This window comes from Lissotriton helveticus, chromosome 11 (assembly GCF_964261635.1).
Source record: "Lissotriton helveticus chromosome 11, aLisHel1.1, whole genome shotgun sequence".
NCBI lineage: Eukaryota > Metazoa > Chordata > Amphibia > Caudata > Salamandridae > Lissotriton > Lissotriton helveticus.
In genome coordinates, this window is record NC_136072.1 from 914,648,666 (window position 1) to 914,792,844 (window position 144,179).

General features: G+C 46.4%; 1 protein-coding gene across 2 annotated transcripts; it reads right to left on the bottom strand.

Moving 5' to 3' along the window:
* Positions 1–588: 588 nt before the first annotated feature.
* On the bottom strand, positions 589–120,026 carry RASL10A (RAS like family 10 member A). Of its 2 annotated transcripts, XM_078667181.1 has the most exons (4): positions 117,651–120,012; positions 29,992–30,105; positions 27,409–27,533; positions 589–3,334 (listed from the first exon to the last, which is right to left on the bottom strand). In XM_078667181.1, the coding sequence occupies exons 1-4, from the start codon at positions 117,870–117,872 to the stop codon at positions 3,064–3,066; spliced, it is 732 nt and encodes a 243-aa protein (XP_078523307.1). In that variant the 5' UTR covers positions 117,873–120,012; the 3' UTR covers positions 589–3,063. The 2 variants fall into 2 exon arrangements, with proteins under 2 accessions (XP_078523307.1, XP_078523308.1); XM_078667182.1 differs by lacking the exon at positions 29,992–30,105 and having other exon boundaries at positions 117,651–120,026.
* Positions 120,027–144,179: the final 24,153 nt, after the last annotated feature.

The following is a 144,179-nucleotide window of genomic DNA, read 5'->3' on the forward strand; positions in this document are numbered from 1 at the left end:
TGAATCTTAAGGCAATAAAGCAACTCAGTTATACTCCACGTTGTCTCTCCTTACTACACAGTGTCCAGATTCACTCAGAGATATATTGAACCGGAGTTGTACCTTGGCTGGTGTGAGTTAAGACTGCGATCTGGAAGTATAGTTCTGGCTTTCCCCACCTTGGCTAAAATCAGCCAACAGGAGGTGAGTAAGCATCTCTCCATGCTTGGGTTGTGTTAGGCTTGGGAGTGGCCTTGTGCGCCACAGGCACTGCTGCCATTGTGTTATGTTAGTAGTACTGTTCTTGAAACAAACCAATTGTGATTGTCTCTCACAATTATTAATGCTTCTCCATCACAGCCACATTTTCATGCACAATTTGCAACTATCTAACAACAGCACAGTAACTGAACTCATGGATATAAGGACCTTAATTAAGTCTAGATGTATTTAAATGTGTCCCGAGCTGTGCTTAGCAAGCACCTGCTCAAACTAAGCACTGCATGTGCGGCAATTCTGTGCTTAAAGAAGCAGCTTGTAAATTTATGGTACGGCCTTAGCTTTGGTTTGGCGGTGCCTTTAGTAAAGAAGAGACAGAGACAAGAAATATGGCTTGTACATTTGTAGAAAAATGCATAGAAAGTAGACCTTTAATCAATGGTGCTGCATCAAAACAGGCAGAAAAGTGAACTATTCTCTTCCGCTGGACTACGACCTACCCCAGGAGATCTTAAAGCTTTGAAAAAAATGTTAAGGAAGACATCCATAGCTATACATGCCATGCACTAGTTGAGGCTATGGGCGATTCACATCTACTGGTGAAAAACCTGCCACAAACAAAAGGATCCCTCAGCTTTCCTTGCCATGCACACCACAGACTGAGAGAAACCTTCTCTCTGGCATGCAAAAAATCTGACCAGTAGAGGCATCACGGTGTGCCATGCATAAGCATAGACTGGGGGAGACATCCCTCTCTCCTACGATTCACCAGACCACCCTCAAAGGAAGTCTCTCACTGCTGGCTGTGCATCACAGGGAAAAAGAACGCCATGTAGCAAATCTGGCCAAATGGGGCGATCTATATTTGTGATGCATAGGAAGACTTAGGGCGCTCTCCGGCTATGCTCTTGAATAAACTGAGGGAAGCCTCCCTCTCATTTCTCTACATGGTCAAGCACAGACTGAGGTAAGCTTTCATCTCTCCTGCCATATTCTTGCAGTGATGGTAGGAGATCTCTATCCCCCTGCCATGCTCTGGCACAGACTGAGGCAGGTATCCATCTCTCGTGCCATGCTCTGGCACAGACTGAGGGAGGTAGCCGTCTCTCGTGCCATGCTCTGGCACAGACTGAGGGAGGTATCCATCTCTCGTGCCATGCTCAGGCACAGACTGAAGGAGGTATCCATCTCTCCTGCCATACTCTGGCACAGACGGAGGGTGGTGTCCGTCTCTCCTGCCATGCTCTGTCACAGACTGAGGGAGGGATTAATCTCGCGTGCCATGCTCTTGCACAGACTGAGGGAGGTATCTGTCTCTCCTGCGTTGCTTTGGCACAGACTGAGGGAGGTATCCGTCTCTCCTGTCATGCTCTGGCACAGACTGAAGGAGGTATCCATCTCTCCTGCCATACTCTGGCACAGACTGAGGGAAGTATCCATCCCTCCTGCCATGCTCTGGCACAGACTGAGGAGATATCCATCTCTCCTGCCATGCTCTGGCACAGACTGAGGGTGGTATCCATCTCTCCTGCCATGCTCTGGAACAGGCTGAGAGAGGGATTAATCTCCCGTGCCATGCTCTGGCACAGACTGAGGGAGGGAGTCATCTCTCGTGCCATGCTCTCGCACAGACTGAGGGAGGTATCCATCTCTCATGCCATGCTCCGGAACAGACTGAGGGAGGTATCCGTCTCTCCTGCGTTGCTCTGGCACAGACTGAAGGAGGTATCCGACTCTCCTGCCATGCTCTGGCACAGACTGAGGGTGGTGGCCGTCTCTCCTGCCATGCTCTGGCACAGACTGAGGGTGGTGTTCATCTCTCCTGCCATACTCCGGCACAGCCTGAGGGTGGTATCCGTCTCTCCTGCCAAGCTCTGGCACAGACTGAGGGAGGGATTCATCTCTCGTGCCCTGCTCTGGCACAGACTGAGGGAGGGAGTCATCTCTTGTGCCATGCTCTCGCACAGACTGAGGGAGGTATCCATCTCTCATGCCATGCTCCGGAACAGACTGAGGGAGGTATCCATTTCTAATGCCTTGCTCTGGGGTAAACTGTACCGAGATCTCCTCCTCTTCGCCATACTCTGGCACAGGCGTAGACTGACCTCCTGCTATGCTTTGGTACTGACTGGGGGAGACCTCTCTCTTTCCTACCAGTGCAGATTGGAAAACCCACATTCCCAGCAATTTATTTTACATGCTGAAGAAACCATCATACTGCCATGCAAAGGCATAGACTTAAGGGAACTCTCTCCTAACTAGGCATTACTAGTGAAGGGTGATTGTTCTCCCTTCCATGCAACAAACAGTAAAGGAACTATTTTGCTTATGCGCAACAGAACATACTCAAGGGAGTATTCAATGCTGTTCACCAGCACACCTTCACTCTCAGGCAAGCAGTAGCACTAACGAGCCCTTATTTATCTCTTCCATGCACTAACACACACTGACGGGGGTCATGCGCTTTCATTGGTCGAGGACATCACTCTTCCTTGCATGCATTAATAGAGTCTGGAGAAGCCTCCATATACCTGAAAGAAACACATATTGAGACATCCTTTGTCTGCCTAGACACAGAACAGACTAGGACACTAAGTCCTGAAGTGGCCAGCACTAGCTCAGATTGAGGAGTCCCACTTTCTCCAAGTGCAGTAAAGGCACAAACTGAGGGCTCCAACTTGCCCCGAGTATGGCATTAGCGCAGACTGGGGGGGCAAACTTTCTCCCACTCTGGTATAAGCACAGATTGAAGTGGACATAACTTACTCCCTTTTGGATATCTCAATTGCAAGCATATTGCCTATAGGAGTCACTGTGGCACCAGTGACTGGATTGAGGGCCATGAAATTACTCTCTTATTGCTCTTCACATAATGCAGCAGCTGTTCCTCTGCAGCGCCCCCTGCAGGCCTGTGCTGGAATGGTTATTTTTGCAGCCGGAGGCCGCAGCACTCAACAGGAGTTCCTTGAAGAGGAGCACAATGTGCCAGTTGTACTTGGCCGAGCATTCGATGTAGCCGCACTTCCAGCTCTTCTTCACCAGCAGGGAGACTGTATGGCGGGAGGTGAATCGGTGCTTCTGCAAGTCTCGCTTGTTTCCCACCACAATGATCGGCATCTCATTGGGGAGGCCTGCCCTGGGAAGGTGAGAGAAGTGATATTAAGTACAGTGTAAATGGGAAAGATGATGTTCCAGGGCAAGGCATCACTTTCCCACATAAAAGCTGAAATTTGAAAAGTAACCTTCTTTTCCATTGCCCTCCTGCACTCCGCTATGTATTATTTATCCTCAAACTTTACCTTACCCCTGGTGTTCCCCAAAATGCATGACCTCATCCTTGACTTCCCCCACTCCACTCCCCTAATTTACCTTTCTGTCTCTACCATTTATACTTTCCTCTAGGTACATCTCTTTGCTCTTGCTCCTCTTTTTCTCAACTCGTTGCCCACTCCCATACATCCTACCTACTCCATTCAAATATTCACCCCTCCATCCTTATCCTTTGCTCAGTTATTCTGCCCAAGTAGCTACCATTCCCATCTATTGCTCTCGTCTTATGTTCCCTCCAACTATTCCACTTTCCTGTCCTTCCCTTCACCTATATTCTGCATGAATCAGCCATCACCAAGACATCATCTCCGACTCTACCTTCTTCACAGGGACAAAGCAATCTCTCTTCCTAGTAACAGTGGCCTGAATTGCTATTTATTCCCTGTGTCATGAAAAAATAAAGAATCTCTAATGTACACCATGGTTCAGTAAAGTAAATCTTACACATAAATAATGTAAGCACTTATGGATGTCATGTTCTAAAACACAGGAAACATGCGGCAATGAAGGTACAAATTAGACAGGAGGGTTCTCTAAATTATGATAAGAAAAGACCAATTACTGCGCATAATGCGACACATTTTAGGGCAGTAATATGTTGCTAATTTGTTATTTCAACACTCATTATTATTGTCAAATGTTTACCCTTATTACTACCAGTTTCACACCTAAATGCAGCAATCAGCAACTGAATAGTCATCAGTTACCCTTGGCAACGGCTCCTAGCACCATTCTCCGGCCCAGACTGTGGGAGGCCTCCCTCTTTCCTACCATCACAGATTGCAAACCCACATTTCTAGCTATTTTTTGTGCATTCCGAAGGAACCATCATACTGTCAGGCAAAGGCATAGACTTAAGGGAAACTTCTCCCAACTAGGCATTACTAGTGAAAGGCGCTTATTTTTTCCCTTCCATGCAACACACAGTAAAGGAACCATTTCATTCATGTGTGTGGCTTTTTTAAAAATAACTTTTCATTTGTGTGACGTAGAAATAATATTCTTCTCGTTGAAATCTGCATCATATGCAAAAGAGTATATGGGAATTGTGTTAAATGCATAATTCTGTGTAAAATGCAGAAGTTGTACATTGCATAATTCCAGTGGCCCTGGTCATGATTCAGCCATTATGCCATCAAATGCCTCGGGACCTCTCATGACCCTGTCTGCAATATGAAAACTAATCTGAAACTAGTGCTGCACGGTTTCAAAAATGGACACCTATAACATTACGTTCCAGGCTTTGCTTCAAATGAAGTGCTGTATTCTGCAAGATGTTTGCCTTCCCTGACTCAAAGCTGGAAGCAAACTCTTTAAGCCCTACATTAGAACTTGTAGCATGCCTGCGAGTGCCTTTTTATGCTTTTTCTGGCTTCCACTCCAAGCATAGAGTTGAATCAATCTTTTTGACTATGTTAGACGTGCTAGATGCCACGATGGATAATGGTGACTAAGTGGGTCTCTTGCTACTCAAGCGCTCTGCTGAGTACAAGACTGTCGATTAGTCAGCTGGCTTGGAAGGTCCCTTTCTGGAGTGGTTCTGACCCTTACTGGGTAAGTACACTCAGGTAGTTTCTTTGTCTTCTTTTCATCCAGATGAGCTGCTTGTCACCTACGTGGTCCCTCTATGATCTGCAGTTTCTCTCATACTTTTCCAATTCTATGTGTAAACCCTGGTTGAGTTAGTCCAATCGTCTGGCTTCGAGATAATCTATGCTGACAAGAGTAATGTCTGCTGAGATCTGACCATCTGTCATCAAACTGTATCAGTAACTCTGGAGGGGGCCTGGCTGCCTTCCACAATAGGATGACTGAATGCTGGCAAGACCGAGGTTCCTATCATCGGAAGTAAGTTATCTTGTTGTAGGCTCTACCTTGAACTCGTGATCTTGTGTCTCTGGTTTGCAATGCAAAAAACCTGAGCATCTTCAGGGACACAGATCTCTGCACTGATACCAAGGTAAAAAGAGTATGGTCTTCCTTCTTGCTGCATACCCTCCAAAGGAGACTAAAGTAGACACTACTAGTGCAAAAACACTGTGATATATGAGTGTTGTCTCCGCCTGGGCTTGTCAAAATATCAAAGCTACCACTGAACATGTTCGGCTAGACGTCTGTAACAAGAAGTATTAACGCTTGCAACCAAGAATGATGCAATTTGTTGTAAACTGACATTCAGTGCTGTTGGATTTATTGTAAGGGCTGTTTCTTTTTTCTATTGGCTTTGGAGATATTTTTAACAAGGACTATGTAATTTGCTCTGTAATGTATTATAAATGTATACTTAGAGCGTTAATAGGTTTATATTTTGATATATATATATATAAAATTAAGAGGCACGGTGAATTAATATTTCTGGTTGAAATACTGATCATGTCTGATTTTGCAGAACCCATCCCATCCTCAGCCGTGTTCCCATTGTCCATCAAACCTCTGGCCATGCTTTAAATATGTTTTAAAATATAGGTCTCTCCAGTAATCCATTACATCTTCACCCTCTCCTGTGTTTCGAATATATATCACATCCCTGGATCTCCTCTGGGAATCTATTGCATCTCCTGTTTTTCTCAGGTAACCATAACACCAAAAGCCCAGCTCTAACTATACCTTAACCTCTAGTCTATGTGTTTCTCACGCATTAAAGCATGCCCCCAAACCAGTTTCTCTTCCTGATACAGATACAGAATCCAGCTTACTTTTGACAGTATAGCCCAGCAATTATTTAACCGTCATCTGAGCACCAAAACCCATCATAAATTCAATGGTGCAACCTGCCCCAGTTGCCTTTATACTCTTTCTATTGGATTTTTCAAACATATAAAACAGATGCACACGCTGTACCATCACGTTGCCATTAACAGTATTACACATTACGTACCCTGCAGTAAATCAAACATGTTGCAGTTGCGTAACTCTTCCTTATGGGGCACATGACATATTGCACTAGCTCTCAGCTGATATCGATAAAAGATATGCTGTGAATGAACTTCAGATGTCTTGCAGTCTAGAAGGCTGTGGGAGCCATCTGCGTAGAATTTAAGCTGGTCTCTACAGCATGCCATGTCTCGTAACCATTGGTCAATTGTGGGGGCTGCCCTCTTACCCCAGTAGACAGCCCCCTTCTTTTTGTTAATAGCAAAGCTACCGCCACCAGATTTCGACTGGCCGGCTGCAGTGGTTTAACAAGGACAAGCACACACATTTGGGGAGGTCATTTCACATGCTACACTACTATATATCGGAGAAGGCCTGCACCACTCAACCCCAGAATCGACACATAGGATCACATGCCCAGGCCAGATGGATAAAGTCCACCTCTAAGGTCCCACACCGGACACAATATGCATCGGCACGAAGCCCATATTTATACAATTAAACTGGAGTACAGTACACTTGCAACAGGCATTTAAAGTTTATGATTCTTAAATTACAATTGGAAGTAAGCTTGCACATAAGAGCACAGCAGAAATCCCAATCCTCTTGGCTCAGTGGTTCCTCTAGGCAGGTGTTCCATCTTTCAAGCATGTGATTCAGGGTCACCCTCGCCTTTTTGTGAGGCATTGTACAGTCTTGTGATGAGGCTACTATATGTGTTACTCGTGATTAAGTTCTGCAGTGCCCCCAGTGCAGATGGTTGGTCTGGGAACTGTCGGTTCAGTGCCCTCATGGCCATTAGGAGTCAGTGATATGTAAATGTATATGTCAAGAGCGGGGTCAAAAGAGATGTTTGTGACTTCTCATCCAGAGTTACCCACCCAGATAAATGTCTCCCATTGTCCTCAGCCCTGCCTTCGCAAGCATGGTCGGTGCTTTGGGTTTTTGTGTGGTTGGGATGGCCTGTTCATGGAGCAGCGACAATGCTGGTGCACATAGAGGGGACTTAGCTGCCTCAGTACTGAGCGCCCTCCAGGCCTGTGTGGTGCAATGTATAGTACTTGATTACTGGTATGCGCTACGTCTGTGAGCATATGTGGAAGGATGGCCTTGAGAGGTATGGGGTCTGCTCCATCCCCTTTTATAGCCAGGTGAGGTGTGTATTTTGGGGGATAGTACCAGTAATGGGCGAATTGCGCCTCTGCGCATAAATAATATAGGTGGAAGCAGGCGCAGCCAGCACAGGTAAGAGAGGTGGGGCGGGACAGAGTGAGGGGGTGAAGTCGGCAGATGACGGAATAGGAAAAATTAAATAAAAAAATAAATAAAACCTCTTACCATGCGCTCTCCGCATCGGCGATGCGGCACATGCAAGGTAAGTGGTTTTATTTATTGTTGATTTTATTTTACCTATCCCATCGTCTGTCGACTTCTGACCAACCCCTCCCACACCCCCCATCTCACCCCGCCGCTCTTAGGCTGTGCCTGGGTGGAAGTCTGGGGCACTAAATCCATCTTGGTCAGAAGGGCGTGTGAGCGTGCTCCAGTTAACTCTGGGTTGTTTCCCTACTCAGGCTAGTGTGATAATGTAGGGCCTAAGGGTTTCAAAAAGGCTGGCGTCAGAGTGAGTGTGATGTTAATAAACATTTAGAGAAACTTGGGCAGGACTATCATTTTCATGATTGCCACCCTCTATGCAAGTGACTAAGGCAGGCGGGACCAAAGAGCCACTTGATCCTCTAGCTTTGAAATTACTCTGCCATAATTGCATTGAGTGATCAATTCTGGGTCCCTATGTACCCAGGTACCTAAATATTTAATAGGGTCCGTACACCATTCTAGCTGGAGGTCCAGCGAGGGAGCTTAGTGCTTGGGGTCAAGGGGAAAACGGTTGATTTAAACCACTTAATGCACATGCTCGAATACCACTCATATCGGACATGACCGGCAACATGTGCTCAGCTGGATCGGGTACATAGAACACCACGGTGTTGGCATATAATGATATGGCTAATGGACTCTGGCAAAACCTAAGTGCAGCGTCTGCATGGCACTGCCGTATCACACATGCCAGGGGCTCCAATGCCAGCGCAAATATTAGGGAGAACAATAGACACCCCTAAAAGGTGCCACTATGTATTTTTAGAGTGTCTGATGTGTTGCCATTAACACGCACTCGCGCTGCCAGGTCCATATATATGGATTAGTTACTTACCTGTAATCCTAGTTCTCTTCCAGGGGTATACTCATCAAAGTCATAAGCACTGAATAGTCCCGCCCATGTGCGGGACCCCGGAGCAATACCCAATAATATGCATATATCTACATATATATATATATATATATACACATATAAATACGCATAAAATAACCATATATATATAGATAATGCATATACATATACATATGCAGCCCAATATAACCATACTAGGCTCAAAAAACTGCCACAATAGCCTGTAAAATCTTTACATTTGCTAAATAAAGAGATATAAAACACATTATATGATAATGTAAAGAAGAAAACACTGCCTAGGTTTTCTTTGAAACACACAACCTTTATTTTCAAAGGTAAAAACAGGCAGGATCATAGAGGCAGCTTTAGCCTAGATAGGCTGCATAGTAACAACAGAAAAATCTGGCGCCGTGCCTTTAAGACCTCTGTGAGCCTCCAGGCTCCCATCATGCACTACAGGTGACAGTTAGGTCAGTTCTTTTGGACGGCGTATAACAGTGTGAAACTGCATGGGTAACATGTAAAAGAGATCGTTCTGATATTAGTCCGGGGAGGCGGGTGGGTGTGCTTATGACTTTGATGAGTATACCCCTGGAAGAGAACTAGGATTACAGGTAAGTAACTAATCCTTCTCTTCCAGGGGATACTCATCAATAGTCATAAGCACTGAATAGAGTAGCAAGCCCATCCCATACCCTGCGGACTAATATCAAGCTCTCTAAACGGTACACACATAAAAGTATTACCCAAACAAATTCCTCAGGGATGCTTGACCAACCTGAGCATCCGCCTGAGTATCAGAATCAAGGCAGTAATGGCGAGAAAAGGTGTGAACCGAACGCCATGTAGCTGTCTTACAAATTTCATGAACAGGAACATTTTTAAGCATTTTCTATAGTAGCAGCCTTTCCTCTAGTGGAATGAGCTCTCGGTCTACCCGGGAGTTGTTTACGTGCCAATTGATAACATAACAAAATGCATGACACAATCCATCTAGAAATGGACCTCTTGGATGCAGGCAAGCCTGTATTCAGAGGACCGTAGTTTACAAACAAATGATCAGTCTTTCTAATACTTTTAGTTTTATCCAGGTAAAACTTTAAAACTCTTTTCAAATCCAAAGAATGTAGAGCTTTTTCAGCTGAAGAGCTCGGATTAGCAAAAAACGTAGGTAGTGTCACTGATTGGTTAATGTGAAAATCCGAGACTACCTTAGGAAGGAATCTGGGATGCGTCCGAAGCACCACTCTATTCGCATGGAAAACGAGATAGGGTTCTGAAGCACAAAAGGCCTGAATCTCGCTCACCCTGCGCGCAGAAGTGATCGCCACAAGGAAGGACACCTTCCACGACAGATGTTGAAGGGAAGCCTTGTGTATAGGTTCAAATGGAGGACCCATCAATTTAGACAACACCACATTAAGCTCCCAAGGAGGTGACGGAGCCCTCACGGGAGGATACACTTTCCTGAGACCCTCCAGAAAATCCTTCACAACTGGCATTTGAAAGAAAGAAACCTGAGTAGGGGACTTTCGATATGCAGTAATCGCTGCCAAATGGACCTTAATAGAGGAATACTGCAAACCTGCTTTGGCCAAAGAAAGTAAGTATGGTAACAGTACCTGTTCCTGACCATGAATCGGGTCATGTCCTTCAGCAGCACACCACATGAAAAACCGCTTCCACTTGAAAGCATACGTCTTTCTTGTAGAAGCTCTCCGTGCCTCTCTTAAAATGTGCATACAGTCCTGGGAAAGGCCTAGATGTCCGTACTGGACGAACTCAGGAACCATACTGCTAGCTTCAGAGACGGCAGGTTGGGATGGAACACTCTGCCGTTCTCCCTCGTCAGCAGATCCGGACAGCAGGGAAGCCTCCTGTGCGGCACTTTGGATAGATGAAGGAGATCCGGGTACCACCATTGGCGAGGCCAATCCGGAGCTACAAGAATCATGTCTGTCTGTGACTTGTACAGTTTCTTGATCACCAAGGGAATGAGTGGAATCGGTGGAAAGGCGTAAAGTAATGTCTCTGACCAGTCGATCCATAGAGCATTCCCCTTGGACCCTCGTTGTGGGTACCTGGACGCGAAGACGCGGCATTTTGCGTTGTCGGCGTCCGCGAAGAGATCGATTTCTGGTGATCCCCAGGCCTGGAAGACATCTCTTATCACTTCGTCTTTTAAGACCCAGTCGTGTGCTTCTGCGAAGTGCCTGCTGAGGTCGTCTGCTTGGACATTGAGAACGCCGGGCAGATGGACAGCTGAAATTGTCATACCCCGAGCCAGAAGCCACTTCCAGATTGCTTGCGCTTCCAGTGACAGAGGTCTGGATCTCGTTCCGCCCTGCTTGTTCAGATAGTACATTGTGGTTGTATTGTCCGCCTGAACAAGCAGAGAGGATGATTTGAGAGCTGGAAAGAAAGCTTTGAGAGCCAGATGTACCGCTCTGAGTTCCAACATGTTTATGTGATACAGTCTTTCTTTCTCTGACCACACTCCTTGAACTTGAAGGGACCCCAGATGGGCTCCCCATCCTTGCAGGGACGCATCTGTCACCAGCGATTGTCTGGGCATGTCCTCTTGAAAAGGCACTCCCACTATCAGATGACTCCGCTGCATCCACCATCGGATGGAGATCCGCACTGACAGAGGTAGTGATAGTTTGTCTTCCCAACGGTCTGAAAACTGGGACCACTGATCCTCCAGTGACTGCTGTAGAGGTCTCATGTGCTGCCTGGCGTTCGGAACAAGGAAAATGCAAGACGCCATGGATCCTAGCAGAGGCGAGATCTGTCTGGCCGTTGGTCGAGGATTCTTTAGTAAAGTTTGACACTTGAGGAGAATAGAGGACAGTCTCTCCTCCGAAGGAAACGCTTTTGCGTCCTTTGAATCTAGAAGTGCGCCCAGATAATGTATCCTCTGTGTGGGGTTGAGGATAGACTTTTTGAAGTTCACGTGAAGGCCTAGCCTCCGCAGTTGATGTATGCAAAACGTGAGATGTTGTTGCAGCAGACTCGGAGACGCACTCTTTAGCAGCCAATCGTCTAGATAGGGATAGACGAAAATATGTCTCTTCCTTAGGAAAGCCGCTACGACTGCCATGCACTTTGAGAAGGTGCGAGGAGCTGACTTTAGCCCGAAGGGCAAGACTGTGTACTGGTAATGACTGGTTTGTATGCAAAACCTTAGAAATTTCCGATGCCTTGGGGCGATGGAGATGTGGAAATAAGCATCTTGAAGGTGTATGGAGCACATCCAGTCCTTTTGATGCAGAAGTGGAACTATTTGATGTAACGCCAGCATTCTGAACTTTTCTCGCCGAATGAACTGATTGAGGCTCCTGAGATCTAGTATGGGCCTGAACTCCTTGTTTGGACCTTTCTTTGGAACTAGAAAGTATCGGGAGTAGACGCCTTGACGACGCTGTGCCTTCGGGACCTCCTCGATAGCTTTCTTCAAGACTAACGTAGACACCTCCTGTTTTAAAAGATGAAGGTGATGGAACACCGACTTTTGAGGAGGAATGGAGGGTGGAGGAGCTTTGAATCTGATTGCATATCCATTTTGCACAATATTCAGCACCCATTTGTCGTTTGTGATGTTTTTCCACTCGTCCAGGTAAAAACAAACACTTCCCCCCACCGGAGTGGGTAACGGGATCAGGGGAAGCAAGCACTCACTGTTTTTGTTGTTGCTGCTTGTTTCCAGGTGCAGACTGCCTGGAAATACCACCTCTTCCTCTACCAGGACGACGCTGGGAGAATTGGGACCTTCCCTGATTCTGCTGTGACGACCATTGAGGGGTTTGAACCCTCTGCTGGTTCTGTCTGCGATCATAAGGGTGGTATTTCTTCTTGAAATTGTCCTTTCTCTTTTCGAGACCAACAGCTCTTACAGTATCGAGCTCTGTCTTCATCCTTGACATCTCATCGTCAGCATGAGACCCAAAGAGCGATTTTCCATTGAAGGGTAAATTCAGAATCCGGTGTTGCGCTTCAGGCTTAAGACCCGTAAGCCTCAGCCAAGCTGTTCTTCTCGCACAGATTCCATGGGCATAGCCATGCGTCGACAAACGGAAGCATCTGCAGCTGCGCTAATCACCTGGTTAGCCACTAGCCCACCTTCATGAAGGATTTCCAGAAAATCCTGCTTGTCTTCTTTCGGAAGTTTTTCTGTAAAGCGAGACAAGGAATCCCATAAAGAATGGTCATAGCGGCCCAGTAAAGCAGAGGCGCTGGCAACCTTCATATAGGAAGCAGAAGTGGCACACATCTTCTTTCCTAATGAGTCCATACCTTTACTGTCCTTATCAGGGGGTACAGATGATGAAAACGCTCCTGTTTGATTCTTACGAGCTGCTGAAACGATGACTGAATCAGGCAGTGGCTCAGACCTCAGAAATAAAGGGTCATTGTCCGGAGCTTTATATTTCTTTGCGATCCGCGAAGGAACCGCACCTAAGGATGCCGGTGTTAAGAATTTATGCTCCGCAGGTTCCAATAGGCCTGGAACCAGGGGGAGTAAAGGCCTCGATGATAATTTTTGATGCAAAGTCTCGAAAATTACCGTTGTCTTGGCAGTAGAGACAGGCATATCGATATGAAGTTTCGCTGCACCCCGACAGAGAACCTCATTAAACGTAATCACGTCATCAATTGGTGAAATCCTACTCGGAGGAGTTGATGACAGTGTTGGAGAATAGTTCCTTTTTGAATCGGTAGACCTTGTGGACGACCTAGTATCACGTCTTCTAGACGATCGATGGTGAGAAGACTTAGGAGATGGTGAAGCTCGCCTCCTCTCAGATGGAGACTTTCTCGGAGGAGTACGTTCACGTCGTATTGCAGAGTGCACCACCCGTATCAAAGGTGACCTTGATCTAGCCGACACCGGAGACTTGGAACGAGATTTTGGAAGGTTAAATTTCCTTATCTTCCAGTCTCTGAGCTCCCCCAGCCATCGCGGCGAGATATTAGCTGCTGTAGGTGAAGGGGCTCTTGAAGGCTCTGGAGAGATTTGCACAATCCGCAACTCAGGTGAGGAAGAGGACCTCCCAGAGGAACCAGATCTCTTAGAGCGGTCTTTGGACACCGTTCTAGGTCTTTTTGCAGCAGGAGACGTCGACGACATTCTCTTCGACGTCGATTTTCTCGGCGGCGATCTCTTCGGCGTCGATTTCTCCCTCGACGGCGATCTTCTCGGCGGCGATCTCCTCGGCGGCGGCAATCTTGTCGACGACGAGTGCCTTTTCGGCGTCGACGTCAGGCGTTTCGACGACGATGCTTTTCTCGGCGTCGTGTGCCTCGACGTTGCATGACTGAGGCTCTTCGACGTCGAAACCTCTACTGCCCGGTTCGACGTCGGCGTCATGGCACCTCTCGACGGCGACCTCGACTGATGCTTCGAGCCTCTCGGCGGTGACCGTCGACGTCGATGAGACGACGTCGAGTCGCGCTCTCTTGCAGTCATAGGCGAGCCAGACCGGGACCGCCTATGCTCATGTCGTTTCTCACCTTGCTTCGACGACGACTTCTTCGACGGCGAGAGATGCTTCGACGTCAACGTATGCCGCGACGGTGATTTCGATGTCGATTTTGAGCACGCAGGTACCTTGGAAGAAGATCTGTCCCTCGAAGTGGAAGGGGACCGATGTTTTCTCTTCTCCCCTTTGTCCTTGCGCTGAGAAGAAGGCTTCCTAGAGTGAACATCTTTTTTCCACTCACGGTTTCTCCTCTGTCATGCAGGGACTGAAGCCTGCTCTTCTCTCTCTCTCTCAAAGTCCTACTTGAAAGTTTGCTGCAGTGGTAGCAAAGTTCTGGCTTATGAGAAGAAGGTAGACAAGCTACACAGACCGAATGAGGGTCTGTCTTGGCCATTTTTTTTACCACAGGCCGGACACTTAGCAAATAAGGCCGGCATTGTGACTGAAAAATTAGTCCAAAAACAGTAAAAAATTATTGGATTAGTCAGATAATGACTAAAGACGTCGTGTAATGACGAAAAAATTAGAGAAAAACCAGAAGAAAGTGAAAAAATATCACCAACTGGCGAGCTCAATGCTCCAGGATCCTCACAGAAGGAGCCGGAAAAAAGTACTGACCTAACTGTCACCTGTGGTGCATGATGGGAGCCTGGAGGCTCACAGAGGTCTTAAAGGCACGGCGCCAGATTTTTCTGTTGTTACTATGCAGCCTATCTAGGCTAAAGCTGCCTCTATGATCCTGCCTGTTTTTACCTTTGAAAATAAAGGTTGTGTGTTTCAAAGAAAACCTAGGCAGTGTTTTCTTCTTTACATTATCATATAATGTGTTTTATATGTCTTTATTTAGCAAATGTAAATATTTTACAGGCTATTGTGGCAGTTTTTTGAGCCTAGTATGGTTATATTGGGCTGCATATGTATATGTATATGCATTATCTATATATATATGGTTATTTTATGCGTATTTATATGTGTATATATATATATATATATATATATGTAGATATATGCATATTATTGGCTATTGCTCCGGGGTCCCGCACATGGGCGGGACTATTCAGTGCTTATGACTATTGATGAGTATCCCCTGGAAGAGAACAGAAGGTTCCACCACAGGAAGCCCAGCGGCATTATCATGCGGTGGAGGTCCGTGAACATATAAGTCCACTGTATAGAATCAAATGCTTTGGCGGTGTCCAACAAAACCGCAGCTGCCCGGACAGATGCATCAAGTTGGTGTAAGAACTTTTGCGCGATAGAGCGGGTGGGAATAAAACCGGACTGGTCAGGCAAGACCAGCGTGGTGAGTAATGGCTGAAGTCTGACTACTAGTATTTTAGCCAAAATTGTGGCATCTGTGTTAATTAGGGACAGTGGCCTATAGGATTTGCAGCGCTCATGTGATTTGTCAGGCTTCAGCTGTGCTATTATTAAAGCTTCCCTGAGAGAAGGTGGCAGTAGCTGTTTGTCATAGGCTTCTGTATACATTTCATGTAGGTGTGGTACTAATAAGTCAGCATATTCCTTTTAGAATTCGCTGGGGAGGCATTCCCCACCTCAGTCCTTCCCATTAGGAAGTGTGCGTATCCCCTCCTTCACCTCTTCCTCAGTAATTGGCTGGACCAAGTATTTTCTTTTACCACGGTGTGAGCCACGACAGAGCCACATCGTTCAGACACCTTGCGGTCTCTTCCTCCGTAGCAGATTCGCGGGCTCCATACAATCGCACATAGAAGGCCACAAATTCCAACAGGATGGCTGATGTGTCATGATATGTGCTACGGTCTGAGGATGTGATTCCCATGACACTTTAATTTACTAGCCAAGTTGCGGCCTGGTCGACCCCCTCTCCCATTGGCTCTCGAAACACCGCGCCTGGACAGGTGTCTCACTTCTTGTGCTGCTGTATCATTGTAATTTGAGATCGGTTCTCAAATTTCTGCTAAGGTGGTGGGGTTCGAATAGGCCTCATACTCTCGTTCTAAGGACCCCTGATTCTTCTCTATGGTTTACAGCTGGGAGCGTATGGACTTCAGAACTCCCGCCTGCAATCCATCACATACTCCTCTAATGGTGATTTTGAACGCTCCCTGTAGTGTTCCTGCCCCTTCTACTGAGCCTTTATATATCTCAAAGTATTCAAGGTTTGCCGTGTGTACTAGATCTCAAAACACTAGATCTAGTAGGGCTGTGGCCTGGTGTCTCCATTGATATTGGATGGGTATATGTGTGGGAATTGTGAATACTAAGAGCGGAGAGGCATGATCTGATAGTGCTCTCGGAATGTGACGCGCATCTATCGCCCATGCACTCACCTGTCGCGTCACCAACCAATTGTCTGGTCTGGACAATGTACCATGTATCGAAGACGTGAACGTCAGATAAAAAAGGCCATAATCATCCATACCCTCACCCAGCACCCGGGCTGACTGTTTGCCCTGCCAGTCTGCCATAGTACAGAGATCTAATTCGCGGCCATGGTATGTGTTGAGATCCCCACCCCATATAATAGCAGATGGCTGCAGTCCATGTAAGCAACTCCAGATCTGGGTGTAGAGCTCAGGGTCTTCAATAATGGGCACATATGAATGTATTATAGTTACTGGCGTGCCACCGAAACATCCCTGCGCAATCACGTATTGGCCCTGATCATCACACTCAGTGGGTGGCAGTGAAACACACTCCTTTCTTGAGCAATAGAATTACTACCCTTGAGTATGATGAGTATGGCAAAGCCACTCGGACTCCGGCTCACCTAGCACCTTTGCCCTGTTCTGTGTGACGTGAATGATGAGTCTGTAATAGTCCTACTTGCACATGGTGTTGGTCTCGATAGGCGAGTACCTGGCATGTTTTTTGGGGTATTAAGCCCCCATATATTCCATTCAAGGAAAGTCATGAAACCTACGGCTGGGGTAATCGCACATGAGTGTGAGCTAGTATCATTCTACCCAACAGTAGAGGCATTACCTGGCATGACACCTGACAAATGAAAGCACTGGCGCATTGGTGGCATTTGAGCAACAAACATATCCCCCCCTTCACTTCAGCATCTCAAACAAGCTAAAGATTCCCCTGCAACTGAAAGGAAAAAAGAACCAACACCCTGACATACCCTCACAGTACATAGCTTCAATCATATCATCACATTTTAAAGACGTGAGGTGTGCCCTCGTTGGACTTCTAGAGGCCAAGGTTTCCTCCTGGTGGTCGGAGGTGGCCAGGAACCTGCGTGTAGACTGTGAAGGGGAATTATAATATAAAGGAGCCATTGGTGTGTCATCTATGCCTGGGACCGCAGTCTTCACTGCCTCACCAACCACTGCGGAGCATGAGTCGAGGCCAGAGAGAGCTGGTAAATACTTTGAGTGGATTTTACCAAACCTGGTCCATTCCAGCAAGCCGTATTGTGATCAGTTCTGTGGGGGGCCAATTCTTACAGCGGCAGCGAATCTGCATGCAGCAGGCCCCCTTGCAGGGTCTATATGGCACCAATTAGCTACGATCAGCATCACTTCCCGCTCCCGGGATCAGTGGTCCTTGGATTCAGACTTGGATCTGAGCGGGCTCTGATGTGCTTAAGTGACTGTCTTGACAAAGTTCATTGCCACTTTCAGTGAGGTGAATACTTTCGCTGTACCACAATGTTCAATACATATGCAGGTCGGATAAACAATGGCATTGGGTATTTCCACTGATTGCAGTCTCTTTTTTTACCGGGAGAAATTTCCTGCGGGCCGCCTGCATTCCTGCTGTGAAATCAGGATAGAAGGACATATTGTTCCCTTGATATTGTATTGTTTGTTTCTCTCTTGATAGGCAGAGTACTGCGTCCCAGTCACGGTAATTCAGTGATTTGGTGATGATTGGGAGCGGGATGCCCCAGGGGGAGGTCTAGTCAGAGACCTGTGCGCCTGCTCCACTATTTACACAGTGGACATGCCACTTATAAATATAAATTTAACTGGCTGACAAACGGTGTCCCTGCATGATTTAGATGCAGGCGCCGAATTTCATTTTTAATCATTCTATTTGGGCTCATGTAAAGCTGTATTTTTAACAAACACATATTGTGTATTTCTCACCTCTCGGGTGGCCTCCCCAGCCCCGGTCCATCACGGCTGCTCGTGCCGATTGTGTGGAGGGCGGACGCCATCTTGAGTGTGGCCTGAAGGCTGCTTAGACCGCAGTTAGCGGTCCAGCTGCTCGGGGGCGCACGCTATAAAACGCGATGTGTCCTCGTGCGCGCAGCGGACGAGCACAGCGCCGAAGTCGCACCTAAGTCCAGCCCGTCTTCGCCCATCCGCGGCTGGACGGGGCTACGGGCACGGCCCCATGCCCCTTCCATCTTTTATTCTTCTGAGGCCTTAAAAGCCTTGCAAGGTGACTGGCCCCTGCCCGCCCCCGCTATCCGTCGTATCTCCTTGCTTGGTCTTGCCCCCTTAGCCCACCAGCCTCCTCTCCCTCTGCCGTCATCCTCGAGGCAATCTTCATCGCGCGCTGGCCTCTCCTCTCCCTATCCCCCATTGTCCATTATTTTGCTCAACACTAGGTCAGCGGTCAAACACCATCAGGAACTGTTCGTCCTACTTGACTCCCACAAGCTGGACATACTGTTCCTAACCGAAACCTGGTTTTGTGAGTCTTCCCTGCCTTCCCTTTTGGCTGTCCTTCCCCCTTCGTATGTTGCCCTCCGGGCTGACCGCCCGGCGAGTAAGATAGGGGGTGGTGTGGCGCTTATTGCCCGTTCTGATCTCAACTTTCAACTTCTTCCTTCCCCTCCCATTGCCCCTACCGAGCATCTTGTGGTATGCTCATCCATTTTCTCACCTCCGCTCACCTGCTTGCTAATGTACCGCCCGCCACAGTCTTCCCCCCTGTTTATACAAGCCTTTCAGGATCTTTTGGCAACATTGGCGGTTAACTATGCCTCAGTCCTAGTGCTCGGCGATTTTAATTATTGGCCCACGGGCCCTCTTGAATGCACTTCTTCTAAACAATTTACAGAGTCACTCCAATCTCTAAATTTCGTTCCCCACATTCCAGTTTCGACACACACTCATGGACACATGCTAGACCAAGTTTGGTCCCTTAACAGCGCTCTCTCGTCCATGTCTGTGTCCCCTTGCCCATGGTCTGACCATGCCCTAATCTCATTCTCCCTCCACCTTGACCCTGTAATTAAGGCCCCGTCTGTAAAAAACACCTGGGCGCGGAACTGGAACCGCGTTGACCTCCCTTTGTTATCCTCTTCTCTCCTTGACTCCTTACCCAACCTGGCGGGTCTATCCTCTTCACTGCAAGCCACCGCCATTGACACCTGGCTTGCCGGTGGCTGCAACCACGTAGCCCCCCTACGTAGGATTTCTACTAGAAGACCTAAGGAGTCAAACCGGTGGTTCAGTGTTGACTTGAAGGATAAAAAGCTGACCCTCCGGCGAGCTGAGAGGCAATGGAGAAGGGACTACTCCCCCTTATTGAAAACCCAATATCTCACATTATTAAGTGACTACAAAAAAGCTATTATTGAAGCCAAAACCGCCTATTTTTCAGCTAAAATCATGTTGGCAGAGAACAAAGCTAGGGAGATTTTCACAATTGTTCGTGATTTAGCCTTTTCTGAGAGGGCTACACCTAAACTCCTTCCCACCCAGTCCTTATGCGATTCACTGAACTATTACTTTCTGGAGAAAATTATTAAAATCAAGACCAATATTTCACTTCCCTCTCCTACTTATGTTGCCCCTCTCCCTCCCACGGTTCAGAGCTGTCTTTTTTCAATCCCCCCTCTTACTGAAGAAGTATTTTTGGAAATACTCCCTAAGGTAAAGTCAGGTTCCCCGGCTGACATTTGCCCGGCCCGTAATCTTCAACAGATTTACTCTGTTTGCACTCAACCCCCGATCACTCTTCTTAATAGTTCTCTCGCGCAGGGGGTTGTGATCTCTGCTTTCAAAACTGCCACAATAGTGCCTATTTTAAAGAAACCTGGAGCAGATCCGTCTGCCCCAGCCAATTATCGTCCCATCTCCCTGCTGCCCTTTTTGGCCAAGGTGCTCGAGCGCCATGTTACATCGGCACTCAGTGCCCACGTAGAAGCCTCTGGGGGCCTGGCATCTCGCCAGGCGGGTTTTCGACCCAGGCACTCTACCGAGTCTGTTGCGGTGTCGGTCCTGGATAACCTCAGGGAGGGCATGGACCAAAACAAACATCAGGCCTTGGTGCTCCTCGACCTCTCCGCCGCTTTTGATACGGTGGACCATCCCATCTTGCTTTCACGTATCAGAGCGGCGGGAATCGGGGGTTCAGCCTTGGTCTGGTTGTCGTCCTTCCTGAGGGATCGCACCCAGGCTGTCCGGCTGGGGGATTTCACGGCAAGTCCACTCAACATCACTTGTGCGGTCCCTCAAGGCTCTTCTCTTTCCCCTCTTCTGTTTAACCTCTATATCTATCCTTTAATTTTTGCTCTTCAACAGATGGAGGTCACCGTATATAATTATGCGGATGACCTCCAGCTCATCTTTAATCTTTCTTCTTCGCCCCATTCTCTCTCTAATTTCCAGTCTATTATGATTTTTATCAGGGACTGGATGAGCCACAACCATTTGAAGCTGAACCCCGATAAAACCGAGTTGGTTCTCACCGGTGGCTCTTCCAGCCCCTGGAATTCTTTATTTTGGCCCCCGTCCTTAGGTCTCCCCCCCACCCCCTCTCTCACAGTTAAGACTTTAGGCATTAAAATGAACAACACCCTTACCCTTCACTCACAAATCAGTTCTGTTGTCTCTTCCTGTTTTCTCACTCTTCGTACTATCCGCACTGTTTCCCGATTTTTTTCCCCCCTTGCACTTAAACTGATTATGTCTGCTCTAGTGATCTCCCGGCTGGACTATGCCAATGCCCTGTATAATGGCATTCCAGCCTACAGTTTAAGAAAGCTTCAACTGGTGCAAAATCAGGCGGCCCGGCTTGTGTACGGCCTTTCCCGATCTCACCATTCCACCCCGTTATTGAAGGCGCTCCACTGGCTGCCTGTCAGGGAGCGTTCTCTCTTTAAAACTGGTTGCATGGTTTTCCAGGCCCGTCAGGGCTCAGCTCCTGCCTTTATTGTCTCCCTGATAAGGGAATACGTCCCTACCAGAGAGCTGCGGTCTTCCTCTCAATCCCTGCTGCAGGTCCCTCGCTACAAGCGGAAAAAATGGGGAGGGGCCAATTTCTCATTCCTGGCACCTAACTTTTGGAACTCCCTTCCCGTCCATCTGCGGTTGACCAAACACTATCCGCTTTTCCGCAAAGGTCTAAAAACCTTCTTGTTCAATCAGGCATTTCCACAGTAACATATCCTGTGTCTCCCTCCTGTTAACTGTGCTCTCACAGCGCCAAGAAACCGTCTAGGTGAATGCTGCGCTTTATAAGTATTTTAAATTCAAATTCAAATATCTCCCTCAGCATGGTCTCCACATAGTGCTCTAAGGGGCCAGTGTTGGTGGATTCAGGAATACTTGTGATTCTCAAATTCTTATGGCTGTACAGTGCCTCCAGGTCTTCCTTTTTAGCTTGGATCACCACCAGCACCCTTTCCATGTTCAAGCATTTAGTCGTGACCGATTACAGGTCATCTCAGCTCTCTATATGTGTTGCTCCGCCGTTGTGATCCGTATCACTTGTTTGTCCGGTTTTGCCGTCATTTGGTCCATTCGTAGATTTAGTGAGTCAATCTTTCCATCAATTGATGGCAGGCTTTGCTGCATAGTTAGCAGTGTGGTCTCTATGGACGAGGTGCCCTGTGATTGTAGCTCTTGCTCCGAGTCTGACTCGGAGCAAGAGTCCAGTGCACAACTTCGAGGGTGCCTCAGAAGCTGCACAAGTAGCAAAGAGCAGGCTTTTCAAGATGGCCGGTCCCACGTCCCTCGTTGCCTCCACGGGTCTCAGCCTAGCAGGGACCGTGGATCGGGGTCAGAGAAGTCTGGAAGTCTGGCTCTCGTCGGACTCTGTGCTCGGGCTCTGGCAGGAGCGTCGACAAAGTAAACTGCAGATCGCTGGATGGTGCCTGTTTGCACAGGGTGATCACTCCTTGACCACAAGGGAGATTCTTCAGTCGTCTTCTGTGAAGGAGATCGTCGAAGGTCGAGAGTTTCATTTCAAGTTTCAGTTCAGGATAAATCTAAAGTCTCTTGACTCAGCCCCTACCTATATACTAATCTGAGGTGCTGGATTACCTGCTAGGTCCCTCCTATGGGTGGGAACAGGGAAGGGGGTGGTTACACCCCTATCCCTTTGTCCAGTTTCGCGCCAGAGCTGGGGCTGGAGTGCCCCAGGAACCGGTTTGAACCGGGATATGCATGGGACACCTTGTGTGCCCCAGGCAGTGTCTCATTTCATTCAGCCCTCCCTGCCCCAATACACTATGGCCTGTCTGGGGTGGTGCTAGCACCTCCCAAGACAGGAAACCTATTGTCCAAGCCTCCCTCGCTGGAAGGACTCCCAGCAGCAGGGGGTCAGACTTGTGTCTGTGGCAGCAGCATCCATTTTGTGATGCTGAGGCTCTGGTTAACTTTAACTGGGATTAACAGGAACAACATGTCTTCTCCCTCTAGAAGGGTGGAATGCTACCCTCATTGCCAGAACTGGCGAGGGGGTAGTATTCCAAAGCGTATGACACCTTACACAACATGTTTTGATAAAGCCAAACCAAAGTTAGCATTTAACCGCGAGGATTATAATGCACTTAAGAGTATATGGTATGGCTATATCATAGAACAGCTATAAGGACATGGTTCCGAAAGCTGCAGACAGGCTCAGCTCATGCTAGAGCCTCATCTCACATAAAACCAAGCACTCTGCCTTCAGGATTGTTGAGGCCTGCCATAGGAGTGACTTATAGGTATATATGTTTGTATATATAATGGTAGGTATAGGAATACTATACCTAAGCAAGGGGTGATCACACGACCTTGCCTCAGCTGAGTGATCAGCCAGTTGTGTCAGTTTGGATGGCCAGCAAGGGGTGACAAAAGATATGCTGCAGCCCCTGGTAGGCCTTGGGTGCACCGATGCCCTGGGTACCTATGGTACACTATACAGGGACTCACAAGAGTGACCCAATATCCAATTAGGTATGTACCTAAAGTACATGGAGTCCATTTTACAGTGAGAGCAGATAGCCTGGGGCCCTGATTAGCAGGATCCCAGGCCAACTAAGTCGAAAACCAGCTAAACACAAGGCAAAAAATCTGGGGCAACCATAGTCAGGCCTTCCTACAAGCCCTCCGTGAACTACGTCAGCACCCACGTCGCTGTCCCCGTCCACTGACCACTATTATGGCTCTCTGCACCAGCCCACTGCTGTAACACGGGTTCAGCCGTCTGGGTGCGGGGCTCGTCTACACCTCTTTTCGCCAGCTGTCACAGCAACCCACAACCTCAGCCCCTGCAACTTTAGGGACTGAGACCACCGAGCCACCTTTCCAGTTGAGCCACTTCACTGCCAGCTGTTAGCCGCCATCTTCTTGCTGGTCATGCCCACACGCGACCTCCCAGCCCGAGCTGTATCTTGCTGTCACCTCTGCTCTGGGCTTTATTTCTAGGATGTGCAAACGCCAGTGGCTGCTTAAACAGTATGTCCCCTCAATTACGGGCAGATGGCAGTCTGACTGTAGGAATGTTGGTGGATTGGAGTTTCCAGCCAACAGAGCTACACTAGAGTGCGGCCATCTTGCCGTGGGCTCTCTAGCGGCCCCAACCAGCCCCAACTGAATTGCTAACAGTGCTCCCAATATTCACCAAACGTCTAACTGTACGTGAAGCACTGATTACATCTTCTGCTCTACAAAAGCATCAATTGCATTTCCAATTGAGAGCCCAGCAACAATCACAGGTCCAGCTCTGCGCTTGGAATCTATAAAAATTCAAACTGTGGACTTGGAAATAATATATGTATGTCTCTACAAACAACAACTATAAAACTAACTGACCGACCACCATTCAACACACGAGATACACCTACACCAGGCTTATACAACCACCTCAGCGCCAAACTGATGGCACCTTTTCACTATTCAACAGCTCAAAAGCAACATAAAACATAAACATCAACACATTACCATTCAAACATCATAAAATACTACCACCACATTATTGTGCACCCAACACAGACCAAGGGTCAACAAAGGGCGTCTGTTTGCCAGTAATCATGTCCATCAGAGGTACTACACAGGCAGTGGTGCCCTTTCCATGTACTTTCCCACAAAGGAATATAGACAAACCTTTGGCAGTATGTTGCTAAAAACACAGCACTCAGTTTACTCCTGTTCTGCTTACACTCTTGCACAATTTAGCCTTCACAGCCACCACGTCACAAGTTCAACACTACATCCAGTATCTAAACCACTTCAAAAGTAGGCACAAAGTCAAGCAAGTTATGTTAAGTTCAGTTCTAAAGTCAATATTTGTAACTCCTACAAATTTAAGTACAACATCAAACATGTCTCCCAAAGAAAACTACCACTATACCTACAAGTTTAATTTAAGCAATACAAACAAAACAGGATATATCGCTCCAGACTTGAACCAAGGATCATCATATTACCTCACCAGAAGAAATACATAGGAGGCACTGCTTTCTCAGTGCAAGCCGTCAAGCTCTGAAACTCACTACCAGCCAAGATTCAAAGCATTCAGAAGCATGTACACTGCAGAAGACCTCACCCCACAACCGTGGTACAGAACCCGGAAAGATAATCTCACCTTCCAATATAATTTACACCCCACCGATGTGAAAAGAAATCGAGCACACTTCTTTCTATATTGCGGTAAGCTTATAAGAGCTGATCTAGCTTGGGTATTATATATGGGATAAAGTACCTCCTGCCGTACATTATAAAATATTCCTAGTCATTAAGGAGTTCCATACCCATGTAGAGGAACAAGAAATAAGACTGAGTTCCTTTGTAAGGTTATGGAACACCGAGGTGACTTGCAATATCCTCATGATGTAAGCCGCGGTTTACTTTAAACCATAAAACACATGGTCACACCATCACCTTTTCCATAAACCACTTAAAAACCTTGATGCGTAGTTCTTACATATGAAAAAGCGAGCATCTTTGCAAACGTGAAGAATAAAAATAAAATCTGTAGTGCAAAATTAAACATATCAAAAACCTGTTCGAATTTTGTTGCAAACAGATATTAGAAACAGTTCAATACAAGTCAATTAAAAAAAAAAGTGCAGTAGGTCAGAATGTGTAGAAACATGCACAGATTCTAGCTTATCTCTATCTAAGTAGTGCAAAAAATAAATATATTCTCTCTGCATGTCATTGTAAGCAAGGCCATTGTAATTATGCACTCGAGTGGCTGTGGCAATTTTCGTATAATTAAAGATTTGCTGCATTTGCCACATAATCCGTCATCTACTGCATAATCTGTAGATTAAAAAAATGTTGTTTCTAGCTCAAACGGTCCAAAAGTTGATAAAAAAACAGTGACACTATTGCCACTCAGTGGAAGGCCCTTTGCAAGGGTTGACTGGTCACCTTTATGTAGCTTATTGCTATATTTGGGTGTTAAACTGGTACTAATGAGGTACAACTACTCCCAGACAGTGTTAGCAAGCTTAAAGATTACAAAATAATAAATACTATTTCAAAATGTACCACGTAATTTGCCTTTTCTTGCAGCATAATTTACACAATCATGACGCATAATTTGACCCTTCTCTGCCGCATAATTCCCGTTGCCCTGATTGTAAGCTACTAAAATATAGCAGAAGAAAGTAAAGCAATGTTTCGATTGTTGCTTTAAACAGCTACTTTAATTATGCTCTGTAACCTGGGCTGTTTTTCCGCTCAACTGCTGGCTCTGGCAGCAGAAATTATGATGTTAGAACTCGAATGTTATAACCTTATAATAGATGAATTCTGACTCCTTTTCGTTATAATCGGCGACTTGGTGCATCACAATTACTGGCTGCAGTTTATACAGGGATTACAGAATCCTTTGTAATATAAGTTAATATCAATTCATACATTGCTCTTCTTGCTCACAGTAACACTAATGCCGTAACAATGAGCTGTCAGTAGCCATCTGTTGCTTCATTCACTTACACTCACATTAGACATATCTGCTATGGGTCTTGCCATGGGTCTTGTCTATCACCCAATTCTGTAACAGCCCGTAAACCAGCCATCACCAAATGAGCAGGCATGGAATGAATGAAGAGATCTGCCACATGCTGCTGGCCAATTGGAAGACTCTTATCTAGTCCCAAACTTCAGATAACAAGTAGCTCCATACTATAACTGCTTCTTTACAACTCAGTGACATTCAGATATGGAATGATTGTCACAAACGCCACCCCTGGAGATCTCCCCACCACTTCTCTCTCCTGCCAGGCCTGCAGAGGACCGTAAACGTTTAACAAAATATCAATTTGGACAGCCCAATGCAGTAACCAGGTAAGTAGACTATGAGCATAAGAAATAACATAAAGGGGCCGGCAGAGATTCTCAAAGCGACCAACTTCCTGAACACCATAACCTGTGCATCTACCTCTCGTACCTGTTCATCCACCACACTGCTAAGTGCTGCATCCCAAAACACGATAACCTCACCTTGGTGGTCATCATGTATGGCATGGGAACACTACCCACACAGAATCTAAAAACAAAGACAAAACCCTTCCAACCATAAACCCTACATGGCGTATCCTGCTGCCCATGTAGGGAAGTGCATCAGTGTACAACATAGGTGTTGTTAGTGCAATATAAATGCAGCAATACAATACATATCCAATTCTCAAACCCCTATGTCTAACACCTACCCTGTGCCTAACACTATGCCCAGCATCAGTAACACCTTTTGTGAACACAGCATCAATAACGTATCTTATTATAGAACCAACCTACTATAATCAGATGACACTACCCATCTGTGCACTAAGCACTCATCTCAGCTGTAAAATATCACAACCTCTAACAGTAATGCATAAACAATAGTTGTTCCACGAACTGTAGAACCCTCATCAGTCAAGTCCAATTACAGACACACATAGTACCTAATGATTTATTGCACAATGAAATACTACAGAATTAATCTTTCCTTTATTTGACTGCTCTACTCAAACTTTTATCTGTGTCCAGTTGTCAAAATGTTCAACTCCGTGTACCCAATTTCATCCCACCCCCAGAAACGATGCAGACACTGTCTACCCCCAAATGTGCAAGCAGGCCCAATCACATTACTCGCACACCTGGCACACTCCACATTTCAAGTCAGTTTCCTTCACACCTGTTTTCCATTATTTGTAGTCGAAGGGTCTTCACATACTCGAAGCTCTCCAGACTGCAGATGTCATAGACTAAGATGTATGCACAGGTGTCCCGAAGACCACGACACTTCATGTCCGACCACTCCTAGAAAAAGAGAACAAGAAGCGAAGTGTGTGAAGGAAGATCTACATGTGTACACCTGTGAAAGGAAGCAGAGCAAATGCAAGCCTACAGTTCAGTGTAATTTTGCGTGAACAATCATCCTTTCTTCATGCTCATCCATTCTCCATAGCAAATATTTGTGCTAAGATGTGTGGCCATGAATAGGTTGCTTTACTGGTGTGTGGCACTAAGTCAAAAGCAAGTTTCGGTATTGTCTATGAGGTGTTGAGGTTTTGGGGTAGTCAATGCTTTTGTGCCTCACAGTTTTTTATTATGTGTATGCCCATACTGGTGAGCGATTTCATCGTTGTGGAAATACATGGAAATTAATGGGTTTCTGGAGTGCCCAGTAGGCGAGGTACCATGTCTGATTGGCAGGAATATCTCTTAGCTACGCATTAAAATTCTGCCTGGACATGGATAAGGGACACCATTGCATCAGCAGTTCCCCCAAACCAACCCACACATAATTGAGATGTTCACTGGCACTGGGAAGCCCCCTGGCGTAAGTCAGCATCACTTTCCAATAAACTGCATCTCAGACATTACAAACGTTGGCAAAGCCAACAGGTCTCGCCTTTATGATACGAGGGCTGACCTGATACATCTACCAATGTTTGTCTGCAAAGCATTGTTTAAATGATTTAAAGTAATAAAACATTTCAAAATAATGGAGAAAAAGCAAACACAAATGTTAGGGTATAACAAAACAGTACAGTGAATCCATGGTTTTCAATTTATTTTATACATGGCATGGTTTGTTTTCAAATACTTTTCAATTAGGAAACTCCAAACAGAAATTAAAAACAATAAGGAAGCGACCGAATGTTAGGAGAAATGCTTCCCAAGGCCGAATTTACTTTCCACATGATTCAGCCATTTCCTCCTCTGCACTTACCTAGGGAGCAGGTTTGTGGGCCTCTAGAAGTGTCATGCTAAGTGAAGATTCTGTCTCACACGCATGCAGAGTGAGAGCAGCAGAAGCCTCATTCCCCAGCGCCATGAAGGCCTTTGTGTGCCAAAGCTTGAGCTTTGCGAAATGCAGGAAATAAAATACACAAACCTTTAAAGACTTCTTTTGCGTCATACCCAGCAAAAATAGTCTAGTTGCTTGCTTTAATGGACATGCTGAGAGGGGAGGGGTGCAACAAAGAGCGGGGGAGGAAGTTTAATTTGGTGAAACAGCACAAGAGGGAGTAAACTAGCAAACACATGCACTCTCAAGGGGTGTTGAATGTAAAGGTAATACCATAATTGTAAGAAGCGGAAGGATAAAAGTCAACTAATCAAAAAAAGATCGTAATCAGGATATGCTCCAAAAAGGTAAAAACACAAGAGGGAGACAAGCCACTGAGTAAGAAACGAGCAAATGAGAGGGCAAAAGCCAACCAATGGTCATCAATGGGTGGGCTGTAAGCCCATTGTAGGCTCACGATAGCGCTTTTAAAACCAGATAGCTTCTGCTGTCTGGTAGGTTTAACCTAATAAACATGACCAATGGTAGGCAGCCCCCTCCCCTGCGTCAATTACCAGTAGCTCTATCAATGCAGTGGGAAGTCGCAGCAAAATATAAACTCTAGGCAATAACACCTGGGCATAAGTGAGTCACGCTTCAGGGGTAGAGGACCAGACCGACAAACTGGCCAGTGCATTACTAGGCAGGACACAACTTGACATCGATGAACAGCAGTCTAGTGCTGGCCATGCAACTCTTACTCAAAAATAAGTTGCACACTGGCTCGGAGGGGTGAATTATTTACTAAAATGAGAAGAAATCTGGCACTTGACTTGCCCCCAGCAGCACCACTGATAATGGGCAACAGCAGCCAGCCGTTCATTAGCAGAGTACTAGCACAGCTCTCCAACATGCTCACCATTCTTCACATAATTATGCAGCACCATGGCACTAGCTAGATCCTTCACATGCATAGTTTATCAGCATACACTGGTGTGGAGAAGAAATGATCTGGATCAGTTGAGCAGGACGTGGCAATTGAACAGCTGCTTCTCTTTGGTCTTAGAATCACTCTTTCACTGAGCAGTTCCCTTGAGTACCGGAGCAGTGCCCCCGGCACCAAGGTATCTCTCAGAAGAAGGGAATAGTAGTGAGCAGCCCTGTGCAGCTACATGCTATCATTGAGTGGCACAATAGACCCGGTCATCCCAGGGAGTATTGATCAGGTCTGTATTCTTAACTGTTCAGATAGGCAGTATTAAGAGCCACCCCTGGCATAATTGTGACACATATAAACAAGCGCGGGATTTACGGGAATACTCTGGTTACAAGAGAGCACCGTGGGTATACGCGTCCATTCCTTCGACAAAATGAGCAGCAACGCTAGCATAGCAAAGCAGCATCAGGCATTAGTCCCCAGTGGAATATGTCACTCTATTATATTTGAGTAGCCCATGTTTAATAATTAGTCACAGTTTTGCTTACATGGAAGCTGATGGCACTTCCGACAAGCCAAGCAGGCGCTGCCACCAGCAAACAAGTGTGGCTGGCAGAAGCTGCTTTGGAGTGTTGGGCCTCAGATCCTCTCGGGGTCACTTCCTGCAAAGATACAAAACATACAATTACTTAGTTGGTCTGAAGAACCAAACATATAACAATAATTGTGCTCTAAGATGAGATAAATGTAAAGGTGAAATATCAGGAGCTGACAAAACGCCTGCACTGCCTAAATTGAAAGATCCACTCGCCCGACTGCCGCCAGTCAATTTAGCACCTGGGGTATGTTTGACAATTAATTTATTTATTTATTTGTAAAGCGCAACACTCATCCCAAGGGATATCAAGGCGCTGGAAGCGGAAGTACAAGGCCAATTCAAGAACAAATCTTTGTCTAAGTTCTTCCATCTTCATCAGCAGGCATGAACAGCCAGGGAATCCTATACAGCATGAGGACAACTATTCTAATATGCAAAATCAAACCATACCAGGCCGACTTAAATTTCAGTACACACCCCGGTCCACTCTCACTTGGGTGATGACAATTCCTTAACATTAATCTAGCTCTACTTAAAAAAAAGACAAGAAAATGTATACCACAACACCCTCACCTGGATGAACACTCCCGGCATTCCCCTCTAGGATGTATCACGTTCAAGGCCAGTTGCATCATCAACAAGGCAACAACCTGCAACTGGTCACCCAATGTAGAAGAAACGATTCCATGAGGAAGGTTTGACCAAGAGGTGTACAAGGGGGAAAAGGCGAGAGTGCTCTTGCTGTGCACCTAGGATCTAGATTAATAGTCTCTCTCAGATCCAAGTTGCCTCGTACAATACCGATATTGCTCCTAGAACCCTAGATTCAGACAGCGAATGATAAGAAACTTTTTTCGGGTCTTGCTGTTATCATAATGTTTGTTCCCACATTAATGCCCAGTACTTTGCTGCTCACCAACTAAATTTGCGTTCTATAAGATGCATTGGAAGATAACAAGTAATAAAGCCCGACAGGCATTTATAAACAAAGTAAAAGCACTTAAATCAGAAGAATGATGTCTACACACCGCAAAGCAAAGAAATTGCCATCAACTTTCACAAAGATCCAACATGAGGAATGTCACAGGCTTAGACTCTCTTCTTAGACTGTATGGAGGGTGAACACGATGGCCATTGTTCGTGGTCCATCAAGGGCAATAATCACTGCAATGGTGGTAACCCAAGTGCAACAATTTGTGGCTCAACACTCAGGAGCAAAATGCACCACAAAGTGCGCCAGTGAGATTTCTGCTTTTCTGCTTCTACACTTGTCCTTACCTATAACCATGCTGCTGAGCACGACGGCATGACCAAGCATTGATGGAGTAGGGCGCAAGAAACTGAGCCCCCACAGCGGTAGGCCCCATTCAGCAGAATACTGACTCCCTTACAGAGTAGGGGCCCATAAAGTGATGGGAGCCCCTCTTGCCCCAGAGTGAGTGCAGGAAGCGAGAACATTCCTGCATTCACCCAGAGGGGTGAAGCCTAGGGCAGCGGCCACATGGGCGACTTCCCTAAATGGCGGCCGGGGATTGCCAATGAGCAGCAGATGAAAGCCTCGAACGACCGTGTTGGCAGTGCTCTTGTTGGACCTGGCGATCTGGTGTGCGATCTGGTGTGCAGCATGTGGGGTCCCTGCTGGAGTGGCAGTGACAGACCCGGGGCAGAATTGACCCGGCAAATGAGACCAATGGCAAAGGCAAGGCAACACCTGGACACAAGGGGGGTTGCCAGCAGCCATGAATCACAGAGAGCCGGCTGGCAAAGATGGGCGTCAAAGAAGCTGACAGAGGGGTGCGCTGGAAGGAGGGAGGCCGGCACAGCAACTCACGAGCTACTAGTAAGGTGTGGCATAGATCTCGACACCGGGGGCGCTAATAGTCACAGCTGCCAACTAAAAGGGAGTGGAAGGCCTGAGAAAACTCTCCGCTGTACCCCTATGCTCGGAATGCTGCATAATGTGCCTGGATGAGGTCTCCTTGAGCAGAACAGAGGGTAGTGTGGCCCAATACCCCGGAGAAGGAAGCAGCACCCTTGGCCCCCCCACTCTGCCTGAGGCAAACACAAATCGGGCAATCGGACCGAGACTTGTGGCAGTATTGTTGGTAGCGCCAGAGGGGTTGCAAAACAACTGAGAGGAACCCCCTCAATAGGGACTACCCCGAGAACTGCTGTACGCCTGCCTGAGAAGCGGGAGCAACTGGGGGCTGAACAGAGATGAGAAAGGGATGCCCTCCAGGAACTGTGAGTAGCACCCCCAATGCCCCCTCCCTGGTGACGGTTGGCTTGTATGGTGGGAGAGTGAAGGGTGGCCAGCCCTGCAACGGGGCGCAACCGCAACAAAAGGTGACTGAGGGGAATGGCGAGGAGGTCCTGATGGGGATCACGACAGACCTGGGTGCCCTTCTTCAATGGTGTTCGCACTCAGGAGACCTACAGGGCTAGATGGCCCACCAGGTGTGAAATGGTTCAGCCATGCAAAGGTGTGAGATCAAAAGAGGGAACCAGGGGCATAGTTGTTGACATCAAGCAGTGAAGGGTGAGTAAGGGTCCACCGATGACCACCCCAAGGGGCACTGGGCCTGGCAGTGGTGAGATTGCGCCAACTTTGATGGTACCTGACACTATGGTGGCAGTTCACAATAGGGAAGTATGGCGGCAACGAGGCACATGAAGAGTTATCATTAAGCTGCAGGTTGCCGACCACTGGAACACGAGGGGAAGGGGTTCTACCTACTCCACTCCCCTACTGCTCCTTAGCCACCTATGGGGAAGGGAGGAGTTCGGCGGTGTTGCGGTACGAAGATACGACTGGATGGCCATAATCATGGGTAAGGCCCCCAGGAAAAAGAAAATGCCCACTTATGCCCATCTTCAGGTCAAGTTAATGAGGCTCTGAGTGGCGAGGGGACACCTGCTTCGCAGCCGGGGTCCTCCAAAGGGACCATCCTCGAGGGGACACTGAAAATAGACCACATAGGCATGACTTCACAGTGATAGGCCTGCCCAAGCATATGGAGGGAGACCGCATGCTCGATTTTCTTGAACACTGGGTGAGAGACGAGGTTGCACCGGAGGGGCTCCCTCCCGTCTTTGTGCTAGAGGTCCAAAAGCAGAGGTCCACATTTCTGGAAGCTAAAAGGTGCCTCTCCCAATGGGAAATTAGCTATGCAATGTTGTTCACTGCCAGATTGCGAGTAACAATGATGTGGGAGGTGCAGTTCTTCCTGATGCCACTGGAAGTTGATGAGTCGCTCGCTTGACAGGCACACACCACCTGAAAATAGCCAGGCGCACCAGAGTAGAAAAAAATGCAAACCAAGTCGAGGCACAGAACCAGGAGCGACAGCAGAGCAGCCTCCTCAAAAGCAGAAGTTCAACAAGAACAGCTGTGTGTGGTGGAAGTGGTGGTGATGATGAGCGGATCAGGGGTGAGCCCCCCTCGACCCTGGGAGAAGATTATGCCTGCGACTCGGACTCCAACCATAGCTCGACCTCCGGAGAGGGCTTAAATTCTGTGCTGCCTGGAATGGCTGAAGAACTTCTGTGGCATGGACACCCTTTGCTGTCATGGCTCCAGTCACTGGTGGAGGTCACCATTCGGGTTCCCCGCTGACCCTTTAGAGAGCACTAGGACCCCCCCTTGACAGCCTGCCAATGATTGCTATAAGTTGCTGGATGGCGAGTCGCCCAACTTGGGAGGATCGGACCAGCACAACCCTTTTCTTGAGTTACACATGGGTACACCCACAACTGGTTGCAGTTGGGTTGATTGCTGTTTGGTTGGGAGTTGTTTCCACACAAGTCGTGTCCACGAAGGTTTACCGAATAAGCTACAGCCCAAGGAGGGTGTGATATGCAGGAAGGCCAGGGCTAGCATTGGATGCAAGCTGTGGGGCAAGTGCATTTCTAATGGAGCGTTCCATAAACTATTGGTTCATATCCTGGAACATTCAGGGGATTAATAATATGGCTAAGAGGTACAAAGTATTTTCCTATCTTAAGAGGCGGGGGTGGTCCATATTGCCCTATTCAAGAAACACACCTCACAGCTCAGGAGGGGTTGTTGCTCCAGAGGTGGAGGGACCTGGCATTCTACAACACATACTCTGCCTTTGCAAGGGGAGTACCTATTTGGGCGAGTTACAGGGTCTCCTACCAGAGGACTGGAGAACTGGTGGACCCGGCAGCCCACTATATAGTAGTATTGTGAGGCTTAGCTGGACGAGATCTGGCAGTGATTAATATTTATGCCCGAACGTGGAGGGGAGCATTCATTGAGGACCTGTCTAGAGTAGTGGCACCCTACCTAGTCCTCATAGGGGTACTACAACTGTGAGGCTTATCCTGAGCTGGATAGGTCCCATTCCCCCACGGGGAGATTCCCCAATCATTAGGGCTGCTTGTATGTTTGCTGGGTAGCAGGCCCAATGGGGACTGGTAGACACTTGGCGCCTCACCCAACCAGCGCCCATGGATTCTGCTTTCTTTTCAAGCCTTCATGAGCTGAATGTGCATTTAGACATTAGACACCTTCCTTTGTTCCCTCAATATGCATGATCAGTACACAATATACAACACAGAGCAAGAACTATATCGGATCATATTCAGCTACTGCTATAACTGAAAATGGGAGCAGACTCAACCCTGTAACCCTATGTGGAAACTGAAGTCCATGATTGGAGATAGTATCAGACAATAGTCTGAGGACAGTACCGGGACATCATTCACCCCACAGCTGGAATGTAACGCTTTCAAACCAGTGATTAGAGGGCAGTGCAAAGCAGAAATAGTGGGTGTCCGACGCACTTTGTTAAAAGAGGTAGATACACTAAAAGTGGAACTGAGGAAGGTAGAAAAGCAGACGCCGGGATACCCAGAACTAAAACAGGCTCCGGTAGACTCTAGGAAACTCCTAGTGGGACAAATAAAAAAACATAGATGTTTGGACTATAGGGAATACATGATCCGGGCACATGCAAAGCGTGACAGAGCTGGCTCGCTAATCCGGCTAAATGGAGATCAGTAAAAGTTGAACTAGAAACAGACCTAGGGGAAAGACTCTATAGGCAAGCTGATATTAATGATCTCTTCGAGGAGTATTACTTCCACCTGTATGAGAGCGCTTCCACACACCCAGTGAGTGCCACAAATGATTTCCTATAACCACTGGCCATGCCAACACTCACACAAGAGGAGGCTGAAGAATTGGCTCTTCAGGAAATAAGAAAATAAGAGCAGCACTGAAGAGCATGGCATGGAAGAAAACATCTGGGACAGATGGGCTCTCGGTTGAATTCTATGTCACATACGAAGATATACTGACGCCCAACTTAGTAGAACTAAAGGGCAGCAAGAGATATAGGGCACCTGCCGACCTCCACCTGTGAGGCCTTAGCATATCAGTTGCAAAAAACGCGGAAGTCGTCACATGATTGCAAAACATATCTACCACCGTCGATGCTTAACATCGATTATAAACTGCTTAGCCGGATTTTAGCATTAGGCTTCTACCTAGCTTGACCAAGTTAGTGCACCCAGATCAAGCTGGGTTCATCCCAGGCTGTAACACAGCAGTTAACATACGGAGGCTGAGGACGCTGATGGCAGCTGACACCTTTGATCGAGGAGAGACAGTGATATTTGTGGTCGACATAGAGAAAGCTTTTGACAGCTCAGAGTGAGATTTTGTCTATAAAGTAATGGGGAAAGTATGAGTGTAAAGGGGATTCATTGGCTGGACCACACTGATATATACAGACCCTACGGTCCGAGTGAAAACTGGCCGAATGATCTCTCAGGGGTATGCAGTGGACCGGAGCACCAGGCAGGGCTGCCCACTATTATCACTGCTCTTTGCGCTGGTGATGGAACCATTAGCCTGCAACATGAAAAACGGAGACAATTACCGGGGGGCGACTTCATCATACTGCCCTATATGCTGGCGATCTGTTGCTATTGTTACGGTATACTGACGCATAGACAGAGGGAACGAGGAGGCTTCTGGATATATTTGAGTCATAATCTGGCTTAGTGGTGAATTAGCAGAAATCACGACTGTTCCCAGTGACGAAGGACCAAAGGCACCCAGAGGTGCTGAGACCACTGCAATGGGAACCGTGATACTCAGCAATACCCAAGGTTGAAAATATTCCTTGACAAGTCCCAACTACTAGAAGGGAATGTGGGGGTGGCTGTCTGATTCCTCCTGGCGAGTGGTGATTTTTGGAAGACGCTTCCATTGACAGTAGCTGGGCATATAGCTGTTAAAGATGGTGACGCTACCCACACTGCTATACCTTTTCTCGGTCCTGCTAGTGTGTATTCCCAATGTTCTCTTCGCTGATTACAGCCTGTATCTGAGGCATGAGCTGCCAGAGAGTGGCACTAGCGACCTTGTAATGACCTGTGGGGGTAAGTGTACTAGCAGTCCCTGACTTTAAATCCTACTACATTGTGGCGCAGTTACAGTGCCTCACGGAATTTGTGGTTGGTAGGTTGACCCCAGAACGAGAGGTTAGACCATTTGTACCAGAGCTTCAGCAGCTATGCCGGGTGCTCCTGGCTACCAACAACCTTATCTGAAGTGCACTAGTGAATTCAAAGTGATGCAGCGCTGCTGGATAAGAGACTTACCCAAAATATGGGTGCAATTTCTGTACTCACCTGACCTACCCACAATCATTTTAGAGTTGCTACCACATGGGGGAGACTGGCGGGGGTTGTTTGACTGGATAGCTGCAGGTGTGGCTCATGTAGGTGACCTGTTTCGAGCAGAAGAACTGCTCTCAATCGAGGACCTCAACCTAGAATTCGACCAGCCCCAGGGGCACTTTCTGATCCACTGGGCAGAGGCGATCAGGAAGCACTGGGAGGTGGCCAAGTCAGAGCCACCCAATTATAGGGGTTGCCAATTTTTGGCCACAATTTCTGGTACCTTCAATGCGGTCTCCTGCTTAAACAGTGCAATCAGAGCAGACATAGCGACATAGCTGGATTCAATTTCAATTATGATTTGGAACTCCAAGGAGATCCACATAAGGTATACAATAAAAGCTCCAAAGCAACAAATCATACAGTTCATAATAGCAGAGTAAAATACGTTCTGAAACCTATCAAGAATCTCATTATACAGTGCAAAATTCATAGCAGCAATGATCAAACATAGAACACACTCCACGTATGGTAAAAGTCCATGACGTATAAAACGCCAGTGCGACAGACAGCGTATATGGAGACAACTGCGCAAGTCAATTACAGTACAGTGCAAGGTCAGTGCAAGAGGCTTTAAACCATTTAAATACTCTAACAGCGTCAGCAGTACAATTCAAAATGCCCTGATATTCTACTTATAATGTGGAAATTATGTTACCCAAATTAGTCATATTCAACAAACCAGAGCAAAACACAATATAATAATCATTTCTAAAAAATATTTTAAAATTGTTTTAAAATGCTTAACATTTTAAAACATGCTTATTCAGAGGGAGGGGCCAAAAGACAATTCCGGGCATCCACCGCTGTAGTGATGTTATACTTTAAAAACACTGGTCTTAAAAATCAACGTCGTAATGGCTGTAGTGGGGCTACAGACCAAAAACACATAATTTAAATCCCGCACCCTGTATCCATCCAGGTCGCAAAGTCTGTCCTCCCTGGCTAATCCCTCCCATGCTCCCGTTATAATTCGCAAGGGGAGCAAACTCGGCCTTATTAACAGGATAGTTCTACTCACTCCATGGGGAAGATTCCAAGTGACATATGGTTGAGGTTCTACTCTCCATTTTTGTGTCATTCCTTAAATGCCTTAAACACAGTAGAGTATCTCTTTTTGTGAATGACTGCGTAGACTGTTTTTTTATGAGAGTTTAAGATCTGCTTTGGAAGAGGGCATGCTCCACTTTGCCCAATTTGCAACAAGTCTAAGGCTTTCTCATAATTTCTATAAATAATGCTTTTTCCCTTCAGGCATTTTTTTTTCTGTTTTAGCGCACCCCTTATAGAACTTTTATCCCTATTCAATAATGGGCTTGCTGCCATAGCAAATACATAGGTAGAAAGGAGCACAAATTCGAGCCCAAGGGCCGCTGGAGTGGATGCATGATTCAGGTTACAGATTTGGTGCCAAATATGCCCTTCCACCTTTAAAAAAAATCCCACTGCTGTTCATCCACGGTTTCGCAAGCGTAAACCAGAATAGATGGCTGCTATCTTGTCCAAGAAGAATTTAGTTAGAGTGTTACACCTATTCTCTGAAGGAGAGATGGAAGCTGAGGCTCAATCCAATGATGAGAGAGCTTTAACGATGGTAAAAATCTCTCTAGATGTTATTGCCATAGAATTTCACTTGTATCTTTACCAGCATTGGGGGGAGACTCTTAGTCTTTTCCCTCCCCAAATAAAATCTGGCAGCCCCCTTTGAAGTGTAACTATTTTTCTTAGAGGTGTAGGTATCGGAAGCATTTGGACGATGTACAAAACCCTATTAGGGACTGCCTAAGTTGTGGCAAGTTAGTTTTCTTCCACATCTCTACGTGGTTGGCTAGCTTGAGCACAATGTATTTTCGTGACTGCTCAACCCACAGAAAGGGGATTTCCCTTCTGTAGTATTCTGGCTTCCGCGACTGGAATCAACCTGCTGAGAATAACTGATTTTTGGTTGGTAACTTTGAAACCAGAGGTCTAACAGTTTAATCGTGGCCATGGGTACGATGGTGGAGCTGGACAACTTGAGGATTGAGTCATCAGCAACGTGTCATTCTTTATATTCCACCCCTGAAGGGACTACCTTTTATTCCAAACACCCTCGTATGTTAATGGCTAAAGGATCAGACACCAGGGCACGTAGAAAAAGGGACAGGGGCAGCCCTGCTTCATGCATCTGTATACCAAAATGACGGGAGGAACAAAGGTCTTGACTCACACAGACACTACCGGAGCATTATACCATGTTGGGATCCAGCCTTCTGTGACCACATGTCTCGAAATGAATGTTCCTTTAGGATTTGTTCTAACACCTCAGGATTCCAGTGACTTACTGAGGGCCTGTGTTCTCGTCAGGCTTTGCTCAGTAGTAGCCTCTAAAATATCCTTGCATGTGGGCCCTCCGCGGTCTTTTATTCAGAAGATCCATTGGTTTGAGTCCACATGCGGATTAGCAGTCTTCAGGCCCTAGTTATGCAGCCCTTACCCAGTCATGAAAGAGTTGGGCCTCGGCTGAGCCCACACGTCCAAGTTCCCAACTGGCCTGTGCTCGACAAAGGGGTAATCATATACCTTTGCCCAGTCACAGAATACTTCAGAGATTTCCAGCAGACAAAGATTGCGCCACAGGTTAATCGCTATGGACTCGCAGTCCCCCAGAAGCTTATCTTGGTAGTTCTAATATAGTGTGGCCTTTGCGGTGAGGCCAGGCTCTCTTTCTACTGCCCAGGACCCATGAGTTATAGTCAGTAATTTGTGTTTGCCGTCTAGATGGCTGTACTGCCTTGCAACACATAATGGCAGGCATCACAGATGGCTTAAGAACACAGCTGTTTCTAGATCTAATGTGATCTCCCTACGAAAGAGAGGGGCTATAGCTCCGCCCACATGCTGGTAGCCAAGAGGCCATATTTCCCCCCACTATTTGAGTGTCCACTGTTTGTGCTCCACACCTCCTGATATGTTATCAGGGTCCAGAGGGTCCATCTGCTCTAGAATGCCCAGTGCCCGAAGTACACAGGTCCCACAAGAGCATGGTTGGAATGCACAGCTATACCTAGGTGTGTGTCCCCGTCCCCCAGCTCCAGCAGAGCTGATGTTAGTCCGGATTCTAAGAGGGCCTCAGAGAATACTCTAAGCCTCTTTCCAAATACCCACGTGGTTTCCTTTATACTCTGGTCCACAATTTCTCCTATGGAACTAGTTCAGCTACCTAACAGGCTCCCAGACACAACAAACATGTCCAAATTGCCCTTGGGCCCAATGTGGCCTCCTGCAGTGCACCTTTGTTTCTGTCTTCGGGCACTGTGCTTCTCCCAGGCACCTCCACCAACCCCTTTAGGCCACCCTGGATTTCCAGTTCTACTTCAGGGTCTGGGAGGGGAAAGGCGGCGAGCAAAAGGGACAGGCTGCCTGCTCAAGCCCCAGGGCAGGTCCTGAGCCCACCAAGCCAATCAAGTATCTTCACGGCTACATTGCAAATGATTCTTCCATGCTTCCTTGTCTCGAGAGGAGGCTAGTAGCGGCTCTTCTTCATAGTGCTAGGGTGGCTCTGGAGCCTCAGACCTGGCTGCTATTCTATCCCCCATGATGCTTTTCACTGGGGATGTTGACAGCAGGAGGTGCATATCTTCTCCAAGGGTGTCAGCCCACTGTGCCACCCCGAGCCTCCTTCAAGATGGCAGGAATCACAGATGGTGATGGTGTACCACTAGGGCCACAAAGGATCAAAGGGCATTTTCTATCTCTTGCTGCCTATTCTTTTGACTCAGAGAGGGGCTGAACTGGCCAGATGGTGGGTGCTGGAAAGGTTGGGATGAAGCAGAGCTTCAGTTACTTACTTCTCACTCTATGCAAAGTCAAACCACCTCCCAAACATCAGTTTTCAACAAATATATACAAATTCCTGAAACGTGGATTTTTTCTTAGACTGAGAGAAATTGTCTTTTAATTCATTTTAATCTTATTTAATCAGGGTGTGCCCATCAACTTATCCTGAGACAATTCATCTACAATCAATTCAGTGTCAATTATTCGAACCACAGCCAGTGCTTTATAAAAAAAATATACATTTTTGTGCTATAAAAATGTTTTCCTGTTTATAGATTTTTTTACTTCGAAGATAGCAAACGGGTTAACAAGGAAATCAGAACTATTGCAGACAGAGAACCCTCTACACTTAGTAAGAGTTCTAACTCAAGCTCAGTCAATGTGTCCAGCTTTGATTCATTCAGTTCTTTTTGTTTGGTCCATAGGACAAGCAGAAATTAGTTTAAATTAATTCAGTTAATTTTGCTAGATGCACAGTTTTACTGTTAGGCTACAGTTCACCTGGAGTGGCTCATAGCCATAGACCGACAGACAGTCTTATGTAACTTTGCAGGAATGGCCCTGAAAAAGTATAAAACATTTTCTCTGACTGTTTATCTGTGTGTGTTTGTGAGTTATTGTGTGCGTGCATGTGTTAGTGTGTGTTAGAGAGATTGAAGAGAGGGGCAGACAGGGCTCCTATGTGTCACTGTACACCTACAGCCTTGTTGGGGAGGGTAAGGTATGAGACTAGAAAGATGTGTTTTACTGGACCCTTTCTCAGTTTGTTTTATTTCCCAACCAAGACAAAGCTCTGTGGCACCGAGTCCCTCGAGATAGAAAATACACAATTCAAACTACGGGCTTTAGAACCCCCTTGGCACTTGGAAGAGGAAACAGGAGCTCAACTCTGAGAACTGGCTTTTAGGGTTGCCCCAGACAACACTGGGTTGCATCCAACTGCAATGCAGCAGACAGTAAGATATTCTTCCACTTACTAATACTTAAACTGTACAGTCTATTCCTTTGTTTTGAGGTCTGTCTTGACAGCACAGCTGTTGCTAGACGTAATGTGATCACTCTAAAAAATGGCTTTCAGGTGTACCAGAGAGAGGCTCTTTAGCTCTGCCCACTTGTTGGTAGCCAAGTGTATATGTTTCAATTGGGCAAAAATGTAAGCTTCTACAAAACAAAAGTGCAGTCCCTCCAACATAATTGCGATTATATGTTGTTTAGTCTGTGTGTGTTTTATTGCGGTTGTGTCAGAGGATGAATACAAGAATGAATCAGTGGATGGATGAATAGATGCATGAGTGCAAAAAGGAGTGGCAGAGGGAATGCAAAATGACTTGAGTGCCTAGACCAATCAATAACACAAAACACATTTTCATTCGTAAGCCAGACCCATTTGTTTTGCCAATGCTTGTTTTGCAAGGTGTTACAATGGAGGATCTTTTTAACCAGTATTTAGCAACTAAGTGTAGTATGTTCTGAGCCAGTACGTTGCTGTACAGTGGCCTTTAGTGATCAGTACTACAGCGCTTCTTGTGAGACACAGCGACAAATGTCTTCTTGCGTCAACGACCACTAATGTTATTCTGACATTGTTGACGTTGCGTCCAGTACCACCGCCGCCTACAGAAAACCTTTGACTATTCAAAATCACTACCCTTGAGAGTGATGTGTAGAAAGGGCATAACATGGTTATCCAAACAGAGATCGCCGTTACTGGGGCCCTTGGACACTAGTGGCAACGGCCATTATAGGATAGACACCTTTTCCCCACCCTCAGTCAGAGCTTGAAGGGGTGCACCGCACCATCAGACTCTCAGAGACAGGAGAAAAAAAACATACACAAACTGCGCCTGACTTAGCTGACCAGGAGAACTCACCCAGGTTGTCATTTGCAGTTTGTGTATCTAGAGCCCTGATAGGCAGTGCTATGTCTGAAAGGAGTGGGCTTTCAAGCGAGTCTCACGTCTATCTCACGGGGCGCTTCCTGTCAGCACTAGTTCCAATGGAAGGGCACAGTGTCTTACAAATATTGGAATATTTCATGAGCACTTTCACAGCCTCTGACTTTTTGTACAAAGTTTATCTTAAAAATGTTTTGTGACCTGCAATACTTGAGCCAATTTTTCATAATTTCTTGAGAATAGGCACACCAAATCACCCACTTAGAAAGTCAAACTCCCTGGTTTGTCTTGCCCAGCTTCACAACAGATGTTACGCCCAGTACTTTACAACAATAATCTGCCACCACTTTTTAGGTGGCAGCCTATCCCAGCTGTCTGGTTTGCTAAAGACATCTTGGTGGCATTCAGAACGTTGACCTAGGAATACATTCTGCCTGTTGCTTGCCATTGGTTTTCTGGTTTGTAACTCACGTTTTCTTGCATCCAATTGCTGGCTTTATTTGTTTTAGGCTGTCCAGGTCGAGTTCGTACCTTCCCTTGCCCAAATCTTATTAACTGTATCCTTCCAAGTGCTCCCTTTCTGTAAACAGGCCAGTACATTTTCTTCTTATCTCGTCACATTTGCTGTGCATTTTAAGGCCGAGGTCAAATGTCAGGTGCTGTCTTCCTAGGGCGCTTGTTTACTTTTTTTTCACTGACTTCAAAGTGAGAGGATTTATATAACAATCTTGCTGGATACTGGGGGTAGGAAAGAGTTTTTTCTAGCATACGACAACATATAAATGAACTGTATAAGTATTTTGGAATATATCAGAATTAGGAACACAAATGAAGCAAATTTTTTGTTATTTCTGAAGTGTGTTGGAACAACTACTTGAATATGATCAAAACATAATTTCACTAGGTGATGCAATTGCCACACATTTTTGTCTGTGCACTGTACAGTTTTATTAGCAAAACTGTATGCATGTGTCAAGGTAATGGTAATTTCAATGAAAATGTGTGGTCTGTAGTGTGCTACCACACCATGAATACTTCACTCTACGCTACTCCTCTCTACTCTGCACCACTCCACACCACTGCACTCTACTCTGCACCACTCCACGCCACTGCACCATTACACTATATGCCATTGCACTCCACGCCTTTCTACTCTACCCTGTACCACTCTACTCTATGCCACTCTACTCTACACCACTGCACTATTTGTCACTGAAATCTACACTACTCCAGTGTAGGCCACACCAATCTACTCTGCACTACTCCATGCTACGCCACTCTGCAACACAGCACTCTACGTCACTGCACTCTATACCAATACACTCTATGTCAATGCACTTACTCTCTAACACTTAACACTATGCCCCTTCACTCTAAACCAATCCACTGTACGCCACTCTAATCTACTTTACGGCACTCTACTATTAACCACTGCACTCTGCGCCAATTAACTCTACACAACTGCACTCTACTCTGCCATTTCACTCTACACCACTGCGCTCTCACGCTCTACTCTGCAACACTACACTCTTCATCACTGAGCTCTACACCATTCTACTCTGCACTACTCCACTCTGAGCTACTGCACTCTATGGCACTATACTCTACCTTGCCCCCATTCTATGTTACTCTGCAAAACTCTACACCAATGCACTCTATGCCACTCAACTCTACGCTGTGCCACTACCCTCTAAATCACTCCACTCTGCACCACTCTACGCCACTCTTTTCTACGACACTGCACTCTACGCTGATCCACTACACACTACTATGCGCCATTGTAATCCACGCTACTGCATGAACAGCAGCCAGGCTGGTGTACATCGTGGCTAAAACACATTATCAAAGCCAATAGCTCTTGCATAGGCAAGACCTATTGAGCTTTGCCAGTGCTTGTTGTACATTCCCACCATACGCCTTCAACTGCAAGGACTTTTCAGGCCCAAGCATTCTAATGTGCTATATGGCCTGGTAGACAGCAACAGTAAAGCTTAGTATGCTCCCACTGCTTTATAATATGTGGAGGCATTGTTAAGAAAAGGGAATACATCTCACTTAATGTGTGAGTTTGGCCCATTCCTCTGCACTCTAGTCTGATTTGGTATCTGCGTACACTGTAAATGTGCATGCATGAGCACATGCTCACATTTGCGACTCGCATTCCAGTGGACACACAATGCAATTCAAACCATTATAAAATCGGACCCAATATTCAAGTTATGCCATTAAAAAAGCCATCACAAAAGGCAATAGCGAGTTTCTTGGCTTTGTGTAACCTTTTCTAATTTTCAACAAGGAGGGCAGGGTTATGGATTAATAAATATAAAGCTCTTAACCTATGTGAAGGTAACAAAGCAGGGAAACAGCTTGCTTCCTATCTGAAACACAAACAAAACCAGTTTGTCATCTCATCCATCAAAGACTCTAACAATTAGACCATACCAAACACAAAGACATCCGTGGACCTTCAAAGAATTATATCAGGAACTCTATAAGAATGACCAGGCCCTACATCTCATCGAATTTGGCAGCAACATGATAGATACCCTACGCTAGAACGAGAAAACATTATTAGGCAAGATAAAGAAGCTTTTGGCGTCTTGGTTACCAAAATGATGATTCCCCCGATGGATAACTACCGCATCAGTATGATCCTGCTCCTTCTTAATGACAACTTCCATCGCAAACTAGATATCTTCATCTCTAAATTCCTCTGGCGCGGGAAAAAAGCAAGGATCAAGACCAAGAAATTAAGACTAGAAAACACTAGGAGGGGTGAACTTAGCTGACTTCAGACTATATCAGCTGGCTTTCCTGGCGAAACAAGGCTCCTACTGGATAACACCACCTACTGGCTACACCCCGGCATGGCTAGAGGTAGAGAGGGCAATCCTCAATAACCTAAGCCCCCTCGCACTGCTAACAACAAATAGACTATACCCACATACCTCCAAATCCATTTGTATTTGTTCACACAAATATTTCACTGCTTAAGGTTGACAAAAAACTGGAAAACAGTATTAAAGGGTCCAATTTAGAATCCCTCTGGGCCAATGGCAAGATTAAGTACAAAGGCAAAAGCCTAACCCTAGACACATGGACTAAGAAGGGAATCCTCTTCCCTTATCAACTAGGAAACACCACATACCCACTCACTTTTTCAGACCTCCAAGTGAAGTATAACCTAGCTGACATTGAATTCTACATCTTCTTAAAACATTAAAGCGGCAATCACAAAATCAAAACTATCTACCGTCAAACCTTCAATCTCCTCATTTGTGATGTATATTAACAAACTGGGTAACCAGGTATTGCAGATATTCAAACTTCTCTGCCCAAAATCTGACAAAGTCATAGCCTACTGGGGACAACCACCCTCAGAGTCCCCAAAGCAGCAGGGATGGCCCTCCTTATGGAGAACTGTCTCACGTAACAAGATCACCCCGGTTCTCTCCCAAACCAAATACTGGTTACTACACAAGGCATTCTGGACCCCTGCGCGTTCATTTGCATTGGGGCTCCAAAACGATGCGACATGTTGGAACTGCAATCAGGAGACGGGGGACTAAGCCCACTTTATCTTTCAGTGCTCATTACTCAAAAGCGTTTTGGGACAAAATATTTAGCTTCATAAGTGGGGTTTTTAAAGGTAATATGGACAGAGATTCCTTCAATTTGCCCACGGCCTGTATAAGCACAAAATGGAGAAATTAATCTGACAGAGACCTCTTTGACCTGTTAATAACCTCGGCAGTGAAAATGATTTGTGGCCACTGGAAAAAGACACAAGTAAGACGTCGTACAAGAGCTGGTTAAACTGGTTCATCCATCTCAGAGGGGCTGACAACATAGCGTTACAAAGCTCCCCCATGGAAACCGAAAGCCAGGACACTATGGAACTCTTTAGACACGTTTCTAGACTCTTATGAACCTCCATGAATAAAAGAGCTCACCAAGGAATCATATTACTGCCGTTCCATCTGTATAACTGTATTCAAGAGATATGTTTCATGGGTACACTCACTAGTCTGTAATGTTATGTAAAGTTGCCAATATCGACCTTCCTTTTGCAATCATGTGTACAGATATGCAAACACGATGCTATGGCTCGCCTAAACGTGGCTCCTCCCTCTTTTTTCTTTTTCTTCCCTTTCTCCTTTCCTTTGCCTGTCCTGATTATCGGCTACCAATGTTCGCCGAGGTAGGCTTGTTTATCCATTAAGGCTCACCATCCTCACATTATGCATGCACATGTAAAATGTTGCCTTGGATACCCTTGCGTACCCTGCTATACGCCTTCTGTATACCTTGTGAAAGCCAGTAACGTATTTTGAAAAAATGAATATAAATAAGTGTGATTTACTGCATTTGCTTTACGTTTCTGGTTTTAAACTAAATTCTCTTTTAATGTGTTTAATTTTAGACTGTATTTTTTGTTCAATGTTTAACATTTCTGATTTTAGACTGTACCCTCTTTTCATGTGTGATGTTTCAGATTTTACACAATATTATTTGTTTACGTGTAGTTTCTTGTTTTACACTAAATTCTTTTTTTTTAACTTTACTGATTTTTGCGGCATATTCTCCTTTAATGTTTAACTTTTTTTTATTTTTATTGAGTTTTCCAAAAATGAACAGATAAGTGAATAAACACAATGATAAAAATAGACAATAAGAAAACACAATGATAATGATAAAAACAATAAGAAATACGAAGAAAACAGAAATAGAAACAACAAACATCAGATTACACAAGTGCTTTACCATGGGAGTCGAAGTTATGCTGTAATGACATACCGGTGGTCAAACAATGACAGTTACAGCGAATAATAGTGTAAAATACAATACATTACAGGGTTGTCGTGTAAGTACAATAACCCCGAAGTAACAATAGAATACATTATAAAATACATTACAGGTGCCGCACATTTGAAATTGCTTTTGGTATTATCTTGTGTGAAGTGTGAGAGTTTTCACGGTGGGTCATATGAGAAAGAGAAGGCGTCAAGGGATTTCCAAAGTTTCCTGTGTGACCTGCGCCAAGGAGAGTCGTGAAGTGTACTGTTCTTCAATGTTTAACCTTTTTAATTGTACACAGTATTCTATTTAAGTGTTTCTGCTGTTACCCAGAGATCTGTGTTAATGTTTCTGATTTTACAATATATATATATATCTTTAAATATTTCTGTCTTTATTCTTCTGTCTTTATTCCATTTTAATTTTCCTGAATGCAGTGTATTTTAGGTGTTTAATGATCATAAAAACCATTAAGCATTAAAAGACAATACAGTACACTATTAGACATCCATAAAAGAAACACAATGTTCACTGCGAAAACCTTATCTTTAACATAGAATACCATGGAAAGTCATACTGATTACAATTAAATGCAGCACACAATCAACACGTTATAAGAAAATTCAGCATTAAAAACACTAAGAATCCAGTGTAAAAACACAAATTGACACTGCATTACATGTTTGTGATAAATTAACAATTAATATATGGAAATCTCCGTACTCCGTGTCCTTTCTCTTGATACCTTACTGGATGAAAAGCTAAATTTGCATAAGCGTTTGCTTTTTTTTCTAGACTTCATTCTTTGTAGAAGAGAGGGTGGAGCTCAAAAAGCATGGCTTCCGAACAGAAAATCTATTATATATCTTCTATCAAGCAGCACAGGAAATGCTTGTCTGTTAACTGAAGAGTCTGGTGTATCCAGCATCATAAGCAGTATACTTACGACCTAATCTTCACTTTGCACTATGCCCAGTGGTCGTAATGAGGGAATCCAAAGAACAAATAAAAATGGTGCAGCTAAGGTGCATCTTCACCAACCTCCCCACAGCTAGAAAGTGTAGCCAAAATTCATTATCTAAAGGAGGATCCAAACAAAGTTAATGTGATATAGATGTACTGGAAAAGATGGAAGTTTGAAACAGCATTTGGGACAAAGACTGAGTAGGGCCTGTGAACCAACCAGAAATTAGGCTTGGGCCTAGGCTATAACTCCCCCATGTAGCATGAAGTCATTGTAACCAGGGAATGGTGTTTGTTGGACAACACCTTGAGAGAGACCGTCAGAGATCAGAAAGGTGCCAACAGAAACCCCCCAGTGGACTAGAAGACATCCCAAGAGGGTAAGGAAAACCAATACACTCTTTGCAACATCCCAGGGGTACAACATTCAATGATCCTTTTTCCAGACAAATGTTTTACGAAGGCACTTTCATCCACCACATGCTCCAAACAATTAAAGCAGAGCCCTTGGAACAAACCTTAACTCAGAAATCTAAGACAGGATCTTGAATGCGTGCAAGCAGAAAACTGTCTTTTTCTGTTTATACAGGACAAAGAAATGTCAAATAAAAGGAAAAATACCTCATGTTAGCTGGGTAAGAAGGCTGCTAGAGTGCAACAGTTTTCTTTCAGAAGTCTCATCCATTAAAAACTACACCAAGGACTTCAGGCCATTACGAGTGGAGGAGGGAATATGTGGGCAGGATTGACCAGGGAAGAGGTGATGGCGAGGAAGGTCCACTCCAGAGAGTAGTAGGAAGCACAATTCCCAGTGCAAAAAGGGACCATAATAGTTCAAACAACCTCACTTCGAACATGCTTTACCATCAGCAGTTAGTTTATAATTGATCCTATCAGTTAAAAAATCATCATGGGCACCACAAAACATCAAACAATCCACAGAAAAATGTCTGGATGCAGGATGAAGTCTCTGGTTCAGACAGAACATCTGTTCTTGGAATCTACTCCATCCCTGGGGTGTTGCTGGCAGCATTAGAGAAACATGATCCATGTTCTCTCAGACACAAATATTGAGCAACAGCCTCCAAGACATAGGAGCAGGTGGTCACTAATGATTGACATAGGTCTTGGTCAGAAGAATTGTCTGCTTTGAGTAACAAAAAATACCACTTCAATTTCACTTAGAAAATTAGCATTGCATGCAGAGATACAGGAGAATATCAGGAGATAGAGGATCTTACTGACTCCACCTCTGATCAAAGTCTTTGGGCATCCAAATACTGCAATATTGCTCTGTCGTCAGCAAACCCTCCATAAACCTGGACATGGATAGCTAGAGCTGAATAGCGGCATCATAGTAGAGTGAGTCTGAACCAAGCAGAGCAATACATGGAAATCCAGGGGCTTCGGATGGTACCTTATGCAGGTGATTGAACACACTAATCAAAATATTCTCCTGGACCGAATGACCCAAACTTTTCCAAGTTGAAATCCATAATCCATAAAGGAGTGTAGATAGTTGTGGCGGTTCTTATTCCACAAAGGAGGAAGTAAAACCCAGTCATGTGCAGTGTTAGGTAGATAGGCGTACAGCTTTGGATCAGCTCTTACTGCGATTTGTGGAGATTCAGCAGCATCCTGTGAGTCTGACGGAGATTGTTTAACCCTCTAGATGTCCAATGTCACCAGGTAATAAAAGCCTGCGAGGACTCAGGAGCTATCCAGTCAGACGTGAAGAAATACACACCCTCTGCAGAGAAGATGGGCTTCTGGAGCCATACATTAATGATGCCTCTTGGGGAAAATGTTGTAAATGTCCATTCAGGTCACCTAACCCTAGTGACTAGGAAGAGGCTGGAAGTGAAACTGAGACGTGGGATATGAAACTGTGTATTCTGCATGACTATTGTAGTAAGAAAATCCTAAGTGTTCCCATGAGGATAATTCCACATACGGTCGCCAATCTGAACAGGAGAGATCCTTTTAATACATATTTAGGTGCCACTGCACATATATTTTCAGGATCGCTATTAGTATGCAGATAAATGCTCAATGTTTCAGTGGATTTCTGGACCCCACAGAGGCAGATCTGGGAATTAAAAAGAAAACCTTTTCCACTTAGAACCAGGACAACATGTATTTTACATCTTCCTCCCACATCGGTAGAAAGCCCCAGAGACTCTAGGCTACTGGCAAGAGAACATCCAGAGGAGAAGACTGGTGAATCACGGGATAGTCAGAAAAGGTGCATGTGGGTGGATAAAGAAAGCAACCTTTCAAGGTGTGGCTGTTCCATGCCCCCTATCACTGCAGAGAAGCCTCAATCTGGAAATGAGGCAGGGCAGGACGCATGAGCCAAAAAGAAAGGATGAGGGTGATCAACCCTTATAAAACACCCTTTTCTAACTAATGTTTATGTCCCCAGTCACGCAGCTTTCCTTGTGTTAGTTCTTCTAACGAAAAACAAATCTGACTGCACAGTCAACAGTATAAATATAACCCAGTCTTCAAAACACCTTTCTCAACATCTTAACAGCCTGTTAATTTAAAACTTATGTTCTTATTTGAAATCCTTTCCAGCCTCTGGGAGAGCGCACTTTGTTAGGTAATATTGATTTGATTTGTAGCGCGCACAGATACTCAAGAGCGTCCTGGTGTGGCGCAAAGAGGGGCAAACATCTGAAATGTATGAAAAGAGATATGTTTTCAAGTTCTTCTCGAAAATCAACAGGTCCTGAATGATCCGGAGGGCGAAAGGGAGAGCATTCCAAGCAGCAGCACCTCTTCGAGCTAGAGAGCTGCCTCCAAGCCTCTGACATTTAAAGCGGGGGACCTGGGCGAGGTGCTGGGACATGGAATGCAGATGTCACGCTGGAGTGTAGAGGCAAAAGCGTTTTTGCAGATAAATGGGGCACCGTCCACGAAGAGCACGATGGGCGATAACTAAAGATTTAAACTTGACCCGTTTGGTTACGGGAAGCCAGTGCAGAGAGCGCAGGTGGGGTCTCATGCTAGTCCTAGCAGGAATCTAAAGAAGTCTGGCTGACACATTTTGGACTACATGGAGTTTTTTTTAACAGATATCCCAGGATGCCCACATAAACGGGAGTTGGCGTAGTCCAGCCGAGGCAGAATAAGAGCACAGATGACAGTTTCTTGCACCGCCCTAGGCAGGAGAGGGAGAAACTTCCTAAGAGATTTCAAAAATGCCAATGCAGCTCCCAGCAAGTTTCCTGATCTGTGTAGAAAAGGAAAGATTCTCCTCAAACCACACCCCCAGGTTCTTGGCGGGCTTCCCTGTAGAAGTGGGGATAGGGAACTCAAGGGGCAAAAGAGCTTCTCTAAAATTGGAAGGAAACTTTCCATATAGGAGAATCTCAGATTTATCTTTGTTGCACTTAAGTTGTGCGACTGCTAGCCAATTAAAAATGGAAGACGGTCAGTATTGAGCAGAGGAAACAGAGTCCACATTCTTCTCCCAAGTGAAGAGAAGCTGGGTGTCATCCGCGTAGGCCAGGACCTTAGCCCCAAGGTCCTCTGCCAGGTACACCAAAAGTGTGACAAATGTTAAAAAGAAGGGGACTAAGGGAGGACCCCTGTGGAACTCCTGTGGTCACTGCCTGGGTAGAAAAAGAAGACGGTAGAAGCCATATCTGCTGAGCCCATCCTTCCAAGAAGGACCTGAGCCAACCCCAAACATAGCCTGACACAGTGATTTTGGTTACACGCGAGAGGAGGAAAGAGTGGGGAACAGTGTTGAACGCCGCCGACAGGTCAAGCAAAATTAATGCTGCCTTCCCGCCTGAGTCCAGACACTCCCTAATTGCCTCCGAAACCTCCACCAGGGCAGACTCTGTATTGTGGGAGGCTCTGAACCCTGACTGGGCCGGATGCAATAAACTCAGCGAGTTGTTTGTTCACCGCCTTCTCGCACACCTTGGCCAAGCGGGAAGAAGGGAGATGGAACGGTAATTCACTGTGCTAAGTAGGTCGAGCAATGGCTTTTGTAAAAGAGGCAGAATCTTGTACTGCTTCCAGGCCTCTGGAACGCAGGCAGCCTGCAGAGACAAATTGATTATACCAATTACCTCATGGTAAATAAAAAAATCAATGGTCATATAAAGACATACAGTTTGATATTAAGTGTATGTTGGCAGTATGCATGAAGTGCATGCCTTTCTTTAAAACAAAAAGCATGGAGACACACCTCAAAATTGAGGAGATAAAAAGAACTGCCTGGGACCTGTTCAAGGGACAATGAAATCCTGACATTCCTGTTTATACCCTAGAGATAGATTTATATATTGTGTACTTAATTGTGTTTTCAGGAACAAAAGTGAGAGGTAATTAAAAACTTCTAAACTTTTGTTTTATACTTGGGACACAAAAGATTTTTTAAACTTAAATACATTTTTTTTTAAAGGTTCTCTAATCATATAGATTTAATGCTTTTTGTTTACCCAGTTACCCAAAAAACCCAAGCTGGCTGCTTCAAGATCCTTGATAACATGTTTGAGGACCAAAACCACGCTGTATTGCAAGTAATTTCATGAATGTAATGTCTTCTTAAACAACCTTACCATTCTGCAGTTGAAAAAGGACTAAACAAATCAGCTTTCACTGCATGTAGCAAACCACATAGCCTGACAAAGACCTGCAAAGACCTGATCCTTACTCTATATATCCAATCAAAAGTGCACTTTTGTTCGTTAATACACTCAATCTAGCTGGTAATGTTAATGTTATTCGCTGTACATGGGGCTACATTACTTGTATGTCCTGCATAAATCTTTTTCTTGACACGGTTGCACATTACTCAGCATCAGTAATTAGTAAATACCAGATATACATAAATCCAAACAGTAAATAGGGCTTAAAAAGAAAAAAACAGTTAACTATCTTATTGCCGAGCCTGGGCTGGACACCGGCTAAACTACACATAGCTTAAAATACTAACATCAGTAGCGGCTGGCGACATTTGAAAGTGGTAAGCGTAAAAGTTCGAGATGAGTGCCTGGTGGCGAGCGAGCGTAGTGAGCGAACCCGTCCGTTATGAGGGGGGATTCAAAGAGTCTCCGTCCCTCCTTCTTGCCACCCCCCAGCAAATTTTGAAACAAAATGTGGGGGCAAATGGTGCTCTTTTCAAGCATATTTGAGAAAGCAAGGTATGCCCCCAGTCCTGCCACTTTTGTGCAGCAATGCTGGCACTTGCAGCTCGAATAGAGTGACACTCGGGGGTTAAAAGCTTGCACCTCCTCCACCTTTAGCTCAGAGGGTTGTGCGAATATTGCAGTGATCAGTGAATTATATGTTTGAATCACTGCAAGGCTGACTCAGTCTTTCAAAAGTCAATTTGACAATAACAAGTATTACTACATACCTACAGACAAGCCATTTGTGTCCAGGTTTTTAATACCAGAAACACAAACTGGCAAACCAATGACATTGTACTATAGCGGCACACATTTACTGTTGGAAATATATATATAGACCTGAGAGGCTATTGGTTGTAACTTAAGATGTTTTTAGGATTTGATTTCAATCAAAACAAGATTTCTTGACCTACAAATTAAAGGTAAACAGTGGTAACCCATACACTCCTGAGAAGTGATTACTCATTTGAACAGTGATCCATCAAAGCCAGTTGCACTGACACACTGTGCTACCATCGAGTTTGCAACTTGTCATCTATAAGTTTTTTGATGCCTCGTGATACACAATGCACTTGCTGCATGTGTGAAATCTTAAAAGGGTACAGGTTTATAACGTGGTTGGACGGGTCCACACTCTCTGAACAGGGGGTGGGAACCTTTATAATACAACACTGAGGAACGCTCAGTCATAAAGTAACAGACAAAGTATGTTTTTTATATGTGTGGTAACCCCCACCACCCCACATATAATGCACACTCTGTAGCGGAGACTAAAGTGTTATTGAGCTGCTGTCAGTTGAAGGACTAGTGGGTGTAAATACTAGTACCCGCTACCCTGTTGACCAGAGTGTGATATCCTGGTTCATCATCACCTTATTGTTCTGAAAAGTCTTTGTCATACAGCTTCTACTGAAATTAATACAAAAAGATATTGAACCACCGCACCAACAGTTCTGAGTAAGCAAGGGCAAATAAACATGCAGGCTGGGTAGAGCTGTGGGTCACAGGAGACAGAAAGCAGAGTGGCTGCACAGGTCTGCATGTCCTTATAATCTGGCAGATTCTCATGTGCATTTTGGAGCAGAAAAATTAAAATCAGGATTCCGCCACAAGTAGCAGGAGAAGCCTTCCAAAAATGTTTCTCAACACAGAGTGTATTAAAGATGGTATAACTCCAAAAATCGTCTGAAAGGAGCTAACCAGTCAGAGCCGACATTTAAAAAAGTGCACTATTCCCTTTGTAGCAGACATATTACAGATACTGTGAAACAGCACCCCAAAATGAAGCGGGAAGTTAGTATGGAGTAGTGTCTGTATCTCAGATGAGGACCTCGCAACCTGGAGATCAATCGTCTCTCTGGCTAAAGTGAAGGCCACATCCTTTTGAAAAAGCATGGCTTTCAGTTTGCTCAGAGAATCAAATCTTATGTTGGAAACATTTATCAAAGGCCTTAGCATTGCCTCCCTAACTGTGCCGACAGGTGGAAACAATACTTGTGGGCAACAAGTGACTAGGAAATTAATCGTCACCAGATAAGCAATGCCCGGTTCCATTCCACAGCAACCTTGATCATTCAGCATCAAATATCTAACATTCAAGTGCAGCTTGAAAATCGGATGAATCACGGCAGCCTTCAGATAACAGGACAAATTCACCACTGAAGCATTGCATGCCCCAGGAATAGAAATATCCTTGCAAACTAGGGACCGACTTAAAGCATCCTCACAGTCTGAACCACTAATGAAAACCTCTGTGACCCCATTCCGGCATCTAACCCTAAATGGTAACTCCCAGTACACATGCACATAACCGTCCCCTAATACATCGTATACGCCTACCTGCTGATATTGAAGACAATATTGGAATTGGAAAATTGTGACCGGTAGGGCAATGTAACCATGGATTATTCAGTCTGTGGATGATGTCTCAGCCACAGTGAAAGGTGATTGGTCTAATTTTTCAATGTGTAACATGGTGTACTTCGCATCTCTGCGTGCCACTACTATCTGTCTTTCCGTTAGGTCGTATGCTGAAAAAAAGACTTGTGCTACTGATTACACGCCATGGCATGTGGCCAGAACTTAGAGTTTACAACGTCTTGGTCAGTATTACAATGGACCGTAATTGTGACTGTGCATGCTGTAAAATAGACATGTCTTGCTGTATTATGTCAATTGCAGAAGACAATATATATTGCCCAGTGAATAAATTCTAGATGATAATGTGGTCATACTGTTGTCAACAACAGCCAAAGACTTTTCTAAATTAACCCTGTCGATCTCGCGCTCTCTCTCAGCTGCTTTCTGTTGAGAAATATTCCACAGCTTGTTGTATGTTCCGTACAAGAAGCGCATTTGACGAGGTTTCCGGGGCCCTAATAGAAAATCCCTGAGATCCATGTAATCGGAAGGGACAGGTTTTGCTTCACCTGAGACAGTGTTGAGGTTTTTAGCCAATCAAGGCACAACTTCCCAACACTACATGATGTCACCACCCCAGAGTGTTCTGTTTGTACATATCGCTGTTCAGGCCAGTTTATATTAAACCGTGCGATGTTGCCCAGGAATCTAGATTGACACGCTTTAGTGTCCGTAGGCCAAACCAACCATCCCTTTCAATTGGGGCCTGATGAATTAAAAGAATCATTACGTATTATGGTGTCTAATGCATCCTCACTGAAGTGTGTTAAGTGTTGGCAGTTCACGAAGCGTGAGAATGCAGGAATATGAAGTGTGTTCAAAGCCTTCATTTTGGCTATTCCAAGACAGGAAGTTTGTTGCACTGTTTTAGTCAGGAACATCATTTGATGTGGTATGGGCACGCTCTAAATAAGGCCCCCATTCCCTGAACCTGCCAATCTTTTGTCCCGCAAACAGATTTTGTGTCTATGATGTCTTTCCAAAAGTCAAAACCTTGTACAGACAGGTAGGAAATAAAGGAAGCAGAGTATATTATCTTGGTGTTTGTTAGTATATTTTTCTTTGCAGGAGTAGGTGTAAGCCTATAATAATAAGAGGCTGGGTCTGAGGTGTTAAAACCAAAAATGTTTTTGAAATACCTTTTGGTGGCATTGGGCAGTGTTCCCATTGAGTGTAATTGAAAACAGCGCATGGGATACTAGCTTTGTGTAAAAAATGGTGACCATAATGTTGATAACAGAACATGTTGAATAGTACTTAATTTGTAAAAGAATAGGTGCCGGGGCTCACATATTCTTCAGAAGCCCGCCGCTTCTCAATGCCTGGGTTGTTTCTCTGCGCTTGTCGATGTATACTTGAGGTGCACCAGTTATTTATGCATTATGTACGCGGCCTCAGGTGATCAAAAAACTACGGGCAACACTTTTTTATTGTTTATGTGTTTAGAGAAATGAAATGCAATTCAGACGTGCTAGAATTTGAGCCTTTGGCATACAGACTGCATATAAATTAAAGCAGCGAAGCCTTTATTTACTCTCTGAGCTTTCCCCGCACTTTCGATGAAACTTTCTATATTGGTCATTCCAGTAGTGTAGTAAGGGTGACATGAGCCTAATGCAATCATGGAAAGTAGTCCTCCCTGTCCCTTTTAGGAAGTAAAATGATGCCATAATATACCAGGTGATTCATCCAACGAGTTCCATCTTTCATTTTATTTTCAGTTCGGGACAACCACCAACTGGAGAAAAAACCTGTTGTCCCGGTCCCGTAAAAAAGTGCAGGTGCTAAGCACCGGAAAGCACCAGCTCAAATTATAATTTGATGCACCATCATACAATTCATCATTTGAATGTTCTAGATCTGCAAGCAAATTATTCAATTTCAATGATCCAATCATCAGAGAAAGTACTAGAGGAGATGATATCAGTTAAGGACATTTTAAACAAATATGGAATTTGTAAAAGTTCAGTAGGACCATATACATCATATGATACGCTATTCAATACTATTCCTTCCGGAACTGGAACTGCTGTAACGTTCATCAGAGACAGGTCCCTTAGTTCAAGGTTTGATGATGCATGTGGTTTTAGAACCCAGTTCACAAGTTGCACTGCAGAGCTTCCTGGGAGATAGTATCCGTTCAGTAGAAAAAAAAGAGTTACCAAACCAATCCAGAGGACCAGGAAAAGTAATTAGATTGAAATCCAGAGATGTATCCAAGGAGCAACAATACATGTCTTTTTCAGCCAAAGACAGAGAGTAGCACTTGTAGCCTGAAAGGGGGAGGCAGTGCTGGCAGCTCAGATTCACTTTAATCTGATGAGAAGTGATAATGCACGAAGTAGCAAGACGCCGACCGGGCTATTTTTGTCAGCTAAGCTGGTTTTGTAGAACAGGGAGTACTCATTCTTGTTGCATATTCACATAGACGTTGTTGATCTTTTGAATTGAGATTTCTTTACTTGTTGACTTTACAGTTGTTTCAACACGAGGAAGTATCACTTCATTGTTGTTCACAGCTTCTCTCTGCATAGCGGAATATTCTGTAGTTATTAAAGCTTTCATCTGAACCTTCTGAACGGTAGTGAGAGGTTTTTGCACTGGCTACCCAGGAGCCCACACAGCCTACTGCGGAGAATCAACCACATAGTGTGGTTTGATCAGATCAATTGAGACAAACCTTTTGTCTCTGCGCCTGGCAAGGGGCGGAAGAAATACAGTTCTACTACCTTCGACTGCCAGGACAGGTACAGGCGCTCTGTAAGATGGCCCAAATTCTTTCTTGTCCACAAGTTTCTCTCTGACTGGGTCCTCAGGCTGGTCTTGCTGCTACGACCTTCACTTCTCCAGTGGTGGTACATTTTACTTGGACATTATTTTGTGTGCCCCAGATTTATTGAGTTCCTGTAAAACAGCTAAACGTTCATTGGTTTTCAAATGATGTTTCTGCCACCACTGTGCAGACATTGTCAAGGTCTGGTACCCACATTCTCACACCAAACAGTAGTTCGTACGGAGTACAACCCCCCGGGATTATTTTTGGCATGTTATTGCGTGCTCTCTGGACCCCATATAGGTGATTGGCCCAACTGCCAACTGATCCGAATACCCTTGCTGTTAAGGGCTGTTTTAAGTCCTCTCAAATACCAAATTTACCTCAGGATAGTAAGGGGAGGAATATGGCATGGTCACACCCAAACTTCTCATGGCTTCTTTGTAAGCCCAAGAGCTAAACACCAGGCCCTAGTCTGAATGTAGTGTGTCAACTGCGTATGTCCCGATGAAGACTCGCAAATCCTTTATAACAGTTTAAGGGTCAGCCGAGCGCAGTGTCCAAACCCACAGGAATCCGGAGCATGAATCCACTGCCACCAAGATGTACCTGCAAGCCTAGTCTGAGTGTAAGGGGCCGCAGTGATCCAAATAAACAACCACAATAGGCTTTTCAGAGATCAATGGGGCTGTCTGAGATGGACGTGCTATGGTTAAGCCCTTCATCTGCTGGCAGATGTCACATTTGAGGACAAAGTCCTTAGTCTGTATTGCAAGACCAGGCCACCAATAGCAATGCTTCCATAAGGAAACTGTAGCAGTGACTCCTGTGTGTGCTGACCCCAGACCCTCATGTGCAGCTAGTATTAAACCCAATCTACGATCAGTGTTTGATAGTACTCGATCTCCCACTCCTGAAATCTGAGCATTCATAATATTTTGTGCATCTAACTTGTAGGAGTACGTGAGTGGAAAATCATTGTCAGCAGCATTGACGGCCACCATGATGTATCTGTCTATTTTCGTACTTGAACGAGAGATTGCAGCAACGGTAGCAGTTCAGACTGTTGCCTTAGTGGCTTAATCAGCCATGGAGTTCCCTTCAACGTGAACAGTCCCCTAAGGACTGAGTGTGTGTTTTTTCAGGACAAAACTTCCCATCATGCATGCGCCCCTTTGTGATTACGCATGCCACAGAATATTGGTGTCATGTCCCTACAGCAGGTTGAGCAAATCCATTGGTATAAATGATGTATTCATATCGATCTAGAGGCATTCTTTAATTCGGCAGAGAATGGTCTTGTTCGCACTGCAGGAATGCTTGTGCTTGTAGTGTAGAATCAAATCTGTAGTCTACATCTGTTGAAGTGCGAGAGTAAGCCCATTGAATCCATAGTAAATGGCATTTGGAACGCTTGCTTTTGTATCGGCATCTAAGGCCGGTATGGGGAAACGATTATTCGCTTAACGTGAGCCAGTGCTCTCTCTCTTACTCCAGCAGTCTGTACCGCCGTGAGAATTTTCTCAGTAGGTGCAAAGCGCATTTCAGCGTTGGTGTGCAAATGTGAATTGTATGCAATAGGTATCGTATCACCTTCATTGAAAGTGATATAAGTGTACCCGGTAGGCCCAGCGACTACGCCGATCACGAAGTTAGTTGTGTTTATACGTGTGTGCAAATATTTGGAAGCTATCATATCAGCTTGTTCGGAACGCAAACTGTTTGTATGTTCCTGTGACCAATGGTTATTGAATAATCAGGTCTGATTAAATCGTAGAACAGTTTAGCTCATTCAGCATAATCAAAAATGTATGTTCTACCAAAATGTAAAAATCCTAAAATGGATTGTAGTCTCTTCAGAGTCGTCGTAGGTAGGGGCAGTGCGCATTTTTCTAAAAAATGTGCTGCTAGGCTTTTGCCTTCACTTGACACATCATATCCCAGAAAGAGGAAACTGAGGTGGGCAAATTTTAATATTTTTTAATTAAATTTTTGTGGAACCCAGGTGAGCAAATCCCAGAATTATGTGGTTCACTCTGGCCAAAAGTTCCATTAAGTCATCTTCCATCAGATAGATGTCATCTACATAGGATAACGCCCCTCATCAAAATTTGGAAGTAACTGTTACTTTGGCTGAGAACAGCCCTGGGCTGTTCTCATAACCTTGACACAAACTGCAAAATTGATGCTGTACACCTAGCGCTGTAAATGTGGTTAAATATTTGCTTACAGGAGATATATTGTGGCAGAAAAATGGTTTTGAGATGTCTAGTGTTGTTTTCTATTCCTCCTGCACAATGTTATTAATTAGTGTGGCACTATTTGCATTTTGTACTGCAAATATGCTTTTGGAAGAGTTCAGGTGTCTGTAGTCGAAGACTAGACCAGTGGTTCCCAAACTTTTGACTACTGAGGACCCCCATTGAGTAACCACTGGAAGCCGGGGACCCCCAAGCAATTTGTCGGATTTAAATTTTAAGTATTAAAACAGTAATTCGAAAAAAACCACACATGTGCACACAAAACAAATACTCAAATTACTAAGAATTTTGGGGCCAGATGTACGACCATTTCATTTAGCACTTCGCAATTGACAACACATTGCGAGTGGCAAATTGCGAGTCGCTAAATGAAGGTCCTGGGACCACTGCCTGCCCTTAAAAAAATATTTTGCATGCAGTTGCAAAGGGAAAGGGGTCCCCTGGGGACCCCTTCCCATTTGCGAATGCATTACCATCTACTTGAAGTAGGTGGTAATTGCGAGCATTAGGCGACCGCAATTGCAGTCGCAAAACATTTGTACATGGTTTTGAGACTCGCTATTTGAAAGGGAATGCCCCTTCCAAATAGCAAGTCGCAAAACCTATTTAGCGAGTCGCAAAAAAATTGAGACTCGCAAAATAGGCTATGAACATGGCCCAATAGATTTGTGCATGCACAAACGGGTTCGCAAACCCGTTTGCACATATAAAAACGGGTCGTACATCTGGCCCTTAGTATTTTATATTGAAGGAATTTGCAAAAAAGAAAACATTTAATGGGAAGGTTGGTGCTGCATCTCTGTGACTAACTTTTACATTGTTGGTTTTTTTTTGCAGTACGAGGCTTTTTAGCAGCATCAGGATAATGAATGACTGGAAAAAAACATAAGTAACTGGTACCAATCAGTTTGCAAGCAGCTCTTTGATGACAGTTTATAGGTTCCTCTGCTAGATTACGATTGTCACTTATGAAGAGCACAGTAACAAAAGAATCTCTGTGACAAAAGCAGTAACTATGGACCTATGCACATGTTACAAGTTCTTTGCAGTAGGCATATTAACCCTATGAGCTACATTAGTTAAGTCAAAGCTGCCACTGAACAAAACTCTCATCTCTCTCCAGCAGGTACATTAATCACTGGCATTATCTTGTTACTTTTATTGTTGCTCGAAAACTGCTAATTATACAAGAGACTTTGCTGTGCTTTTAAAACTGCTGCCTACGGACCCCCTGGGAATGTGTCACAGACCCCTGAGGGTCCCCGGACTCCAGTTTGGGAAACACTGGACTAGACTGTATAAATAGTCCAGTTTCATTACAGGAAACAAGGGATTATTTTTGGACGCGGTTCTATTTTCCATTACACCCTGGTATTCCACTTGTTTTAGGATTTCCCTAACTTATTTTCTAGCTTTGTGTTTTTTTGGGTACTGTCTATGTTTTAGGAATCGATTTTAATGGGATTTCGTGATGAGGTGACTCATCATCCCAACCAACATGAATGGGGTATAGTGCAGGTGTTAGGGCTAACTAATCCTGCATGTATGAATGTTTAACTGATTCTGGAACTAAGTCAGAGAAAGCAGGTAACATTACAGTTTCTCCCAGTGGGCATTACATTACAAACTTAGGTGACCAATGCTTTTCAGCCTAAAGAACGTCGTACCTGTATGTCAGGTTCTTCCAAAAGAGAGCGTTGATGTTTATGGGTGTGTCCCCCTCCAATTGGGTGTTATTTTGTGTAAACGTTGTGGGAGACTTACCCTTGTATTTGTTGTTTCCACCATGATATTCTCATTCAGCGCTACTACCACCAGATAATCCATCAGGTTCCGGCAAGCTATTGTGACTTCTGCCACGCTGTCCAGCATCGTCACTGCCCACTCCCCGTTCAGAACCAGAGTCCTGAGTAGTCTGGGCATGTCTTATTTTAATCCCTGCTACTTTCTTTTTTTGAATTGGGGTTTTTGCTTATTTTTGCATAATGTACTGCATGACATGAGATTTCTGTAAATTTTAACTAGATCTTTGTATAGTATTGTTACTTCTGCTCAATCTAAATCATGTGGTGTATAAGCAGCTAGGACCGGCCAAGTAGCTCCATCTATACTCAGCGGACTGAATCTCACATTTTCTATGGTATTTGGGAGGGCGCCTTTAAACCAATTTATGTGTTCTTGGTAAGTTAATGTAATTTCTATATCCAAATTTAGAAAATATTCTTCTGGTGTTTCATCTTCAATATAAGTGTGAAACAATTGTGTGCGCGCATCAACAGCCGGGAATTTAACCCAAGAGTAGAATACCTCTGTTCTGAATGCTTTGTGTTGCCGGTAGGCCGAAATGTAATAATTTCACAGTAACGGCATGTCTGCAATTTTCCGTAATATGTAAAACAATTTCATCCTCTCCACCTACTTCTTCGTTTACGGACATTGTGTGAAGAGAGTGGAGTTTTTTAGTAGATGAATTTATGGAGATAGGGTTAAAAACTTTGTTTTTTATCCTACAAGCTTGAATAACCTACAGCCAATACATATGGTATACCTACTCCGCTGAGGCAGATTTTTCCTTTCCACCACGGATGTCTTCGGTTTGGAGGTGAGCAGGAGTTTCCGAGAAAAGCACAACTGAACAACTCATATAGACTGCTAAATAAGAACCCAACCAACGTTGGGGTGCCATATTGTGTAGTTCCCACTAATCAGTAGGACCTGCATGTTTGTTGGACAACATAATCTTTGGGTGAGGTGCCTAGTCTGATTCTGAGCACCCCCTCAGAATATACTGGCCTATAGACCAGCTAGCTCACAGTGCCACCACTAGCCCCCTTGAATCCCGTGGCCAAGTGAACAAGGGACTCACGTCTGAGCATACCCTGCCACACTTAGGGCGAACAAAGCGATACAAACGGGGATCATCGTCCATCATCCCCTTTTGTATCACTTTGTACGCCCTAAGTGTGGCAGGGTATGCTCAGACGTGAGTCCCTTGTTCACTTGGCCACTGGATTCAAGATAGCCTGGCAGATGAGGATTATGAAACCGAAACCGGTCCCAGGATGCTTGTTTCCGGTCCAGGGAAGACATGGCTTGGCAGTTCGGGCTGGACTGTTCCCATGAGGCACAGGGTCAGACTGATTTGCATATAGCCATGTCTGAACTGGGGTGGCTGAGTGAACTAAAGAATGGTGATGGATTAAACCCAGATCAGTTGACTGGGGGTGAGTGTTTGATTTGTTCAAACGCTCCGTCCATCATCCCCTTTTTCATCCCCTTTTGTATCGCTTTGTTCGCCCTAAGTGTGGCAGGGTATACTCAGACGTGAGTCCCTTGTTCACTTGGCCACTGGATTCAAGATAGCCTGGCTGATGAGGATTATGAATCCGAAACCGGTCCCAGGATGCTTGTTTCCGGTCCAGGGAAGACATGGCTTGGCAGTTCGGGCTGGACTGTTCCCATGAGGCACAGGGTTAGACTGATTTCCATATAGCCATGTCTTAACTGTGGTGGCTGAGTGAACTAAAGAATGGTGATGGATTAAACCCAGATCAGTTGACTGGGGGTGAGTGTTTGATTTGTTCAAACGCTCCGTCCATCATCCCCTTTTGTATCACTAAGTATGACAAATGCCAAGCAAAGCTTGCTAAATGTTTGGAGTGTCGTACCATTGGACATTACCCCAGGGTATGCAGAAAGAAATCTAAGAAGACGTACATTACCTTGGTTACATGTGTGAGAGATAGTGAGGAAGAAGACTTCTCGGATGCGAGTTAAGATGAGGCAAATGTCAAATGTAATCGTAAAAAAGTGGTCTTCAACATCACAGGAGAAGGGTCTAGCAAACCCCTGTGTTGAGTATCATTAGGTGGAATCACGCTACAGCTTGCAGCAGACTAAGGTTCTCCTTATACCATTATTGCAGAGAATGTAAGGGGAAAACATTTAATTAAGATTGGTGTTTAGTTGGAACCGCCAGATATCTCACCTGAAAGTTACGCGGGTGAGAGAATAAATATCTTAGGCTTCAGAGAATTGGTATTTAAATTCAAGGATAGACATGTTGTTTGTAAATTATATATGGCCCTTCTGTTCTTGGATAGAGGGACCAGAAAAGTCTGCATATAATACTAAATCCTAACAGTGTGGAACAAGTATCATGTGTAAGTGAAGACACTAACAAATGGGTGTTACAATAGTCCCCCACAGGATTTATGGGGAAAATGGGAAAACTCAAGAGGGGGTCACAGTCAAAGTGCACAAAGCCCAGAATATATCCTTCATTGTCAGAGATGAAGTGAAAACAGAATTGGAGAGATTGTCAACATCTAACATCATTGATCCCGTGGAAGCCTCTGAATGGGTTTCTCCATTGGTTGTAGCATTAAAATCGAATGGCAATGTGAGGCTACGTGTAGACTTGAGGTGGTTGAACAATAATATTTTGGTAGATCAGTTTCCCCTTTCCAGAACGGATGAAACGCTATAGCTGACAAGATAGGCTAAGAGGTAATTCCACATTAGACTTGTCTGTGACATACCATCAGGTGGTTTTGGAACCCAAAAGTAGACATCTTCCAACTTTCTGTACACCTTTTGGATGTTACCAATTCAAGAGTATGCTGTTTGGATTAGCATCAGCCACTGCGGTTTTCCAGAGGTTAATGTCAAAATTGTTCAGACATATTATTGATGTCACATTTTTCCAGTTTAGTTTATGAAACAGAAAGTACCTGGTTTGTATATTTAACCACTTTTTTATTTTATGCGGAAATTGAAACAATGACCGAAAGGTTCATATGTTCAATGTTAACCATTTACATTTTGTTGTGAAAGATATAAAGAATACATTTGCACTTTGTCTGAGAATCAATACTTCTTACATTCACCAAAAACTATTTTTATGCAACATACATAAATAAGGTAATGTGTCATTAATTATACAGTGAAAGAAATGATAATGATACAAAAAGAACAATGACATGCAGAAGTCATACAATTAATTCTAAAGGAATACACCAGCCAATAATTTCAAATACACAAAAAATCCATTCGCCTAACAATAGGTGATTGTCACGCAGTTACTTAAGGCTACATGGGCAATTCTTTTTACCCCCTGCTTGAATCATTATACACCCTAATTTTGGAGCATAGAGTTAATGCCCTATGTAGCAAATATATTGAAAAGGCCGACACGTTTCTAATCCCTGCAGTTTCTTGCGGGATTATCATCAGGGCACTGGGACACATTTTTCCAGTTTGACATTTTGATAATGGGGAAGAATAGAAAGCACCATGATGTCATTCTCAGGGAAGTACTTAGTATTCTCAGAGACAATGGATTGTCCGCAGAGGAAAGCAAGTGCAAGTTTGCAGAAAATGTGGTCACTATTTAGGGCATGAAATTTGTGACAAAGGGATAAAGTAAAAACAACGTTGGTTGAAGCAATTGTGAATGCTCCTGCTCCCAAAACCAAGGATGAACTTAGATCGTTCCTTGGTTTAGCTGAGTTCTATTCAAAGTTTGTAAATCATTTTTCACCGAAGACCCATGAGATGCGACTTCTGATGAAGAACCATGCTACATTTCTTTGGAATAAAGCAGTCAAAAGGCATTGTGAAATGTGTTTCACTACAGATGCTAGTGGTACTGGGTTGGGAGTAATTGGTCTCAAAAGTCAAAACAAGGCAAAGAGGTGGTGATCACTTTTGCTTCTCGCTCTCTATCTCCTACAGAAGAAAAGTATTCCGGTATAGAGAGAGAGACTCTGTTTTGACAATGGAAAACTTTTGTAAATTCATTTGGGGCAGGAAATTCACCTTTCGATCAGATCCCAGGCCATTAATCAAATTACTAACCACAGAGGGACTATCAAGGGCTTCTGTAAGGAGCGCAAGATTATTCATGAGGCTCTAGGATTTTGTGTATGAAATGCAATGCGTACCAGGGGCCAGAGGTCAAGAATGTGACTGTGGATTTTTTTAGCAGAATGTGCTTACTGATCAGAGAAATGGATTAAGGTCCTTGGAGTGATTACTGTGTGGCTGGGAAAATTTCAGATACAAGCAGCTTGTAAAAAGAAGAATGAGATATGGCGTACAATGATGAGATTTTAAGGAAGGTGAAAAAACAAACTTGTCAATGGACGGGAGGATGATCGCAAGAGTAACTGGGAAGGAGAGTTACGGGCGTTTTGGCAAGTACTAGATGAACTGAGTGTGGGTGCAGAGTTCATTTATAGAGGAGTGAAAATTATACCATCAAGGAAAATTCGTGGAAAAATTATTCTGATGGGTCATGAAGGGCACCCTAGTATCACTTGTACCAAATGAAACATAAAAGAACTGTACTGGTGTCCCAGAGTAGACTTGGACATTGAGAGGAGTGTTAGAGTGTGTCACTGTGAATTAGAGGAGATTAAGTCTTTTGTAAAATTGGCAGATATTGAGCAAAAATGTTCAGCTTTATATCATCCATGGGGAAACACAGTTGTAGAGATAAATAAAAGAAATTATAAAATTGGCAAGTAATGGAAAGAATAATTGGGAACGTGAAGTAAAGAAGATGATGTGGTCATACAGAGTAACTCCTCACAAGACTGTAGGTGAGGGAGGAGTTGGCCTAATGGCTAGGGCGGTCGACCTCGAATCTGGGGGACTTTGTTCGAGCCTCGCCAATGACGCTGAACATCTGTGATTCTGCGCAAATCATTTAATCTCCCCATGCCTAACAAAAAAATAATGTGTCCTCATGTAATGTAACTGGTGCTATGTAAAGCATATAAAACTGTAAAAAAATATATATTTTGGATTGATGCACGGCATGGTACCTTATTCAAGAGTTAACCCTGGGTGGATGAAGAGAAGTAGAAAACTGCAGTGGGTTGTTAAAGATGCAATGAAGTGCATTTTGGGAAGTATGAGATGAACGGAGTGTGGATGTAGAGTTCATTTATAGAGGAGTGAAAATTATTCCATCAAGGAAAATTTGTGGAAAAATTATTCTGATGGATCATGAAGGGCCCCTGGTATCACTCGTACCAAACGAAATATAAAAACACTGTACTGGTGGCCCAGAGTAGACTTGGACATTGAGAGGCTTGTTAGAGCACGTGTAAACTGTGATAATGCTCACAAATCTCCAAAAACATTGAATCCTCTTATGTCATCACTAGAAGGTCCTAGGTTGCCCTTGGAAGAGATTGCATTGGACATTATGGGACCTGTGGTATGGCAGGATGGTTAATGCAAGTACATATTAGGTCTAGTAGACATGTTCTCAAGGTGGGTGGAGTTAAAGATTGTCAGTAAAGTGGATACTAGCACCGTTATTACGTTTCTGTAAGCGGTTTTTATTAGAAAGGGTTTCTCAGCATCTATTTTAACAGATAACGGGGTGCAATTTAAATTAGGAGATTAAGTCTTTTGTAAAATTGGCAGGTATTGAGCAAACATGTACAGCTTTATATCATCCAAGTGACATCACAGTTGTAGAGAGGGTAAACAGTGTAATAAAAGAAATTATACAACTGGCAAGTAAAGGAAAGAAGAATCGGAAACGTGAATTAAAGAAGATGATGTGTTCCTACAGAGTAACTCCTCACAAGACTGTAGGTGAAAGTCATTTTGGATTGATGCGGGGCAGAGTACCTTATTCAAGAGTTAACCCTGGGTTGATGAAGAGAAGTAGAAAACTGCAGTGGGATGTTAAAGGTGTAAGGAAGTGCATTTTGACATCACAGGACAAGAATAAAAGTTAGTAACGTAACAACAAGGATGTGCAGCTGAAAGGAGAACAAAGAATGGTTTAGAGTGAAATCTGGCAGGAAAATTATCAAATGGCACAGTCAGTTCAGTAAACCCAAGAAAGTAGTAAGGGTCATGAAAAACACTGTAGAGTTAGAAGATGGGAGCATTCATCACATGGGTCGCCTTTCTTTGGCAAATCATGGAAAAAGTAAATGTAGTAGAGTTGAGAATGATGGTGTGATGGTGAATGGGAAATGTCTGAGTAAATATTGGTCGGTTGAAAGCGTTACCTGCACAGGAACAAGAAGGTGGTCAGGAGTCACAAACACAGGAACCAGCATTAGGACAAGTGCCAGACAGGCATATGTCTCTTGCACATAAATGTATGGGTGGGGAGCCTGCTGGTGATGGTGGGAAAGAGGAAGAGTGTGAGTTGAATAAAGAAATGACGAGTGGTGAAAAAAGAACATCTAATTTGGAAGAGGAAGAGATGGGGTTGGTGAGTCATAACATGGGTGTTACTTGAAAATCTAGTAGGAGTGGAAGAAATGTCAGAGAACCCAAAGGTCTGGATGATTTTGTTTGTGAGAGAGTGCTGGGTGATGCGCATGTATATCAACTGCATGAAGTTGGTATCTTAGGTCCCATGAGTGTTCCCCTTTTAAATTTTAAGTATCTAGCAATTCGCTGAAATTACTCATTTTTGTTTTTATTTGTAGAAAGGGGGACGTGTAGTAGTGGGATTGTATTTATAGTAATGTAAGAAAATGTAGAGTGTAGAATTGCATGATGTAAGTATTAGAATGTGTATTTTTGCCGTGTTTTGGAAGGTCGACAGCAGTGTTAAGTTTTACTTGCAGCAGTGGACTTCCTTGTATGTACAGACGTACTTGTCAATAAAGGAATTACGTTACTTCATGGTGAGTTGGATTACTACAAGCAGCAGGGAGGGATGGACCAGCAGGTGCCATTCCACGAACAGACTTGGCTCCTTGTAACAGTGTACGGTTGGCAGCAGAGGGCGTACAATGTGATATGGTATGTATGTTTGAATGCAGAAGGTTTGGGTGGCCAGTTCGCTATGGAGCCTTCGCAAAAAGGGCTGCGTAAGGAGTTCTAAAGCACAAGACGAAAATGGCCAAAGATGACATGGCATAAACACTGCAATCAAAAGAAAAAAATGCACACGTGACACATACCGAGGGCAGTGCAAGTGCAACACACATCAATCCAATTATGGTAAATAAGAACAAAGGAGGAGGTCTATCAGACATCCGTTTAATAGAGGAATATACAAGTGATGTGTATGGGAAATTACCAGCGAGAGGACAAGATTCAATAAGTTTAGGTTTGCGGGAGTGGGAGTCAACAGGTGTTCAGGAGCTGTGGTGGTGCGTCCCTTAGGGGGTGGAGGCATTGCCACGCTAATATATTTCGGCCCCGGTGCCTCTATTACATATGAATACGTTTAAAATGCGTAAAACAGTTGTACTTTTTTTATCTGCCCGCGGCAGTCAGCTTTTAGCAGTCCAGATTCGAAAGCCAGTGCAAGATAATGTTGGCCTTGGAGGCGCGGGCGGTTAAAAATATTGACAGCAGACTCAGACTGACACCATGTTCAGCACCTGGGCCCAAAGTGCGCTTGTCGGGTTGGACGGCTTCCTTTCTCCGTCCAACCCAACATGCGCACTGGAGGCCTCTCCATCTTATCCAATAGTGAGCTGGTGAGAAATACAACAGCAGCTTCCTGAGCTCCTAATGAGCAGTGAAGTTGCTTGCCCGACCCTATCCTAATGCTGCTCTCATGCTGTGTTGGTAACAGCATGGACAGCATGGGAGCAGAGTATGGATTGGCTGAAGAGAGGAGGGCCTCGCCTTCTGGCAGTCCGTCTTCTCTTTTAATTTTAACTATAACATAGACTACCAAGCGCCACAGAGATTGTTTTTGCCACACAGCGGCTGCATCCGATTAATGACGAGTGACTCGATAGAAGCTCTAAATTAGAGCACAATAGAGCCTGATGAATGTGATGGGGTGTCACTGTGTACATAATTTAGCCCCTTGGGACAAAGCTACTTCGATGACAGCGTGGGTACACGGTACACCAAAATAGCTGTCCCAGGCAAGACTCTGAACAGGCCTCAATGCCAAGTGTTTATCACATGCAAGTTTTCTGCATACTTAGACAGGCTGTTGAGCTCACTGTTTTCAGGGTCATGTCTAATCACCCGATTGCCTCCATTAAATGCACTGTTTTTCTGAAGATCATGCACATTGTCATGTGAAAAGACCTTCTTTAGAATTAACTTAGGCTTTCACCAGGATTTGGGGCCACTGTTACATGAGCAGGTTGCATTGGGTTACGGTGGTATTGGATCTCCAGGTTTAATCGTATGTCTGAACTACAACCAGTGACCAAAGCTCCTTGTGGATGAGGTAAGGTTGGCAGGAGTGGGGCGGGCGGTTCTTTTTTTGGTTCAGTTCAGGCTGTCTGTTGTGTTATTTAACAACAGTGTTGTGTTTTGTCTCTGCTTTTGCCTAACCATCCACTCCTCACAACTCAGAAGTCCTCGTGTGTCAGACTGCCTGCTGGTTTGTAAGTGATCGACTTGCATGGTTAACAAAACCAGTGGTGGCTGGTGACATTTGAAAATGATGAGGCGTAAAATTATTGCCGTACTGTACTGCGGCGAGCGAGCACAGCGAACGACCCTGAACAACCTACAAGGGGTTTGAAAAAAGAAGGGACAAATGGTGCATTTTTAAGCAAATTTGAGGAAGCAGGAAGGTTTATAAAGCAATACGATTTAATTATTTTTGATTTAAAAAATTGTGTGACATGGCGAAAGGAATGATTTTGGGAACTTTGCATGACATGCCTAATGTGAATTACCAGAAATACACAAGATTACGTCAACGTAACAAAAAAAGGCCTACTTTTCACTACGTGTGTGTTTAGCAGTCATAGTGAATTCACATTAAATTATCTCAGAAGTAAAGCATTAAACAGGAGACAGGAAGGGGCATTAGAGGGAGGCCAGAAGTAATACAGGAAGTATTCCATAGCCCTGGGGTATTTGCACAACGCCTTCCTGCACTTGTTCAAGAGAAGGTAATCAATTGTATCTGAGTATTCAGTATTTGCTCCAGTCTAGTCGTTTCAAAGTACTGCTTGATTTTTTGTTACAAAAAGAGCTCAATTAACAGATCAAATAGGTCTGGCATTTTTACAAGATATTGCTCGTATGATGATGATGATGGTGGTCGCACTTACCTACTTCTCTGAAGCAGGCACCGGTACGCACATGTGTGTGTTGCTCAGACGTGAGTCCCAGGCTCTCCACACCACTGGAGTCAAGCTATCCAGGCTGATGAAGGCTGATAGCCAGAAACCGGTCCTTGGATGCTTGATTCCGGTCTGGGAAAGACATGGCTTGGTAGTTCGGACTGGACTGTTCCCATGAGGCACAGGGTCAGAGCTGATTTGCATATAGCCATTGTCTAACCCAGGGTGGTGTGGAGTGCAAAAAAACGATGGATTTAGGCCCAGATCCTTGTACTGAGGTGAATGTATGACATTGTTCTACATTCTGTCCATCAACAGTGTTTTTTGCAATTTTCACCCCGAGTGGGCTGGGTATGCTCAGACGTGAGTCCCAGGCTCTCCACACCACTGGAGTCAAGCTATCCAGGCTGATGAAGGCTGATAGCCAGAAACCGGTCCTTGGATGCTTGATTCCGGTCTGGGAAAGACATGGCTTGGTAGTTCGGACTGGACTGTTCCCATGAGGCACAGGGTCAGAGCTGATTTACATATAGCCATTGTCTAACCCAAGGTGCTGTGGAGTGCAAAAAAACGATGGCTTTAGGCCCAGATCCTTGTACTGGGGTGACATTTTTTTATTTATTTTTTATTTTGAAAGTTTTATATAGCGCGAACAAGATCTTTGCAGATATCAGAGCGCTTTACAAAGCGGGGGATACAAACATGAGGGTGCAAACAGGCCATTCGGTATAGCGCAATTGTAGATAATAAGTAGGTATATGAGGGAGCATGGTAAAGCAGGTACATTAATAATGCAAATAATACATAAGTGTGAGCATAGACAGTCAGGTGAGTAAAGTAAAGTAATACAAATCATCGAAGGGATCGAGCAAATAATACAGATCGGTGCAGAGACTTTAAGAATCACGTTAATAGATCAAGTGTATTTGGCTATGAGGATAGCTTTTACTTCTTTCTTAAAGAGTGTGATGGAGGAGATGAGTCTGGTTTCAGGAGGGAGTGAGTTCCATATCCTGGGTGCCATTCCTGAGAAGGAGCGTTTATACGTTTTTTCCTTCCGGAATCTTCGAGGTTTTAGCAGAAGATTATTTGTGCCTCTAGTGTTTCTAGAACCGCCAGAGATTGTCAGCTTCTGGGTGAGGTATCCGGGTGAGCTCAGGTGTACAGCCTTGTGTGTCATGCAGGCGATTTTCAAATGTATTCTGGCTTCAAAAGGCAGCCAGTTCAGAGATTTAAAGTCAGGGGAGATATGCGAGTGCTTTTTTGACCCAGTGATGAGTCTCGCTGCAGCGTTTAGAGAAGTTCTTAGGGGTGCGGTAGAAGTTAGAGGGAGCCCGCAGAGGGCTATGCTGCCGTATTCTATTCGAGGGAGGACTAGTGCTTGTACTGCAGTTTGGAAGTCTTTGGCTGGGAGGAAGGGTTTAAGTTTCCTCAGGGTATTGATTTGGTAGTTCGCTCCTTTAGTTGCCTTGCTGATATGTTGCTGCATGTTGAGGTTGGTGTCGAGTGTTATGCCTAATGATTTTGCTGAGTCCACGATGGTGGGTTGGACATTGAGTGCAGTTAGGTGATTTAGCCAAGTTTGAGTGGTGGAGATCTTCTCGGGAGGTGAGATCAGAAGTGTGAGAAGTTGGCCTGATGTGCAGTGCTCACTATTCTAGTGATCACTATATATCAGTCCAAACAACCCTTATTGATGATTGGTTGTAAGTCAACCTTATAGACCAGCTATCCTAGTAGCATGGATACGAGCAGTCTAAGGCTAAGACTCTAGAGGGCGTGTTAAGCCAGCTGTTTTACCATCACATTACCCCTTGAACACCCAGTGAAAGGACACCACACAAGTGTTATGAAAATAAACAGTGTATTTATTAGAATCACAACAACCCTGTACTCTTTATGAGGACAGGGTGCTAGGCACACAACAAAACTCTTACGAAAATACTTTTAAGTTAGCACGTTACACAAATGCCCGAGGGGCACGAAAAACCATATACGCTAAAAGTGGAATGCGAATTACTAGCAGGTAAGTAACAGTTCTAATAGGCTTTGGAATCGCTAGGACTGGACTAGGGAATCGTTAGATTACTACTAGGAGGCCCAGGGGACTCGGGTGCAGAGTGTGCACTCTCACGCGGGATGCGGGACAAAGTCTATGGAAGCTAGAATTCACAAAGTTAGTGTTCACGGGCGAACCCGACCTGGTAGGAAGAAAACGACAGTGGATCCTGACCCTTGGATAGTGAGGCTATGCTGGGACACCGGAGTGCCGAAGTTACCTAGCCCAGGGGCTGCAGCTGCATAGGTCTGAAAAGACGTCGGGGATCTCGTTGCCGGACCAGGAGCCTGGAAGGAAGAAGTTGCTGGCAGGCGACCAGTGAAGAAAAGTTCGATGGATCCAAGCCTGGATCAAGGAAGAAGAAAACCTGAAAGCAGAGGGGACCAAGTTCTTGAATCACTAGCCAGTGATTAAGTGGGCACCAGGATGGCACCGGGCGAAGTCACCGCAGTCAGGTGAGTGGGCGCTGCTGGGCTCTGCAGTCTCTCGGACCAGGAGGCGTTGTCGGCGACCAGGATGGAGGTGCGAGCTGTCCCACGAAGGATGAAGTCGTTGGCGTCGAAGTTACCCAGGATTGGGCAACAAGCCTTGGCTAATTCAAGCCCACGCGGTGGACTCAAAATGGCGTCTTGAGTGGACCAGGAGGGTCCGGGGTGCTCCTCTTCTGGAAGGGAGCAAGGGCCAGTCTGGAGCAACCAGACCAGCAGCAGAAATGTCGTCGGGCGTCGTCGGGAAGGCCACAAGCCAACGGGCTAGTAGCCAAACAACGCGGTGAGCAGCGGAAAGCAGAAGGGCCCCACGCAGATCGTGGAGATGCTGGGGGGCTGAACTTCGGAGCTGGAGCTGCTCAGAGTCGGGGCTTCTCGGACCCCAAAGCACTCACCAGTAGGTTACTCGGCGGGCTTGCTGGAAAGAAGTCGTGCAGTCTTGCAGATGGCCGGTCCCTTGAGGTCTCGTCGCACCCACGGTTCTCAGCTGGGCTGTAGAGGTGGGTAGAGGTCAGAGGTGCCAGGGAAGCCGGTTCTCGTCGAGCTGGGCAGTCGGATTCCGGAGGAAGGACTTACAGCAGACCGCAGTGTTCTTAGATGGTGCCTGCGGATGCAGGGTGACTACTCCTTAGTCACAAGGGAGAAATCTTAGGAAGAAGTCTTGAGTTCCTTTCGCAGAAAGTAGTTTCAGGATTCAAAGATGATCTGATTTGGAAGGGGGCCAGTCTCTACCTTTATCCTGTAAAAAGGGGCTGGCACGCGACTAAGTCCTGCCCTATGGGTGGGACTAGGAGGGGGGTGGTTACACCCACTTCCTTGGCGGGCTTTTCCCCAGCACAGGGTCTGGAGTGACCCTGGAACTGGTTCAAGCCGGCCTATGCATAGTGAGCACCGGGGTGCTACTTGCAGTCACCTTCCTCTAAAGCCCTGCCTACCTACAATACACAAAACCCTGTCTGGGACGGTGCTGGCACCGCCCCTGGCAGGAAACCCTTTGTCCTTATCTCCTGCTCTGGGAGGACTCCCAGCAGCAGGAGGGCAGACTTGTGTCTCGGTGGCAGCATCCATTTTGTGGATGCTAAGGCTCTGTCTGACTTTTAACCGGGTTATAGGTTACAGGCATGTCGTGTCCCTCTAGAAGGGTGGAATGCTAACCCCGTCGCCAGAATTGGCGAGGGGTTAGTATTCCAATTCGTATGACACCTTACTCGACATGTTTTGATAAAGCGATACCAGAGTTGGCACATAACCGCGAGGATTATAATGCACTTAAGAGTATATGGTATGCGATATCATGGAAACGGCTAAGGGATAGATCCCGAAAGCCGCAGACAGGCTCAGCTCATGCCAGAGCACCATCTCACACGATTCCAAGCACTCTGCCTTCAGGATTGTTAAGGCCTGCCATAGGAGTGACTGATAGGAGATCTGTGTGTCCATTTTAGGGTTAGATATAGGTATACTATATCTAAAGCAAAGGGTGAGTACACCTCCTTGCCCCAGCTGTCGTGCAGCCAGTTGTGTCAGTTTTAGTTAGTCAATCCAGGGGTGGCATAATACATGCTTCAGCCCCTGGGAGACTTCTGGGTGCACCTCAGCCCTGGGTACAGGGACTTGGAGAGGGCCCAGTGCCAATTCAGTACCTGAGTACAATTTGGATAGAGAGAACAGCTAGGCTGTGGGTCTGATTAGCAGGCCCACAGCCAGGGAAAGTCGTAAACCAGTGCAGCAAAAAGCAAAAATCTGGGTGATCATAGGATTGCAGACCCTACTCTCCTACATGACCCCCCCCCAAACTTTGGGACAATAAGCTAACCTTGACCAGGTGAGTCTTCTTGCTCTAAGTGGAAATACCTGGAGAGCCCATCAGCATTGCTGTGATCAGTCCCAGGTCTATGCTCCACTGTAAAATCCATCCCCTGTAGGGAAATGGACCACCTAAGCAGTTTGGGGTTTTCACCCTTCATCTGATTTAGCCACAAGAGGGGCTTATGGTCTGTCTGAATGGTGAAGTGAGTGCCAAACAAGTAGGCCCTCAGCTTCTTCAGGGCCCAGACCACAGCAAAGGCCTCCCTCTCAATAGCTGACCAATTTTTCTCTCTGGGTGTCAACCTCCTACTAATGAAAGCAATAGGCTGATCATTACCATCAAAATTCAGTTGAGACAGAACAGCTCCCACACCCAACTCAGAAGCATCTGTTTGGACAATGAATGGCTTGGAGTAATCTGGACTCTTGAGGATAGGTGCTGTGCACATGGCCTGCTTTAGGTCATTGAATGCTTTCTGACAGCTTGCTGTCCACTGAACTTTCTTTGGCATCTTTTTGCTTGTCAGGTCATTAAGGGGGGTCACTATGGACCCATAATTTCTGACAAACTTCCTATAGTACCCAGTCAGGCCCAAGAAAGCTCGAACCTGAGTCTGGGTGATTGGAGGAGTCCAGTCCTTGATGGCCTGTATCTTACTCTCCAGTGGCTGAACCTGGCCTCCACCTACAAGGTGGCCCAGGTATACAACCTGTGACTGCCCTATCTGGCACTTGGTGGCCTTGATAGTGAGGCCTGCCTTTTGCAGGGCCTCTAACACTTTCCTCAGGTGGACCAGGTGATCCTCCCAGGTGGAGCTAAAGACAGCAATATCGTCAAGATAAGCTGCACAGAAGTCATCCAGCCCAGTGAGGACTTGATTCACCAACCTTTGGAAGGTGGCAGGTGCATTTTTCAGTCCAAAGGGCATTACCACAAATTGATAATGCCCTCCAGGGGTAGAAAATGCTGTCTTAGGTTTGGCTTCCTCAGCTAACCTGATTTGCCAATACCCAGCTGTCAAATCAAATGTGCTTAAGAAGTTGGCAGAAGCCAATCTATCTATAAGCTCATCTGCTCTTGGTATTGGGTGGGCATCAGTCTTAGTGACTGCATTGAGGCCTCTGTAGTCTACGCAAAACCTCATCTCTCTCTTACCACCCTGGGTGTGAGGCTTTGGCACTAGAACTACTGGGCTAGCCCAAGGGCTATCTGAGGGCTCAATGACTCCCAGTTCCAACATTTTCTGCACTTCAGTTTTGATGCAGTCTCTAACATGATCAGGCTGCCTGTAGATTTTACTCTTAACAGGCAGACTGTCTCCAGTGTCAACATCATGGGTACACCAATCAGTTTGGCTGGGTGTCAGAGAGAACATATGTCGAAAGGATTGCAGAACTTGCCTGCAATCCTGTTGCTGATGTTCAGTGAGGCTGCCACAAAAGACAACACCATCAACTGACCCATCATCAGGATTCTGAGTGAGCAGGTCTGGGAGAGGGTCACTCTCTTCCTCCTGTCCCTCATCTGTGGCCATGAGCAAGCTCATGTCCTTCCTGTCAACATATGCCTTGAGCCTGTTAACATGGAGCACTCTGAGAGGGCTCCTGGGAGTTCCAAGGTCCACCAAGTAGGTAACCTCTCCCTTTTGCTCAATGATGGTGTGGGGCCCAGACCATTTGTCTTTCAGAGCTGCTGGGGCCACTGGCTCCAGCACCCACACCTTCTGTCCTGGCTGGTACACAGTCAGTACAGCCTTTTGGTCATGCCAAGCTTTTTGAAGTTCCTGGCTGGCCTCAAGGTTTTTAGATGCCTTCTCCATATACTCAGCCATCCTGGAGCGGAGACCAAGTACATAGTCCACTATGTTGGTTGCAGGCTTTTTGAGAGGTCTCTCCCATCCTTCCTTCACCAAACACAGGGGTCCTCTTACAGGATGCCCATACAGAAGCTCAAAAGGGCTGTAGCCAACCCCCTTCTGTGGGACCTCTCTGTAAGCAAACAAGAGGCAGGGGATCAGGACATCCCATCTTCTCCTAAGAGGTTCAGGTAGTCCATGAATCATCCCTTTCAGGGTCCTGTTGAATCTCTCAACAAGCCCATTGCATTGTGGATGATAGGGTGTGGTGAACTTGTAGTTCACACCACACTCTTTCCACATGGCAGTCAGATATCCTGACATGAAGTTTGTACCTCTGTCAGAAACGACCTCCTTAGGGAAACCCACTCTGGAGAACACTCCAACTAGGGCTCTTGCCACTACAGGGGCTGTAGTGGTCCTAAGGGGAATAGCCTCAGGATACCTGGTGGCATGGTCCACCACCACCAGTATAAACTTGTGTCCTGATGCTGTCTGGGGTTCCATTGGACCAACAATGTCAATCCCCACTCTTTCAAAGGGAACCCCCACCACAGGTAGTGGTATGAGGGGGGCCTTTGTTGTGCCACCTGACTTACCACTGGCTTGGCAAGTGACACATGAGCGACAAAACTCCTTGGTATTCTCATTCATATGGGGCCAGTGAAAGTGTGAGACAAGCCTGTCCCAAGTCTTTGTCTGACCTAAATGACCTGCAAGGGGAATCTCATGGGCCAAGGTGAGAAGGAAACCTCTCAGAGACAAGGGGATGACCAGCCTCCTGGTTGCACCAGGCTTGGGGTCTCTTGACTCAGAGTACAGGAGTCCATCTTCCCAGTATACCCTGTGGGCACCTGTGGCATTCCCTGCAGCCTCAGCAGCAGCCTGCTGTCTGAGGGGTTCAAGGGAAGGGCAGCTCAACTGTTCCTTCCCCAGGTCTGCCCTGGAGGGTCCCCCTGAGCCCAGAAACTCAACTTGATCAAGTTCAAGCTCTTTAGGCTCAGTTTCCCTCAGCTCTTCTAGATCAGCCTCCTCAGAGACTTGATCCTCAACCTGGGGCAAGGGGGAAGGCAAAGCCTTACCCTTACTGCTCTTCTTCTTGGGAGGTGTCTGGTCCATAATTTCAGGATCCAGCACCTGTTCAGTGGGGCATTTTCTGGCCTGTGACCTAGTCACAGCAAGCACATGTGCTGGCAAGCCTAACATCTCCATGTGAGTCCTCTGCTCCACTTCTGACCATTGTGATGACTCCAAATCATTGCCCAACAAACAATCAACTGGGAGGTCTGAACTGACTACAACTTTCTTTTGTCCCTTCACTCCACCCCAGGAGAAAGCTACAATTGCCACACTATGACTAGTAGTGACATTGCTGGCATTGGTCACCAGGAAATCAGTACCTGGCATGATCTGTCCAGGGTCCACAAAGTTAGGTGTCACCATGGTGACACTGGCACAAGTGTCCCTATAGGCCTGAGCCATTTTGCCATTAATCAAAGGTGTCTGCCTGTATTTGCCCAAAGTATTGGGACTTATTTCAGGGGACATATCCATATCCCCTGTACAGACAAGGACAGCCTGAGTGAGTGTGCCAACTAAGTTGTCAGACCCCTCAGTACCCAAGGTTAACCCAACTAATGCCTTGGGAGTGACACTACCACTACTGACTGTACTAGGGGGTGCAGTTGCTTTAGGAGCTGTAGTGGCAGGAGTTTGTCCTCCTCCTCTTTTGGTGCACTCACTAAACCAGTGAGATTTACTTTTGCAGTACTGGCACCACCTTTTTGACTGGCCTTCTTGAGTCTTCTTCTTCTGGGAAGCCTGACCCCCACCCTCTTTGGTTTGTTGGGGACCTGGTGAAGACTTCTGGTCATTTTGCTCATTCTTAACATTACCCTTCTGGTCTGCTTTCTTCTGACCACCCTGGTTCTGGTTCTGGTTCTGCTTGATCCTTGTCCTGACCCATTTGTCTGCCTTCTTTCCCAATTCTTGGGGAGAGGTCAGATCTGAATCAACAAGGTGCTGGTGCAGCAACTGGTTCTGACAATTGTTCAAAATTTGTTCTCTCATCATTAGATTATACAATCCTGTGTAATCTGTAACCTTGCTACCCAGCAACCAGCCCTCCAAAGCCTTAGTGGCACCATCCACAAAATCAGACCAGTCCTGAGACTGAGTTTTCTGGGTGTCTCTGAACAGCAACCTGTACTGCTCAGTGGTTAAACCAAACCCATCAACCAGTGTATTCTTCAGGACCTGGTAATTGTTAGCATCCTCCACTCTTGTAGTGAGGAGCTTATCTCTACCTTTACCATCAAAGGAGAGCCACAGTATAGCTGCCCACTGACTCTGGGGAATGTTCTGCACAGTGCAGGCCCTCTCCAGAGCAGCCATCCATTTCTGGATATCATCCCCTTGCTTAAAGGGGGGCACTATTTTAGTCAGGTGTTTAGTATCTAAACCCTTCTCTCTATCTCTTGGGAGATTGCTGCCACCAGTGGGAGCTAGCCCACTCATCTGCTGCTCTCTTGCCAGGGCAAGCTTCTCCTTGGCCAGGGCAATTTCTTCCCTTTCAATCCTCAGTTCAGCTTGTCTCATCCTAGCTTCATGCTCCTTTCTCTGAGGGGAAGTGAATCTCCTCTGTGGAGGATTCCTTCTCCCCTGAGAAGAGGCATTAGAGTGCAGAGATCTATTGGAGTCCCTAGAAAGAGATCTATCTCTCCTAACTCCAAGGTTAGGCCCACTTCGGGTTAGTACTGGGGGGCCCCCAGATCCTAGCCCAAGTAAGTCTAAGTTGGTCCTAGTTAGCCTTCTGACTACCTCAAGACCTTTGTCTACCTCATCCCCAGAGAGTACCTCCTGATCCTCCTCCTCAACTGCTGAATCAGTGTTGGGGAGGTCTGGATCCCCAGAGGTTCCCTCTAAGGCTGGCATGCTCTCATGTAACTGAGAGAGCTTTCTGGCATCATATGTCTCTAAGAGACCTATCAGAAAGGGAAGGGTGGGGTTAGACCCCTGCTTCAGTTTCCTGGAGACACAGAGTTGCCTCATCTCCTGAAAATTGAGAGCTGCATATCTTGAAGTGACCTGTGGAGGGTCAAAGCTGACCAGGGGAGTCTCAGTAGAGTCCCCCTGAGTCGACATGCTTTTCTAGTGAGGTGTAAGTGGTGCACTTACCTACACTATATGTTTGCCTACTGATCCCTTGCTAGAGTTGTAGTTTAGGGTGTGCTAGGCCCTAGGAGCTACAACAGCTGGTTCAGTAGAACTCAGAGTATTCTAAGCTAAGTTATATGTACCTTTAGTACTTATGTGATCTTTCACAAGATATTCTTAGGGCATGTGTGGTAAAACAACAGCAAGCTCAAATCCCAACCGCTGCCACCAATGTGAGAAGTTGGCCTGATGTGCAGTGCTCACTATTCTAGTGATCACTATATATCAGTCCAAACAACCCTTATTGATGATTGGTTGTAAGTCAACCTTATAGACCAGCTATCCTAGTAGCATGGATACGAGCAGTCTAAGGCTAAGACTCTAGAGGGCGTGTTAAGCCAGCTGTTTTACCATCACATTACCCCTTGAACACCCAGTGAAAGGACACCACACAAGTGTTATGAAAATAAACAGTGTATTTATTAGAATCACAACAACCCTGTACTCTTTATGAGGACAGGGTGCTAGGCACACAACAAAACTCTTACGAAAATACTTTTAAGTTAGCACGTTACACAAATGCCCGAGGGGCACGAAAAACCATATACGCTAAAAGTGGAATGCGAATTACTAGCAGGTAAGTAACAGTTCTAATAGGCTTTGGAATCGCTAGGACTGGACTAGGGAATCGTTAGATTACTACTAGGAGGCCCAGGGGACTCGGGTGCAGAGTGTGCACTCTCACGCGGGATGCGGGACAAAGTCTATGGAAGCTAGAATTCACAAAGTTAGTGTTCACGGGCGAACCCGACCTGGTAGGAAGAAAACGACAGTGGATCCTGACCCTTGGATAGTGAGGCTATGCTGGGACACCGGAGTGCCGAAGTTACCTAGCCCAGGGGCTGCAGCTGCATAGGTCTGAAAAGACGTCGGGGATCTCGTTGCCGGACCAGGAGCCTGGAAGGAAGAAGTTGCTGGCAGGCGACCAGTGAAGAAAAGTTCGATGGATCCAAGCCTGGATCAAGGAAGAAGAAAACCTGAAAGCAGAGGGGACCAAGTTCTTGAATCACTAGCCAGTGATTAAGTGGGCACCAGGATGGCACCGGGCGAAGTCACCGCAGTCAGGTGAGTGGGCGCTGCTGGGCTCTGCAGTCTCTCGGACCAGGAGGCGTTGTCGGCGACCAGGATGGAGGTGCGAGCTGTCCCACGAAGGATGAAGTCGTTGGCGTCGAAGTTACCCAGGATTGGGCAACAAGCCTTGGCTAATTCAAGCCCACGCGGTGGACTCAAAATGGCGTCTTGAGTGGACCAGGAGGGTCCGGGGTGCTCCTCTTCTGGAAGGGAGCAAGGGCCAGTCTGGAGCAACCAGACCAGCAGCAGAAATGTCGTCGGGCGTCGTCGGGAAGGCCACAAGCCAACGGGCTAGTAGCCAAACAACGCGGTGAGCAGCGGAAAGCAGAAGGGCCCCACGCAGATCGTGGAGATGCTGGGGGGCTGAACTTCGGAGCTGGAGCTGCTCAGAGTCGGGGCTTCTCGGACCCCAAAGCACTCACCAGTAGGTTACTCGGCGGGCTTGCTGGAAAGAAGTCGTGCAGTCTTGCAGATGGCCGGTCCCTTGAGGTCTCGTCGCACCCACGGTTCTCAGCTGGGCTGTAGAGGTGGGTAGAGGTCAGAGGTGCCAGGGAAGCCGGTTCTCGTCGAGCTGGGCAGTCGGATTCCGGAGGAAGGACTTACAGCAGACCGCAGTGTTCTTAGATGGTGCCTGCGGATGCAGGGTGACTACTCCTTAGTCACAAGGGAGAAATCTTAGGAAGAAGTCTTGAGTTCCTTTCGCAGAAAGTAGTTTCAGGATTCAAAGATGATCTGATTTGGAAGGGGGCCAGTCTCTACCTTTATCCTGTAAAAAGGGGCTGGCACGCGACTAAGTCCTGCCCTATGGGTGGGACTAGGAGGGGGGTGGTTACACCCACTTCCTTGGCGGGCTTTTCCCCAGCACAGGGTCTGGAGTGACCCTGGAACTGGTTCAAGCCGGCCTATGCATAGTGAGCACCGGGGTGCTACTTGCAGTCACCTTCCTCTAAAGCCCTGCCTACCTACAATACACAAAACCCTGTCTGGGACGGTGCTGGCACCGCCCCTGGCAGGAAACCCTTTGTCCTTATCTCCTGCTCTGGGAGGACTCCCAGCAGCAGGAGGGCAGACTTGTGTCTCGGTGGCAGCATCCATTTTGTGGATGCTAAGGCTCTGTCTGACTTTTAACCGGGTTATAGGTTACAGGCATGTCGTGTCCCTCTAGAAGGGTGGAATGCTAACCCCGTCGCCAGAATTGGCGAGGGGTTAGTATTCCAATTCGTATGACACCTTACTCGACATGTTTTGATAAAGCGATACCAGAGTTGGCACATAACCGCGAGGATTATAATGCACTTAAGAGTATATGGTATGCGATATCATGGAAACGGCTAAGGGATAGATCCCGAAAGCCGCAGACAGGCTCAGCTCATGCCAGAGCACCATCTCACACGATTCCAAGCACTCTGCCTTCAGGATTGTTAAGGCCTGCCATAGGAGTGACTGATAGGAGATCTGTGTGTCCATTTTAGGGTTAGATATAGGTATACTATATCTAAAGCAAAGGGTGAGTACACCTCCTTGCCCCAGCTGTCGTGCAGCCAGTTGTGTCAGTTTTAGTTAGTCAATCCAGGGGTGGCATAATACATGCTTCAGCCCCTGGGAGACTTCTGGGTGCACCTCAGCCCTGGGTACAGGGACTTGGAGAGGGCCCAGTGCCAATTCAGTACCTGAGTACAATTTGGATAGAGAGAACAGCTAGGCTGTGGGTCTGATTAGCAGGCCCACAGCCAGGGAAAGTCGTAAACCAGTGCAGCAAAAAGCAAAAATCTGGGTGATCATAGGATTGCAGACCCTACTCTCCTACAAGAAGGAACTCTGTTTTCAGAGCATTGAGTTTGAGATGATTATCTGCGAGCCAGGATTGGGTGTTTCTGATCGTTGAGTTCAGGAGTACAATGTCTTTGGGGGATTGTAATTTGAGATATAGTTGGGTGTCATAGGCATACATGTGAAAGAGTACATTGGATGCTTGTAGCAAGGTGGTGAGAGGTTCCATGACTAGGTTGAACAAAGTTGGGGATAGGGAGGATCCTTGGGGGACGCCTAACGATACAGGTATTGGCGAGGACATCAGGTTGTTGTTCTTGAATTTCTGCGTCCTGTTGTGTAGAAAGGAAGTGAACCACTTGAGAACAGTCCCAGATAGACCCATTCTTGTGTTTAAAAGTTCAAGTAGCTTCTCCTGTTTAACGGTGTCGAATGCTGAGGAGAGATCAAGAAGGATGAGGAGGCAGGTGTCGTTTTGATCTAGGATTTGAAGGGCGTCGTCAATAATGTGAGCCATAGCAGTTTCTGTGCTGTGCCCTGCTCGGAAGCCTGATTGATGAGGGTTGAGGAGATCAAACTGATCAATGTGTTTAGTCAATTGTAGTTGTGCGCATTTTTCCAGGAGTTTAGCTAGAGTGGGAATATTGGTAATGGAACGGTAGTTGTTTGGATCAGATGGGTCGGCTGTAGGTTTCTTTAGTAAGGGAGTGACTTGTCCAACTTTGAGGGAGTCCGGGATGGATCCTTGTTGAAGTGAGCTGTTGATAATTTTAGTCCAGAGTGGAAGGAGCAACGGGGTGAAGTCTTTGACAGCGTTAGCAGGGAGAAGGTCCGTGAGGTGATTGGATGGTTTCAAGGTGCTGAGCAATTTGCCAATTTCTTCTTCAGAATAGGTGTCAAAGGAAGACCATGTAGCATTGTTTTTTAATTCAGTGGGTGCTATGCAGTGAGGTTTGGGGTAAAGGCTTGCGTCAATGAGGAGATCACTCTTTATGTTCTCAGTTTTTTGGATAAAGAAAGCAGCGAAGTCTTCACAGGAGGGTGATTCGCGCACAGTGTTGAGTGGTTGGGGTTGTTCCTTCGATTGTGTTCTGATTAGCTCAAACAGTTTTCTCGGGCGGTTTTTTGCTTGGTCGAGCTGGAGGCTGAAGAAGGCTGATTTTGAGCGCTTTATTTTCCTGAAGTAGGCGTTTCTCTTTTCCTTCAGGTTTTTTAGGTGCAGTGCAGAGGGAGCTGATCTCCAGGTGCGCTCTGCCATTCGCATGGTTCGTCTATCCTCATTGAGACTCCCATCGTACCATGGGTTGGAGATTTTAGCGGAGACTCTTTTTAACTGCATGGGTGCCGCATCATTGATTATTGAGGTCATGGCGTTGAGATAGTGGTCAGTCAAGGATTGGACGTCCGTAGCGCCGGTAGGAGGGAGTAGGAGGTCGCAGCTGTTTGGGGGTAGGGATTTTGGGTTGAGCTTTTTCAGGTCTCTTTTCCAGACTTTAGTCTTGGATGATTGAACCGTGTTGAATTTGACTTTTTCATTGATGAAGAATGTGACAATATGATGATCTGACCAGTCACAAGGTTGAATGGACTCAAGTTGGATAGCGTCCTCTTTGGAGATGATAAGGTCGAGGATAGAGCCTTTCTCGTGGGTCGGGCTGTGGCAAAATTGAGTGAGGTCAAGGGCGTTGAGGAGATTTTTGAGACTATTTACCACCGCATCATTGTGATCGTTCCAGTGGAGGTTGAAGTCACCAAGGTATATTTGGGTGAGCTGTCGTCCGGAGTTGGTAGAGATCATATCCATGATTTGTTGGGCGAAGGTGAGGTTGGCCCTGGGTGGGTGGTAGATGCCGTGAAGAGAGCATATCGGTTTGCCCTCACTAACGATATCGAGGCAGATGTATTCACAGAAAGTTGGGGAGGGTAGGGAAGGTGCGGTGACTTTCAAAACAGAAAGGTTGTTCCTGTATATGCATGCGATTCCACCACCTATCTTGCCAGACCTGTCAAGTCTAATGATATGGTAGTTGGGGGGAACCAGAATGTCCATTATAGGTGTAGAAGATTCCGTTAGCCAGGTTTCAGTTAAGATGATTAGGTCAAGGTCCAATGTTAAGATGAGATCAGCGATGGCGAAGGAGTGTCTAGAGGCCGATCTGCAGTTGAGGAGAGTGCATTTAAGACGGGGGGTGTCAGGGGAGGTAGAGGGTTCCAGCGTGAGAGGGACTTTTCTAAGGTTATTAGGGACGGAGATTCTGTTGCTTAGTTTGGGGGGTCTACGGGGATTTGATTGTATCGTGGGAATGGAGAGGTGAGTGGTGGTTATGTGGTTTAGGGGAGCAGGGTCGTATGTGCGGAGGAGGGTGAGTGTGTCGATGTCCGAAAGAGGGTGGCATGGGCGACGGGGGCGGTTGTTGCGGTTGTGGACAGGGATCGCGTTCCAATGTGGGGGGTGTAGAGTGTGAGAGTCATCCGGAAGGGTGGGGGGCAAGTTGGGCGGGGGGGTGGTGGTGTGTGAGGGGTGTCTGGGATGAGTGAGGAGTAGTTCTTTGATGGTGTGAATGTCTTCTTTGATGGTGTGCATGTCTTCTTTGAGCTGGAGGAGGGTGAGCATAATATTGTCCAGTGTGGGATAAGTGTTGGAGTTAGGGATGGGTGAGTGACTGACCTGAGTATTAGCGTGCGGGTGAGGGGGTGGGTTGGTGTTCGTGCAGGTCTCCGTGGCGTCGATGTACGGGTTGGTGTTAGAGAGGAGAGAGGGGTTGTGAGGGATGGGTGTGGATGAGGTAGGGAAGATGTTAGTGGTGTAGATGAGGGCATTGGTGGCAGGCGGAGTGAGCCGGAGGAGGTTGAGTGTATGTGGTGATGGGGGAGCAGGTAGGGTAGTGGGGACTGAAAGTGGGGGGGGGGGAATGGGATTGGAGATGGTCCTGTTGTGGGGAGGGGGAGTTGAATTAATGGATGTGGTGTGCTCTGAGTAGTTAGTTAGAGGGTGGTAGTGGGGGCTAAGAATGGGGGGGGATAAAGGGTGGGATTTGTCGTTATGCGTGTCGTTCTTGTGCTGAGCTAGGTTAGAGGTGTTGTGGGTGGGAGCTGTGATGTCAGGGGAGAGAGGAATGGGAGAGGTATGAGTGGGTGTCCAAGGGTTGGTGGTAGGGGGGCGGCTGGTGTATGATGGGGAGAGATTTGTGTCTGTGATTGAGGAGTGTGGGGTGGTTACGGCAGGTGGGTGATTGACAAGGGCGCTGGGGGAGGAGGTGAGATGCGTGTCATTCTGGTGCTGAGCTGGGTTAGGAGGGTTGTGGCTGGGGGCTGTGAAGTCAGGGGTGATAGTACTGGAGGAGATATGTGTGGAGAACCGAGGATTGGAGAGGTGCTCTTTGAAAGTGGGGAACAGGTTGTCTAGTAGTTCCAGGTTCCTGTCTGTGGATTGAATTAGGACAATCCCGTTATTGTAGATAGTAATGGTGGCTCTGCCTGGAAAGAGTTGGGATGGTGTGATGGAGAGAGTTTGGCCATGAGTGGATTTCCTGGTGGTTGAGACGGTGAGTAAGGCGAGGAACGCCTTTCTCCATTGAGTGTGGTGTGGAAGATGATATCGATGTTCAGGGATCCATTGACCGGTGAGAAGTAGGTGTCGGCAAAGGGGGTTTCAGGGTGGGACCTCATGAAGTTGTGTTTAAAGCGTTTAGCGGCTTTTTTGGTGAGTGTGGAAGGGTAGTTGATTTTATATGTGTGCTTGCCGATGGGATCCATGTTGGGATGGCGGTATAGGAGGGTATGGGAGGGTGAACGATAGTGATACACATGTGCAAACAAATGCAAACAGTAAGTTACATGGATCAAGTGACAGTAGTAGGTAGCCAATATAGCCAAGATATAAGAGGTAGCAATCGGTGCAATCCAGGAATCAAGACTGAAATGGGTGAAGCTTACAAAAAATGTACAAGGTATATGAGGTAGCAATCAGTGCATTACCGGCATAAAAGTGAAATGGGTGCAGCTTACAGAAATGTACAGTATACAAGTAGAAGTATAATACTGATGATATGCTGGAACAGAATATAGGTGCAAACAAAAGCTGCATGAGTCATAAATGACACTAGTAAGCAGCCAAAAATATATGAGGTAGCGATCGGTGCATTACAGGTGAAGAAAAAGTGACATAGGTGCAGGGTACAATAACTGTACAAAATACAGGTAGGAGTACAATACTGCAATAAAAGGCAGACACTTAATCACACATATATGAGGTAGCGATCGGTGCATTACAGGTGAAGAAAAAGTGACATGGGTGCAGGGTACAAAAATGCACAGAATACAAGTAGAGGTACAGCAAATGTACAAAATACAAGTAGAAATACAATACTGCAATAAAAGGCAGACACTTAATCACACAGTGTTTAGATACAGAGCTATGTAGGTGTGCGGTAGTTGAGATTAGTCAAAATGATGACATTGTTCTACATTCTGTCCATCAACTGTGTTTTTTGCAATTTTCACTCCGAGTGGGCTGGGTATGCTCAGACGTGAGTCCCAGGCTCTCCACACCACTGGAGTCAAGCTATCCAGGCTGATAGCCAGAAACCGGTCCTTGGATGCTTGATTCCGGTCTGGGAAAGACATGGCTTGGTACTTCGGACTGGACTGTTCCCATGAGGCACAGGGTCAGAGCTGATTTGCATATAGCCATTGTCTAACCCAGGGTGGTGTGGAGTGCAAAAAAACGATGGATTTAGGCCCAGATCCTTGTACTGGGGTGAATGTATGACATTGTTCTACATTCTGTCCATCAACTGTGTTTTTTGCAATTTTCACCCCAAGTGGGCTGGGTATGCTCAGACGCGAGTCCCAGGCTCTCCACACCACTGGAGTCAAGCTATGAAGGCTGATAGCCAGAAACCGGTCCTTGGATGCTTGATTCCGGTCTGGGAAAGACATGGCTTGGTAGTTCGGACTGGACTGTTTCCATGAGGCACAGGGTCAGAGCTGATTTGCATATAGCCATTGTCTAACCCAGGGTGGTGTGGAGTGCAAAAAAACGATGGATTTAGACCCAGATCCTTGTACTGGGGTGAATGTATGACATTGTTCTACATTCTGTCCATCAACTGTGTTTTTTGCAATTTTCACCCCGAGTGGGCTGGGTATGCTCAGACGTGAGTCCCAGGCTCTCCACACCACTGGAGTCAAGCTATCCAGGCTGATGAAGGCTGATAGCCAGAAACCGGTCCTTGGATGCTTGATTCCGGTCTGGGAAAGACATGGCTTGGTAGTTCGGACTGGACTGTTCCCATGAGGCACAGGGTCAGAGCTGATTTGCATATAGCCATTGTCTAACCCAGGGTGGTGTGGAGTACAAAAAAACGATGGATTTAGCCCAGATCCTTGTAATGGGGTGAATGTATGACATTGTTCTACATTCTGTCCATCAACTGTGTTTTTTGCAATTTTCACCCCGAGTGGGCTGGGTATGCTCAGACGTGAGTCCCAGGCTCTCCACACCACTGGAGTCAAGCTATCCAGGCTGATGAAGGCTGATAGCCAGAAACCGGTCCTTGGATGCTTGTTTCCAGTCTGGGAAAGACATGGCTTGGTAGTTCGGACTGGACTGTTCCCATGAGGCACAGGGTCAGAGCTGATTTGCATATAGCCATTGTCTAACCCAGGGTGGTGTGGAGTGCAAAAGAACGATGGATTTAGGCCCAGATCCTTGTACTGGGGTGAATGTATGACATTGTTCTACATTCTGTCCATCAACTGTGTTTTTTGCAAGTCACACTTTGGGTGTCACCACTTTCTAGCAGCGCCTGCTACGGTAGAATCGAAGAGGGAAAAGGTGATAACCTGCGTGAGGACAGGTGATATGAGCACTTGAGCACACAGAGTTGAAAAACATCAGGTCAGTCAAAGAGTTCAACGAAAGCGGGGTTCCACAACTTTTGAGGCATGGAGGCTTTCATCCTGACTCAAAGTGAGCAGTAATTCTGGCTCATGACTGATTTATTCTTCCTACCTTCAAAGTCATAGACTTGTCATGTGGGCTGTTCAGAAAAGTAATCGACTGCCGCAGCAGCTTTGCAGGCACAAAGCAGGTCCTAAGACGGCTGCAGGTCTGTGTGGGGACAGCCGCAAGTCTGACTTGTTGTACTCAACGTTCAGTTGGATTCTGACAGAATTGTATAAATGTCACACACACACGTTGGATGGGCTGTGGTAGAATCGGAGACTGTGTCCATGAAAGTGTGACAGTACTTCGAAAGTGCAAGACACAAGTCTGGAATGAGCTTTTGAAGATCTAGAAATGTTGGGAAGAGTCCGACACAGCCAGACTCAGAAACAAGCCAGCTCTCGTCCTTTGAAAGGTGGGTGGAGACCAGGAGAGTCAGTTATAAATCAGACACCAGGACCTCCTTAACAGCCAGAGTGGTCGGGGAAGAGTCAGTTACATACATAGAAGCCTGGCCCTTTGAAAGTCTGACTTTGACGAACCCGGACACAAGTCAGTCATAAAACAGAAGTGAAGACATATGCTCAGCAGTGTGACACAAAATAATTGCCCCTGCAGAATGTGAGGAGTGGGACCTACTGACTTGGGCTCCACTCTCAGCTTAGGCACCTTCTGTTATTTTTGGGCGAATTTCGTAAATAAAAATGGTAAATATGTCTGAAAAGCCCCATTTAAAGTTCAGGATTCAGTGCACTTCAGGATTTTGCTATACGTCACTGGTAAATATCTACAATCCCCACCCACCTCCTACAGTAATAAAACACAGATGTAAACAGTAATACATGAGACATGAATTTACAGGTGATTTGGCCTAGTCAAGGAGCTGTTGCCTTGAAACCCTCGTAACCTGGGTTCGATTCCCAGCTCTTGTGCATCCTGTCAGTCTCATTGAGTCATTTACGTTTACGTTCCTAAATGTGTGAATAGCAAAGTTAACACCTGAAACTCTTGTGTGCTCTTCTTGGGCTTTGGACTTCTGTGCAGAGGGAGTGAATCTGGCTTGGAGTTCACTCTGTGAATTTGCCTGAGGTGAGCAAGGGGGAACAGCGTTTACAATGCAACTTTTACAACAAAGTACCTTTACGACGCAACCATTACAACGCAACTTTTACAACGACTTGCGCTGGGGGGGCGCTCTAGGATAGGGAATAGTTTTAATTTACTATCCAACACCTTCCCTACTATCCACAGGGACTGGAGTTGGAATAGTAAATTAAACTATTCACTATCCAGCACCCCCAACGCAAGTCGTTGTAACAACTTGCGTTGTAAAACTTGCGTCGTAAAGGCATGCGTTGTAAAAGCATGCGTTGTAACGAAGTACATCCGTGAGCAAGGCATCAAGGACCAGGCTGTAATGCCTTTGGACCAAGTTAACGTTGTAAAATACATGATCTACGAACGTAGAAGTTTCTTTTTCATTGTTATAAAATATCACACGGATATTAAGATGTGTGAAATTGTGTAACATTTGAAAGTTGATAACTTCTGGAACTTTGGTTGGGTATGTTTTTAAAAATGGCTTGTTTTTGCACTGCAATATTTATAGAAACTGTATATTTAGGAGTTGGAAAATTAAAGAGGGTGAAGTACGTAAACACGTTCTCTTCAAAAGCGCACTCTTCCAAGAAGGGGTAATAGGGTGCCAGGAATGGAAGGTCCAACTAGAGCTGTGCTTGGCTCAGGAAGCCTGGCTAGCACTTGACCCAGGTTATTCCTGGAAAAACTCTGAAGCTAAGTGCCTACCAGGGCCTTGATATTCGCTCAGCACTTTCTTCTCATGAGACCTCAGGTTCCCCATTCTTGGGGCGAGGAAATCTTGTATTACTTCTGGCCTCCCCCTAATGCCCCTCTCCTGTCTTCGGTTTAATGCTTTAACTTTCATTTCTAAGATAATTTAATATGAATTCACTATGATTGCTAAACATACACGTGGTGAAAAGTAGGCCTTTTTTTGTTATGTTCACGTAATCTCGTGCATTTCTGGTAATTCCCATTAGGCTTGTCATGCAAAGTTCCCAAAATCATTCCTTTCGCCATGTCTCGTAATTTCTTAAATGATAATTAATTAAATTGTATTGCTTTATTAACATTCCTGCTTCCTCAAATTTGCTTAAAAATTCACCATTTGTCCACTCTTTTTTCAAAGGCTGTTTAGCCTCGTTCACTACACTCACTCACTGCAGTGCGGCAATAATTTTACACCTCACCACCTTCAAATGTCACCAGCCGCCACTGTCGCCTCTCTTTCACCAAGTCATTTGCTAAATACGGGCCGCTTTCTGGCGCTTTTCCTCCATATGTGTCTTCCTCTCCTCTTGAGTGTTCTTGCATTACCAATGTATTTATTTACTTGATAATGTTTGGTTTTCCACAGTAGGTCTGGATGGCTGTTACCCTTTGGGTCGGTAAACATTGTTACCATGTGGCACTTGATGTGCTAAGGGCCCTAGAATCTGTCATTGTCATGGGCAAATATTACCATGTACACGCCACGGACTGATTACGACTTATTATTCTACTTATACTTACTGAGGATACTGGGGGCCATATACAGAAAAATTGGAAATTTAAGGCGTACATTGATTGAGGTGCGTCCGAAGAACTAATTTTTATCTTATTGCTCTCATGACTGATGGAGAGTATTGTGTGATACCTTAACGTTTCCTAGCTATAGCCCTGAAGAAGTCTATGGTTATATATACCAAGACGAAACACATGTTGGCGACGACTAGTGTGGTTTTTGAAGAACAAAATCTATAATAAAAGAAGATATGAAGATTACACATTCTTTGGAATTTGTTCATTGACGTGCTCACTAAAGTTCAGGATGAAATCTCTTTGTTCTCTGAATTTGGTTTTGTGTTAAGCATTACCCAATTTGGTTATTGGTGGGTGACAATAACCTTATCCTTTGAGCTGGTAACAAAATTGTAAACTCTACATATTGTCACATCTAGCGCAATTTACACTCAGTCACCTTTTCTATTGTATTGCAATTATTACCATGTAGTCTCTTCTCTCTTCCTTCGCCTCAAGTGGAGCTGGTTTGCTGTGTGTGCAGGTAAAATAAGGGCACTGTTCCTATCTATAGTAAGTGTGAGAGTCCAAAGTGTGGAAGTACAAAGTTCTTGCTGCAATATTTTCTTTTGAAGTTAGTGACATTTTTTAACAGTTGCATTCCAGACCTCAGATATGCATCTCGGCATTAAAGAGCTCTAACAGATGGCAGCTTCTTTCTAAATTAAAGTCTATTTTATGGATAATGATAAACAATTTGTGGGAGATATTAACATACAACAATTTGGAATGTGCAGCTAAAGTAAAAGAAACAGGAAGCAGCTAAATGAGTTTGTGGATCTGGTAACAATAAGGTAGCTCAGTGGAATAGTGTGTTACTGCACACCACTTTCAAAGTTCACCAGCCGCATTTTCAGGAGAATGTAACAGATGCAGAGGGTTTTGGGGCCACAATGATCCCAGCTTTAAGCGGCTCGGGATCCACCGCGAGAACGAGGCTGGCAATAAACACCAGTATACGTGACCAGAAACCGGTATGGGCCAGTGCATCCTGGGAGTACCAGGATGAAGAGCGGGAGGGGTTTTATGAGCCCCTTCTGGCACCAGGATAGCAGCTTCAAGATAGTAGTGTCAGCTTGCCACACAAAACTAATGAGTGGTGAGCATTCAATGGTGGTGTTCGAGATGGTGAACGCCGGGAGTGAGTGCATCCGGTGGTGAAACATGTGACATGGGAGAAGACGAGCTTGACTATGACAGTGAAGGGGAAGAGTTGGAAGAGGGTGAAATTCTTCATTGGGAGGTGAGTAAGACACCGGTCCCAAAGGATAAAGAGGAGTTAAAGAAGTGGGGGTGAGTGGGTTCTAATGTCCCAGATGATTTAACTGTCTTTCAGGTGAGAGCTAGGCAGGAAAGAAGCGACAGACTGATGAGCTGGAAGAGAACGTGGAATACGTGTCGACAAGAGAGCAACAACGCCAGATAGCTGCCTTTTTACCAGGTGCGTTTTATTGGTGGACATGTTGGGATATGGGTAGAGGTGTGGTATAAACAAAAGAGGAGTATCACCAAAAAGGACCTTGGAAGGTTCTGAATGGGATGTCGACGAAGGAAATTACCTCAGTTGTATTTATTCAATACTCCCCTGTATTACTCCTCTGAACAGGTTCATTGCTCCTGTTTTCTTTAATAACTCGCCCTTTAATCCCTTTGCTCAATAGACGGGTCCATTGACCGGTTTATTTCTTTTTCACTAGTGTTATAGCCCGCCGTGACATCCACTAGGGTGCACTTGTGACTTTGTTCTCCAGATACCTTTTCCACGGAGAACCTATTCTTCCTTTTCATTTCCAGTAGTTTGGCACCGCTCGACCACCGTACTGGGTTGCCGAGCAGCTGCCAAGCAACAGCGCTCTCACGCGCCCCACGTGACCCCGCCCAACCCGGAAGCCGTCTCTTGTTAATCCCCTCGCCGGCGAAGCCTCATTGCAACGGGGACAACGAAGAGGCATGTAGGTATCCGGACCACGGATTTCAACGAAACTAAGTTTTCTTAAAGTGAGACGCTGCCACAATACCGCCATGCGGCAGCAACGTCTACGGGCTTGTTTGGAGCCCTTTTTTCAGCCTCTCCATTTGATTCACGGCATTTTTCCATTTTTCAACCTCAGATTAGGTTCCCTCTTGAACAAGCCTCCCTCTGCCCCCTGGAGCTATTGAGATCCTTGAATATAGTAAGATTTCCCCACTGGACAGCTGTCTTAAGACTTGGATACATTGATATATGCATGCATGTTCAATTAAACTCACCTATGACTGAGTGAGTTGAAGAAGTCACGCTACGAATAATCTTCTGTGTGCAAGTGACACATTTAATGTTATTTCCTAGCCAAAATGCACACGTTTATTGATCAGTAAATGAGTGAGCATAGATTGATGGCTACAATGTAGCACCACCTATTATCATGATAGGGCCAGTAAACGCACCTGATACCAGCAATTACCCACGATAGTATCCACGTCCCTGGCACATTATTGACTACTATTCAATTAACAAATGGGATTCGCATGAAGCATGCAGAATTATGAGAACCTACACTACGTTACAGGCATGTATACTATTTGTTTGTGATTGTTTCCATTTTCCTTCCACAGGTTTCTCTGCTTTTTCCTCATCCATTTGGGTTTGAGGCAGCCTGCTGCACAATTTTGCAGCAAGTTTTTTAGGAATTTAGGACTGGGTACACGTTAGTGTGGGTACACCACCCATTTTCCTATTTGGTCCTGACGAAAACTTGGGATTACCATTTACAGGTTGAAACATGTAGACCCATTTTTTATATATACACACACATAGATACTACTGGTCATTATTACCTACCAGTATCTACATTTTGTTTTTATCATTGTCCAGTAGCTTCTGAATAAAGTTTTTTTCTACAAGTCATACCAGGACAATTTTTAACACCACTTCTGTTTGCACTCCACACCCAAAAACCAGCTCCACTGTAGTCAGGTGTCGCAGCACACCCGGATGGCACTCGGCCATCTGGGTGGACCCCGATGATGAAGCATGTCACCAACCAGGTTGGTGAGTGAGGGGTTTCTTAACAAAAGGTCAATACCCTTTTGCTTCCTTCTTCGACATCCCATTCAGAACCTTCCAAGGTCCTTTTTGGTGATACTCCTCTTTTGTTTATATCATATTTCAGTCCTGTGGACTAGGAGTACCTTCAGTTCACTACGGTGAAGAATCCCTCACTCTCTGTTTTGTTGCTACGTATATGGGTAGAGGTGCCAGTAGGTCTCAGAATACAAAACGGGATTGACAGAGTGGACTATGAAGACAAAAGGATTAGACGGTCAAGTGACTGTCAAAAATCAAAGGGAAATACGAAGGCAATTCAGGTAATTGGATATGAACTGCCAAAGATGACAAAGAAGTAATTGAAGAAAAAACAAGCATTTACAATGCAATAGGTCTCGCAGTGACATTGTTTTGAGTAAATGGCCTTGTAAATGACATTGTTTTTTATATTGTTTATGTTTTGTAAAAAATGATTAAAATGATTGTAATGTAAAATGCAAATAGTGTTAAAATTTGTAAATGGAAAAGTTATTAATTGCATTTATATGAGTGCGAGCTATTGGCTTTGTAAATGTTAATTCCTTGGGTCAATGTGAGTTTTGTTAAGCAAAATAAATATAATGTATTTGTAATGCTAATAGGCTAAAGTTAGTGCCGATGCTCAGCACCGGTGAGGCCCAGGACCACTTAAAGCCCTGCACCCACGCATACAACTCCCCCACTGCATTGTCATTTCCTATGCTGCTCCCAGATTTTGACAACTGTGTACCTTCGTCACACAATTAACACTATCATATATATGAGGTTCGCTCTGCAGAGTGGCCGGACTACAGATTCATTAGTCATCCGGGAACATCTGGTTATGTCCCAGGAGCGTGCTGTGTGGGGGAGGCGGGTAGGGTCCACTCATCATGCTGGCCAGACACAGGTATCCCCGCCCGCGTGACTCATGCTGACTCCATGCCTCTGTGGCCCAGTTAGTGCATGGGAGAGTACCAGCCCCTCCCCCTTGTGCTTAGAGGGTGGTGGGTGGCTTATCATGATGATAACCATTAGTAGTTAAATCTTTCGGGCCAGGGGTGGGAAGTTTTGGTTCTTCTGGCGAGTGATTTGGCCTAACTTAACTGGTTAGTTTCAGTGTGGTTTGGTTTTATTTCGTAAACCTAATTTCACCTTAACTTCTAATGGAACATCTATCTGTTATATAGTCAGGGTCACTGGAGTTGTGATTGAACGTTCGCAGCCTTTTCCACATGATTATTGCAATCATGGACGTGCACCTCAGAATATAAGAACACATAACATGGAAGGGCGACAATGGCCGCCCATCCATCCGCGCCTCACTGAAAATAAACACTAGTAACGCAGGGATGCACTGAAAATGCGCAAATATTTGGAAATCTTGCAAAGCCTTTGGCACCTATCTAGTGATCTTTTTATGTAACAAATGTCTCAAATTAAGAGAGCCGAAGAACGGTGATCTGCCCAAGATCACATCATTTGGTAAAGTAGAAAAGCCGGGATTAATACTGAAGTATACCAGACCCAGGGGCATGAACTTTACAACTATCCCATATCATCCTACTCTGATGTCCATTTATGGAAACTGGGTTATTTTAGCTCGGAAGTAGGCGCAGGAGAAATAAGTGTTATGCGAACTCATTCTACAGACGATAATAACAAAAAACACCTCTACTACGACCAAAAAGTATGCAATAACATTAAAACCACCCCCTTGCTAGTACTCCTACCAATTAGACTGATACTAACAACATAGTTATTAACGGGAACAACATATGATTCACATATCCAGCTCCATGACACAGCTCCCTCGTGTGAAATGCTGTAAACACCACATTTTGTAACCCGATGAATGCACTGCAAAGATTGTCTGTACAACCGATCAGCCGTCCACAGAGACATCAATCCGGTGGGACTGGCGCAACCTTTCACCCTTCTGAGGTCGATAAAACACTAGGTCCATTCAGCGGGCTTCTGATGAGGGCGCCTATTGTGCTTCTGGGAGGCAGCAAGACCTGGCAGAAAGTGTCACTTAGAACCCTGATTTTAACATTATCCCTTAGTCCATTTATTCGCAACTAGCACACAACTGTGAAGCCCCCCAGCACAGATATACAGCCTACACACGTCACAACAAGAGCAGTGACAACAATACAGGCACGCGCCTGTGCACGAAAGTAAACCCTGCACCCTGCACCCTTACTCTCGGTGCTTTAATTAGCGCACCATTCCATTAGCTGAAGTCACAACCTATGCAGGGGTCAAAATCCCCTCCCCCGCACATCCCATATTCCCACCCACAAACACCACACACGTCGAGAAAAAGGTGGACCACAGACCACAGCACTGGTTGTGAATCAGAGAAAACCTGAGCTTAAAGCTGGGTTCTTTTTTTTAAACCACTGTGATCCTGGGCAATTTACTTAATTTTTAGTGCCGCTGTTCGTGTGTGTACCAACATAATCCTTTAAACACATCCTGTACACCAGAACTAGGCGCTATGCAACAGAGGCCCAGACCCTTCCCAATTACCTCCAGTTAGGGAGAGACCGAGAGAGAGGGAGAGGGAGAGAGCACCAATGCTGGGGGCATAGAGAAAGAGGCAGTAACATTAAACATGGGACAGTGACACAACTGGCCGAAGAAACAGTGAGACACACAAGATGTACTACGGTGGCAAAAGCACTCGCACCCCCTCATATGTTTCCAGAGACAAAACTGTGCATTATTTAAATAGGGACCAAATTGAAGTTAGTTTATAGTTCTTCAACCAAAACCCAACCACTGCTGCCAAGGCGGCGATGGGTTGTCCGGCCAGCGCTGTAGAGATGGGGTTCGTGGTTCCACCATTTTGGGCTGCTGAACTCCGGGGGGCTGCAACAGGACGGGCTTGAATCCCACGGTCCTAAAGCCGGACTCTGCCCCGGAATACAGGGGGTCGCAAACCCGCAAATCATTTTTTATTTCCCGCTGCTAAGGCTACCGGCACCACACCCCCAGCACCCCCTCCCTGGACCTGAGGCAAAGAATGCTGTGGTGACCTACCCAACATCCAGTTGAGGATGGCAGCTGGGATCAGACCCTCCGCATCGGGTTATGGCGTGGGGAACCGGCGGGAAAAAGAAGCGGCATCAGTAAGGGCGCCAGGAGCAGCGGGCTTCACTTTTGCACCTTTTTTCGAAGGCGGGCTGCAAAGGACGATCGACATGTGGACATGGGGCAGCGTGACTGGAGCCTCCACCCCCACCTGTGCCACAGATCGAAGCGGTGAGCCAGGTCTCATCTCTGCATTCCCGGTGGTAGTAGGGATAGAACGAGGGCAGCATAGCGAAAGCCTTCACCCCTGCCCAGCAGAACAGCAGAAGCGGAGCACTGTGGCTGCACTGTGGAGAAGACGGCGCCATTAAAAATAAAAAAAAGCAGAAGGGACAACATAGTAACCAATCTAAAGACGCAATACCGTAGCGATAAACGTTTTAAGCATTTGTCCACTATAACAAAATTAATAATCGTCAGTCATAAAAAAAAAACCTTGCTGACCTGCAGCAGGCGCCACCCCCCGCCCTCTCTGCCCTCCCCCTCCCCACACTCTCCTCCCAATAAAAACAAGCACATTAGTGGCGGGAAGGGGCTTCCGTAGACATCTCCCTGTTGCGCCCCTAAGTCGAAACATAGCAGCACCCCACTCCCCGGCCCGTAAACCGGACTCACCGGCAGCGAGCAGCAGCAGCGGGAGGCACGGCTCCATAGCCGCCTCAGGCTCCATCAGGCTCCGCCCCTCCCGCCCGGCGTCGAAGTCCCGCCCGGCGTCGACGACACTTCCGTTGCCAGGCAACGGCCCCGCCGGCACCAATCCCAGCGCGGCTCCTCGTCTGACGTCAGAGGAGCTGCGCTCGGGATTTGTGCGGCTACCGAAGTTCCCGGGCTGCGGCGGTGTTAACGGGGAGGCAACTTTTAATTTACATACAATGCCGCTTTGGGAGGCGGCGGTGATTTGAGACAGCGTACCTTCTACCACAGTGCCTTCCCATGCGTAAGGGGAGAGGAGCCCGGTGAGTGGGGTTGAGGGTGGGGGTGTACGCGCGTGTGTCTCTTTGAGTGTGTTTGTGCGTGCGTGCGTGTGTGTCTGTTTAAGGGGGGTGCGTGTGTGTATGCAGCGTGTGTCTGTTTAAGGGGGTTGCGTGTGTGTGTATGCAGTGTGTGTATGTGCGCATGCGTGCGGGAGCCTTTCTGTGCATGGGAATATCAGGCACGGCGACGTGCGCGCTCACGAGCTACAATCTCCAGGAGGAGAAGCTCGTGACAGTCTGCAGTCCACATTCCCCCGAAAGTGACAACATTAGTTGTCTCCCTAGACAGCAAAGCTTCGCTTTGCTTTCGTCTAGGCGAGACCTAAAAAGGGGGAATCTAATATGAAAGATGGAACTTAAACTAACACCCACCTATCATACATGGGGGGGGCGGTACTCAATGCCGTTGGGAGCTTATTTATCCACTTCAATGAAGACAACATTTGGAAAAGCGTATTTGGAATTAGCGAGAAGACCGAGGGTACCCACTAATATTGATACATTGACACCAACATTTTTAGGTCTCGCCAGGCGTTAGAAACGCGCATGCGGTGCCCTAGACATGCGAAGGCTTCTTGGAATCAATACAGATCCAGAAGTCATGTCTCGGCTCCACCGACAATTTTCATTGGTGCGATTCATATGTCGTCATGGATTATGCTAAACATAGGGTAATGAGTGCACCGGAGGCCTTTTAATCCCTCCTGGTTGTCACCCTGTCCTATTTTGACCCCGCCCACCCAGATGGGATATTTTACATGCGGCGGGAGACAGTGTCCCTTAATTAGCTGCTAAGCACTTTTTTGGGGGCATTACCGCATTTATCTTTAACAATGGCTGACGCGCCTTTCATTTTTCTGGCGCGGCTTGTTTTTGCAGGTTTAGCCTCTGGCACGGCTTGGTTTTGTAGTTTTAGATAGCGTGAACCGGACCCGAAGGACACATTCATTATTTGGTAGGCATGTGGAGATTAAGTGATTTTCCCAGAATCACCTGCTGTTGAGCCGATGCCCAGGCTCGTTTTTTAAAAATCATTAGCATGGCGCCCGCTTCACTTTACTTTTATCTGCACATGCACCATGCTTTATATTAACATCAACGTTAAAGTGCAGCATGACAAGAAGCAATCGTCTTAGACAGTCATCCTGTCCGCATTACAGAAACACTAATAATTAACACCAATGCTGAGGCTCGTTTTTTTATGCACAGGCGCATGCTTTATATTAACATTAATGTGAAAGTACAAGATAACATGAAGCAATTCTCTTACACAGCCGTCCAGTCCCTGTTACTGGCACACCAATAAATAACGCCAACGCCGCTTTTTTAGGTCTTGCTGAGGCGTGGGCGGAGCAGCGAAGCTGCTGCCATGCCTCTGCGAGAGATATTGTTCTAAAAAGGGTACTGTAAGCCCCGCCTCCTTTTCCATTGGGTATCGTGGGTGTTTATGATAAATGCTGGCTTCCCAATGGAAAGGAGTATTTCTGGGTGCCACCCTGTCCGTTTTTCAGACAGCCCCTCCGGACCCTGTGGCCTGATTTGCGGCTTGTCGTGAAGAGTTTTCTTATCTGCTTGTTTATTTAACAAGCAGATAAGAACATTCTTCAGTACAGCCGTGAAGCAGACACAGAGAGCGGAGGTGCAGGGGGGCACGGGGAGTGCCGCTCTCCCCCCACCCACCCCAGCCGGCAGCCACTGTAGCAGGGGAGAGTATCTCCCCCGCCCTCCCATCTTCAGTCTCTTCGGTTGTTAACGCTCCTCCTTGTTGCATCTTTGTCTTCTGCACATCCCTTTCTTTCCCTCGTCCTTGCTGCCTTCATGTCCCTTCCTTCACCTTACTTCCAACCTCCCTACATCCCTCATCTTCGTTCTTTCTGTTTTTCTCCCTCTTCCACCGCCTTGTTTATTTTTATATTTCTGCCCAGGCTGCAGTGTTTTAGCAACACTGACCAGGGCTCCCAACAGGCAGAGAACATCTCAACCTTGCCCTCCAGTTTTATAGGAAAAGAAACCCGTTGTTTGGGTGCAGTGAGCACCTCCCTCCTCTGAGCCCTTATCAGTGCCCCTGTTACGGGCGCCGTGCTTTATAATAATATTAATGTGAAAGAGCAGTATGACATGAAGCAATCCTCTAAGACCGCTGAAAATGTTACCTTTCAGACATGGCGGATACACACATCCTAAAGTTTACGAGGATTGTGGATGGACTGCAGTATGCCGAGCTTGAGCTGTGTGGCACCTCCCTCTCTCCTCCCACAGCCATCACAGCGAATGCGCAACTCTCATTACATTTCTGAGGCCATGGTGAAAGTTTACAGATGTCAGCATGAGCTGATTAAAGGCGAACACTCCACTGAATCCTCTGCATACAGGGATGAAGGTTTGGGGATGACGGCATTAGCTCTTTCCTGCTCGTTATGGTGAGCAAGAGCATGCTGACCAGCTACAGGTGAGGCTCGGGAATGTTGCACAACATTAGAAGTGTAGCCAGCACTGTTTAAGTTTAAGTTTAAATCACTTATAGAGCGCACGTTCACCTTGCGGTTTCATGGCGCTGTGGTACACTGAGCCTCAATTAGCGGGGGGAGGGGCGGAGGGGATCGGGAACAGATGACGATTAAAGGGAAAAGGCCTGAGAAAAGAGAAAGGTTTTTAACGCTTTTCGAAACTGAGAATATTCGGTGAGAGACCTAAGGTGGAGCGGGAGTGAATTCCAAAAGCTAGGGGCAATGGTGGAGAATTTGGAGCCTCCCCATTTTTTTTGACGAAATCGAGGGACAGTCAACAGATGGTGGGAAGACGATCTCAATTCCCTCGCAGGAGTGTACGCTTTAATTTCGGAAGATATGAAGGAGGGAGCGGATCCTGCCATTGGGCAAGTTGATCGCCTGCATCATGTGTTGCTTGCCTGGAAGCATAATACTCTGCACCCCGAGCATCACTACTGACCGCACAGAACCATTCTTTGCCATTTGCTTTGCTATACAATACCATTAGCAAAGCAAATGGCTTTAACTTAATCAAAGGCAAGACCTATTGCATTTTCAATGCTTGTTATTCTATGCGAGTGTCCACTGTAAAAATAATCGGACAGGCCTGTGTCTATGTTTAAATATACGGACAGGATTGGGAAGGCTTAAATAGACTTGGGGGGGTATGGCATGGCTTCACTATGAAGAGCTCAGGGCTACATTGGGTTTAAAACCGGATAAGCCTTGTGAGAAACTTAAGTGGCACCCAAGGCAAAACATTTGTGGGGCCCACTATGGTTGGTAAGCATATCTCACAATGAAGATAAAAAGGTACGTTGGTGATAAAAAACAAAATATTTAGCGCTGCCAACTGGGTGGATGTGTTAGTTCTATTAAAAATGCAAAGGTCAGGACTCCAAGAAGCATGGAGCCTGGGGAAAAAAAACCTGTCTGCCCTTACTTTGTCACTTTCCTGTGTACAACAGCTATGCCCCACCCAAGCAAAAAACATGGTGTGCCTGCCAAATACACCACACAATGCATCAAGAACTCAACTGCACTTTTGAGGAGAAGCAAGCATGCAAAGGTTCTAGGAGCTCTAATTAAAAACAAGCATTGTCAAAGCCAATAGGTCTCCACTATGCAAGAGCTATTCTGCTTTCACCGCCCTCCACCTGGACCCGATCCCTTAACCTGCTTGGCAGTAGGCCTCACAGACAAGACCTACTGGCTTTGCCAATGTTTATTATAATCATCTCTTACAACGAATTCAGTGCATTGCAATCTATCGCTTGAAGTCTGTATGGTCACCCACTACAGGTTATCCTTTGCACAGGCACAAAGACAGGTTACATCTATACTGCATTATTTTGCTGCTTGTGTAACACGGAATGCACCAAACAATTATTTTTTTTTTACTAAGGGAATTGCTTCTGAATATGGCTTGATGACCCATTGGTAAACATTTATAACACACATCTTTCTCCTTATAATTAATTTTACGTGAGTAACATACATGTTAAAGAAGAGATTCAGTCTTAAGAGAAAGAAAAAAACTGACTGTGCACTTATTTTGTAGTGGTTCTAATGAAAGTACTGCAGGAAGTTGGCTCTGTAAATGGTACACCACTAGGTGGTTATACCTTGCACAGAGTCTAGAGATTCCCCCAAAAGTGTACAGAGTTCAATACAAACCCAAGTTGCTCTATTATTGGTAATGTGGTCGAGCAGCCTTAGACCTAGCACAGAGGAATGTAAGACATGTATTGCACACACATGACCAATAACTGATACACAACTCAAAAAGAAGATCTACTCCAATTTTACACAAAAATAAGCTTTGTTTGGGTTTTATTTTAAGGTCAAGATCTTCGCAAAAAGGAAGTACATTTTTAAATAAAAAAAAATTCAGTTTCAAAAGTTGACAGTGCAATTTTCAAAAGTTTGGGAGGTTGCAGGATGGAGACTAAGTGCCCTCTTTCTGCATGGAATGCCCACATATTTTGTTGAGTTGCTGATGTTCTTTGACTGAGTGTGCCCTGGGCTCCTGCTAATCAGGTACTGTTGGAACTGTATATATATATAATATATATATATTATATATATATATATATATATATATATATATATATATATATATATATATATATATATATATATATATAATAATAATAATAATATATATATATATAACCAGAGCCTATGTTCCTTCCCTAAAATTGCATTGAAGCCTAAACCAAATTGGCATCTATGGTTACATGTCAGCCCCTGGCAAAATGTACCACAAGTACCCAGGGCACTGTGACCAGAGAAGGCCTCTAAGGGCTGCAGCACTTACCGTGCCACCCTTAGAGGACCTGTACCCTGACACACCCACACTGCCTTTGCAGGCTCGGTGCAGAACAAAGTGAAGAGTCAGCATGGCACACATCTCTGTGTTCCATGCCCACAAACCACTGCTCAGGCATAGGTCAGTCACCCCTCTGGTAGGGTGCACTATACCAGTGGTGAGGGTATTGGTGCCCAAGTCCATTCTTAGGCATTGTAAGTGCACTGCTGCCATTAAGAGTATATGGTGCTGGGAATTTGTCATTACGAACTCCACAACACCTTACTGGCTACACTGAAGACTGGGAAGTTTGGTATCAAACTTCTCAGCACATTAAGCCCACACTGATGCCAGTGTGGGATTTAAAGTACAATGCACAACAGAGGGCATCTTAGAGATGCCCCCTGAAACTCGACCAACTACTAGTGACCCGACTGAGCGGCTGCTTAGGCTGCCACCAACCTCTGGTCCCCACTGGTTCTACTTTGGGCAGGAGAACCAGTGGGAAAAACAAGTGGGGGAAAGAGGTGTGCCCACCTCTGCCAAGTCTACCCGTCAGGTGGGGGAGGCGAGGTGAAGCACAACCTCGAGTCCCCGCCATCTTGAGGAGGGGGGCACCCAGCCAACCAGGGACAGGCTCCTGGCCCCCCCCCACTGGAGAGGGGCAGAATAGGGGGTGTACCCACCCCAAGAAAGGGACCCATTGTTCCCTGCCCTTTACCTACCTGTATTAAATTTAGGGGGCACCCTGAACCTTGCTACCTGAGATCCAGAAACGACAAGAAGAAAAGAAGAAGAAGGACCTAACAGCCGTGCAGCCAGCTAACAAGAGGAAGACGCCCACTGACTTGTCCCTAGCCCTACAGGCTTGTCTCCCCTTGAACCTGTTCCTGTGAAATCCAGGTGTGCCTGCAGCCAGCAACCTCAAAAACCCCGGAGGACCTGCCTGCCTTCACTTCCAAAGACCACAAATCCAGCCCACTCTGCACCACCGAACACGGCCCATACTCGAGTGGAAAAACACCACGAGGAGGTCACCCCAGCTATCCTGACGCGAGATCCGGTGACCCCTGACCTGCCTCAAGCCTCCAGCCGATGCCTGCGGCCTAAATCCAGAAGGCCCCCCTGACCGCGACCCAGAGCTGGTAAGAAGATCCGACCCCAAAAGGCACCCCTGCACCATACGCCCCACGGGGCCTTGTGGGCCCAAACCAACAGTGCCAAACCAACCCTTAACTTCCCAACTTACCTGTCGAAGTGGTGGTCGCACCCAGAAGTCCTTCATCTCCCTGCCTGCTGTGGTTTTGTAAACCGGAGGTTGTCCATAGAAAACAGCAGGGCACCCTGCACCCGGCCGAGTGCTGTTTCGACGGCGAGCTGCTGAGGGTGCACCTTTTGTGCTACTTTGTTTCCCCATTTGCCGTGCCCTAAACCCTAGGAGCTTAGCTCCCACAACCCAGTGGCCTGCTTGCAAGTAGCCACAAACCGGAGGCCCCCTGTCCCCCACTGGATAACATTGGGCCTCAACACTCTGCACCCGGCCGCCCTAGTGCCGCTGAGGGTGCAACAAGAGTGCATCACTGACCCTGGGGGACCCCCTGAGTCTAACCCCAGAACCTTAACTCCCCGAGTCAATAACTTACCTGTGAACCGGTTGTAGGAGAATAGGGCCTGCTTCCCATGGTTACCCCCACCTTTTGCTGTGATTCTCTGGTTTTTCGTCTTTAGTCTGGCTGTGGCACTGCTAATCAGGCCCACAGCCTAGCTGTTCTCTCTCAAAATTGATACCATGTACTTTAGGTACATAACAGATTGGTTACTGGGTCACCCTTGTGAGCCCCTGTATAGTGTACCCTAGGTACCCAGGGCATAGGTGCACCCTAGGCCTACCAGGGACTGCAGCATGTATTGTGCCACCCCAGGTTTGCCTTCCAAACTGACACCACAGGTCTGTTCATACAGCCTGGGTAAGGTGGTGCAATCACCCCTTACTTAGATATAGTATACCTATATCTATATACATATATAGACACATATACACCTATAAGTCACTCCTATGGCAGGCCTTGACAATCCTGGAGGCAGAGTGCTTGGTTTAATGTGAGAGGGTGCCCTAGCATGAGCTGAGCCCCTCTGCAGCTTTCGGAACCATCTCCTTATAGCTGTTCTATGATATAGCCATAGCATATACTCTTTAGTGCATTATAATCTTTGCGGTTAATGCTAACTTTGGTTTGGCTTTATCAAAACATGTTGTGTAAGGTGTCAAACACTTTGGCATACTACCCCCCCACCCCCCAGTTCTGGCGACGGGGGTAGCATTCCTGCCCTCCTGCTGCTGTACCACACACCGGCAGGGGAGGCCTGGACAATAGGTTTCCTGTCCATGGAGGTACTGGCACCTCCCCAGACAGGCTTTAGTGTATTGGGGCAGGGAGGGCTGCATTCAGTGAATGCTTTCCAGACACTGTCTGGGGCACACAAGGTGCTCCATGCATTTCCCAGTTTAAAACGGTTGCTGGGGCACTGTGTCCTAGTTCTGGCGCGAAACTGGACAAAGTGAAAGGGGTGTAACCACCCCCTTCCCAGGTCCACCCATAGGAGGGACCTTAAAGGTAGTCCAGCCCCTAAACTTAGTATAAGTATAGGATCCCAGTCCCTAGGACTTTAGATTACCCTGGACGAAACTCTGAAACATATATCCTGGACCTTCGACATTTCATTTCGACTGGAAGATGGAAGACATCTCCCTTGGGGTCAAGGAGTGACCACCCTGTTCAAACAGGCACCAACAGCAACATTGCCGGTCTGCATTTTCGAGGCTCCTGCCGGATCCCGAAGAATCTGCGACACAGGACACTGACTTCCAGACATCTCTGACCCCGACCTTCGCTCACAGCAAAGCTGAGACCCGTGGCGGACACGAGAGACGTGGGACCGGAACTCCTGGACATCCTGCATTTTGCAAGCTGCACTCACTTCACGAGGTATCTCGAAGTTGTGCATTGGGGTGCTTGAAGCCCCAGACCCGAGCACCATTTGCACCGAAGCTCAGAGGCCCCCACTCCACGAGTGTCCAGTGGGCCCCACTTTTGCATTTCAGCTCGACGCGTCTTTGCTGTTCCTAGTCCGTTGGCTAGTGACCCCCCCGAAGACTTTCTTTCTTCAACTTCTCCCCAAAAGAAAAGTTCCTTCGACCTTGCTGGTCTGCACCGAAGTTGATCTCGACGTCTTGCGTGGATTGCGTATGCCAAGGCTTGTTGGGTCCAATCCGGATACTGACACCGCAGTCAACTAGAGTCTTCGTGGGACAGCTCGAATCCAGCTCCTGGTCGTCGTCGACACCTCCTGGACCTCGTGGCTGAAGAGACCAACTTCACCTTTTCACCTGAAATCACCCGACATTGGCTGGCAGCTTTCCATCGCCATCCTGGTCACTGGCAAGTGACCCAGACTCTGGCCCTTCTGCTTTAAGGTTCTTCAGATCTTCGATCCACCCTTGGATCCACCCAGACACTTTTCCTCTGGTCGCCTGCAGCACTTCTTTGCAGATCTCCATTGAAATCGACAACGAAACCCGACACCAAAAGACACCTATGCACCCGGCTTCTGTGGGTGAGGTAACACAAGTACTCTGGTAGTCTCGAGGGTATTGGCCCTCCTAGTGTCTAAGTCTAAAAGGGTTACATCGTAGTCCATTCGGAAGCATCCTTAAATTGTAAAATTGTGACTTGTTCGTTTCCCATAGAAAGTCAATGGTAGCCTGCGGCTGTGTTTAGACACTGCACGTGTCTCCCGTGGGCCTCCTACTTCCTAACCTTTCATTGTTTAGAGTAGCCCCAGCGATTCCACAGGCCCCAGGCCTGCTTTCTAACTCTCACGTGGTTCTTATACCACTATTTTAGTATATGGTTTGTGAGGCCCCTAGAGAAAAAAGTATACTGTGCAACTTATCGTATGCTAATTGAGATTCTTGTATTGTACTTTTACCTCTGACCTCATAAAGAGTGCAGAGGGGTTGTGTTTAGAATAAATACATATATATTTGATATATACCTTGTGTGGTGTACTTTCATTTGGTACTCAAGGGATTATAATTGGTAAAACAACTTGCTTAATGCGCTCTCTGAAGTCTTAGCCTGATGACCGCTGGTCCATGCTACCACTAGGATAGCTTTCTATAAGGTTGATTTTACAACCACCATCAATAAGGGTAGATTAGACTGGTGCAAGGTGCCCACTAGAACTAGTGGACATCATATGCCAGGCTAACTTCTCACACCGATAACCTGTTTTTCCTCTATAGGATAACATTGACAATTTTCTTCCAAAAAGTTTCTAAGTGTGGAGTTTTGAAATCTAAAAATATTCTTTAAAAATCGCACGAATAACCAAAACTTATTTACTTACCTGTTTGCAGTAAATTTCCCAGTGCTGAATCTAGGTATCCAGTACAGAGTTAGAAGAGTAACGTAAAAAGTAACTTACCTGTTATTTACTGAAAACGCTTATTCATTTCAATGTACTGTATTTGCGGAGTGTTGCAACCTACTGCATCCCGTGTAAAAACAAGCATTTGCAATGCAATAGGTCTCGCATTAGGAAAGTTTAAGCTATTGGTCTTGTAAATGACATTTTTTTTATTTATGTGTTGGTTTTGAAAATAGCTAAATTAATAGCTTTGTCATTTACAATGACAATAGTTATAACTTTCGCAAATGTGACACCTATAGCATTTGTAATATTACGTTTGCTTTCACAAAGGGGAGCTGCTAAATAGATCCATATGCATGCGAAATTAATTAGACGCTATTCGTGACATCGAAAGCAGTACCTGGGACGGAGGACACCTTCAGGGCATGTAGAGCATATGTTGGAATGCTACTTAATTGACTCATTACATAAATTAAGCATTCGTTTTTAGAGCACACACAGCCGAAAAGATATCTTAATTAACAGAGTATAAATTACGGGGGTGGGGGGAGGAGTTGATTCGTAATGCCCCCCACCGCACTTCCCCATGAGCCAAAATGAGAGGACAGGAGAGGGAAAGAACCCAAATAAGACTTTTTTTTATTAAGGCGGGGTATTTACATAATAATGACCGTAACCATAACGCGAATATTATGTTTTATTATTGTTGTTGTTATTTCCATTCTTATTGGCATCGTCGTCATCTATGCAGTAAGTCACAAGAATGAGTGATCCCGGCGCTTTCTTTGGACTTGGTACTCCTTTTTTCTTTCTTGGTATGTGACATTGACCAGCATATCTGCACGACGCACGGAGAACGCGGCGAACAACATGTTGCGGCAGAAACCTGTTTTGCGTGCAACCAGCTGGGCTGGGTGAGCTGACATCCTGCCGGCACTGCGGGAATTGAACAGATTCTGCATTGAACAACCTGCATCTGTGCGCCTTGGAATAGTTTCTGCGCACTTTGAAGTGAAATACAGATGATTGGTTACAGATAATTAATAATGTGAATCGTCTACCTCGCCCCTTCATTCCCATAGAAGGATAAAGAATGAATCGCTCGCCTTTCAGGTAGCGAGGTAGTGACAGGTAAATATTAACGCAAAAAACACACAAAATAAGAGCCCCTCCACCCCCCCAACCGCTTCCAGGCGAGACACCTCTCAGTCTAATGATATCCTGTTGAAATGTACACAGGAACATTATAAGGTCCATTTTACATCTCCTTCCTGTGTTTCGTTCTGTGCTCGTCGAGCCTCTACAGTAAAATAGGTTTTCTTGTGTTCGTTTGCATTCGTGATTTTGAACCGTTTATGCAAATCTGAGTTCCGTGCAGGTTGTTCAGCTACTGCCCGAATAAGAGCTCTTCCTTGCTCCTGTATGATGGCGTTCCTAAATCGGTATTTAATCCTCTATTTATCTCTAATAACCCGTTTTCCGGCTGGCTGGTCGTGTGAGGTCTCTCTTCGCATCGATCATTGCGGGAGTTTACGTAGATTGTAGAATCGACAGAGAGCACGTGTTGGACCTGCAACTGAAGGCTGACAGATGTGTTAAGTCTGAGTTCGATAGCGCTGTATTGCCACTCGCGACGCTTTAGCGTCAGGCTATCTCCGGCCTTTCCATCGCCGCATACGTCCATTCGGTCCTTCTGTGTGTCGGAGCCCTGATCTTTGCAAGCACCGGGAATCCGGTAAAAGGATGGCAGCGCGTGAGTCTCGGCCGGAGGCGTTTCTGCGACCACATGGCCTGGGAGGCTGCACTTCTGACAGGGCTGCAGTGGGCACCAGTACTAGCCCCAAGCATGTGGTGAGCGGCCTTCTGCACACGAGTATAGACATGAATATTGGGGACCCCTTCGTGGGCAATTTCCCTAAAATTATAGAAGAAACCGCATAAGTACATGGGTGCGTCTGTCACGGTACCGAGAGCACCGCATTATTTTTCCAGGGGGGGGCGTCTGCCTAGGGTACCGGAGAGTACCGCATTATTTCAGGGGTGCAGCTGCCAAGATGCTAGAAAGCACCGCTTAAGGCTCCGCCTGCCAGGCACCGGCAAGCACCGCATTATTTCAAGAATGCCTTTGCCCTTTCACCGTAGAACATTGCATTATTCCAGGAGTGTCTCTGCACTGGTACCAGAAAGCACCGCATTATTCCAGGAATGCCTTTGCCCTTTCACCGTAGAGCATTGCATTATTCCAGGAGTGTCTCTGCACCGGTAGCAGAAAGCACCGCATTATTCTAGGAATGACTCCGACACTACACCTTGAAGTACCGCATTATTCCAGCGGTGTTCCTGCCACGGTCACGGTAAGCACCGCATTGTTCCTGGGGTACCTCTGCTACGGTACCATGGCGCAGTATGCCCCCGGAGGAGCACATGGTGTGTGTACTGGACTGGCACATCCATCCCACTCTGCTCTCTGGCGGGAAGTGACCTTCCTTTGACTTCTGGACTCTCTGCTGGTTGTTTCCGACTTGGAGTGAAAGCCAGACCCTTTGCGCACAGCTGACAGGTTACTCGCTATAGTTGGTGCATTTTTTACTGCTCCTTTATAGTGCTCTATGGCTCCTCAAATATTATTATACTTGCCTGAACTCTGAAATAGTGCAGCAGAGAAACGAGCACACTATTAGTGTTTCCGCTGAAGAACTTGGTTTGAAAAAAGTAGAAACAAAACAAGTCTTAATCAGAGATACGGACCGTCGCTTCACTTCCGTGCATTCCGTGGTTGTGGAAAGATGTTTACGAAGAACGTGTGCATTCAGGGTCCACCTGATGGCACGCGCTCAGGAACAGGAGGAGGTTGTAGTATTGCCCCCACATGGAAGCGCTTATTAAAAGGGGCTCCCTGTTCGTGCATGGTGCTTTTGTAGATTACAACTCTAGCAATAACAAGCAAAACAAGTGACGTCAGGCGGGCGCGTGCACTTCCGCGCAGGCGCAGAGTGTTCTTGGTCGCTTCTCCGGCACCCGCCCGCCCATCCATCGGGAGCCGGGCAGAAGGAGCCCACATGAAAACAGGACAAGAAAAGAGCCTGGTGAGGTGAGGTAAGGGGGGGGGGCGTGTGTGTATGCAGTGTGTGTGTGTATGCGACGGCGGGGGTGGGTTCTCTGTATGCGTGTGTGTATGTGCGCTCATGTGTGTGTCTCTGGTGAGGTAAGGGGGAGCGTGTGTGTATGCAGTGTGTGTATGCAGTGTGTGTGCGCGCATGTGTGTGTATGCGACGGCGGGGGTGGGTTCTCTGTATGTATGGGTGCGTGCATGGGTGCTCGTGTGTGTGTGTGTGTGTGTGTGTGTGTCTCTGGGTATGCGCATGCGTGTTGGTGCTTGCTTCCGAGGCAGGAGAGGGGCACGGCGCCGTGCGCGCCCACAAGGTGCAATCTGCGCTCGTGCACCCTCTTGTCCTCATTCCCAGAAACGGGTGACTATAGATGTCTTCACAGACAGCAATGCTTCGCATTGCTTACGTCTAGCTCGACCTAAAAAGTACAAGTTCTATTGCATTTTCAAACTACTCTACAATCAGCAACTTATTACTGTAGGCTTGCTTGGTTCTAAAAAATAAAACAACAGTATTATTTTTATACAAAAACAATTGGCCCAGAGTTCAGTTCTTGAGTGTGTGAATTCTTTTGCTGACTGTGTACATCAAATTCTTAACACTGTCCACTGATACTGCCCAACCACTCTACCACAAATAGAGAGTAAGGTTCTATCTAACTTTAACCTCTGCCTACCTCTGGGGTCAACTGGACTCTAAACACATGGACCGCATTTTGATGTAGTATATATAGAGCCAGTTTCCTACAGAGACCAACGACAGCACAGGTAAGTAGACATATAGGGGGTCATAGGGGCACTGTCAATTCAGCTCACCAAAGCTCAGGGGCTTCGGTGTGGGGTGCCTTTATATGTCATAGTGTACTTATCGTAGCAGGTCGTGGTCAGGGGAAGCCTCTGGATTCAGGCTGTAGGCATCCTTGTGGAGTCTAGGAGGGTCAGCCAATGCTAGACTTGAGGTCAGGATCGCTGGGGAACATGTTCTGGGTCTGTGGTCCACCTGGACATGGGCTGGATGCATCAGGTGCACAGTGGGCCGCACTCGTGGATCCTGAGGGCACTGGAGTCCTTTGTGTTGGTTTCTTGGGGGCAGAATCGCTGGCCTCCGGAGTTCTGTTTTATTTTTTCAAAGTTCAGGCAGTCTTTCTCAGGTTTCTGGAAGTCGCTGGCTGCAGAACAGGCGTCGTCTTCTCGCAGGGTCTTTGAAGCTGGAGACAGGCTGGTAGGGTTGGGGACATGTCATTCGTCGTCTTCAGGCTTCACTGCATTGCGTCTTCTTGTTCCTTCTTCTTAGGTCACAGGTAACTAGTTTCAAGGTCTGAGGGAGCTCCTAAATACTAGGTTAAGGGGGCGTTTTAAGAGAGAACAGGTAGGACCAATGGGCACCTCTCCTGGGGTGACTACACCCTCTATTATGTCACCCTCCTGTGGGAGGGGGCATAGTCCTAGCCCTGATTGGAAGAGTCCCCTCATCTTCAAGATGGAGGAGATTGAAAAGTGTGCTTAACTTCACCTCCTCCACCTGAGGGGTGGAGTTGGCAGAGGTGGGCACACCTTCTAGTCTTTCTAAGTTTTCCCGCCCAAAGTGGGGGTGTAAACCAGGGACTGCCATCTGCTGCTAACAGCAGAGGCTGTGGGGTTGCATTACAAAGGTCGCAGGCCTTTGAAGCTTCCCCTTCGAGCACTGGACCCATCCTGGGGGAGGAGGTGTGACACCTATGCCCATGATGTGCATTGCTTCTGGTACAAAAGAGCAGAGGCTCTCCACCCAGGTGGTCCAGAAACATGTCTGGTGGTGCCAGGCTGCCTAAAACCAGTCTGTGGCCACGCCAGAGTTGGTATGTCTTCAGGGAGTACCTCTGAGGTGCCCTCTGAGTACATAGTTCAATAAATCTCACACTGGCATCAGTGTGGGTTTATTGAAAGGAGTAGTTAGGTATGAAAAAACTCCTGGGTTCAGTGAAGCCATCATGGTGCTGTGGAACTCGGATTGTCATGCTTCCAGTCCATGTACTCTCTATGGCTTCCCTGGCACTTACAATATTAAGGAACATACCCAAATATGGTAGTGGCATATCTGCTCATGCAGATATGCCCACACATGTGATATAGTGCACCCTTCCTGAGGGCTGGTAAGGCCTGCAAGATGGGTTACTTACCTAAATCTTGGGCAGTGCTACTTGGCATAACACACAGGAAATGCCATGTCGACCTTGTTGTTTTTATCTGCACCAGGCCATGCATGCTGCTGTGGCAGTCTGCATGGCCTAGGTGACGGGTCCCTAGGGACCCTCTTCAGTCCCAATGCCCTAGGTACCCATGTACCTTTACCAGCGATTTACAGGGGGCCTGAAGGCCCAACTGTGGATCAGTTTTAGGGAAGGAATACTGGTAGTGGGAACATAGGCAGCAGGGACCCAGTACTCTACAGTCGAAATTGTATCAAAAGCCAGGCAAAAAGTGTGCGTGTAGGGCGGTACTGCAAAAGAGCCCCATTTTCTCACGAGTACCAAATGATTTGTGTCTAGCTTAGCCCCGAATTTCACATTATAAAAGCGGGGAAATGTATTTACTCAATTTCTTAACATACAATCACAGTAAAAATTGTATGAAATGTGTCTGGTCTGTCCTTTGCCTTGATGCAACTTTTCTGTAACATGGGTCGTCGTAGCAAGTGTCCATACAAACCTCTGTGCAAATAGCTATATCATACCTTCTTCTTTAAGAACAGTCTCACCATGGGAGGAAGAGGTGGGGTCTTGAAGGGGGCGGGCCTCATGCTGAGAAGTACCTACGAGACACTTTGAACCCCACCCCCAAATCCCCTCCTCCCAAAACAAACAAAAAAACAGTTCCAAGCCTCGGAAAATCTGGAAAACCACTACTTACAGTGGTTTTAGCTCTTTTCCCTGCCACCATGTGATTTGGACTCCTCAATGGGTGACAATGTGATGGGAGCCGATATAGTGTGTCACACGGAGGCACCGTGTGAGTTGGTAGGTATGCTACATCATGGACAAAACTGGCGAAGTTATAGTTTGTCCCATTCTTTCTTAGTCATTTACACATGAGTGGAAATCTGGTGTTAAATTCCACCTGCACCCCATCGTAAATTTTTGTATTGTGGTATCTGTGCCAGTTACTTATTCTCATTTGTAAATAGGCCAGTGTTTATTAGGACAGTAGCGTGGGTGCTTCCTGAGTGTGCCATTTGCATTTATTTGTTGGTTCTTTTGTTGATTCGTTGTGTTACATGCCACTGGTATCCTCTTTTATGCAAACACTGGCTCGGCATGTAATGGCTTGCCTTGCATACAGATTGCATGTCTAGATCCACTGTGGTGACCGATCCTTCGTTGTCTTCAGATTTAACATAAATCTGAATTTTCAAAGGATACGAGGGGGGCCAACGACCTCAGCCCTCTTCAAGCCTTGCAGAGGCTCTCAAATGGGGGCAAGCTTCCATATGGGCCATTTCGCTGTGGGGTTTTGGCACCTTAAAGTTGAGAAAGTGAGAGAAGGTGCTGACCCCTGGCTGGCTAGAATGGTCACTGACCCACAGCTCGCTTGAACCCAAACACAGAGAAGAATTGTGGCCCCGGTGACTGACACCCTTCCCGTTGTGATTTAGAGGCCTGTGATACTGCACAGACAACAAGACCATGGTGAAAATGAAACAAGACCTATGTATTGATTATTTGGTATTGCAGTGCTCTTGGCCCGCACTGACAAAAAGCGAAGGAAACCAAAACCCAGGCAGATGGTGTCCCTTAACACATGTGATCTGCTGGATAAGCTACTGACTTGGGGACCTGGGTTTGAATCCCATCCGAAGCAGCTGACTAAAAATTATGAGATTCTGACCATATCCCCCGGGCCTATAATTGTAAATATGTGAAAACTATAGACATTCAAAGACGTAAATTACCACTTGATGTATGAGGTATTGCATCGTCTCCCAACACTTCACATAATGAACAGCACTGGCTGTGGCCTACATCCAGACACTTCATAAGGCCCGAAACCTTGTTTTTTTATTGGCGTATATAGAGCTTTCAGAAGGCAATATTCTATTTCGTCTTTAGAATGGAATATCCTTGCACCCTTCCTATCACTAAGGCAAGTTGTTGGTGCTCTAGCTATTGCAAAGCATTATTTCTATAGTGCTTTAAATGTAAATGTAAATGTGGGTGTACTTGTAAAGCGCACTGCGACTCCAAGGAGTATCCTGGCGCTGAAGACCGCTGGGGAACCCGCCCTGGTTTTCCCTGTAAGATGGTCCCTTTCTGGGTATCTCCAAGGCGAAACCAGGCATCCCCGGCATCTGTGGTGGGCCGTTGTAGAGATGAGGCAAGCTTAATGCCCAGAGTTGCCGAGTGTGTTCCCTGGTTAGAGTAGGCACCGAGGCGAGAATTATCGAGTCCGTTTTGACCCTGGTCCACGACCCTGCCGCGTCGGGAATTGAACCCTGGTCCCGGGTCGTTCTCTGCTTACGGGTCTGCCGCCTCTAACCAGTGAGCCACACCACTCCACCCACTGACTACCCATTGACGAGGTATCAAAGCACCCTCCCAGTTGCTCGCACAAGTATCTAGTCAGCAGAACGTGCATGGAGAAGGGTGCTGATAGAAATGTCAAAAACGTATGCTATATATAAACGTATACCGCCTGGGGCCCACAGAATGTGCCCTACACTTGGCATCGGTGCTTTAAATAGGCCGGCACTGAGTACCACCATTTCTTTAATTTAAAATGGAGAGTACCTATCTCAGCACTTCTGCAACCCACTTAATGGGAGAGCACCAGGACTTCTCAGGGGTAAATGGGTACTATAAATAGTGAGTACCCTCACTTTTATATTTACATTTAAAGCATTGATTAGCACAAAAGTGAGCAGAAGCTTCAAACGCACTGAGTGGGAAGCAAGAGGAATGTGAAGGATAGTTTCAAATGCTGAATATATAAACAAGTCTGACTTATTGTCCAAGAGTCCCCAGCATGGTTCTGGGAAGAGCCAGGTCTTTATGTGTTTTGCTTTTTCTGAGGTGCAAGTGCGGATGAAGGTACAGGGTTAAGGTTGTCAAGGTTACTTCACATTACGCTCCTGTTGTGCCTCCTTTAGAGTGCAAACAGCCACTGGACATCCTAGCTAGGACTTACCTATCAGTATGCCTTCACTGGTGCTAAAAAGCTGCACCGTCAATCGTGACTAAGCATCTTGCTCCTCACACAACATTAGCTCAACTACGCAACACCTGCACACACACACACACACACACACACACTGATCCCCAAGATATATGACTGGCAAATGATACAGCCCCAACAATATGGACACGTCAAACAACAGGACCATTTACACATCTGGAACAAAATAAACAGCGATGGCGGTGTTGCACACACCCACACACAAATTAGACCACAAATATCCACGTCAGGATCGGAAAAGCCCTATCCATTGCACTAACACTTACTAACCATTGCTAGACATAGATCAAGCGCACTGAACAGGTCTATATGATTGCTGTTTGTTGGGTGGTACTGAACTGTTTAATGAGTTTTTATGTTATATGTTGTTTAGTTATGTTTTGGATGATCCCTGATATTTATTTCTGCCCTTTCCACAGTCTAAATAAAAACAATGACTTCAGACCACCATGATTCTGGTCAATGTGAATTCACCGAAAGGTTTTCAAAAGAATTGGAGTACCATGCAGATATCAGATGTTCGCATCGCATAGCTAAACTGCTCCAACATAGCAATGAATGTGCCCTGCCAAGTGCCTCATAGGTACTGCAACTACAGAAGGGCTACTCTTAGCACCATTGTTGGTTAATTGTCTTTGTTTGGCTGCTCTCTACAGCAGCTCTATTTTCAAAGCAGACAACTCAGGACACTGTCAACATATGCTACAAAGTAAACACATTGTACAAACACGGAAGGGGCAGTGCCTTACCTGAGAGCTAGTCACTGGAAAGGAAGAGAGTTTTGGAACATCCATGATCTTCACGTCAAACATGGCCCCGTTTAGTATAACCGAGGGCCTGTAGACGTCCTGAGAAATGGTGGGGCTGTAGGCTTCACTGAAGTCGTGGTTCACGAACTGTCGGATGATGGCAGTCTTGCCCACCCCGGGGGCACCCAGCACTGCCACCTTTAGTGTCTCCACCATGTCCATTGATGGTGCATTTAAGAGCTCCTCGCCCCGCCCACGGGGAGCCAGGAGAACCTCCAGTCAGAGGAGCGTGGGCACCATGTTTAGTTAATTGTCTCCAGGAGGACAGGGCTTCCCCTTCCAACATGCAAAAGCAGACTTCTGGAGACCGCCTTGATATGACTGTTCCCATTGGAAGCACAAGCAGTGCTTGGAAGTATCCTGAGATAGTGAGATCCTCTTCAACTAACAATTAATTTAAAAATCAGTTTAAGATGCGCAAAATTGCCCTGCAAAACAAAAATCCTTCGACTACGAATTATAAAGAATAATTTTGTATCAGAAAATTGTCCAATGTTAATTCAGCAAACCCTGGGTTTGAAACAAGATGACGTAAATAATGGCAAATTTTAGGTTAGAAGCCAAGCTTTTTATCTTTGTGTTAAATGCCTAGCTCCACACCAAATGACAAGTCTCATGTCAAATTCCAAATTCCCCATCAAATGATGTGTCAACTACCAAGCTTCAAGACAAATGCCCAGCATCACCTCTTCATATCAAATGCAATACTTCATATCTTCTTATGAAATTCCACGCTTCACCTCTTCTTAGCAAATGCTAAGATTCACATGCTTGTATCAATTTTAAACCTTCAAATGTCAGTCTCCGCGTCAAGCTTCAGGCGAAATGTCAAGTCTTATATCTTCATATCAAATGCCCAGTTTCAGGTCTTCATATGAATTTCTAAACTTCATATCAAAAGCCAAGCTTCATGACAACCACTCCAGGGACTTTGACATTCCTAATGTCAAAAGTAATCCAGTGAAGCTCATGGAATTTGCGTTATATTTGGGTTTCAGGGACATCTTCTCAACTACCAATCATTGATCTTTTGGACAAAGTAATATCTCCCATGGCTTCAATCCTCGCACCAGGTCAGCTCCCAGACTGTGGTGACCTTGAGTATATTGCAGATGAGGTGTCTCAGGAAGGCATATTCGTGGGTCTTTGTCTCAGCGGAAGACTTTGTAAGTGTGAAGCATTCGGGACTTCTTAATCAGACTGGCAGAAGTCTGAATCCCATACACCAGCATGCCCCACAACCACAAGCCTCGAGAGGGAAGTCACTCCGGTTGGGTTTGCAGGTGCAGCGGCCTAGTAAGCAGTTGATTCGTGCAGGGCATGGCCTTCGGCTACTATCAGACCACCGGGAACTTTTGGTTCCGTCTAAATCAGCGAGGACTCCATCAGCGGAGCCCGCAGGACCAGCGGCGGAAGCTGGCACCCAGCTCGCAACGCACCAAGCAAAAGCACAAAATTAAAAATATATATCAGTAAAGGTAAAAAGGCTTCTTATCGGGAACATCCAGCTGCAGGCGCCCGGTGTCCCAGGGGGAGTCAGTCAGTAGGTGGTGCCCACCACCTGCCGCGAGCTGGGAGCAGAGGGAACTCTGCAGTGTGAAGCCTCCAGTGCAGATGCAGGCTCGTCCGCCCCCTCAGATTGCACTAAGCCATCGGCAACCGTGTCCGTGGAGAGGAGGGGCACAGATGTGGAGCTCCCGGGGTTGATAACCAATCAGCTTCAAGGGGTCAGGGGCCTCCAGCACCCTAGCGCGTACGTTACCCTCGTCCTGGAGTCCCAGTCCAGCTGCAGCTTCATCAACTCGGATTCCACGCACCCTGCCCTCTACTCTCCCTTTCTTCATCTCCTCTCACCTCCTTTTCGTACCCTCGCTTCTTCCTCCTGCTCTCGCTTACTCCTCCTTCCCTCACCGCTTCGTCCTTCTCGTCTCCTCTGCCTTCTCTCACCTCCTCTTTATTGACACGCCTCCTTTTTTGGCTTACCGCACGCCCCCTTTCCGCTCTTTTTTCCCCTTTACTTCATTTCTATTCCCTCCCTTCACTCCTTCTTCTTTCCCACATCTCCTTCCCCTTCTTTCAACTCCTTTCCCATCCTTCGCCTCCTGCGTCTTCTCTCGTATTTCTTTCCTTCATCTAGTCCTCTTTCCCTCGCCTCTGTTCCCTAGCTCCTTAGGCTCCGCCCGCCGCCTCGTTCACACAGCTCGGAGCCTCGGACGGTCAGTGGCGCGGGCCTCCCCCGCAGGGTCCGAGCTCCCGGTGAAGGAATGTGTGAGCTGCGCCGTGCTCAGAATACCTATGCGATGCTGCGTGCTCGGTGCAGAGGTCAGCCTCGCGGGGAAGGTCCCGCTGCTCCAGGTGCAGGCTCCGCCCCGGGAGGCACGAGACGCCGCTCGCCACAAGAGCTTGATTTTCACGAGCATATTACTATAATCTGCTTTATTGAGCTCTGGGTGACTCCCCCTTCCAGTCGTCTGCAGTCTAAATTACAAGGGAGATCCAGGACAACCGACAGTACGGGAAAACACAGCTTCAAGTACAGTACGGCGCGTGGGAAGAAAAACAAAAGAGCGCATTTTGTGATGGAGCGTTTCTTGCCGCAGGCGTTGTACTATTTTTGCAATTTTATATAACGTGGTCATGGTCTGAAAGCACCAGAGTGCGTCACAGCAGTAGCACGATACAAGGGTACAGCAAGTAACAGTTACAATAATTACGTTCAGGCATATTGCGGGATATAATGCAAAAACTATCGGTAAATGCGGTAATTGACACTATGAGGTAGTCGGTTCGCAATAAAAAAAAAAGTGCCTCCTGCTGTAACCAGTGCACATGACAGACACGCAGTGCAGAAAAGAATAGAATTTTGCTGCAGCGTGCCATCAAACGTAGCCTGTAATGCAATAAGGGTGCTTCTTGCTGCCTCGGAAGAAGCCAGATATAATGAAATTATTGTAAATAAATTATACACATAAATACTTTTATGACTTTATAACAGCTATGCATATTTGAAAAACAGAATTGGCCCACATTTACTATTGATTAGCACTCAACCTTGCGCAATACAAACGGCAGCACCAATCAAATTTTGTGCACATAAGGATTTTTTTGTAGGTGAAAAGTTGACACGAGCAACTGCCCCAAATGTCAAGTGCAAACCTCTGATAATCTATGCAAAGGGGGACATAATGAGGCAGGAACAGCGCAAGCACCCTTAGAATTCCAAGCAAAGCAGGATCAAGAAAAGTAGCATGACTGGCTTTGCTTGAAATCCTAGTAGCCAATGAAACCGGGCATAAATAATGGGTAACTGGAATATCATTAGACATTCCAACATGTGTAGAGAAGTGCCTTTTTTGTACAGTCACCCTCTTTACTTTTGGCCCCAATGCGGACAGTGGACCATGAAAGTACACTGGAGCCTGCTTTACCAGGCCCCAGTGTCGGTGCGCTCTCCCTAAAACTGGCATGTGTGAATTGGTATTCCCAACTGGCAAAGGACTTTAACCCCCTTATAAATCCCTAGTATATGGTACCATTGGTACCCAGGACATGGGTTTTAAACGGGGTCCCAGGGACTGAAGCACTGTTTGTGCCACCCTTAGTCAATCGCGGCCAGCATGACCCATGGGTGGGGACTGTGATGGCAGCGTTGTGATTGGCTAGGACTCCGTCCGTACAGGCGTCTATGGGGAGGCCGTTTTCTCCATACAGGCTGCACAGCAGCCTACATGGAGAAAACAGAGAGTGCTATGACTGGTTTGGTCGGCCCTGGGACCGAACAAACAGTCAGCGCCTATAACATTGGGCTAGCCACTCCTCCCCGACCACCCACCCGCCTCCAACCAGGCAAACCCTTCTTCTGCTTTCTCGCAGTGCTCCGACACCCCTGTGGAGGAGCCGCTCCTGCCCTAAGTGCCCCAAGTAAACTACTGCCAGCAGGTCTGCCATTGCAGACTGCAGGAGCAGTTTAAACTGCATAAGCTCGACTTTGACCTTACCATACGTTGCAAAGTCAATGCATTATTTTTAATATATGCCAGTCATCCCTAAGGAAGGCTTCCTGAGCTCAGGAGGCAGGTTGCATTATATTAAAGGTGCGGACATGTAAGCAGTAACAGCTGGTGGATTTTGAAAGTGATGGGGCGGAAATTTTATACCAGAGTATCATGAGCGAGAAGGGTATCCAAATGCATAATTTTAAAGCTCAAGTGAAGAAAACATTAGAAAAAAAGTAAGAATTGGTTCAAAGCACCTGTATGGTAAACAGGAGATCCTGAGTTCGTATCTCAGCAGTGCCTCCTTATATGGCAATTTATGATTTATATTACACCCGAGTACAATCTCCAAATGGGGCACAGGAGGTGGAACCAAATGTAGCAGGTGTAGTCTCTTTGCTGTAGATGCAGTGCATATGTTTGTTTCATGTCCCAAATTGCCGGATTTTCTTTTGTCTATTTCATCTTTTCTTTCAGTAATATTAGGATCATCAATTCATATCACAGGAGAGTTGGTAATGTTAGGAGTCAGATCAGAATCAGACATGTATATAAGAACTAAATCGAAGACTGCATTACTCTTCATTGCTATGGCAATCCATCGTGCTTCTATTACAAAAGATTGGATTTCTCCCAAACCTCCTTTATTTACTACCTGGAGGGCTAGGCTGTTATCAATGTACAATTTGGAATTTGCAATCTACAAGACCAAAGGTAACAGGAAGAGATTAAGGAGGGCGAAAATCTGGTGTCAAATCACAGAGTGGATTTAATAGAGTGTGAAGTAATATAGAGTCCTTTCTATATATGTCTTGTCTCTCTTCTTCCTTAGTCCGAGGTCGATTGTCCTATTCTTTGTATATCTTGTTTTTCAAGCACTTATGTAGTATGTATTTAAGCTACTCTGTTAATTTGTTTCTGCTGTTTATTACATTCTTCCATTACTGTGATTGTGTCTCTACTCGCCCACTGATGTGTTCTCTGTGTTTGAAAATGTTTGTTTGTTTTTTCCTCTCCTTGCATACAATTTTAAAATAAATAAATAAATAAAAAAGTAAGAAAATGTGCCTAATCCAGCCCGTATTTGCTGTTGGTTGCCAGTCCACCTCCTGCCTTTCACTGCTTGTCCTGCTTAACTCCGTTGCACAGATTCCCTCTTCTCCCGAATGCTGCTTTTCAAATTTTTTTGGTGCAAGCTTATGTAGCGCCAACACCACCCAAAGGTAATTCAGCACTTTACAATATCACCAGTTACTTTTTTTTGTGCTGTTCTATATAGCGCCAACAGCACCGAAGGGGTTGCAGCGCTTTACAGTAGCACCAGTTCTTTTTCACGAGGACACATTTATTTTTGTAGGCATGGGGAGATTAAGTGATTTGCCCAGAATCAAAGGATGTCAAGCTGACGCCAGAAGTTAAACCTGATTTCCCAGCTCCATAGTGTGACAGCTGTGGCCTATATGCCACATTCTCTCCCAAGAATATGCCACATCGTCTCCCTAGTCTTGGCCCCAGTTCCACATTTTGTGATTATGGCCAAATAACTTAATCTCCCTGTGGCAGCCTGCATTTGCTGTTGATTGGCCGTACACCTCCCCAGTCACTGTTTGCCCTGCTGGACTCCGTTGCACAGATTCCCTCCTCCTCCTCTGGTTTTCGAATTTTTTTGGGTGCAGTTTTATGTAGCGCTAATACCATCCGAAGGTATTGGAGCACTTTACATTCTTACCAGTAAATTTTTTAATGCAGTTTTATTCCGCGCCAACACCACCCGAAGGTAATGTTGCGCTTTACATTGACACTAGTTACTTTTATTTCTGCAGTTTTATATAGCACCAACACCACCCAAAGGTATTGGAGGGCTTCACATTAGCACCAGTTACTTTACAAATGAACACATTCATTTTTGTAGGCACAGCGAGATTAAGTGATTTGTCCAAAATCAAGGATGTGAAGCCGACGCCGAACCTCAAACCCGGTTAACAGCTCCATAGTCGGCAGATCTGGTCCTTATACCACATCCTCTCCCAAAAGGACACCATATCTTCTCCCTAGCTTCGGTCTTAGTTCCAGATTTTGTGATTATTGATAAATCCCTTAATCTCCCTGTTTCTGAACACAACCAATGGCAAAGCCAGTAGGTGAAGGAGCCCGAGGCCTAGCCGTGTGCCAGGTTCCACAATAACACGTGCTAGATGCCATGTGTGCGGCTACTGTAAGACAGTCACCCACGCACTCATCACCAGCAAACTCGACTATGGAAACGCTCTCTATGCCAGCATCAACAAATCCCTACTCCGCAAACTCCAGACGATACAGAACACTGCGGCCAGACTTGTCCTTCGCATCCCATGGCACAAACACATCAGCCAACACCTGCGCAGACTCCACTGGCTCCCTGTGGAGAAGAGAGTCACCTTCAAAATCCTCACCCACGCCTACAAATGCTTACACAACACCGTACCCAAGTACCTCAACAACAGAATAAACTTCCACGTGCCCAAACAAAACCTCCTATCTGCCAACCTCGCACTAGCTGAAACCCAGCGCATCCACAGAGCCAGAGCAGGCAGAAGATCGATCTCCCACATTGCAGCAAAAACCTGTAACGAGTTACCGACAGACATCAGACGCGGCACCTCCCTGAACACCTTCAAGAAGACCCTCAAGTACTGGTTCTTCGGCCGAAAATGTTCTGCATACCACCCTCGCGGGCGAGTAGACCGCTCTACAAATCCCTGACTGATTGATTGACTGAGAACGAGAGGGCTTCAAGTGAGGGAAGGCAGGGTGAACTGCAGCAGGCCAAAACATAACTTCACACAAATCTCACTCACCTACATACTTATTCTTCCCGGATCTGGTGACTGGACTGCAGTGGCAAAAACTATTAACCCACACTGTAGAAGAACCTGGAAGGAAGCTGCTGGACTCCTCCACCAGACCCCAGCCCACCTATTGTGAAAAAATCAACAGGAGTTGCTGGGTCTCGATGGACAACTGACACACCCACTTCTAGATTGTCTCAAACGGCCTGCCCTGCTCCCTGCCATTGAGATTAATAGATGTCTACCGACTCATCCCTGGGGCATGTGAATAATGCCCAAAGTAAAAGTCTATTTGCGGCAGTAACACAGGCACACCACTCCTACCAGTGTGTCGTCGCTGCCCTGATTTATGCCCCAGGTCAAGGAAAACCTTGCCCAGCCAACGCAGGTGCAGGTGCAAGGGCCATCCTCCTCCACTCCCCCCAAAAATCCACTGATTTACACATCTTTGTCACCGAGCAGCAGCACAATTTAATGCTGGCTGCTCAGTGTTTCTTCTCACCCATTTGTTACTTCCCCAGAGTGGTAGAGCGACGCCCATCTCGCCCCTTGACACCAGCCATCTCTGCATGTAAGTGCAAGCTTATATGTCCCATATGGTGGCCTTTACCATTAAAGGACACTATAATTGATAGACAGTCCATAGGATAACATGTGCTGGCACCCAGGCTAACCTGAGGTTGGCAGCTCCATTATGCGCTAGCCTAAATATGTTGTGTTTGTTATCAAACACCGTGCCTCATCACCCCTGAGACAAATCTTGTGTTGAGAACAATGTGGCATGCACCCAGGTGGCTACCTTAGAGGTTGCTAACCTGGTTGCTACAGCTTTTCCTGTGCTCTGGCTGCCAGCCTGTACTTACTGCAGCTAAGAAACAAATTCAACCCCCTGCCAGGAGGTGTGAACTCTCCCAGGAGTCAGAAACAATGGCCTGGACGGGAAGGAGGTCACACCTCCCTCCCTGACAGGCTGGCAAGTTTAGTGGCACATCAAGGCGGTGAGATTCAAAGGCTGCAATGCCTGTGATATGCAACCAGGCTGCCCCACAAAGGAGAAAACACCCCTCCCCTTCCCCAGACGTCTTTGCACCCGGGCATGCTGGAAAATGAGGTATGCAGGAGGTAAACATCCCCAGAAGGCTAGCCTCACCTCTAGGGTGGCTTCCTAGTCTATACAGCTAAGGAGGGCTTCTTCCTTTTTTAAAAGTGGTAGAATAATGGATTATGAGTATAAAAGGTGACATACACACCGGATATGGTCACCTCAGGGGTGTGTTAGCCACTGGGGCTAGTAGCCCATTGACCACTTGCCCCCACTCCCCTGACACCCATAAATCTAGGATTTAAGGGATACCCCTGAGAGCAGATCCTCAGTTCTTAACCAACTTGCATCAACGAATACAAAGAAGAGACCTGAGGCTGTGAAAACAAGTCTTGCACAAACTAAAACGGATACTCTGCACCTGTTGCAACACTCCTGGAACTGCACGACTACAACTTGTCTTAGGCCGAAGCTCGGTTCCCCCAGACAGAGGGACTCCTGTGAGAGCCAGAAGCAATCTCAGACTCCCCTGGACTAGTGGCACTAGTGCCCTGCAACTGCAGGTAAAACAGTGTACCAGAACCAAAGAATCGCTGGCTATTGGGCCCTCAGAGATCGCCCAGAAGTCGATCGTCCAGTGCATTAGGGGAAATGTAGTCCTGACCTGCATGAAGTTTCAGTCAGCTACCGTGTTCGCCAGGACCTCGAATTAACTTCCTGCTGTGCTTACCGCTGTCAAGGCTTGTCGGTCCCCAGTCCAGCAACCACACCTTTGACTCAACGCTGCACCTCTAGGGAGCCCCGCAAAACATTCAATGGATGTCAGCAATGGCTTCATTGTTGACTTTTTGCACTCTGTTCCTCACCAGCACCATGTAAGCGGTGAAACCAGCTGGCCATGGCTCCCACTTTAGCACCACGGACAGCCACGACAAATCTGCACTTGGGCGTCTCGAGCCTAGTAAAATTAAACTGACTGTTGTTGCTTGGTCTTGGGACCCGCATCACCATTACCCTCCTTGGATTCCACTTAACCTGACCTGCAAGTGAGCGATTCTCACTGCCACTTTTTCCCACTGACAGCAATGCAAAAGTCCTGCCGTAGTAAATTGCTGTGATTTATGTTTTCTTCTGAAACCCATAATTCTGGTTACATGGGTCTGATCACGTTCATTTAGGTGTCTAAATTAATATAAAAATCTGCTTTATTTTTACCCAGTTCACAACAGAGGACACGCTCAAGGCCTTGAAGAGCATCCACTCAGGAGCCCGACGGACCCTTGCCCGTACCACATACTCCACTGAGCAGCTGCCGCCATCTCCCCCGAGCTTTGCCACACCACCAACTGCTCCATCGAAACCGCCACCTTCCCCGATGACTGGAAACATGCAGAGATCAACCCCCTGTTGAAGAAGCCGTCCTCAGACCTGAGAGACCTCAAGAACTTTAGCCCCGGTAGGGGTCGTGGCCACCCACGAGAAAGATGGCCGCACCTCGAGGCGGCTCCGTCCGAGCACACCCGTCCAAACACAAATCCGCCTTAAGATCCGGAAATACTGGTACCGCAATCGCTCCATTATGTACCGTAACTCTCAGTGAACATTCCTCGCCAAGAACCGGGTGGATTCGACAAGTAGCGACAAAGAACTGCTTGCCTGCTTGTTTGCTCCAGTGGCGAAGTGCGAGTGCAGGAGGAGGAGCGCTCTGAACCCGGCCGCAGCGGCGCCAATCAACGCTGAGACAGGAGGGGAGTGCAGCACCCAGCGATCTGAGAAGCCCCGTGAGACAGTGGTCGAGATCCACTCCGGCTGGAGCCTGAACCTCGGCGGTCTCACCGGTGTGGAAACCATTGGTGTGCTGCATGCTGGAGTCGGGAAACGGCCCTTGTGAGGACTGGGCTGAGCAAGCAAAACGAAAATGAGAGCGGCGTCGTACCGTTTCATCAGCCGAGGCCCGAACACGACTGAGGAACTCAGGGGTGAGAGTTGATTAGATTGAATTCGTCCTCTAGTTTGGTGGGTGCGGGAAAGACCGGAGGAAGACGTTGAGAGAATGCCTGCAGGGTCCTATTTTCTGAGCTTGCTGACAAGACGCATAATCGTCCGGCGGACGAACAGCCTAGTGCGAGCTTAACGGCTGTGAGGCCACACCTAATCCTAACAAAGGTTGGGGCAGAACAGGCGTCAAGTTGGCATTGAGTTGATTTTTGGTCTCAGCCCGGGGCTGTGGAGGTGGCCCGCGAAGGACGTGGATGTGCCTGCTGGGCTCAATTGTCTCCACCTACTACTGGATTGGCTGCCAAAACCTGAATAAGTAACACCCAGGGGGATGCTTGATAGTCGCGAAAACGCACGCAACTCCGACAGTGACAGGGCTGATGTTGGTGTCGAACTGGTACTTCGCCGCTTTGGTGACCCGGCCGCAGGGGTGCTGCCAGCTGCACTCTTAGTCAGGGAACCTACCGGGACTCAGCATAAACATTTAATTGCCTCATTCCAAGCGGCCCTGTCCAACTCCCCCGCTCCCCCAGTACCACAAGCAGGGAGGCCCAGAGACGATTGGGCAGACATCTAGCCAAGGCCGGGCTGAGGGGACATTCAGGACGTAGGCACCCGCAAAGTGCGTAGCAGTGACTAACGAATGCCGTGACAGAGTATTGGGCCATCTGCATCTACTCAAGGGGTGAAGATAACCTGGTAAACCTCGACAAGTGGGGAAGAGAGATCCCCTGGCTGGAAATAGACAGCTGACCTGAAAGCTCATACGACCCCAACATGGCTGGAGGCCGAAATACCAAGTCCACCATGCAGGCCAAACTAGAAAAATATGCCTGGAGCAAGGATGCAGGCGCTAAAGATAAAGAAGTTGACAATGGGCCTGAGAAGAGGCAAGAAGTTTCTGATGCACCGGAATTAATCCTTCATGACATAATGACAGTCATTACAACGGTTAGGACGTCACTGGAGTCCAGATTTGATACTGTCTCTACAGAGATATCATTGATAAGGGCCAACATGAGATCAATGAATACTAGACTCAAAGAGGTTGAATCGACCACAAGTTCCCTGGTTAAAGACACATCCACCCTTCAACAAACAGTGAGCGACCTACAGTCTCGCAGTGAAAGGATGGAAGCTCAGCTGGATAAATATGAGGGGGCGTTCAAGGCGCAACAACATGCGTATTCTTGGGGTCCCAGAAAAAGCGGAAGGGCAGGCAATAGACTTGTTCTTGGAAGAACTTGTTACAAACTATCTAAAGCCATCAAGATTGTCAAAGTTCTTTACGATCAAGAGGGCACACAGAGTGCCCGGGGGTAGACCGAAATTCAGTGCTCCCCCAGGCCTAAAGTAGCGAGAATCTTCAACTACAGAGACAGAGACATCTATCTACAAACAGCTCCCACAGCACCTCCAATTGGAAAGTAGATAGTTTGGACAAGGTAGACACTACACGGAAAACTGGAGATAATACCATCCATGCATTGGGAAAGCCGAGATTTACAACTGGCAGGTCGAGTTGGACAAAGGCCCTACACAAAGAGAGAGGCGAGAAGAGGTCTCTCCTTGATGACGCAGATCAATAACTCATGCAAACATGGTTATAGCATTGAAACAAGGGCTTAAATTGTTGTCTTGGAACGTAAATGGGTTAAGGAATAAGATAAAAAGAGGAGTAGCACTCCAATATATAAAACAACATTCCCCTGGCGTGATTCTACTCCAAGTGACCCATTTATTAGGTAATGCATGTAAAGCACTAGCGAGATGGGGATTCAAACTTGTAGCACATTCTGCGTTTGGTTCCAGTTCTCATGGGTTGGGAATAATGACTCATAAAACATTCCAGATGATGACTGAGCGCACATGGACAGATAACTTCTGTCCAGGCGTGGTGCGTCCATTGGGGCATAGCCCCCCACCCGCAGCCGCCCGCAGCTCCCTTGACGTTTCTGAACGTAAGTTCAAAGACATCAAGGCGGGAGAACTGACAAGCATGTCAGTCAGCATGACGTCAGACCGCCCAACCCCTTCAGAGTCTGAAGGGTGTAGGCGGTCTGCACATCAGTGGGGACAGAGGGCGAATTTTCGCACCGTGCCCACTCATGCGCACTTGTGTTTTGACTTTTTTGCGCATGCCCATTAGGAGACCGAAGGACTCCTAATGGGCGTGCTGCGGGCGAAGAGTAACCTGTGCCCCAAGCCAGTCCTGGCGCTGCAGCAGCGCCAGGATTGGCTGAGAGGGGCTGCCAGTCTCGACCAGTGCCATTCAAATCGTAACGTGAAGGCAGCGGCGCCAAGCGTACTACGGAGCAGAGGTGGCGCGGACCCGGAGTGGACTGGTGGTGAGGTAATTTTTGTTTTATTATATTTAATTCCCCCCCCCCCCCGCACGACATCCCCCCTCCCTCCCCCACGAGCAGCGACTGCACAGCAATAATGAGAAAATTGATGTGGAACCATTGCTGAGCAAATGCTGATATGTTTTTCCTACATGCTGCACTCTGGTGGGTTCTAAAAGTGGTGTTTTTTTCTCACCAGTAAGAGTGAATGTGGGCTTGTGCAGAGATCCTAATCTGTAGTGCCTCGCACAGCGCGCTGCCGATTGTAAGCACTCGAAATAGAAGGCGCTACTATTACCTAAGTTAGTGATATTTAACCTACAAGCTCGGAAGGGTGCATGGCCGAGTCTGCCTTGTAAGTGTGGGCACTGTGACCTTTTGATCACTGTGGGTGTCAGCAGCAAGCGTTCATCGTTAACTCGCCATGTCACCATGCCAGAATGTAGCATACGCTTATTTTGCCTGTAATTCATTTAATCTGTCCCTCAGACATTTCTAACAATCACACACAGTGCAATGAACAGCGATTACAAAAATTAAAAATATGCGAAGCAAACTGATATTGCACTTTTTCTTTGGAACTCGTGCAATAACACAAGCTTTGTCTGACAGATACTACTGATACGTTTTACGTTTAAAAGGAGCGAGTGTATCTTTTCTCCACATCACATTTTGTAAAAGTTTAAAAATACATGATACCAGTTGGCTGTATATTCACTTATACGCCAGACCTACTGACTTTGTCAATGCTGAGGCCTAAATACATATCCTGTGTGTACTTATAGATCTGGTAGCTGAGTATGAGGAAGGAGGGCAAAGGGCAGGGTGCAGGAGGGAGAGGCGTCAGCACAGAGAGGTGGAGATTCATTGGAAGAGATGCGGTAGGGAGATATGTGTACAGGGAGAGGGGCAGACGGAGAGATGCAGACATGGAGAGATGTGTACAGTGAGAGACACAGACTGGAAGAGAGGCAGCAGGAAGAGATGTCATGTGTACAAGGAGAAATGCAGGCTGAGAGAGATGCAGACTAGAAGAGAGGCGGTAAGGAGAGATTTAGGTAAAAGTTTAATAACTTTTCATACTCTGCTCTTGCAAATTGATTTTTGTAACAGGAAGTCAGCGTTTTGAGTGTGATCTAGGCATGAGTCAGCGTCTCTGCTCTCCAGCTCTCAATCTTAAATTCCACCTGCTCCTTACAGCACATGTGAACAGTCAGCCGGTTATTTTGGGGCACCATTAGCCCACTCTTTTTTCAAAATTTTCTCAGGGGGATAAACCCCCATAGGTGGTTTAGGCTCGCCTAATTGAAGTACGACAATTGGTTTATGCCCTAACACTTTCAAACGTCACCATCCACCCCTGCTTTGGTCGGTTTGTGGCAATCTCGGGGACGTGGGCGGGACGTACATTAAATTTAGTATCTATATACCTACCATGGGCCTTCAGGCCTCGGCACTAAGATACCTTGGTGACCTCCTGCTCACCCTACCAGAGGGTAGACTCCTAATTGGGGGCGACTTCAATTCAATTGTTTCTGATTCCTTAGATAGATGGCCTACGAAAGCATTACCACCCGCTCTTACACAAATTCACAACTTTCTGGAAGCTATGGGCCTAGTAGACGCCTGGAGGATACTCCACCCCGGGGAACAACAGTACACAGTATGTTCAGGATCGACTATATCATAACGCTGGTGGACCAGTTAGAAAACATCGAAGAGGTGAGTCACCTTGCCAGAGGTATATCAGATCACTCACCCGTCTGGGCCCGGATCGAGGAGGGAGAACCCAGAATTGGTAGGGTAGCCCCTATTAATCTGTGGTATCTTAAGAACCCTCAGATAAAAGAGAAAATTATTCAAGACACAGAACTGTATTTCCAGGAAAACGAGCATTCGGTGGATTCAGCCCAGAGACTGTGGGAAGCATATAACGTTGTAATTCTTGGGGCCACTATCTCTCAAATTGCTGGGGTTAAAAAACAAAGCAGTACAAAAGGAGGTGGTGATGGACAGAGCATCTGAACCAATCAAACACACACACCCAGTCAGAAGATCTGGTTTTAATCCATCACCGTTCTTTAGCCCACTCTGCCACCCCAGTTCAGACATGGCCATATGCAAATCAGTCTGACCCTGTGCCTCATGGGAACAGTCCAGCCCGAACTGCCAAGCCATGCCTTCCCTGGACCGGAAACAAGCTTTCTAGGATCGGTTTCTGGTATTCCAGCCGTCTTCAGCCAGGCTTGCTTGAATCCAGTGGCAAAGTGAGCAAGGGACTCACGTCTGAGCATACCCTGCCAAATTATGGCGAACAAAACGGTACAAAAGGGGGTGGTGATGGACGGAGCATCTGAACCAACCAAACACTCACACCCAGTCAACAGATCTGGGTTTAATCCATCACCGTTCTTTAGCCCACTCTGCCACCCCAGTTCAGACAAGGCCATATGCAAATCAGTCTGACCCTGTGCCTCATGGGAACAGTCCAGCCCGAACTGCCAAGCCATGCCTTCCCTGGACCGGAAACAAGCTTCCTAGGACCGGTTTCTGGCATTCCAGCCGTCTTCAGCCAGGCTTGCTTGAATCCAGTGGCAAAGTGAGCAAGGGACTCACGTCTGAGCATACCCTGCCAACTTATGGCGAACAAAGCGGTACAAAAGGGGTTGGTGATGGACGGAGCATCTGAACTAATCAAACACTCACACCCAGTCAAAAGATCTGGGTTTAATCCATCACCGTTCTTTAGCCCACTCTGCCACCCCAGTTCAGACATGGCGATATGCAAATCAGTCTGACCCTGTGCCTCATGGGAACAGTCCAGCCCGAACTGCCAAGCCATGCTTTCCCTGGACCGGAAACAAGCTTCCTAGGACCGGTTTCTGGCATTCCAGCCGTTTTCAGCCAGGCTTGCTTGAATCCAGTGGCAAAGTGAGCAAGGGACTCACGTCTGAGCATACCCTGCCAACTTATGGCGAACAAAGCAGTACAAAAGGGGTTGGTGATGGACGGAGCATCTGAACCAATCAAACACTCACACTCGGAGGGATTACCTATTACATTCGGCTCTAGTTTCAGCAATACAGGTTCACTGGAGGGAAGGGCTGTCGGTACCATAGGCATGCCAGTATGTAGTGATGGCGGCGTGGACCTTCAAGGCCATTACATGCCTACACAGGCGCATGGTGTCCGAGGGACTGGAACCTTTGAGGGAGCTTCAGAGGAAGTGGGAAGTGGACCTAGGTAAGGAGATCCCTGAGAAGACATGGGCCCAACTAGTTCAGAGAGCCTGCAAAAGTACTAGGAATGCCAGATTTCAATTGGTTCATTTCTTTATCTTGCACAGGGCATATTTAACCCCTGATAAGATTAATCAGTATTTTAAAATAGATACTGCCCAGTGCCCACGTTGCAATATGGGGGGAGTAGAGTTCCACCACATGCTGTGGGGTTGTACGCAGCTAGGAAAATATAGGGAGGAGGTGGTCTATCTGCTCTGCGGTGTTACGGAGCGACACATAGATCCTGACATGAGTACCTGTTTATTACACTGGTTTCCACACACTCCCAAAACGAAAGTAACGAGTACGTTTTTAGACCTAGGTTTGTTGCTGGCTAATAGAGAGATCACTGCGCATGGGAAGTCAAGGCGTGGGCCCAGTTTCGGAAGGTGGAAAACAGAATTGCTCAAATGGGCAAGGAGTGAAAGTACAGTTCGACTGCAACAGGATCTATGGGCTAATAATGAGAAGGCGCTGGAGGCAGCAAGAGCATGGGAGGCCATAGTGGTAGCATTACCGGTGCCCGAGGCAGACTCCGCTGTATACTCGGCCCTAGAGGCCCAGGCGGGATCACCATGATTCTGTCATGATTACGAGGCAGCATACAGCCCCCTACCCGCACCTTCCAGGTTGCGCCTGACATGTACGAAAGTTGAATGGACTACATCTCCCATAAGGCCAAGGGACATGTAGCAGGCCGACAGGATGGAGCACACTCCTACTTAAGTCCCGCCTCCGGAGAACACGGCGCTTGACAATCTGCCGTCGGAGCCTGGTTGCTGTTTGCCGTGACCTGTCGTACTTTCATGTACTCCGTGCGTTTTTGTGTCGGAAACAAAACGCATGCTTTGAAGCGCCACCGCGCTTTACCTGATTCTGCCTGTACTTTCATGTACTCCGTGCGTTTTTGTGTCGGAAACAAAACGCATGCCTTGAAGCGCCTCCGCGCTTTACCTGATTCTGCCTGTGCTCGCGGCTATCCCAAGGGACCGAGGGAGGAGCCGCGTCTCTGTGTTCCTGAAGCCGCACAGGAGACGCCGACCCTTGCGCTGTGTGGGAGAGTGGTGTAACCTCTCCACAGCGGTACTTTGTTCTTTTTACCACCAGTAGTCTCGGTTCTGGAACCGAACCTCGAGACCTTTGGACATTGATTATTATTTACCTTTGCACGTGATTTGCACCTTGGAGATATCGGAGCCTCACAGAACTGGAAGGCCACCTTTGGGGAACCTCCGTTGCTCCGAAGATAGGAGTCGCAGGAGGTATAAAGACAGCGCCTGGCTGCGTGCAACGGTGCCTGCCGGAATTCTTTCTCCTCACGCTGGGCTAACACTCCCAGGCGCCCTCCTTCTCTGTCACCCCTCAACTCTACGAATAGTCCGGTGGACACATTCAGGACTCATTCATGTAAGTGTGTATGGATGGTGTGTGTCTGAGTAGGTGGGGGAAGAATTGCGGTACTACTCATTCTGTTCTTGTTTTCTCCCTACTGCAGGGGTCCAAGAGGGAGTATAGAACAGGTCTCCTATTCCTGTGACCGGAACAGGCTTCTTTATTATTTTGTCCCCTTCCCCTTTTCCCTCGAATACTTCACTACCCATAGTGCTCTGCTACATTGTGGTGGGTGTAGTGTTTTGGGGACATTGGGAACTACTCTTCACGGCATCGTTCCTGCTGGCTGTTCTGAAGGTTAGTGGCTTAGTATTGTTGGCGCTACTGACACCTGACAGATTCCACGGATCAGTAGGGTAATTTGGGGTATAACCTAGCGGTGCAGCTGTTGAATTGGAATGATTGGAGGTTGGGATGTATTGTCCCCCTGTTATATTGAAATGTATGACAGAAGGGTTCATTGCTTTCACATTTATGAACAGTGGGTAGCTAGGACACACTGGTGGTAAGGGGAGGGTAGGGAGGGAGTTAGGTGCGGGATTGCTTATTTTCTATGACACTATTCAGTTGGCATGGCATTAATGCTTCATGATTAATAGCAGGACCCGGACTTCTATCTGATTGCAAAATGTTAATGTGCAGGTAGCGGGAGGGTGATCACCTATATACCATTAGCATATAAAACCCCTTGATTGTAACGACAGGGGTCCTGAGACACTTGGACAAAGATGTGGCAATGAAGTTATGCACTGAGTCTTAAATTTGCTGTAATATTTACCAGATGATGTTTGGAAAATTTATAAAAAAAAAATATTTTTAAAAACACTACCAAAACAAAATTATGATTTTTAACACCACAAAAGGTAAAAAGATCAATTGTAAGTGACACGCTGGTAGTGACTATAGAACAGGTCTCTAGCTTGGACAATTTGGGGCTAAGACTAACTCCTAGAATGGATTGGTCTTTGAAGGTCCAATCGTCAGCTGTGTCCATATTATACTACACAACAAGTGTCCTAAAGACGTTTAAGGAAAGATATTCATAGAGAGCTACACTGGCTATTTGGGGATACAAAAACTGCAGTATGAAATGAAATGAAATGAAAATAAAATAAAATGAGCTTGATATGGCAATAAAGAAAATCAGAGTATAGAACATTGCTCTATTGGCATTTGTTATGGATTTCTCCTGCCCTAGGAGCTTACCACAAAGCCATAGGGATCTTCTGGTCCAATCTATTGCCCACAACGTCCCATGGGTTTATTAAAACTTGTTTTTATTGGCATTTGGTGTAATAACACAACATTACAGCATTTCCCGTAAAATGAAGTGCAATAATGAAAGGAATTGACACAAAAAACCAGAAGAACTAACATATTAAGGGTGAGTAGAGAAGAGAGAAAAGGAAGGGGGAGGGGGTTGGGGAGAAGGATCATTACAGACCGGACAGGATCAGACCGCAGAATATTGGTGCAAAGCATACAATTGCACAACCTGTAAATGTGAATGAATCAGATTAACAATGCGCACTAACCACGAGCAACTCATAAGTTAATGACCATCTGGTGACAATATAAAAACATGTATTGACATTGAGGATCTCAGGGCTGACGAAAGTGCAAGCCCGACATAATCAAGGAATGAAACAGTGTTAACTGACAAGTAGACCTGGGGAAACATTAGGTGAAGCTGCAGGCACTGACAAATTGGCATGGCTTTGGTTCGTAAATAGGCTAATAGAGTTTCCCATATATTTTTGGGGTGGGATCGCGGAGGCATTAATTCCCCAAAATTGGACATTCGCTCATACCAGAATGTTGTCCTGCAGCCAAGACTCATTGTGGGTTCTGGACATCTGCCCCAGTTCATGGCCATTCTGCGTTTGGCTAGGAGAACTAGTATAGCTGTGAGCCTATGGTTCGTGGCTGGAATGTCCTTTGCATAACCCAGCAAGCCAATCAAGGGAATATATGGGGCCTGCTGTCTTGTTATTGTGTGTATAACCGAAAAGAATTTCCCCAAAACTTGGAACAGCTATGCTAAGTGAATGAAGGAAGCTTGAGGTGTGGTGCATCGGAGGGAGTAGGAATCGGCTACTTGGCCCACTTTAAAAAGCTGTAATGGAGTTCGGTATAAGCGGTGCAGGAATATAAAATGTATTAAGCGCAGTCTGCAGTTCGATGATAGTAGCTCCAACTGCCCATAGCATATCGACCACTGAGAGTCTGTTACTGGAGAACCTATGCCATGGAGCCGCGCGGTTTGTTTTGAGAGAAATGTGGGACTGGTATGGGGTCAGGTATATCCAGTAATGTATGAACTGTGCTAGGCCGCATAAAGTGTCAAGGCCGGCGCCCCCAGTTCGCCTTGGCGGGAGGCAGGGTAAGTATATCCCAGGAAATGCAAGACTGCCCACCAGCCTTAACCAGAGTACCTAGATCAGACCTTAAGCGCCGCAGGAATTGAGCAGTAAGTGGAATGGTAAAATTGAGAAAGAGATGGAGAAATCTTGATAGTGAAAGAACAAGGTTTCATAAGTACAGAAACTTGCTTGGATTCAATCCTCTTGAAATAACATGTAACTAATTTACCAACATGTTTTGTGAGTGCTAAAACTGCACATCACGACATTTCTAGTAAGAAGGAGAAGCTTGCATATGTGCTTTTATTAACAGTAACCCGAGTGTCAAAAATGGCCGCCGAAAACGCGGGAACTCTTTAACGCATGCGTCTGCCACATCTACGTGGTGTGACGTATCTTTCGCTTTTGGTGGGAATTTCTTGCAGCTGCGTACTAGTACCAAAATGACCGCTTCAAACCTCACATGCTAATGCGTATGCTATGCTTAAACTAAACCTTGTGTGTTCTGCTTAACTATTAATGCTATTGCTCAAATAAAGTAATGGGGTTAGAGTAGAAATAAGTGGTATACAGTATTTTGTATTCTAATATGTCTCTCTATGACTTTATTATTAGCTCGTATTTGGGCCTGAAGGGGACACGTACTCCATTTTGAAAACTTTTGATCATGCGCAGTCAAGCACAAAGATGCTTGAAATTCGTGTTATTGAATGACTACCAAAACCCATCTTACCTGTGATGTTCCTGGGAAACTGACCATTTGACCCTACAAGAGGAAGAAAATTGAAGTGTACTTAATACAATGTATCCGAAATTGAAACTAATATTGCTGGGTGGAATAAAACCATGGGAAAGTAAATTATGGGCAGGAACATTGATCAACTATATTGAATGAAAATTATCTCATCTTAGTATGGTGTGATGACCTCTCCTCATCTTTCTGACCAATCAAATGAAGGAAACACATTGAATTTGCAACATTTAGGGGGTGGTACACACTCTGAAATGGTAAAACTAAGGTAGGCTTAGTCAGTCACTGACCCAACGTATGCTGAAGGAGAATCGAGAGCAGAGTGCTGTTCGAGCACTCTGTCAGAAGAATCAGGGTTTTGCTGAGGGAGAAGTATCGATTACCCAGTCGGGGTCCGAGTAGCCGCAGAGAGGGGTGCGACGCTGGCATTGCACTTAGTGGAGGATACCTGTCCTGTCTTGCACCCGTCCTGTCCCGTAGGCAGCTGATTAGTCGGGAGCCTTTCCTCTTGTCCCAGCCCGTGGCCAGGGTTGGTCCTCACACCATTCTAGGTAAATATAATCTATGTGGGATGTCCTTGTACTGTTTCCCTTTCTCACCCTTCCCAGGTACCAATGTCTAAAGATGTGTCCGTAAATTCTTGCAAAATTCTTGTTTTAATCATTATTTTCTTACTCGAGAAATCTTTGGTGTCCCTGATGTGCCTGTTGACTCATAGAATATTGCATAGATAAAGTGTTTAAAGCTTACCCGAGTCTGTGGTTATTTTATGGAGGTAAATGTTAAATCTACCTATTAATCTAAACTCCTTTTCGATCCTTAGGACTTAGAGCACAGGTGACAAGGATTTGGTAAGTCATGGTGAGGTTCCATGGGAGACCTCTCTGGATTACAATAGCAACCCCTCTAGCATAAAAAGAGTACAGTGAGGCATGTGTTTCACAGCACCATTTAGCGTGCAATCCTGGGGCGGTGTGGGAGGTGAGATGTAACGCCTGTAAAAAGCAGATGTCTATCTCATGACAGACTAGATGGGTGTGGACTAAGCAGCCCGTTCTGTGATCATTAATTGCAAATGTTTCAAGTGAAGCATTTTGTCGGTCATGATGTGGTGCTTTGAGTCAGTGTCATGCAGGAAGAGTCAAGTTGTGCAGTTATCAGTAATGTAATGTAATTTATAAAGCACTGCTTATGCCGGAAGGCGTCTTGGCACTATAGAACTCTGATCAAGGGCAACAGATGTGGTACGTGGGAGGCTAAGATGCTTTATCCATCCTGTGTAAAAAGCCAGGTGTCTAAGGCTTTTCTGAAACTGAGAAGAGAAGGAGCTGTTTTAGGGTTAGTGGCAAACATTGCCGTTTTCCTGTATATGCTCCTACCCCCCCCCCCCCCCCCCCCCCCCCATGTAGCCTTTTTAAATGGGGAGACCATCATGTTCCTGGTCGAACCTGAACATAGTTCACTTGCCGGTATGTACCATTTAAATTTTCTCTTAAACTGGTCAGGCCCCAGTCCTTGCAAAGATTTCAATGCCAGACAGAGGACTTTGAACTTACATCGTTGTCTAACTGGCAACTAATGTAGTTTTCTGATGGCTTCTCTCGCTGATTCATATTTTGGTATTTCAAAAATGAAGCGGGCCGCTGCATTTTTCAGGATCTGGAGTCTGTTCAGAAGACCTGATGTTAGAGTGAGATAGAGACTGTTTCAGTAGTCTATCCTTGTGAAAACCATAGCCATGGTCACGGTTTTTAAAAGATCGTGTGGTAGATACTTATTGATTTTTTATCAGCCTTATGGAGCAGAAGGATGCAGATGTGATTTTGTGGACTTGCTCTTTGAATTTCAATTCACTGTCTATCATGACTCCTTAGGTTCTTTACTTTGGTAGAGGGTATGGGCATGCGTCCGACTCTGGCGGCCACCAATCCGGTGTACAGAGGGAGGGGTTGTTACCAAAGACGATGACCACGCTCTTTGAGGCATTGAGCTTCAGGCAGTTGCAATCCATCCAATTGCTCACCTTCCTCATACATGAGCGGAATGACTCACCAGAGCTGTTGCCCCCGTTAGTCAGAGACACCACAATTTGGGTGTTGTTCACATATGAGGCCAAGGTAAAACCAGCGTCTTTGATGATTGACGCCAGTGGCGTAACATCAAGATTAAAAAGTGTGGGGTGTCAGTGCCGGTCCCTGTGGGACTCCACATGGCAGGGAAAACTGCCTGAAGACAAAACTGCCCATTGCCACGTTTTTTTGTCGACTTGTTATTTGATATTTTAGGAGATACATTACTGTTCCTTTTATCCCCAGGTCATGGAGCCGGTCGACCAAGATCTCGTGGCTGACTTTATCAAAGGCCGCAGAGAGGTCAAGCAGCACCATCACTGCCATCTCCCCTCTGTCAAGAACTTCCCGTATATCTTCCGTTGCTACAATTAGTGCGGATTATGTACTATGATTTTTTCTAAATCTGTGTTGTGTGTCGTCTAGCAGCGAGTTCACTTCTATGGAAGATATAATATCTATATGCTGGACTTGGCGAGGGTCATCAAATCCTATAATCTGTCCCTTACATCCTATGCTGACGACACCAAACTTGTGTTAGCCATACACAATGATGGTGATAGGGTGGCAGCCAACTTTCAGAATGGAATGCTGGCTATAAGGTCCTGGATGGCAGATAATTCACTGAGGCTGAATTCTATTTATAAAGCGCTGCTTATGCCGGAAGGCGTCTTGGCACTATAGAACTCTGATCAAGGGCAACAGATGTGGTACGTGGGAGGCTAAGATGCTTTATCCATCCTGTGTAAAAAGCCAGGTGTCTAAGGCTTTTCTGAAACTGAGAAGAGAAGGAGCTGTTTTAGGGTTAGTGGCAAACATTGCCGTTTTCCTGTATATGCTCCTACCCCCCCCCCCATGTAGCCTTTTTAAATGGGGAGACCATCATGTTCCTGGTCGAACCTGAACATAGTTCACTTGCCGGTATGTACCATTTAAATTTTCTCTTAAACTGGTCAGGCCCCAGTCCTTGCAAAGATTTCAATGCCAGACAGAGGACTTTGAACTTACATCGTTGTCTAACTGGCAACTAATGTAGTTTTCTGATGGCTTCTCTCGCTGATTCATATTTTGGTATTTCAAAAATGAAGCGGGCCGCTGCATTTTGCAGGATCTGGAGTCTGTTCAGAAGACCTGATGTTAGAGTGAGATAGAGACTGTTTCAGTAGTCTATCCTTGTGAAAACCATAGCCATGGTCACGGTTTTTAAAAGATCGTGTGGTAGATATTTTTTGATTTTTTATCAGCCTTATGGAGCAGAAGGATGCAGATGTGATTTTGTGGACTTGCTCTTTGAATTTCAATTCACTGTCTATCATGACTCCTTAGGTTCTTTACTTTGGTAGAGGGTATGGGCATGCGTCCGACTCTGGCGGCCACCAATCCGGTGTACAGAGGGAGGGGTTGTTACCAAAGACGATGACCACGCTCTTTGAGGCATTGAGCTTCAGGCAGTTGCAATCCATCCAATTGCTCACCTTCCTCATACATGAGCGGAATGCCTCACCAGAGCTGTTGCCCCCGTTAGTCAGAGACACCACAATTTGGGTGTTGTCCACATATGAGGCCAAGGTAAAACCAGCGTCTTTGATGATTGACGCCAGTGGCGTAACATCAAGATTAAAAAGTGTGGGGTGTCAGTGCCGATCCCTGTGGGACTCCACATGGCAGGGAAAACTGCCTGAAGACAAAACTGCCCATTGCCACGTTTTTTTGTCGACTTGTTATTTGATATTTTAGGAGATACATTACTGTTCCTTTTATCCCCAGGTCATGGAGCCGGTCGACCAAGATCTCGTGGCTGACCTTATCAAAGGCCGCAGAGAGGTCAAGCAGCACCAGCACTGCCATCTCCCCTCTGTCAAGAACTTCCCGTATATCTTCCGTTGCTACAATTAGTGCGGATTATGTACTATGATTTTTTCTAAATCTGTGTTGTGTGTCGTCTAGCAGCGAGTTCACTTCTATGGAAGATATAATATCTATATGCTGGACTTGGCGAGGGTCATCAAATCCTATAATCTGTCCCTTACATCCTATGCTGACGACACCAAACTTGTGTTAGCCATACACAATGATGGTGATAGGGTGGCAGCCAACTTTCAGAATGGAATGCTGGCTATAAGGTCCTGGATGGCAGATAATTCACTGAGGCTGAATTCTAGTAAGACTGAGGTCATGATCTTCGGTAAGCTTACCCCAGCCTGGTCAGCCCTTTGATGGCCATCCGATCTGGGACCACCCCCTCTCCCAGTCACTAAAGTAAGAAATTTGGGAGTCATTTTCGACACCAAACTTACCTTTATGCATCATGCCAATTCTGTAGTCTCATCCGCATTTCATTCTATCAAAATTATAAAAAACTCCTTCCCGATCTCCCAGCCTCAGCTGCTAAAACACTGATCAGCGCATTAGTAATTGCCAAAGTAGATTACTGCAATAGACTGCTGATCAATGCACAAGAAAAAGTGTATAACAAACTTCAGCTAATTCAAAATACAGCAGCTAGACTCCTGACAGGCACCCTCAAATTTGCAACGATATACAAAGTGGTTCGCCAGCTCCATTGGCTCCCGATCAGAAGCAGAGCCAAGTTCAAGGCGCTCTGCATCTATCCACTCAAAGGGTCCCAATTTTCTCAGGCAGTCTCTCTGCCCCTACATCCCTTCCAGACAACTCCGATCATCCAGCACTAATCTTCTTACCGTTCCACGGACAAAAAAGGCTTCATGGGGTGACAGATCGTTCCTACATGCCACCACCAAACTTTGGAACAGGCTTCCCTCCAACATCAAGACTATCAATCAATCAATCAATCATTGTATTTGTAAAGCGCGCTACTCACCCGTGAGGGTTTTGAGGCGCTGAGAGGGGGGAGGGTTTAGCTACTGCTCGAAGAGTCAGGTCTTGAGGAGTCTTCTGAAGGCGAGTAGGTCTTCGGTCTGCAGTAGGTGGGTTGGCAGGGTGTTCCAGGTCTTGGCGGCAAGGTAGGAGAAGGATCTGCCGCCGGAGGTTGTTCGTTGGATGCGGGGGACGGCGGCGAGGGCAAGGCTGGCGGAGCGGAGCTGGCGGGTGGGAGTGTGGAAGCTGAGTCTGCTGTTCAGGTAGGCTGGTCCGGTGTTGTGGAGTGCTTTGTGTGCATGGGTCAGGAGTTTCAAGGTGATCCTCTTGTCGACGGGGAGCCAGTGTAGGTTTGTAAGGTGGGGGGTGATGTGGCTGCGGTGGGGGACGTTGACGATCAGTCGGGCGGAGGCATTTTGGATGCGCTATTGTCGTCGAAGGTGGTTGGCTGGGATTCCGGCGTAGAGTGCGTTGCCGTAGTCCAGCTTGCTGCTGACGAGGGCCTGTGTCACCGTTCTTCTTGTTTCGGTCGGGATCCACTTGTAGATCAATCAATCAAGCAATCATATCATTTGTAAAGCGCACTACTCACATGTGAGGGTCTCAAGGCGCTGGGGTGGGGAAAGCTGCTACTGCTCAGAAAGCCAGGTCTTGAGGAGATTTCTGACGGGCAGCAGGTCTTGGGTCTGCCGTAGGTGGATGGGGTGGGTGTTCCAGGTCTTGGCGGCGAGGTGGGAGAATGATCTGCACCTGAGGTCGCTCTTCGGAAGCAGGGGACTGTAGCGAGGGCGAGGTCGGTGGAGCGGAGCTGGCGGGTGGGGGTGTAGAAGCTGAGTTGTCTGTTGAGGTACGTTGGTCCGGTGTTGTGGAGTGCCTTGTGTGCGTGGGTGAGGAGCTTGAAGGTTATCTTGTTGACCGGGAGCCAGTGCAGGTCTCTCAGGTGGGGTGTGATGTGGCTGTGGCGAGGGATGTCGAGGATCAATCGTTCTGGATGCGTTGGAGTCGTCTCAGGAGTTTGGCCGAGGCTCCGCGTAGAGGGCGTTTCCATAGTCCAACCTGCTGCTGACAAGGGCCCGGGTTACTGTTCTTCTCGTTTCAGTGGGGATCCACTTGTAGATCCTACGGAGCATGCGGAGGGTGTTGAAGCAGGAGGAGGAGACGGCATTGACCTGTTTAGTCATGGAGAGGGTGGAGTCGAGGATGACCCCTAGGTTGCGTGCGTGGTCGGTGGGTGTTGGAGCGGTTCCCAGTGCGGTCGGCCACCAGGAGTCGTCCCAGGCCAAAGGGTTGGATCCGAGGATGAGGACATCCGTCTTGTCCGAGTTCAGCTTCAGTCGGCTGTTCCTCATCCATTCAGCAACGGCCTTCATTCCTTCGTGAAGGTGATTTTGACGGTGTGAGGGTCCTTGGTGAGGGTGAGTATCAGCTGGGTGTCATCGGCATAGGAGAGGATGTTGAGGTTTTTGCCGACGGGCGACGTGGGCGAGTGGTGCCATGTAGATGTTAAACAGGGTTGGGCTGAGGGATAAGCCCTGGGGTACGCCGCAGATGATCTCGCTGGCTTTGG

What these genes read in the sequence shown, in the direction of transcription:
- RASL10A (XM_078667181.1), bottom strand. Translation starts at nt 117,872, where the DNA reads ATGGACATGGTGGAGACACTAAAGGTGGCAGTGCTGGGTGCCCCCGGG. An exon ending in TTCCAGTGACTAGCTCTCAG is followed by an intron (nt 30,106 to 117,650) that starts GTAAGGCACTGC and finishes GTATCTTTGCAG; the next exon opens with GAAGTGACCCCGAGAGGATC. An exon ending in GAAGTGCCATCAGCTTCCAT is followed by an intron (nt 27,534 to 29,991) that starts GTAAGCAAAACT and finishes CTCTTTTTCTAG; the next exon opens with GAGTGGTCGGACATGAAGTG.